The sequence below is a fragment of the Solanum lycopersicum genome, chromosome 7, assembly GCF_036512215.1.
Source record: "Solanum lycopersicum chromosome 7, SLM_r2.1".
Lineage (NCBI taxonomy): Eukaryota > Viridiplantae > Streptophyta > Magnoliopsida > Solanales > Solanaceae > Solanum > Solanum lycopersicum.
The window spans coordinates 64,679,920-64,802,241 of record NC_090806.1 but is presented as its reverse complement, the minus strand read 5'-3'; the positions used below and the strand labels follow the sequence as shown (position 1 = coordinate 64,802,241).

The following is a 122,322-nucleotide window of genomic DNA, read 5'->3' as shown; positions in this document are numbered from 1 at the left end:
GGTAGAATATTACCGTGTGACATTACATACCCATGTTTAATGGGTTCAATTCTCGACTAATGCAATTTGCGAAACTCTCATTAGACTAAAGATCTGAAAGTGACGTGTTCGATCCTTATTCAACGTATGTTTCTTTTGCTTTTCTTGATATAGTTTTATTTATTTCCCCATTTTTATAATATTAGGAATTGTACATTTGTATATCATTATAATAGAAAATACTCAATCAACTATATACATACATATATATAGTATAAATAAAGTGTTCCCACGGATTCAATATATATTACTTTTCAGTTTCAATTTAGGTGATACAAATGAATTTAAAGAGTTAACTTACTTTTTATTACGTGTTTTTTTTTAAAAATATTTTAAGTTGTTAATTTGTTACGATTTTATATCATTTTCAAAAAATTAAATGTTATTTTTCATGTTCAAATTTATGTGACACATGAAATTAAGAGAGTGAACCAAATTTCTTATATGATTTTAAAGTATTTTCACTTGTTAAATATTGTGATTTACAGTATTGTTTATCCAACTTTCAATAGTACATGTTGTTCCACTTGGCATGGATAGAATTGCAAGAAATATTTTAAGTTGTTGTTGTTATAAATCCATTGAATTGTGTGGATTGTCCTTTAGATTTACTCAAGACTTAATTGTATTCATGTATACATGTTCCCAAGGTAATAAGAATCATTTGGATAACTATGTACCTACTAATTGGACATTTATCATGGGGGTTTTTGGGGTGATATCTCTAACTCTATAAATAGAGATATCATTCATCTTTTGTAATACATACTTGAATAAGAAAATTATCTCCTCTATCTTATACTTCTTGTCTTTTTCTTCTTATATTCTGAGCTTTCTTTACAACAGTTGTTTTGATTTATAGTACTTTTAATGTCATTCTAAATATATAATAAAATATTTTAAGTTATTTTTAATAGTTGTGTGTTTGTGGCTTCTTATTAGATAGTAAAATGTTTTAAGTTGTTAATTATTGTGATTTATAATGTATTTTGTATAATTGTCAAACTTATAATAAAATATTTTAACTTATTAATTAAAATGATTTACAGTATCTTAATCGTTATCTTCAAATAAACGATAAATTGAAAATAAAAATAAAATAAATAAATTTAAAGAAAAAGGATAATAATAAATTTTGAAAAATATTTAAGTACGTAACATTTTTCTGATAGCACATAAATCCAACAAGTTCACTTACCATTAAAAACAATTTCAATGTGGATTTATGATCAAATAAATTTCAATATTCAAATTTTTTTCTCACTCTAAAGACAAAAGCTTTTCATTTCTTAATTATATATTTTATTGAATACAATATTATAAATGAAGTAATTAACATTTTCAAACGTTCACTTGCCACGAAATGAAAGTGAAAGAAGTTCTGATACATAAATTAGCTATAGGTTCGTGTAAAAATCGAATTAATAGATAAATTAAATTGAAAAATATGTTATTGATTTTATAGTTATTGGGTTAATAGATTCTTAATAATTTTATTAAGAGAAGTTATCGGGTTATAGGTTCGATTTTTTTTTTTTTATAAATCGATAATCAATTAAGACGGTAGTAATTTGCTACTTTATCTGTACATAAATATTGAATGTTAAGTTCAATATTTTACTAGTTACTGTTTTTGCCTTTAGTCTTCAATTTTTAAGCTCACGGCTTCATATTATACAAAATATCAAAATCTAAAGTAAGAATTCTATTGCTTTTTTTTTTTCTTTGGACTTGTATGATTACTTTTTTTTCACGTTAGTTATTACTATTTCTATTTTATAAGCATTTATAATTTTACATAATTGTCTTGTTGTGTGTCAAATTATTGAAGAAGTCATTTTTTGTTTTACAAGCATTTTTTATTGGAGAAATCAAAAAATCGAATTGCTAAGTATCAAAATTGATAAATCAAAAACCAACAAAAATAATATCTTAATAATTTAGTTATTGATTAGCATATTTCAAAACTGAAATTGATAAATTAAATCGATAATATATAAAATTGAACCGAATCAATCGATACATAATGGTTAACCCATAACAATAAAAATACATACTTTATTTGGCTAGGAAAGAGGCATGTCACAAACACCTGCTTTCCTAGATGCTTATATGTAGTAGAATAAAATAAATATATACTTGTTTAGTTTCTGCTCATGTGAAAATTTTCACTTTTTAATTTGTTGCAAAAGAAATAAATGACAACTTCCTAAATTTAGCAATGATTTTAGTAATTTGACACAATTTTTTCTTTTTTATTCACATTGGTAAGTTTTTATAAAAATATATATCAAGAAAATTGAAATATTTGTATATAAGTACGGGTATAGATGAGTGTCATTTTCATAACGAGGAATATATCAGCTCTAAGTGACAAAATTGAAGGGTATATCTGACTTTCTTCCCTTGATTGCATAAACTAATACGACGAGAGCATCTGGAGTCAAAAATATAATCTGAATAATTCCAAGGGCTACAAATTAAAGATTGCAAGATACGACAAAAAAGGGTTACGTTTCTCAAATTGTAAGTACTCCAACTCTAAAGTTATCAAGCTCAAGTCACCAAGATAGTAAATCTCTCGAGAAAACAAAAGGATTGTGACACTACCAAAAACATAGGTTTTTTTCACCATGAATCAATGAGAAAATTATGTTTTAAAACGCTGTTTCCTGTCATTTCCGATTGAACCAACGAAAGAAACAAATTCTTACTTAAATACTAAATTTTTCTTTTTTTAAAAAAAAAAAATAGTGTGAAAATGTTGCTATTTTTTTCATTCTTTATTGATTCAATTATAATATTTATTAAAATAACTATCAAACATCTTTTTAAGTAATAAATGTCAATGAAATAATAGTAATTTTACAATTGTGTGAATTGAATCACCAAGATTCATAAAATGAACGGAATCTTAAGGAATCTCCGTAAAAGAAAAGAATAATAATGTTTTTTAAGCTTCATTATAACTTTTATTTATATAAAAATAATTAAGTAGATAAGATCCAAGTGTTTCCCACTCATCACTTATTATTTAATCCTAATCAACATGCTTATAATTATCCAATTAGTACACTTAAACCACTTAGCAAACTCATGAGTGACTAAGTCTGTTATAAGGTTTGCATACACACTATTCTATAGTTTGTTCAAACTTTAATAGTGAAATTATACGAAATATACTCATAGTAGGATTCAATTAGATTTGAACTCGCTTCAAAACAAATTATCGAAAAGGTAATATTTTCTCTAACAAAAATAAATTCATGCACTCAAAACTTAAATTCAAAATCTTTTTACGTATTACTCCACTACCATCCTTGTTGACATGTTGCAATTTCTTTATATCATGGGTGATGTGTACTTTAATTGAAAACTTGTCTAATAAAACTACAAAATCAGCATTAGATTATAAAAGAAAAGGGCTAAATATACAGGATATAAAGAATTTTACATCATAAAATATTTACATATTTCGTACAATATCAGAAAGTGATAAATAGTTAGGTATTAATTGAGATGTTCGATATGAAGGTAAATCATTAAGGGTGTATTCCACATTAATTTTAGGAAAAAAGGATAAATATATTCTTAAATTATTTTGAATGATATGCAGATATCCTCTGTCATACTTTAGGGACATTGGTGTTCTGCCGTTTAAAAACTAGAGCATATATAACCTTTATATTAATGGACATATACTTATCATAATCTTATTCATTGATCCGACATTAGATCGTGGATAAGATTGTGCCACGTGTGTTAGATTGTGGAGCCTGATTAATATTTGATGTACTGTCATATATTAATGTTCTCGAGAATGGGGGGTTTGGGGCAGCGCCCCGACCCAAATTTTAGGGTGTACTATTTATTCTCCATTTATTCTCTGTAACCAAAAATACTCTGAATTATTTAATATATATCCCACCGCCGTGGAAGTTAACCTATGGGGTGTTACCACAAAATATTGGTCTCTCTCTTTCTCTCTCATGATCTCTCATTTCTCTCTCTATAAAGTACTTGTGTTCTTCATTCATAAAAGTGTGTGTGTGTGAATTTGATCCTAACAACGTGTCCCTATGTAGTCTTCCGTCAGAGTGAATGACATATACATTTTAGTTTTTCTACAGCAAGGGTGTCAATATCCATAAAGTATGACAAAGGGTATATTTGTTTACCCTTTACAATAATTCAAAATATATTTATCGTTTTTCCCTTAATTCTATTATCCCCGCCCTCCAACATATTATAATTTATATCTTTACCCTTAACCCGTAGCTTTCACTCCCAATACATTATGATATAATCTAAAATATTATTAAATTCATTTGATCCGTTTAAATTTAGCCTAGATTATCGTTCATTTGCGACTCCAAAAGAAAACCTTATCTACCTTTTTCTTTTCTCTAATTTTTAATGTTGCTTTCATAAATGTGTACATAATAAGGCAACACATAGGATTAAGAGCGACAAATATAATTAATTAAATTTTTTTGATTGCTTCTTATCATCATAACCCACTTAATTAATTGTTGTTCATCATCTAAAGTCATTAAGTTTCCTTATTGGTTTAAAATCTTGCAACTTGTTTCTTCACATTTTTGTTTTTTTCCGATTCATATCCAAAAAAAAATGTTATTATTTATTTTCATTGATAATTAATAATGTTGGAAAGTGCTATTTTTTAAATAATAACTTTAGGTGGAAAGTGCATAGTAAATTATCTTATAATATTTAACTCTTTTTTACTATTGCTCACATCATTTTATTCTAATTATTCTTTCAAACTCTAGGTTTGTATCAACACTTGATCCAGATGATAAATAAGCATAATTTACATAAGTAATCTAATTAATGAACACAAATATTAGCATACAAAACTATATAACTAGTGTGCTATGTTGAACATTGAAATGAATAACTCTTGAATGAGTTTAAGTAGTATACTTAGTAAGCATAGGGAAAATATATTTATATTTTAGGGTTTCCGTAATAATATCTAAGCCCAATCTTAAAAATAAAACAAGTTACTTGAATAAAAATGATATTAGTGTAGCAATTTCTCACATTCAAATAACGACTAATCAACTAGATTTTCTCTAGTTTAACTTCTTTTTTTTTTGGGGTGGGGGGGTGGGGTGGGGTGGGGGGTTATATTTAGTTTTATAAGGTAGGAGTGTAAAATATGGCCCAAAATTTGATCGTCCGCTCAATTTCCTAAAATTTTATGGGTTGGACATAAGATAATTTTATATTGATTCATATTAGGGTTGGGTCAGGTCCCTAGTCAAGATCGAGGGTCAAGTCTTAGGTCTCGAGTCCCTAGTCAGACTTGATTCCCGACTAGCGTGTTGAGTCCCAAGTAAGGGGTTGGATATCGAGTCTCGAGTCTTGGCTTTCGGGTCAAATGTAGGGTTTAGGTTTTGAGGTAGGCTCGGGGATTCAAGAGCGGATCCACATGTAAAGATTAAGGGTGCACGTGCACCCATTATCGTGAGAAACTGATAGGAAAAAGAATATAGTAAAGAGTGCACCCTTAAAGAAGATTGATCTGCTCTTGGTCTGTTGGTAGAAGTGAGGACATACCTCCTTGCAGATCCAAGTTTGATCCTCGTCAACAGCTCTTTTTATTACAAAGTTAAGCGTTGAAAATTTTGCTTCATTTATGCTTAAATATTATTGATGCACCCAGATTCTTCAAATTATGGGTTTGCCTCTAAGAGGATTAGGTTCCGGGTCATGACTAAGGTCGGGACAAATCAAGAGAATCGGGTCAGGCTCGATTCTCGATTCTCATGTTCCAAGTTTCGGGTCAAGGCTGGATTCAAGGGTCTCGAGTTAGGATAAGTGAACTATTCAAAAAAATAAAATAGGTCATGACCCAACTAATAATTTTTAATCTATTTTAACCGGCTTATTTTAGCTCAAGCTAAGTAGTTTTTCAGCTGATTTTGTCTCAATCTATTTATTAACTCAATTCATTTAACTTGTTAAATTTAACTCAATCTATCTATTTAATACCATTCGATCAATAATACTTTGATAAGAATATGCTAAAGCATTTTATGGAACCCAGCTAGGAAAAAATAGAAACCGCTCACATGATGGTTGATGCTTCTAAGATACCAATATCATATACTAATTAAATACATAATTAGTAACAAGTAGTACTATGTATTATAATAGCATATTTGAGTAGGTGAAATGAAGATTAGCTGGAAAAGTCATCACTCATTAAACCAAATAGAATATGCTAAAAGCATTTTTAATTAATTTATGGAATTAACAACCTAGGGTCCAATAAGACTAAAAAAAGAGAAAAATAGAAGCCGCTCATCACACATACTAGTATGTAGTATTATTAATTAACTAATTACTACACTTGTTTAAGTCGTATTTTAATTTTTCGCATGACATATAAATTTGTAGATTTAAACTAATTAAAATTAAATATATAACATATTTTTCCTTATTATGTTATGTATTAGCATGGTTAAAGATTGAAGTTATATCTTTTTCATTATTATTATAGAGGGTATCAATGTAAATAATTTTTTTATGTAATGCAAATTATTTTTAGTTTACCAAACCAAACAATGTACTAAATTAATCTATGTATAATCAATACAAGTATAAGTAATACAAGCATTACTAATACATTATATATAGCATTATTATTGTTCTTAATTTTTTCTATTTGAATATACAAAAAAACTTCTTATTAGAAGCGCATTCACTATAGTAAAAATGACTTTTAGCGACAATAAATATACACGTTAATAAAAAGTGTTAAAATCATTTTCAATATTAATACCTCACTAGATCTAATTTTACTAAAAATTTTAACAACATTTATATAAATAAAAATATAACTATCACTAACAATTGCCATTAATTAATTATCGCGATTTAATAACATAACAGTAATAAAATAATAAATATCAGAAGCTACTATTTCCTATATTCTTGACATTGTCCGAATCTTTCAAGAATAAACTCTATTATCACAAATTTCATGTCAAAAAATTTATGGAAAATAAATCTATAGTTGTAGGCCAAATATTACCATATATATCATACTATATAATAATAAGTTAATTAATCACATCCCATAATGATAACATGACAATAAATATGAAGATGTGAAAGTTGATACCCAATATGTGCGTAGGATTATTCGTCCACGTGGATCAAGTGGGTCCCAATGTTGAGCTTTATAAGAACACAACTTCTTATTACAAAAAAATATCATAGGGCAAAAAAAAGAGGACTAATAGAATCGAACAAATAATTAAATTACTAGTATAGTTAAGATGGCTGCAAAGAATTCAGATGAACCCGAAGGCCTGTATGAGTTGACTTTTGGGTTCACAGACGAAGGGATCGAGTTTCAATCATGTGAAAATTCATTAAAATCGAATATTAGTTATAATAGCGAAGAAATACTGATGGAAGAGGAGGAGGAGGAAAATGTTAACGATAGCGAAGAAAATAAAGCATTTTGGGCATCACAAGAAGAGCTTCTTAAGGTAAATTAAATCAAGTACTACACTTTTTATTTTTATTTTTGAATTACTATTTAATTAATTTGGTTTTTGTTGCTTACCAAATTTTATTTTGTTTTTAGACAACATTGTGTAGGACAACTTCTTTTGAGTCAAAAGTTAGAAAAGCAACAAAAGAGGCTTTAAAAGAATTGAAATTCACAAGTTTCAAATGTAGCTGCCGGAAAATGGTATCCGATGGTTGCCGGAAATGTATGCAAAGAGAAATCTCCGATCGACTTACAAACGAAGGTTATAATTGCTTCATTTGCAAGTCGAAGTGGAAAAGCACACCCGAAATACCTTCAGGTATATTATTAAGTGATAAAATGACCTTACTATCACGATCCACTGAGATTCAGCTCAAAAAGACAAAAAGTGCCCTAACTTTGATATGTTTATTGTTTTTCATTTTGAAAGGTGAATATACATACATTGAAGTGATGACAAACGCAAGTTCAAAAAAAGGTGAAATGAAGGTGATTATAGAATTAAATTTTCGAGGGGAATTCGAAATGGCACGTGTTAACGAAGGGTATAATCGTCTAGTTGAAAAATTGCCGGAAGTATACGTCGGAAAAATCGAAAGGCTTAGAAATTTAATAAAAATATTATGTTGTGCTTCTAAAAAATGCATGAAGGAAAAAAAAATGCATATGGCTCCATGGAGGAAGCACAAATACATGCAAGCCAAATATCTAGGCTCGCCGGAAATTAAGTCGGAGACAATTTTTCCGGTGAATTATCTCCGGCGGTTGCCAAGGCCAAGTGGTTCAATGCTCACTTTTGATTTGCTTGATAGCTTGACCCCGGCGATCAAAGTTATTTGATCACCGGGGTCAGATTTCTTTTACCTAGTATTAAGTATTAGAATATTCCTATTTTGCCCTTGGAATTCGAAATTATTAATTTTGCTTGTAAACTAGTGAGGTATAATAGATGTATATTATTATGGAATATTCCTATTGCATCCTTGTAAGTTATGGTTTATTTGAATTTAATTTTGTAAGAATTTTACTGAAGAAGTATAAATAATAATTTTTAATAAATTAAATAAATTATTGTAGAATTTTGAACTCGAATCGTTAAGCCATCATATCAAACAGGCGAAAAGTTGAAGGATTTTATTTGATTAAGCTAATTAAAAGAGGTAAAAGTGATTAAAAAAAAGAAGAAGAAAAAAGTGAAAGGTAATTGATAAAGATATAATTAAAGTTAGGAAGTGTTAGGTTATTTATTGATTAAATTTGTTAATTAATAGCAGTGTCAGAATTTTTGAATATTTCAAATATAAAAAAAAATCTATATGAAAAAATTAAAGAGATTCAATGATTTGAAAAAATTATTTTATTTTATGGAAACCATCGTGTTATCCGAAAAAATTAATCTCACAAATTTGTTCATTTTTATGAATTTTTATTTGAAGATTTTTTTAGCATTTCAAATTTGTAAGGTTCATTTTAATTTGTATTTGAACTTCTTTTACGTTGTTGTTTTCTTTTCTATTATCTCCCCTTCGTAGGATTACTTTCTGAGTAATTACTTCCTTGTTTTTTTTTTATTTTAAATATCGTTTTAGCTTTAAAAAAATTGTCTCGAATAATTATCGCTTAAAGAAATATAAATTAAAATTGATAACTATTTTTAAGCATGCCCTTGATATCAAAGAAATACTGTATACAATTTTTAAGAGAAAAAATCAATCTACATTTATTAGATAAGAATAACTTAGTAAACTATATTTTGTAATTTTTTTATAAGTGTGCTCTGAGTTAAATATCGTTAAAATAGAACGAAATGAATACTATTTCTATGTCACTTTATCAATTGAAGGGTATTAGTACTACTTCAAACAAGAATATAGGGAGGATAAGAGATCACTCACAAACAAGAACAAAAGTTAATTTGGAGCGGGGTTTATTTGAATTCTTTTTTATTGAAAAATTATACGATTTATATTTAATTAAAATTATTTTTATATATATCTAATAGACGTTAAGTCGCCTTTTATCAGTTTATATTTACTTTTTCATATTACGAACTCAATTACTATCGCAAAGTTTAAATATGTAAATGACTTTATATATTGAATAAGTTCAAAATATAATTTTGTGGATTTTTTTTTTTTTTAATAAAAAAATAAGACACACTATCTAACGTCACAAGGATAACGAGAGAATAAATTAATGTTGACAGAGAAATATCATTTATCAATTAAATCTTCGAAAGTCATCATACAAAACAGGTGAAAAGTTGAGAAGAGAAAAATAAAATATCAAAAGCTAGTTCAATTAATAAGCTTATAGAAAGATGTAAAAGTGATCAAAAAAGTGATAAAAAGTTTAATAAGATATTATCAATAGTCAATAGTAATAAATAAGTGGTAGGTTATTAATTGATGTTTATCCATGTGACCTATACATTAAATTAAAAAAAAACGTAATCTGGAAAATGACAATACAAAAAGTTGAAATAATTAAGAATACTGCATGTCATCGTATTAAATTGTTAACATCAACAAAAAATATATTGATTTTTTCTATGAACCATAACATTTTAGCTGGTTTGAAAAGAACGGTGAAAATTATGTATTTATTTTTAATTGGAATACAATAATAATATATTTAGTAAAATTTTGTATAAGTGAGAGTCTGAGCAATGTAGAGTATGTGTAGATTTTATCTCTATCTTATGAAATAGTTAGAGAGATAGTTTTTTGAAAAATCATCGACTCAAGTGTAATACGTCATAGTTATAAAAAGGAAAAATGATTGTAAATAAAATATAACAATCTATAAATCGAGTCATCAGATCTAAAGTGCAAATACTCGATCTAAACATTTAAAAAAAAAATTGGAATAGTTTGTGCAAATTAAACATGAGGATTGGAGTATCCACACACAAAAAAATCAGAGGAAGAGATCATTGGCTAGGCTGAGCTGGCACCAAGTATCTGATGTAAGCACGTATAATCACTCGACACGTGGAAAATTAAATTGGAAAAAAGTTAAAATGTGAAAATTTGTAAGATACAAAGTTTTTAATCGCAAATATTTATTTTATTAATGCAGCATATTACGATATTTCGATGTCTTACGGGAGTAACTACTCATTTGGTAAGATTGTATAAAAATTAAGAAACTTTTTATAGTTTTCACAAATTTATGTTTGTGAGAAAACAACTTAAGATGTTCAAATTACACGTAAAAACTTCAACTTCAGCATATAACTCATGACGACGGAGAAAAGGGTCTTTCTTCCGTAAATTAGGAAATTCATAATTTTTTAACATTTTTTTTCTAGTTACCCGTAATCAGAGTAAGGATTTCAACTTATAACTAAGAATTTTAGAATGATGATTTCAAGTGTTAATAAATACGTTCTAGATTTAATATTTATACCTATTAAATAAACTTTTCAAAATACAAACACATTATTTTAAGAAAAACCTTTGAGTTCTATTAAATACGTATTCAAACTTCTAGCTCTGATCCTGATTTTAAGCGAAACCAAGTAAGGGAAAACTAGAAAAATGAATTGTGTTTTCAAGAAATTGAACTACTTGTGAAGCATCTTATTTGTAGTAGCCCATTAGTCAGGCCCAATTACATTGTCAACAATTTGATAGAGTGTACACATTTCTTTTGTGAAGACACAACAATAACATATTCGCTGTAATCCCGCAAAAGTCAAGTCTTAAAAGGGTAGAATATACACAGAATCTGTTCCCGATAGACCTTTTTTGTGTGAATTTGGTCCTACTTTTCCACTTTAGAAGAGTTGATTGCAGCCTTGAAAATGGATTCATATGCATACTCAATACAAGATTTGAGCTTATTTGGATCAATAAAATCTTTCTCCACAACTATTGCAATTCTTAGCTTATCCACATAACTCACTATTGTCACTGAGCAACTCTGCAAAACAAACACACAATTACAAATGTTTAATTTTCGATCATCTAGTTTACAAAATAGTCAATAAATGTATAAATTATGTATATTTATGTATAATGCGTATATCGTGCACACACCTGTGGAGCACCAGTGACAACAAAATATAATCCTTTAACAGGATGATTAGCCAAAGCCATCTCTTCCACTGGCCCTATCATATTTGTTAATGCCATGCTTGTGTTCCTCAATGTCCCATGAATAAATCGAGCTGTCGCCTGAAATTTTCAATTTATATGACATACTTTTCTATTGAATTAGCTCATTTGAAAAGATACGATATAATACTTCCCATTTACGCTTAATAAAAAATTTTTATAGCCAAACAAATGTTATAATATGTTTAGCATTGAGAGTTCAAAAGTTTTAGAACTTGGGCCTGAATTTTTTTACTTTATTTAAAAACAAATATTTTCAACATAATGTTTGGTTACACATTAGATTGAGTTTTATTAGTTTTGACTCACAAAACTTCTAACTCTTTTTTCAAATAAAATGTCTGTCTAAAAAAATCTTCAACTTTGACTTTGCATACTAATTTTTTTTTTAATGTCATACGATCCATGCTTAAATCAGAGGCATATTCAGAATTTAAGATGATGGGTGTACTATTACGAAAAAAGTAAATTTAAGATATAAATTCATCTAGTTTAATCTCGTTTTTTTCAAATAAAAGACTCAAATTTTCAACTTCTCTTAGAAAGTTGCACACAATCATCATCGCACGACATTATACGATACTTCAAGTGTGGGGTTCACACATCTATATTTATATATCTTTTTTAAAAAATATAACACTACTATATATGATTTCAGGAGGGGAGCATGGATTCACGTGAACCCAGTAACCCCCTATTGGATATGCCTCTAGTCTGAACGTCTACATAATGATACCAGTCATGTAAAGACATAGACACGGACATATTTTAAATTCAAACTACGTCACGTAAATTTGAAACAAAAAAAATAGAATGCATTTACATGAAATATAAAATTAAAGAACATACCTCAGTACCTCTTAGCTTCCTCAATAAATCAAGCAATTTACCAGTAAGCCAAATAGATGCAGAATTCCTTTTCCTTTCTATAATTCTATGAGCTTTTTGAATAAAATAAAGAGGATTATTACTTTTATTATTAGTTAATTTTGGTAATGATATAGGCAAAAATGTGAAATGATTTCCCCATGGCATATCAGAATTAGGTCTTATCATATCACTAACTGATTTATAACTTCCACCAAGTGCCCTTGTGTTGAATAAAACCAATGCACTACATTTTCCATTGCATGTCTCTTTATTTACTTCTTCCATGTATAATCTTGTTCCATATATCACTATCCCTGCATTTATTGTCTGGAAAAAAAAAATAATGTCAATACATCAATAATTTAAAAGGATAAATCCTAGAGTACGCGATAGTGCTGCATCTACTATAAGAAGGCAGAGCAAACGATAAAATATGATGCAACAATCACTGAGTTCGGAACTAAAAGGATAAAAAAATTTGTCAAAAATTCCAAAAGGGCATATCAATTTTTTCTTTAACCAAAAGGATAAAATCGCTCCTAACGGAGCGATTTTATTCTGACAATTTTTTTTAATATCGCTGCGAGTGCAGCATTTTTCGAAAAAAATATTGAAATTGAAATCGCGATTTCTTTTTCATTAAAAAAGTTAATAGAGGCAGGCAGCATTTTGGTCCACATTTGGTGCATTTTTTTAAAAAATAAATTGACAGCAGCGATTTAAGGATTTTTTTTTGGATGAAATCGCTGTTACAATAGCGATTTTTATGTTATTTTAAAAAAATGAACATGTCAATTTTGTCATAATTAAGTCGCTCCGTGAGGAGTGATTTTGCCTTTTTTTGTTTAAAAAAATAGTTAATATACCCTTTTGAAATTTTTGATAATTTTTTTACCTTTTTAATTTCGGACTCCTACAATCACACTAAATCATTCGTTACATGAAATGAAACTTTTCATTATTAAATAACGATAGATTTAAATAAACAATCAAAACAAACTATTTAATTTAACAGCATAGTACAAGAAATAGGCTACAACCATCTAAACAAGATACTACTAGTAGTTTGTCACTTGAGGTAATTAGAAATAATCTTACTTAATGGAGTAATATTGGTTGATCACTTAATAAACTGTATACTCCCTCCGTTCATAATTATTTGGCAGATATATTAAAAATAGATGTCTAAGATTAATTATTAATTTAAATAATTAAAAAATAATTAGTTTTTTTTTCAATTTTGCTCTTAATAGTTACTCCATTTTATTCATATTAAAAAATTATTTAGACTTTGATATTATTAATATAATAAACTTATATTGATTAAATTATATCTTTTATTAATTTTTTCTCGATGATCTCAACAACAATAATGGATGGAGTAAGTAAGAAAGTAACCATAAATACAACAAATTAAAGTATATTAATTTCATTTCACTATCATGGTCATGTAACTACTTATAAGACATCTATGTGTTAGACAATTAATGTGATATATATACTTTCTTTCTAGAAAGTACAAACACATGTATGTAGTTCATTTGATGATCATTACCTACAAAATCAATAATTTAAATTTTCTTTCTTTAGCATATGTCCGTGGCAGATTCAAAATTTAAAATTTTAATCTTTTTAAAGTTATTAAAATTTAGACTAAAGTTGTTGAATTTAATTGCACCTATAAGCTCTTTTTATTAATAAATGTATATAAGGATGTAATGAATACTTACCACGTTTAAATTGGCCTTAATTTGCTTGAGTCTATCGAGCGAAAATGTCTTGGTAACCAAGACAGGCGATCGGAACTCAACTCCGTCATCACCGGAATGAATCGCCGTCCGATCATCTTCAATCAAAGTGCTCTTCAAAGTACTCCATCCAAAATCATACAATGTATTCACAATCCCTTTAAAAAATCGAGGTACGATTTTAAAATTATTAATATACCCTTTGGCTTTATTCGAATTATTTAAATTCGATTTTTGGCGGGAAGGAAATGTGAGAGGAAGTGAAGGATTATCGACTCGTTGTAAACATGAAAGAAGTGCACCCATTAATGAATAACCATCTCCTAGTGAATGATGAAGTTTGAAAACTATATTTCCCGCTGCATCGCTCGTTGGATATTTAAATACGTGAATTTCCCATAGTGGTCGATTTTGCGAGAATTTTTCCGTTGCTAAGTTTGATATATAAGTGGAGAAGCATTCGTCGTAGAACTCGATTGGTTTTTGAGTTGGAAATATTGGTGTTTTAATATGGTCTTGATAGTTCACTTCTACTCGCTTCCATTTTTTTGTTCCTTTTTTGCCCGTTACCTATTTAGAGAAAATAAAATATATGATCAATAAAGTAAAAAACATAATTATTTTTTACGTAGAAAATTCAAAATAATTTTTAATCTTCTTTACCACTCATACTAGATGTTCGCAAAATTCAACCACTTATATATAACAAAAAAAATTATATATGTTCGTTTACTTATATATAATATAATTTTCAATCGAGAAAAATTTAGTTGAATACCCTTCATTTCATTTAGCTTCGCTCGTTATAATTGGATGTTGCATTTGTTATTAAATTGTAGGGAGAGTCTAATATTAATTTGAGTGTTACACTATTATTCAAATTTTCAATTGTAATAAATATTTAAAATTTTAGTTCTCTCAAGATCATGTCATTCAAAAAAAAAAATCAAGTAAATTTAATAATTTATATATAATATATAATTCTTTTTACGGATTTCGTCGTTGAAAAGTGAATTTTAATTTCGTCTTTCAAATCATTCTTTTCAATATGGATCGTCTAAAAAATATTTTTTATCAGTTATAGCAAATAAAGAAAAAACTTAGAAGTCAAAATGGGGGTGGGGGTGAGAGAGGATATATATATACTCGTTTAGATCATGAGCTGACACAAAAACAAAAAAACGACTTTATCATATATATAAAAAGGCAAGAGAGAACTCACCATAATTGAGGAAAATCTTGGATTTATAGGCACAAATACATCTTTGAGTAAATTTATTGGAAGTGAATCTTCATATTCAATTGGAACTTTTGATTCCAATACAGCAATTACTGAGAGTGATAAATTGGAGCTATTTAAATATTGTGAACTTGGACTTGCTGGCTCAAATATTTCTTCTTCCATAGCTATCTCTATTTTCTTGATAAATATTATTTTTTTTAAAATAACTAATTTGTAACACTTTGTTTAATTAGCATTTGGTATGTAAAGTGTTTGTATATATATAATAGACAAAGGCTATAAGAAAATCAATCCTCTTGTGTGAAATAATTAATAATGTTTTGAGTTGGAAAAGTCTTTCTTGACTTGCTTAAAATTTTATTTGTGATGGAGATATTTATTTGCTTGGATTGAACAAACATAAATAAACATTTTAAGTGATTTTCACATTGTCCCCTCAGATAGACGTGAGTAATGCAATAAATAGATAAATGGTTATAAATTCATTGAATGAGTGGATAGTCCATAAAGTTAGTACATGAATAACCATCCATGTTCACTAGGTTCATGAACCTTTTTGGATAAGAATTTATCTATTTATGATGATACTTAATATGGTGACTTTTGGAGTGATTTCTCGCTCTATAAATAGGTTTGTTCATTCACTATTGTATGAGATACAGAGGAGACTTACATACACTTGAATAAAAAGAAAATTCCCCTTCTTTTATCTACTTCTCTTGTCTTCTTCTCTTTATGATTATATTCTTATGAGTTTGATTTTATAACACGTTATCAGCACGAGTCTCTATCTAATTGAGAGTGAGTTCTTGTTTTTCTTTAGCTCATATTTTGGTTGATCTCGTTATGAAGATTAAAGTATTATATGCATAAAATCAGGTATGTATTTTCTAAAATATTTTATGATTTAGAATAAAATAGTATTCAGTCACTAACAATTATCAGGAACCGAAGACATATACTACTATTGGTTGAATGTGACATGCTATACAAAACTTCTTAAATGAAAGAAAATATAAAATTTTAATAGCATGAGTTTGAATATTATTTTGATTGTTTTGAAAGACTCAAAGAATAAATCATGTTGTACTTCGATTTATCATACAGTTGGTTAAGGGTAAGACGATGGATTCAAGTTTCATCGCACCAAAAGGGTAATACATCAGGTTAAAGTCCGGATGCACCATAATGAAAACTATTTGAGGATAAGACGATAGATTCAAGTTCTATCGCACCAAAAGGGTAAGACATCAATTAGAGTTTTGATGCACCGTGATTGGGTTCAAGTCCCATAGAATTATGGCGTAACACGCCTTATATGGGTAAGACATTGAGTTTGAGCTAATGCACCATAGCGATGATAAAATGATGACTAAGAAAAATAATATATTTTTGATGAAATGTCTTGAAATTCATCATATTGAATTTGCTCTATTCATTGAAAAGAATGTGGTAGCAACATGTTATAACTCTGAGATCCGACTGTTGACTTGCTCCATTCAATCATATGAATGTGGTAGCAGTGAATGATTAGTTTGATAGATGGCAAATAATTAATGATATAAATAAGAGCGTGGAGGGACAGAATTATAATAGTCATCATTGTGGTAATGATAAAAGGAAGAACACTATGAGTTCTTCGTATAGTCCTTCAAAATGTGAAGACAATTTTTATTATCAAAATGGTATGAAAAGTCATTAGACTTGTGGATGTTGTCAACCCAATAATTTGACAAGTTTATAAATCCTCTATCATGATACAAGAAGATAAAGTGATGATACACTTGATCTTTCAAAGTGATGTTGAGCTGTGTCATGAAATTATGATGAATTTTAAAACCATGACAATGTGCTTATAATACAAATTTATGAAGTACATATAAATAATTAGTCCATTTCTTGAAGAGAATGTGACTTGTGATGAGTATCGTGAATGCTCGACCATTCTATAAGAGAATGGGTCCAGAGGTGATAAAATCATTTCAAAGTCGAATGCGCACCCCTAAGACAATTAAATAAGGACGAAAAAAGTATTTTTGAAGTGAAAGTTCATGTTTAATCAGAATTAATATATCCACACAACTAATAACTTTCTAAGTACACTTTTAATTTCATTCAAATATTGCCTATCATTTGCACATAACTTAATATGTATATTTATATTTCATGAAATTCTAAATATAATTCATAGCTTGAACAAAGTTAGGGATTGAGTTAGACTGAATTCGCATATATTTTCTAACTTTGCCTCGTGTCTGAATATTGATATACAACAAATTATTTTGATCATAGCTAATAAAAGTAAAAATATATTTTAGTTAATTGTAGTTAAATATAAAGTTTGGTGGAGTTAAGACACTTTATATATATAGATAAAATCGAAACTTTTATTAAGATTGTCTAGAAACAATGATTGTCTAAAGTAGAATTTCGATATCAAAAAATCAATAATATTGATCTTCCCCACCTCTCACCAGCATTTTAATTACTAATATAAACAGAGATAATATTAACGTGTTCAACTACATTTAATATTTTGAATTGAGACACTTCATCTTCCCAAAGTAATTAAATGCAATAAGGACACTAGCTGAAATATTGGACAAGTATGACTTTTTCATTAATCCTATTTAATTTTGGCTGAAAAATTCTTTCTCATCTCTTTTTATAAATAGCTGAACTGTAATATTGTCATTTTATAAAATTTGTATATCAATTACTCTATTTTACTTATTATATTTTTGATATAGAATAGTTAATTAGTTGTAAAATATATTTATCATTTATAAAATTGACTTAAGAAAATCGTAAATAAGAATATAAGGGTAAATTATATATTTTTAATACAAATATAAAATAAAAATATGATATATAAAATGAGCCGAAGGGAATAATCGAGTAGTATAGTTAGGTGGGTGATTTTGATTGATTACCAAAGTGTCTCCACAATTATTATTTAAAATATACGTGGTTACTAATTGTTCCCATATTTCTTATGGCTATACTTATGATATAACCTTTATAGTGCCCCATGAAAATGAAAGCTTGAGAACTAATTATTATGGAAAAATTGAAGTTAAAATATTAAATTTGGAGTTGATTTGAGATAATTTGAAGTAATTTTGGATTAAAAACTAATTATTGAATATATATATATATATATATATATATATATATATATATAAAATTGAAATTCTGAAAATCATTTATTACTTATTGCATAATACTTTCAATAATTAGTTTTTAATCCAAAATTACTTCAAATTATATATATATATATATATATATATATATATATATATATATATATCATATATTATTATAAGAGGGAACAAAAAAGTTAAAAGTTGAATTACGATTTTACCCTTATTATAAATTAAAATATTATAAAAATATTTAACTATTTAATTTAAATATTAAGTTACATTATTTTATGGAAATGTTAATGACTTTTGCACTTCTTTAGAATAATTCTTAATTAAAATATCTAATTTAATTTATTTTCTTGAATTATTTACCCTTTAAATAGATACATGTATATAATTTATCTTCTAAATTAATTTATGTTCTTAATTAATATTTGTCTTAAATTTTTGTAACACTTGACCTTCAACTTTGTAAGTGAATCTTCATATTCCAAAGCTATATTTTTTCCTATAAATACAATCTTTTAACATTATTTTTATAGGAAGATTTATATGTGATACAATTTTTGTGTGGAAGACTAGAAAAGCTTTGATCAAGTGAAGAAAATTTCAAGACAAGAAAATTTATGTCAAGATTACAAGGCATAGTATGATTCTACTAAAGTATCGAAGCTTGATGTATTTTTTTTTTTACTTATTTGTCGAGATTGGAACTATGGTAAGACCCCGCCATTTATGTAGTTAAATATCACTTCCATTAACTTGTCTTTCAAATAATTTAATTTTTTATGATCAAAAGTTGAATGTTTATTACTAAAACTTTGTTTCAATTTGCATTTTCAAGAAAAAACAGGAAAAAGATTGTCTTAGAATTTTTCTGTTTTTCGTTGGTTACGTTATGCTAAACTTGCTCCTATATATGATACTTTATCTTTGTATTTGTAATTTTGTTTTAAGAATATATTTGATTGAAGGGTGTGTTTTTTGCTTTAGAAAATGAGACAAATACAATCATAAAAATAGTGTATAAAACATGCAAAACAATTAATGCCTACAAGATTTTCTAATTTCAAATTATTAATAATTACGTTTATGCATTTTAAATTTTAAATATTTGTAAAGAATCATTCTTACATGTGCTTGTGGATAAAATCTATAGTTTTTCGACAATTTTCATTAAAATTATCATGAGATCCAAATCCCAAAGTCAAAAAAATGATACACCAAAATGCTTAAGAGGTTAGAAGATCTTCTATCCTTTGACCAAATATTGCTCCTATTAATTTTTTAACAAAAAAATTTAAAATATATTTTAACAAACTTTTAATTGTAAGAATACTAATATTGTCATTTTGACTCTCCATTAAATTAAAATCTAATTTATTTAATTAAATATTAATATTTTATTTGTATAATTACATAATTTAAATATCAATCATTGCACTTTAAATCTTAGTTATTTCCTTCTAATAAGTTTTTTATTTATAAATTTGAATTACTTAATTGCCTTCTACTTAATGAGAAGGAGAATTTCATTTTTTTACTAATTAATGTCAAACATTTTATCTTCTTGAAATGTATAAATATTAATTTAATTTCAACATTTTTATGAGACAAAAAAGACATTTTAAGAAAGTTAATCATAAGATAGTGTGCCTCCATTTTTGTTTTTGCTACTTTATTTTATCTTTTAAAACAAAAATTATTTATCATTTTATTCATCCTTATGAAGTAAACGTGCAACGCACGTTTCGGAAACTAGTATATATATATAGACGAATTTCCACATTTTAGTTTCTTGTTATCATTATTTCTCGTAAGTTTTATAAATTTTCAAAATTCTTCATTTTCGCGCATCACATTAATGTATCTCGCGCATCCAATTAGTGTATCATGTATAAAATGTACCTCGCGCATCATATTAGTGTATCTCACGTATCAAATTAATGAATTTCTAAACGTGTTCTAAAAGATTACTAAAACATACTTCTCTATTTCATATTACTTTAACATACTTCTTAAGAAAGCTACTATTTTATATAGTTATTTAATACTATGTTAATACAAAAAGTAATTGAAATCTTTTGATTTGTTGAAATGAATAAATAAATGAAACATCTAACTTTATTTTTGGGGGGGCCAAAATAAAATAAAATGGAGTGAGTAAGAGGGTGTTTAAAAGTGGAAACGTGCACCACTAAATGTAATAAATCAACTTCTTAATTTCGTTACGCAATCACCTTAATTTATAATTCAACCTTACAATTAACACTCATATCGACATCTAATCTACTCTTTAAGATAGTCCTAAATATTGTTACAAAATAAGCCAAAATTTACTTTCTATCATCAATGGTGGAGCCAGAATTTTCAATAAGAAGTTTAAAATTTAAAGAAAATACACACAACTTAGATGAAGGGAGTTCGGCATCGACTATGTATGCATAAAAGTAATTTTAACCATATATAAATAGTAACATCTTTCGCCGAAGAAGGTTCAGATGACTCCATAACAGTATGTTGGCTCCACCCCTATCCACAATATATAGAGAGTTGATTATGGAATTATAAGATACATACAAATATGCTCCTGTATGTACATTGTGTATATATTTATATACAATGTGTATGTTACTGTATATTCATTGACTTGGGAAAGAGTGAGAGAGATTGCGCCGTGGACGAGAGAGAAGGGAGACGGGTGAGATTTGAGAGAGAGAGGGAGGGAGAGAGAGGATATATTAAGTTGATGTAAATTATATTTTCGTTGATATAACTAAAATACAATATGATATACACAAGTTGATATTGATTGTATTCGATACTTACAAGATCAAGAAGTTGATAATAAAAGATGAGAGATGCTAGAGAGCGGATGAATACATGTTTATATATGTTGCATTCAATAAAATACAAACCATATCAACAATACAATAGGATGTATTTGATATGTATATGTTGATGCAGTTGTATTACTTGTATTCGTTTACTTTTGTAATGTTAGGATACGATATAGGATAATTATTAAAGGTCGAATAAAAGAGAAAATAGATTTATTATATAATAAGATAAAAATAAGGGGGGTAGGGGGGAGGGGGGGGGGGAGTAATGGTTGATCACACCAAATCAAGGATTACATAAAATGATACTTCTTGTCATTGTCAAACGATATATTTTAACGATATGATAAAATTTAGATAACAATCGATAATATATTTAAACTAACAATACAATAATATAGGTGGTTGTACTCAAATTACAAGATATGATAGGAGCAATTCTAGAATCTCATTTTTTTACTCTATGAACATCATAAATATTACTGATTTTTCGATTTAGTTTTAGTTTTAGTTTTAGTAACTAGCTCTTCCTTCTTCCTTTTCTTTGGCTGAATTAATATATTCGATACGTAATAATTGTTATTGGTGTCATGTTTATCATGTACTATGAGTGTAACGAGAATTTTGTTTGCTTGAAATCGGAAAATATTGTAATTAAATTAGTCGAACCATATAATAATCGCTATTTATGGGCTATTTACGTATTTATGAGTGAAAACTCTATATAGACATCAAGAATTTCATAATATTTTTATAGTCATCTCACGTATTTGTCTTATCTCTTTGATTCGTGTAAAAAAACTATTCCTTTTATTTTTGTCAACTTTTAAATTTCAACACTTTGCATATGCTTATAATGATAAGATTAAAGATATTTTGATATATTATTCAAAATTTTGTCCTTTTAAAATTAATGTCAAATCAAAAATTTGAGAAACGATTGAAATAAATAAAATGTTATTTATAGTAAAAATTAATCTTTTTCACTAAAAATATAAAATAATATTTTAAAAATTAATTTTATTCTGCATCTTAAAAAAATTCCATTTGAACAAATTATTTTTAAGTAATTATAAAATTTAAAATCTCCTAATCAATTTGAAGCTTCGATCATTGATGTGATTGAGCCGCACCACGTTTCTTTGACAAGTATTTCATTCAGTCTCACACATATTCAGCCACGTTTATTTGGCAAGTCTTTTTTATATATATTTGACACTAACATCTCATAAAAATAAAACATGTTTAACCATCAATAACAATAAAATAAAAAATAAACGATAAAACAACGAAAAAATTAGATGTTAATGAAAGTAATTATCATAACACAACAACTAATAGAGTTTAGAGTAACCAAACACATTAAAACAAAACCAAAAATTAACGCAAATTAATCAAAATCAAATTACAGAAAAACAGCTGCCGCAATTAAACTGATAAAAACTCCAAACAGAACACTTGATGGGCTCACATCCACTGCAATCGCCGCGGACGCCGCCGGCGCCGGAGCTGGAGAAACAGATTCCGGTGGAGGAGTCGGGATTGTCACCGGAGAACTCGCGGGAGATGAAGATTTGTGGTGATTCGGCGACATGACAACTACTAGAAGCTTCTGACCTTTCTCACAGTTATCGTCTTTTCCGCCGATGAAATAAAATGGGCCATTTCTTGTAAATATCACTTTAGAATGGCCATCTTTTAAATGATGGATTGGGCTTGTTTTGTTACATTTTAAATAGTCATCATTGTCATGGACCATATAAACTGAATCATACCCTTTCTTGTACTTAAATACTGAAAAAAAAAAAACGAAACTTATATATACTGACAACGTAAAAATATACGGCATAGTTACCTTAGTAAGCAATTTGGTTATATAATTGACCAGTAGTTAACTTAGTAAACATTTTAGTAATCTAATTATGTGTACTACTAAATTAACATAATTAAGAAATTGACCAGTAGTTACCTTAGTAAACATTTTGGTAATATAATTGAGTTTTTACCAAATTATCACACTATCAAGAGAGATTTGACAAATAATTATCTAGTATAAGCTATTTTTACATGGCTGCATAAAATTTAAACTAAAAAAATATGTTTGTCATACTTTTTTTTTTGGGAGGGGTTAAAAAAAATTATGATGGTTTCGTTGCTTTGTATGTTTTTTTTTTTGTTTCCTATGTGACTCAACAACTTAAAAGTTTTTCTCAGATCCGATTAAATAAAGAGAATATTTTTTTCCGTACTTTTCAAAAAATAAATTAAGAACTCTCTGACATAAAAGAAAATTGTGACACGAAACTAAATTATGTGACATAAAAGAAAATTGTGATGTGAAACTAAACTCTCGATAAATAAAAGAAATTGAAGATACCCTTTATCTCATACTCGATCTCTTGATACAGAATTTAATGTTTTTGAAAAAAATAAAAACACAAAATATCACAAGTCAATTTGAAGTGTTATGTATAGGGTGATCTAGAATTTATAATCTATGATTTTTCTAGAACATAAAAAGTATAATGTTAATTTTGATGATATATATATATATATGAAATAGAAAAATGTATATATTAGCTGAAGTGATATATGATCTTGCTTTAGATTTACATATCTAAATTTAAATTTAACAGTGATAGCGAAGAGGAAATCGGTTTACCTATAGTGTCATTGACTTGAAAGCGATTTCTTCTGGCCCAATGGTCATAAGATTCAGACGGGTTTAAAACCCAACCTTCTTTACCACCAGCATAAAACGTATAGCCTTGAGACAAACACATAAAACTAAGAAAGAACGCAAAGAAAAAGCCAACAAACGAAAGAGAATCCATATGTGTATATGTAGATCCAAACTAAGAACAAAGTGAGAAAATTATTAAAATTGCAAAATGTGTTTGAGATGAAGAAAATAGAAAATTATGTGGGGTTTAAAAAGAGGAAAAAATAATTAACTTGCATTAATTATTTAGGAAGGTAAATGATATTACCGTTGGATTTATATGTAAGTATATGGAAAGTCTTAGCTGGGAATTTGTGTCTATTTTTATTTATCATGAATTACCTTAATTAATCAATCAATTATTTGTTATTTTCCCATAAAAAAAATAAACGTTTTCGCACACCTGGCCTTTTAATATTTGAGATTTAAAATAAATTTTGATGACAAATATTTTCCTTGTTACCAAATGGTTTGTTTGACTAAGTTATTTCCAAATTATATTTCTAAGATTATAATCTTGAACTCTAATTTATCTCACCTGAAGTGTGAAATAATATAAATTTAAGTTTAATCGAGTATTTATAAATTTATATTTTATTTTGTTAAATATAAAATTATTCGAAGTATAAATTTAATCTCGATACATCTATGAACCAAGCAACTGCTTAATATTATTAATTATAAATATATAATTACGGTTATTTTTTTTTTTGTCTAAAATGTATTACACTCGCAAGAAAGTAAAATCGAAAAAACTATCATTATTAGAAATATTATTACTATATAGTAAAAGCTTTAATGCATTAGCTGTCCATTATTAGCAGGAGGAAAGGGGAGTGTTAAATTTCCGAGTTCGGTTGAATTTAATAATTTTAATTTAAAATTTATATTATCCTTAAATTTGGTTGAATATATACAAATTAATATTAGTTTAGAATGTAGTAACTCCACATTATGTTTCTGCATTTTTACCCTTATGAATGTAGTTGATATTCCACTTATTGAAATATTAAAGAAATTAAATAGGTTCGAAAAAATAGTATAATTAATTGTGAATTGAACACACTATTAGCTATAGTTAAATGATAAAGAATATTTTCCTTATTTACTTTTACTTGTTATTTTTAGAGTTAATTTGACTAATTTAAATTGAACTGAATTAATATAATATTTTTAAAAAATAGATATTCAACTAGTACAAGTTATAATTCTTTGCATAATAATATAATTTAATAAAATATATTTTATTAAAGTGATGATCAAAATCTACCTAGCTTGACTGTTGAAAAATAAAACATAACAAGTAAAAATCAATAAAAAAAATATCAAATATACATGTAATGTATTGAATTGGATTGAAACTTAAATCTGCACCAAATGCAGTCAAATATTTTCAATTGTCTAACACTTGGTATTTTATTTTCATATGAAAGTTGTGGAAATAAATTAATGAACTTTCAATTAAAATCTATGTAGAGATAAAAGAAAATTACTAAGCTAGTTAATATTGAAAAATCTTCCAAGGTAAAAAGGGTTTACCAATGACCATAATGTTCCACGTATACTTTCTTTGTTCGATATTGTTTGTTATTTATTTTTTAAAAGTTAATTTGACTAATTATGAAGTTAAATTATATCACATTAATTCGATATTTTAAACAACAAAAATTATATATTTTAAAACGATATGAAAAAATTCTATAAATTGCGATTTTTTGCATATTAATATGATGAAAAAAAACATCTTAAAATGTTATTCAAAATTTTTATAGTTTGACTCTAAAAATAGAAATCATGACAAACAATACCGAACAGAGGGAGTATGACTTATTTGTCCTTTAATTTATATTTATAATACAAATTAATTATAGACCACTTATACCCTTACATTTTGGGATAAAAAATACCCTTCTGTTGTTTTAGGAGACCACAAATATCCTTAAGAGTTAACACTCCAATTTTTTAATGACGTGGCAAGACATATGAGACGTATCCCTCCACCTAAGAGTTGTCAATTAAGATTCACTATAAAAGAACTTGACCTTTGTCGCCACGAAATCTCAAAATATTGCCACTAAAAGTTACGAGTGATTTTAGTAGCAACTAAGGCTCCAACAACCATTTGTTAGTAAAACCTATTTTTTTCAACAAAAAAAATTTGATAATTAATTTTCGATTGGAACCTAATTATCTAAAATAAATAACTTGCAATATCAATATTGAAAACATCCAATATTATTACGAAAAATCATCATAATTACTTCTCGATTCAAATCTCCTACTATATAATGCATCATTTTACATTTTGTACATTTACATATGACATATAAATAAAACATACAATGTCTTCAAACTCCTATTAAATCGATATTATTTTTGACTTTTTAAAAACAGTGATTAAAAACCACAAAATTAAATTTAATGTTAAAAAGTTTTAGTGACGATTTTCTGGGCTTTTTGTGGCAATTATTGTCGCTGCTAAAGGTCTAGTTCTATTGTAGTGTATCCTAGTTGGCAACGGTTAGATGAAAGAATTAGTTTCACGTGACTTGCCACGTCAATAAAAATTTTTAGGTGTTAACTCTTAAGGGTATTTATGATTTCTAGGATAACAACAAAGGCATTTTGATTCCAAAATGTAATGAAAGGTATAAGTGATCTATTTTTACATAGTTCAAGGGTAATTTTGATTCTTTTCCATTTATAATATAATATAATATATAAATAAATATATATGAATAATATTCATTTATTTAAATTTTACATCAACTATAAATAAACTTAGACTTTGAATATATTGAATTGTAGAAGGTCGGAACGAAAATGAATATTAACTATTTTCGCCAAAAGACACTACACGAGAAAAGATATAATTTGATTAACACTTTCACATTGAATGAATTAAAAGGGTATATTTTCTAATTTTTGTGATTCAGGGCCCATTTGGATGGGTTTAATAAAAACAGCTTTAATAAAGTACTTTTAAAAGTGCTGAAACTTATTTTTAAAATAAGCAGTTATGCGTTTGGATAAAAGTGTTGAAGTTGTTATGTCAAACGTGAAAAGGGAAACATGGAACAAAGAAATGTTAGGGTTATATGGGTAATTTGGAGATTGTACAAAAATATTAAACACAAAAAGATAAAAATGTGGTCAATTTAAAAAGCTTATAAGCTAAAAAAGAAAAAAGTACCCCTACCCCAACTTTTAACTTTTGGCTTAAAATAAGTTTTTTTTTTAAACTTAAAATAAGCTGTTTTGAGTATTGCCAAACAACTAAATAAGTCAAAAACCAGCTTTTAAGTCAGTTTGACCAGCTTTTAAGCTGAGCCAAACAGGCTCTCAATTTCTTCATCCTTTTAGTATGTTCTATTTTTTTAAAAAAAAATTCGTTCTATTTTTTTTTATCACATGTTTAAAACTACAAATTAAAAAGCATATTAATATTTTTTTTAAAAAAATAATCTTTATAATATAATAACATACCTGTACAAGAAATAGTAATATCAATATGATATCTAATGTACAAGAGGATAATCGAAATAACGTTTAACTATAGCTAACTAATTTTTTATTTGAATTTGCGTCCTTTATCGTGTATTTCGTAAATTAAAGTTTTATTATATTATTTTTAATAACGTTTCTTAAAATTTCTTCAATCTAACTCTGCCTTCGCAAATCAAACATAGTCAATGTTGAAACATTCATACATTTCATCTGCAATTATTTGAATTTTATAAATAAATTTCATATATTAAAACATAATCGGATAAATAAATTGAGACGGAAGCGTAGCAGTGAGTAGTGGTACAATAAAAGCCCTTCAATTTGAAAAAAAAAAAAAAAACACGAACAGTTGGTCACAAAATTTCAAGATTTTCAATTTCCCATGTCTTTGAACACCTTCAAGGAGACGCTCAAGCCTTGTACTAATCAATCAATTTCACAATCTTCATCAACTTCTTACAATTTTGAGACCAAATCTGTAAACCCTAGAAAACCCCCAAAATCTTCTTTGTCTCAGCAGCTTTTACGACTCGAAGATCACACTTCTCTGATTCAAAACAAACCCCAAACCCCCAAAAAGCAGAATCATTTTGAATTGAAGAGAAAATATGAAAAAACAGAGGAGGAAGAAGTGGAAGAAGAAGAAGAAAAGGGAATTGGGGTTGGGAAACCCAAGTTGGATCCTTTATTGTTAGATCAAGCAGGACCGTATGAGCCGTTGGTTCTGTCTTCATTGGAAGGAAAACCTCCTGTCCAGGTGATTTTTCGCTGACCCTTATCGTAAAAATTCAATTTTTATAATCAATTGTTTAACTATTTGTTCTATTTCATTTACTTAAAGGCATAATGAAGCACTATTGTTCATACATATCTAGGAAAGTTACTATTTTGATTCTACTTGGATAACTTATAAGAGGATGTGATGTTTGCTTATTGGTTGTATGTGAACATTCTGATGGTTTGATTTATCTTAAGCATTGATTGAGACATTAGGATCGCGATAGCTCCCTAATTGGAATGTGATTGATAAGTTTTGCGTAAATAGAATAAAGGGAAAAGGGTTATACAAAGTTTTAATGTTACACTCCGTTATAGTATTGGTACATAAATGCATGCCCCTACCTTCACAAAAATGGTTGAAATTTGCCTGTCCTCCGCTAAACCTCATCCATTTTAGCGGAACTGCCATAGGACATGCCAACTCACCAATGAGCTCACATCTTCTATTTTTTCATCACCACCCAAAGTCAGTAACACCTTCATCCTATATACCATCACCACCAACATAGATTATTTACCCAAACAACAACATACACAGTGTGATTGCCCAGACCTTACCCCTACCTTGTGTGAGGTAGAGAGGTTGTTTCCGGTAGACCGTAGGCTCAACAGATTTGAATTATCTACCCATCTTTCATTTATGTATAACTTCAATTATGAATTTGAATCTAATATATATTTGTTTTTTTTTTTTTTTGTGTTGGTCTATGAGTAGCTGAAAGTTTTCTAATTATCAATATATTGTGTGTCCTTTGAGACTTTTTTTAATTGATGATGTCTGAATCTGTTAATGAATAAGTGGATGATAATTTTGCAAGAAATTTTAGTCAATTTAGTTTATTCATCTACTATAATTTCTACCTCCATTTGACAGGAAGATTATATTGAATATTTTCATATTGATCCATCTTTTTTTTAAAAGAAGAGATATTAGAATAGAATATTTTGAAACTCATATACTAATAACTATAGAAATATATAACTTTAGACAGTGGATTTAGAGGGTAAAATCTACAATTGACCGGCGAAAGGGCATCAGCTGCAAGAGTAATTATAAATTAAACAAATAAAATGAAGAACACAAAAAATGGAAGGAGAGAGAGAGCGGTGGGAGATTTAATTGATAGTTCAAGTCCATGATCTGTTAATTTTAATTTCTAAGGAAATGAAAGACGGGTAGATCATTTATGCTGATAGTGATGGAATATAGGATAATGGTGTAGGTGTCTTTGGGTGGTGGTGGAAGAAGAAGGGTCAGTGTGGTGGGTTGGGATGCCATGTGGTATGGATGGGGTTAACAGAGGAAAATAAAATGACAAAAGCACTTCTAAAATTTTAGTAGAATTACAATTCGGAAGTATTTTTCCAAGGAAAAGGAGAAATGATGAATATAGAATGAAAAGAAATATGGGGGTTTTATTTTGGAAAAGATATTTTGGGAATTAAAAAAATATATTAAGGATAATATAGTAATAGTCTAGGTCAAACTAAAAATGCTTATAAGCTGAAAAATCGTAAGTTGGGGGTGACCAACTTGGCCTTTGCTGATTTTGGCTTATAAGCAGTTTATCAAACGCGTAGATAAGCCAAATGATGCTCATAAGTCAATTTAACCAGCTTATAAGCTTATCCAAACACCCTTGTAGTTGTAGTCACGTTTGTTACCTGGTGAAATAAATTCAAACTTGCTTCTTTGTCCAGGTTATGATGTGTAACAATGATTGAGTACTTATGTCGCAATTTCCTTTATTTCTTTTTCAGGTTCCAGCATCTATAAACTGTAGGCTTTTGGAGCATCAACGAGAAGGAGTGAAATTTTTGTATAGCTTGTATCAGAATAATCATGGAGGAGTTCTTGGAGATGATATGTGAGTTTTATTTGTGCATTTTCTTCTTGGTTGTTATGGTGGAGATGATATTTTTTAATGCTAATATAGTATGTCGTCTTTTAAATTTTAATTGTGTGATTATAATGTCTCTCTTATTCTCCCCCCCCCCCCCCCCCCAAACACCTTTTTCTTATTTTTTATGTGTGCATGAATTTGGAGCAGGGGACTTGGTAAGACCATCCAAAGCATCGCATTCTTAGCTGCTGTATATGGCAAGGATGGGGATTTACCTGAATCATCAGTTTCGAAGGAACGCCAAAGAACAATGGGACCTGTACTAATAGTTTGTCCCTCTTCTTTGATCAACAACTGGGAAAATGAGTTTTCCAAGTGGGCAACATTTAGTGTTTGTATATATCACGGGCCAAACTGTGATCTAATGGTTGACAAACTTGAAGCACGTGGAGTGGAGATACTTATAACCAGTTTTGATACATACAGAATCCATGGAAGAATTTTATCAGATATTGAATGGGAGATTGTGATTATTGATGAGGCACATCGACTTAAGAATGAGAAATCAAAACTGTACGAGGCATGTTTAGCAATAAAGACCCCAAAACGTTATGGTCTCACAGGAACAATAATGCAGAATAGATTAATGGAATTGTTCAATCTGTTTGACTGGGTCATACCTGGTTGCTTGGGGACACGTGACCACTTCCGAGAGTTTTACGAAGAGCCCCTTAAACATGGACAGAGATCAAGTGCTCCAGATAGATTTGTTCGAGTTGCTGGTGAGCGGAAACAACACTTAGTATCAGTTCTGCGCAAATATTTGTTAAGAAGGACAAAAGAGGAAACTATTGGACATCTCATGTTAGGGAAGGAAGATAATGTTGTTTTTTGTGCGATGAGCGAACTGCAAAAACGGGTTTATCAGAGAATGCTACTGTTGCCTGATGTACAATGCCTTATCAATAAGGATGTGCCTTGCAGCTGTGGAAGCCCTCTCAAGCAAGTCGAATGTTGCAGGCGGACTGCTTCAGATGGTGTCATCTGGCCTTACCTTCACAGGGACAATCCAGATGGTTGTGATCACTGCCCTTTTTGCCTTGTTCTTCCATGTCTTGTCAAGCTCCAGCAGGTTATCCCTAAAGAATTTCTCTTGGTTATCTGTTGATCACTCGTACAATGATTCCGTGATGGTTAATGATGTAGGAAAAGTAATCTCAATGTAATTCTGTAGTTATTGCACTAGAGATAAGTTACCGGATGCAATATGAGTCATCCGATATAGAGAAGGAAAAAACTGAATATCTAGAAACTCTCAGTTTTAGGTGATGCATCAATGGAGTAATTAACCAATGTTGTTTCAACTTACCAACTTGAATGTTAAATGTGTTGAGGTAGGAGATAAGAGGGTACTCAGTGGAGTAGTTGAGGTGCTCATAAGCTTACTTGGACACCGTTATCATCAGGAAAGGATAAAAAGGACGAAGAAGGCTAAGGAAAAATTCTTGAAACTTAAAGAGGAAGACCTCTTACCACCTTAGAGGCTTAGAGCTGCCCTTAGTATGAAGCTCACTGGCGTGGCATGTCTCTATTAGTCTGGCAATTTTATTAGACCAATCAATTCTTACTCCTATGCTCGCACTTTTAGCCTTTCAAACGCATTGAGACTTCTCTTACAGTACTTTTGACTTACCATGTGACGTGACTGACACACGAAAAATGTATCACATGTTACCTTCAAACATAATGATTGTTGGTTGTCTGGTGGAGTATGGAGTGGGCGTCACTTGTTTATTTCATTCAACTTTCTAGTTATTTGCAGAACTGTTACCCCTTCAATCCATCTTAGTTTCTTTTGAAGTTATTTTTCATCCCTCTCTTGCATAATTTTGTATCCTCACTTTTTGGATCTCTCCAAGCAGATAAGCAACCATTTGGAGCTTATCAAGCCTAATCCAAGGGATGATCCAGATAAACAAAGAAGAGATGCAGAATTTGCTGCTGCTGTATTTGGTGAGGATGTTGACTTGGTTGGAGGGAATACTCAAAATAAGAGCTTCTTGGGCTTAAGTAATGTTGAACATTGCGGGAAAATGAGAGCATTGGAGAAACTAATGTCCTCTTGGGTTTCACAAAGTGACAAGATTCTTCTTTTCAGCTATTCTGTAAGGTGCGACGTCAGTATTTAGTTCTTTTGACCTTTTGAACTCCTAATATATGTGAATGTTGCAGAAAGCTAGGTGCTTGGCTAACAATATGATTTTTTCTTTCTTTTGTGATCGAGATTTAAGAAGTCCAATTATTTTGTAGTTTAATACATTGAATCCGTTCTTTTTGTCGTTTTCATCAGTAATGATAATCATTCACTCATCTTTTATGGTGATATTTTAACTACTCCATTGATTCCTCTTCTCTATTATTGTCTGTCACGTGTTATTAATTCAAAAGACTGCATGAGTAACATGTTTTTTCTGCTTTATTCAAATATTAGACCAATGATGGTTTTGTTCTTTCAGATATGTCAAATTAATCCAATGATGGGCTAACCGAGTCTAAGAATTTTTTGTGATAGTCTAATGGCTATCTCCTTGAAGATAGTACTTGTAACCAATTGAAAGATGAAACCTCTCCAAGTTAAAGTTTTTAGCCTTACAATTTCATTTGATATTTCTTAATATAGGGATTACTTTATTTTCCTCTCTTTTTTTGATAATGGTGGTGTTTGGACCAGCTTGTGCGCACCTTGACTGTTTCACTAGGTACAGGCTACTCCTGCCAACATAAGTATCAGTTAACTCTACCCATCAAAACTTAGGCAGATGGGAAGAAAGCACGTAGTCTTTTTGGTCTCCGTTGGGTTTTGAACCCTAATCTCCAAGATTTGCAGTCCACTTGATTGACCACTAAATGACACCCTTGGGTGCACTTCCTTTTGCTTTTCTTTCAAGATTATTAAGTTGTGTTTATCTCTATCTGATCCTTAAAATTGAGGAATGGTCCAGTTTCATTGTCTAATTATTTAAAAGTTGCTGTTTGATTTTGCTACTCCTAACCCCATCTTGGATTAAAAGTACTCCAACATCACAAAAAAATTTCCTCTCAGATCTCTGGTAGTCGTGCACTCCCGTGACAACCTGAGGGCTGTAAATGATTTTAATGAGGAACCTCATCCTTTTTTTCTTTTTCATATAAGTAAGATCCCGTCCTCGGTTCACCAGATATTTTTCTCTATTTCTCTTGTTTTTGCAACTCTGTTCCAATGGAATCTGGAAACAGCAAGAGTCAGCCAAGGAGATGCATCTGCTTATAAAAATATACCTGTTGTATTTATTGCAAATATTTTCAGACATGCCATTCTTTCCTTGGTCCAAATTTTCCCTTTTTTAACATAATAATTTTGCCCTGAGCAGGATGCTGGACATACTTGAGAAATTTATTATACGCAAAGGCTATGGTTTTTCAAGACTTGATGGGTCCACCCCAACTGGCCTGCGCCAGTCTCTAGTTGATGACTTCAACTCCAGTCCAAGCAAACAGGTAGATATTAGTAAAATAATCAATCAATCAGCTCTTCGACCCAAAGTTAGTTGGGTTTGGCTATATTATCTGCTTTTGTATCCAATTTTTCTCTATTTAGGCCCAGTTCTCTTTATTTATGTGGAATAGAAAATTGGAAATTCAATTTTAGAACACAATCGAACTTTACTCCTCTTTATCATTTCTGTATTTTGATATCCTTCTCGTCTTAGGTATTCCTATTATCAACAAAAGCTGGTGGCCTTGGCCTTAACCTTGTTAGCGCGAATCGTGTAGTGATATTTGATCCAAACTGGAATCCTGCCCACGATCTGCAGGCCCAGGACAGGTCATTTCGATTTGGACAGAAGCGGCATGTTATTGTTTTCCGCCTACTTGCTGCTGGTTCTCTTGAAGAACTTGTCTACACTCGTCAGGTCTACAAACAGCAGTTATCAAACATTGCTGTCTCTGGAAATATGGAAAAACGCTATTTCGAGGGAGTTCAGGTTGAAAGTCACTTTTCTGTATTTGCTTTCTACGACCTAAGTATCAAGTTTGTGTCATTCTTCCAGCTGGAAATGGTTACTTATTCATGTTGCAACTTTCAGGATAGCAAGGAATTTCAAGGGGAGCTATTTGGAATATGCAATCTTTTCAGAGACTTATCTGACAAGCTCTTCACAAGTAATATCATTGAATTGCATGAAAAGAACAGAAAAAAAGATGATGGAACTCACTCAAAGGAGGACTTGAATGTACGTGGGATGTATTTTGTTCCTGAGAAAGATATAACTACAGCTTCTTTTGAGGGAGCTGAAAGCAGTAAACGTAAAGAAGAGGAGTGCACAGCAGTTGCTCCAGCGCTTGAAGACCTTGGTGAGTCCATTTCTTATTGGTTTCTGATAAATGATAATTGCTTTAAAGGTCCTTTATTGGAAGCAACGGGAAAGAAAAGAACGGTGACTACTGACTATGTAGGCACCCAAAGTAAAAATTCTCTCAAAAGAAAAGGAGTGTCAACATTGTTCTAACTTAAATATTGATCACCCTGAAAGGATAGGTACAGCTTCCTCTGTCCTTAATCATACAACAAACTTTCTTGATATCATTCCTTTTCTCTAGAAGAAGTTTCTTAGATTATTTTACTTAAAATTTGGTATAGCATGTCTCTTTATCAATTTAACTTTTCAACCTTCACTTTTTTTTAAACTATTACTGATATATAATACAAGTCAAGATTAACATTTTAAGCTTCATGCCTAGTCAAAATCTGCTGCTAAATACACAAAGGGGTAAGTACACAACTGGAAGATGGAAATAGTAGATCATCCCTCCTGATCCCGTGCTACACTCTCTCCTGTCCATCGATCTCCTTCCTCTTAGTAAAGCTAAGTGATTCTTTAACAAATTTGATATTTTTAGTTCTTTTTGGGATTGGATAAGACACAGGGAAAGGGAAAGTTGTACCTGAAAGGTTGAACCCTGCATTTCTAGAACGCAGAGTAGGTGTTTTATCGCTACATTACTACTCACCTTAAAATTGGTTATTTGATAAGATGGAACAGCGGATGGATATAGTTCTCTTAAAAACCTGGTTTTACTGTTGTACCTTAAAATTTCACTGATCTGCTGAAGTGGTTGACTATCTATTGTCTTTTTTTTGGTAACTTCTCTTTTTTTGGCAGAACTACTGAAGTTGTAGTATACAGAAATACAATGATGTTTTATTTTATTGCTCAATTGTATTTGATCCTTTTGATGTGTAGGTATTGTATATGCTCATCGGTATGAAGACATTGTTAACCTCGGACCAGCAAAGATCAAAGAGAAGAAAGAACAGACCATGCATTTAGATTACCCTCCGCGCCAGCCAAAGGCTTCAACTGCTGGGAAGAAGAAATTAGACACCATAACTGGGAAGGAGAACACAGGAACTGTCAATCCTATAACGATCCATAAAAAGAACCAGTACAGCATCCTTGCTCGTTCCATGGGTATGGAAGAAGTTCAGTTTAGCAAATGGCTCTTATCTGCAACACCAGCAGAGCGCGAAAAAGTACTTAAAGACTATCGTAAGAGAAAGGAGAAGATTCCTAATGGTTGAAACTTTCTTTTCATTGACTTGTAACATTTAGTCTGTACAGTTGCCTCTTTTTCATTTTTTTTTTTTCAAAAATGTGTACAGGAAAGCTTAATAGTTTTGTATCTTCATTCATTCTAGCCAAATAGCCAGCACTAGATCAATGTGATGAGTGTAAATTGTATTTGTGAACAAACAATTAGCACTCTCAACAGAGTATAGATTGTTTTGGAATATAAGCAGTTCCCTTTGCAATTCTACTTTCTCTACATCTTGAAGCTGAGCTAACAATCTACTAATTGCAGCTACTTTCTCTGCATCTTGAACCTTGATACTGGCTTCGAGCTGCGACTGACAGATTGCACCTTCGAATTAACATCACTATTGTGTTCTACGATACTACCAGTAAAAGCCTGCAGAGCATATTGTCAGATCATATATCCCCTTCTTAATAGATCAAATAATATTATAATCATGCTTGAACGTACCTTACTGCTGTCGAATTGTGGTTCAGAGGGATGAGCCTCAGCCTGTAATAAAGCAGTTAGATCTATTTCTTTATTTCTGAACTCTGGAATGATGCAATGCAGCAAAACATGCATGGAACCGTGTTATTATGATGTAGATAATAGAACAGCAAGACATGCATGGAACAAAGTAGGTAAGAACAAAGAATCGTACTTTGGTCTCCGCTATAACAGGAGCCTTAACATCCTCTTCCGCTTGAGGTTCCATGGGAGCATTCTCAGTCAAATTGAACTTTCCATAAGCTAGATTCTCAGGTAAGCAGTTTTCTGGTACAATGCAATCTTTTAAGAGAAAAAGAAGTTAAAGAAAAAAGGAACTTGCAAATTGAATAATCCTCAGGAAAAGCAAAACTGAGAAAGAACTGGTAAAGTTTATCAACCATGACAGAAAACGAAGAAAGCTACAAGCGTCCTCTGAATGATTTGATGTTCCATGAAAACAACATAATTTGATAACTATAGAGAGGAGGTGAAAAAGGAAAAGGTCGATGCTGCCTCTAATTCTATCTTCCTCGAAGCTGAACTTTGAATTAAAAGTACTGAACAAAGCACCAGAAACCGTCTTCAGTAAGTGAATAATACTACCAGAAATTCAGAAGAGTAGACCCCACACACAAGTTTGACAAAAAGTAGAAAGTTCTACATAGAAGAATGACGTCAAAGATAACGCACCAGCATTGGGTACCTTATCAGCTCAAAGTAGTTGAGAGACTAACTAAAATTCCAAGGGGATAGTTGTTTTGGGTTGATTAGTTATTTATAGTTCATGCACAAGCAACTCCAAGAAGGTTCTGAATTACCCTAAATTGAATCTCTCCGTCTGGGCAGTTGCTTTGGAAGATTAACTTAACACTATACAAGTAATTTCACAAATTCAATAAGCAAGTGGCAAATGGAGTGTATATAGTTCACAATTCTTTCTTCTGGGGACAAGGCTTACCTTTAGATGTTGCTTTTGAACCTTCAACCTGCACAAAAAAATTTCAAATAGATTAGTTGAAAAATAACAAACAAATTCATAGATTGTCGGGAAAATAACTTGAGAACCAAGCATATCCTTTCCCAGTATATGGTAGAATGAGAAAAGATGCAAGTCAAGAATACACATCTTAGGTAGAATGGAAGGGTTACTCACATGCCAGTGATCAGGAAACTTTTCAGTGGACTGAATTCTTGAAGATTTACCTCTTTCCTCGAGCTTGCCAAAGTTATGCATCAAGCCACATGTCAATGCAATTTAGCAAAAATTACAGAAGCATAAATTGTGTATTCCAAGAGTCAAACTTTCTATTTAAGTTCAACAACATGCAACTGACCTCTAAACTTTTCATTTCTTCTTCTAAGATAACATGACCTGGGCTGACATCCGAGTCATCACTACCTATCTCTTCTTGATTGGCATGTTCAGCTTCTTCTTCTTCCTTTTCGAGTTCAGCGAGTCGGGAAAATATGCGATCATATTCCTCATCTTTGACATGAGATACATCTTCAGCTTGAGAAGAAATAGGAAGCTCGGGTTCCACAATACCTGAGTTTCAAGCAGTTTAGATAGTTTAGAGAATGAAATAAGCTGCAATTCGGAGCAATTAAGTGATGCTTGGTTACAAGTAGAACCACAAACCAAAACGATCAAAAAAAGAAAAAAATAGAAACACAAATCAAAGAACCACCAAAGACTAGTGAATGTTGCTGAAGGTAAAACTCTCATCACAACACTGGAAGATTACTTCAGAAAGCCATCTTCACAAACACAGGGAGTAGAAATCTCTCTCGGCCCTCCATCCATGTGTGCAGTATATATGAAAAAGCATCCCCATGTTACACTTAGGATATTGGTCCATGAAATGACAGTAGAAAGCTTGATGCCTTTGTTGCTTTTCACATGTGGAAAGAAACTATAAAAGCTACCTCTAACACACCAATAGTTGATATAAAATCAGTCAGACGCATTAGAAACTCTGCTTCTGTCTCTAACAATATTAGAAGGATGGAAATAATTAAACTAAGTGGATGATGATTAACTTGTCAATGTTGAATGAACTCAATAAAGATAGTCCAAATAACAAATGGTGGTTTAGATTTTCAAGTTCCTACAGGCCTTAGGAACTTATATTATGTTTGACAATATGGGTCTTTTATTAAAAACACGTTTTCAATATTTTACAGTTCTATCATTACTCCCACTTGAGCACAATAAAAATTCTAAAACATGCCAAACATTTTGCTCGCTTTCAAGACTGAGATTTGAACAATGTTTTCTCCATTAAAATTTAGGATCCATCAGAACACCAACCTTATATAAGTTAGCCGTGTAACAACTAACAATCAAAAAGCATGCGTCAACTTACAACAAACAATCAAAAAGCATGCGTCAACTTCTTCGGATACGGTTCTTTTCCATAGCAACATAAAAACAGAAAATTATCCAATACAATAGCATACACAATACCACTCATAGATGAGCCTATAACTTCAATTAGATATGTTACAAAATTTATAGCAATAACATTCTATAAGAGGCAAAGACAGAGTTTGAAGCTTATGGGCTTAGAATTTGAGTCTTTTGAGCTACTTGGTTCTAAATCAATAATTTGTAGATAAATTTCATAAGACAAATATAGGTTTTGAACAAAAAAAGGATTGGGTTCTGCTGAATCCTCTTCCTACACTCTAGTTCCGCCCCTGATTCTGATAGTGGAAACATTTAAAGATGCTTTCTACTAATAAAAAAATCATAACTAGCAGAGTGATAACATCAACATTAATTCAACTATTATATGTAAGACATAAACCAGTAACAGGTATAACATGCCTATCATAGATGCCTCTTTAGGAGAAGTTTCCTCAACATAGTCTTCTCTTATCTCCACAAGACCCTCCTGTCAAAGATTGATTGGAATCATCAAATTGATATAACTATCTGAACTACAGAAACTAAAAACGAATATGCACAAGCAAAAAGAAAAATTACTCCCTCTAACCCAATTTTAGTGTCTTAGTTTGACCAAGCACGGAGTTCAAGAAATAAAGGGAGACTTTTGAATCTTGTGATCTTAAATCAAACATGTTTGTAGTACTTTAAAGCTTGTGATCTTAAACTTGCCATGTAGAATGTTGGAATTGGAGAACTTACTAAGTTTAGAAAGGACATTCTTTTTGGAACAGATAAAATAGGAAAGCAAGACATTTAAATTGGGACGAAGGGAGTAATACAATAAATCAAATGTGAACATCCCAACTATCAACTAACGCTTACAGTGCACACATGCATTCATATGACAAGCGAACCAGTGAGAAGTATCTATCAAAAAATTCACACCAAATAGGCAAGTCATCTCAACCTAACTCAAGTTTTTGCATTTCTCAAATTTAAGTCCCAACACACTCTCATGTCATATCACCAAATAAGTTTCTGGATCACTTGAAACACCGTAATTCTATTATCATTACCTGCTGCATCCAAATAAGCTTTCTAGCACTTCTAAACACGGCAGTCATATTATATCATATTAGTAACTCAAACACTTAGGAAAGCAATACCATGTCAAAATGTTCAAGCACCATATGATAGAACTAACAAGCATACCGCTGCCTCAGAAGCTGTAGCATCAAAAAATGAGGCCTCAGCCTTAAGGTCTTGCATTAAAGCCTTTACAGACTCCACTTGGACCTCCAATGCCTTCCCTCTTCTGTTCAGTATCCCAACTGTTTGCTTCGCTGTCCTCTCAGCATAATGACCCTCTCCTAGAAGAACCTGCATACATGACAGAGAAGTAGAAAATTATATTCAAGAAGTTGTTACTAGCTGAGGAATCTAAGAGCGAAATTTCACGTATTTGTCAGTAAAAAAAAAAAAAGATGAAGCGTATTTTCATAATCAACCAAAGACCACTTGCTAATTAGCCAGACAAAATAGCAAGTTAAATATAAGGTTTTAAACTTAGAAATGATTGTCTAAACAGCAGACTTAGACTTATCAAACAGATGCAAAAAATCTAATGCAGAATTCAGCAAAGAAGAAATGAAGCATATTCCATGATTTGGCAAAGAAGATCCTACCACTATCAGGTGCCTCGTCGGAGAACAATAACCTTTCCAGTTTTACTGATATATTAATCAATAAACCATCCGATTGGACAGTTTTGAAGAAATGGTTCATTTTGATCAAGGAAGAGAACCAGCAACAGATCAACGACAGCTCATTCCCAAACTAGTTGGGTTGACTATACCGATTCCACTCTACTCATTCTGCTCTACTTAGGTCATTAAGAGGATTCATCATAGTGATACTACTCTTATAACAGTCATCAACTTATCACAATTCTCCTCCCTTATTTGGGCTTGCGACAAGAAATACTTTGCACATAACGGAGTTTGATCAAGGAAGAGCTTCTGACAGGGAAAAAAGTTTCCATTTAATCCAGAAAGAAAGACAAAAACTTTGTGCAGGAAGGCCAAAATTTTGTGCATCATGCACAATCAACAGATAAGTCTTGCACTCAGTGGCAAAGCCACATACAATGGAGGGGATTCATCGGAAAGTTTTACTGCCTAAATAAGGTAAAAAGGATTTTTTAAACATATATAAAATTTTGAATCCCCTCAACAGGTTCAACTCTCAAGTGTGACATTTTCGAATCCCCTCATCAGAACTCTGATTCCTCCACTCTTATTGCACCTCAAGTATCGCTTGTTAGTAATGTCTTTCGTACTCTCATATTACCTCATTCTTCTAAATTTTTTTGGCAATAAAATGTGAATATTACCATACAACCAAACCAACTCAACAATTTTTACAATCTACGAGCATCTAGTGATCTGAATTCCTTTCTAGGAAGATCATTCAGTTTCGATCTAGACCTCCATCGCACTTACTAAAACAAACCTATATTAATTATAAATTCGCTGTAACAAAACTTGACACCTTCTTGCTTTTTGTGATCCTGTGACCATGCTCACCCTTTCTCTGATTTCCTTTTGAATCTGTGACGTTATATACCTTGTGTCTACATTCAAACCCCTGTACACTCTCCAGTTCCTTGCTTGCCAGGCATAATAAATCAAGGCTCCATATGATGCAGCTGCTAGTTCCTTGCGAAATTGTCTCCATTGTCTATTCTTGATCCATCGCATACAATCCTCTACATTTTTTGCTGGGATTGGAATGCCAGCCCATCTACTCAACGATCCAAGTGCAATCTACAAAAAGATGATGTTGGTTCTCTATCGTAGCCAGTGCACACAAGCAGCAATTAGTATCTCCTACATCTGGAAACTGTAGCCTCATCATCCTCTCCTTTGTAAGAAGCTTATTCTGGTATGGTACCCACATGATCACCCTTTGACTAGGTAGCATAATAGAATTCCAGATTAGATCTGCTTCCGTTAGTCTAGTCAAAGGACCCAATATATCAATATAGCTGCTAGACACCGAGTAGATACCATTATTCGTTAATCTATATATGCCTCTTCTGTACCAATTTACCATTTTCTCCTTCAAGCCATTCAATTTTTTCCAGTACCAGCTACTATCCTGAGGTGAGCAATGATCCCAAATATTCCTACATGTTTTCATATATTTCTCATGCACCCATTTTACCCATAACATGTCCTTTGTTGCCAGTTGCCATAAAAGTTTCCCAATGGATGCTACATTCCAGTTTTCACATCCTTTAATGTTCAAACGACCAAACTTCTTAGGTATACAAACTCTTGTCCAAGCTACCAAGGAGACTTTCCTATGACCTTCATAGATAATCTCTACATTTTCTATCAATCTCTTTGATTACACATTGTGGAAGAATGAAGACAGCCCCCCAAAAGCTGTAAATGGAAAATAAAACAGCATTGATAACCTATAGTCTACCAGCATATTATAGTTGCTTCGCATATCCATTGCTTATTCTGCTTGTTATCTTGTCCACTAGTTGATGGCAATCCAATTTGCTCCATTTCTTTGAGGATAAAGGCAATCCTAAATATCTGATAGGTAGGGATCCTTTAGTGAATCCAATACTGTCAATAATCTTCTGTTGAAGTACCTCTCCTACCCCTGCTAGATAAATGCTGGACTTCTCCTGATTCGCCACCAGCCCTGTTACATCACTAAAATGATTAATTGCCTCCATGATTTTGTTAATGGAAATTAGATCCCCTTTGCAAAAATAGCATCAAATCATCAGCAAATATTAAGTGAGTGAGTTTTGTTGCCTTGCACATAGGATGAAATTGGAACTCAGGTTGTACATTCATTCTGTGAAGGACCCTTGTTAAGTATTCCATGACAAGCACAAAGAGTAAGGGGGACATTGAATCTCCTTGTCTAAGTCCCCTTCTCCCTTCAAAGTAACCTTGTCCTTCCCCATTTACTTTGATAGTGTATTTCGTTGAAGTCACATACTTCATTACCAGATTGACAAAAGGTAAGGGAAAACCATAGCCTATCAGGGCTTCTTCTAAAAATTCCCAACTTACCATATCATACGCTTTTTTGAGGTCTATTTATTTTCCTACTATAATGTCATAGTAGGTATGACAGATCAATACATTGTGAATAAGAGACCTCCCTTCTACAAAAGCACCTTGATTCTCCGACACTAACATTGGAAGTACTTCTCTTAACCTTTGATATATCACTTTTGAGATGCATTTGTATAGAACATTACAGCAAGCTATAGGTCTGTACTAGCTTGCAAACTGAGGATGTTCTACTTTTGGAATTAGAACAACCATAGTTGCGTTTATCTGATTAAGGAGTTGCCCATTCGCTAAGAATTCAAGTATAGCAGTAGTTACCTCCTCACCTACAATTTTCCATGATGATTTGAAAAAACCACTCCCAAATCCATCTGGACCAGGGCTCTTATTTATATCAATGCTGAACATGGCTACTTCTATCTCTTTTGCTGTGTAGGGCCTTAGAATTTGTAGTTGTTGACTTGTAGTCAGGACACAACCTCCCCTTAGAATGTTCTTTTCTCCACTATTTTCTATATATTTTCTACACTAATGTACTTCCCTTTCTTACTGATTTGATACTATTTACTTGATCTGAGATCAATCGGAAACAATGTCTCTACCTTAACAACCTTCCCGAGATAGGGGGCAAGGCTCCATACACATCACTCTCCAGACTCCACTTATGGGATTACACACTAGGTATATTTTGTTTTTGTTTGCTGAAACGACACAAGGAAAAAGGCTCATACTATTGAAATTGCTTACAACAACAACAGACCTAATATAATCCCACAAAGTGGATTCTGAGGAGAGCAGACCGTACGCAAAACTTATCCCTACCTCAAAGGTAGAGACGTAATTTGTGATAGACCCTCGGCTCAACGGAAAAATAGTGACAGTCCAGAAGATAAAAAAGTAATAGAAGTACAAAGAAATAGTAAATAGTAACAAAAACAGCAGACAGTAACTATAACAAAATAATATGATTATCATAGTACAAAAAACAACAAGTAATAACAGAAATCGAAACTGAGCAATACTACAACTACTACTACTGAAATCGCTTAACGAATAAATTACCAGAAATTCATTGGTGTGAATCAATCGACCAGGAAAAAATGCAGCTTTACCAAACGGAACCTGAAAATTTGCAAAAACGCGAACACATTAATCGCCTAGACATACAACTAACGTATAACACTTTACTATCCATTCAAAGGGAAAAAGGTACAGTAAACAAAAATTCACCATGATATCATGATGGAGCTCATCGGGAAGTCGCTGAACAAGCCTAATAAGAGTATTATTGTCGTCGGCAAAATCTCGGAGCTGGTCCAGCTGCTTCTGCCGCTCCGATATAATTTCCTCCACACGCTTCGCTGCTTTCTGCGCTTCTTCCACCGGAAACAGTGAAGATAGTGACGTCACCGTTCCCTTCACTGATTCTGCCATGACTTCACTTGCCGGCAAACACCGGCGGCAACAAAATCCTCTTTCCGGCCTGTGTTCCGCGCGGTGAAAGAAAATTAGGGTGCCTTTCAAATTTCTTTTTTGGAAAATTAGATTACATCAAAATAATTTCGGGGAAATATGTAAAAAAAAAAAAAGAAAATTGCTAAAGAGATATATTTTAGGCAAAAGGTATAATATACCTCTGAATTTTATCTTTTATAGTTGAAACACTTATTTTATAGTTGAAATACTCTATATTTTAAAATAATTCATATATAATATTCCTATCATTATACAAGTAACTCATGGATATCATTATCGTTAATTAAAAAAAGCTTATATACTCTCTTTTCTCTTTATCTAACAAAAGTAAAAAAATAAAGTTTTGAAACTTTTTTAAAAAAAATAAAATAATATATATATATATATCCTTTTAACAAATATTTAAATTTTTTCATACATAAATTATATTTTAACTTCTTTGATTATTATTATTTGAGTTTTTTTTCTATCATTCTTTGGCTTAAAAAAAAAGAGAAAATATATAAATAAATAAAAAATTATACTTGGTAGTACAACTTACTTCAGTATTTAAACAAAACGGACATTTGGATATCGCCTTAACATTTTTGAAAGTGAATTAAATACAACTCTGAGAATAGAATATCACTCTCACCTGACACATCAAAATGATAAGTATGATGATGTATGTTACTCTCATGACATGACTTTCCTAATCCAAATTTGGCATGTCCAGTGACTTGACTTTCCATAATTCATATCGTTAGGAGAGAACTCTTATTAACATGCATGTCCTTGGTGTGTGCTTGCATATACACATAATTAGTACAAGTGTGTACTAATCTCATACAACTCTATACTTTTAGGTGCAGGCACAGGCGGACGCTAGAGCTTACGATACGACGTTATAGCTATCGGACATGGAGCATTCATTTGGACTTGGTAGACCCTCATGCTTTCGAGGACGCTTTCCTATTATATTCTAGCTTAGATATAAATATGTAGAGTTGAAGCCACAAAATCCCAAAGGGGAAGAATGAGTACTTCAAGTTTCATCTTTGAATTTCATCAAGTCTACACTCTGATACGTTGAATTTTGGGCATTTTTTCCTTCCTATATGGATGAATAAAAGTCTAAGTTTTTGGGTCTTCCATCCTTTTCTTTGTGGATAAAATTAGTCCAAATTTGACAAATCACTTTTGCCCATAAATTCAATATTATGGTGCATATGTAAGACTTTCTTTTAGGTCTTATTTAGACAAGAATCTCAAGTGTTTGAGAGCAGCTAATATAGAGATAGAAGTGAGAAAGTGCAGATTTTCGCACAAGCCCTAGTAACTATTTTCAAATATCGGTTCCCATTTTGTTTCTTGTCCGATTAAGCTGATTTTTGGATAGCGTGTTCCTTTCAACTAAATCTTTGATTGGGAACTCTGACAGAGGGTGATTTGAAGACCTGTAACTCCAGATTTTAGCTTGTAAATAGTAGATGTGGTTTGGTGTTTTTGTTTCTCTTATTTCTGCAATTTTTGGTGCTATCTAGTAGTTGTATTGCTAATTGTTTTGGCACATTATTGATGACCATTTTGGAAGACACTTTTGTAACTCTTGTTGATTATAGTGGAATTTTAGTCTTGTAGTTTTTACTCTTCGTACTGAAGAATTTTTCCACATTAAATTTAGTGTCTCTTGTATTGATTTACTTTCTTGTTTGGTTGGTTAGTTTGTTGCCCAAACTGTTTTATTTTTTGCATTATTTTGCCTTCTCTTGATTCAAATAGAAATGGAAAAGTTTTGACTTGAGTTTCTTCTGCTATCGCCTTTGTCGTGCACATTTATTTTGTGCTTGTCTTTCCCAACGTAATAAGCCTTTACAAGACGTGTTCGATTCTAATTGAACACTATAAGACGTGTTCAATTCCCATTAGGTTCTTAGAGACTAGTCAATCCCAAGTCGTAGTTCATGCCTATATAAATATAAAGGGTAAAATAAGAGACATCTCGAGCATTTTGCAAATCCATGAGTTCATAAAGTGATTAAGACGTGACCTTCTAGTTCGAGAAATACGCCATTAACGACCCTTGAATCACGAAGAAATCTAGATCATCTTAGTTTGAAACTCGAATCACGAAAAAAGAGAAACTAGGAGAGAAGAATCATATCAAAGAAAATTATTTTATTAATAACATTCTTGTTTATACAAATTTTATTTACAATGAATTTCTTTTTATATATATTTAGAAATTGTTACAAACCAATACCTGTTGAGAGACTTAATAATATATTAAAAGAACATAAAAAATTTTAAAAGATGAAAAGTACTTAACCGTCTTGAGGGACTTAATAATAATTTGAGATTAAAATACCTATTTTATTTCAAGAAAAATAATTTATAATACATAAATATCTTATAATTTATTTTAGATCAAAACCTCCACATTATAATTCATATAAATTAAATTGGAACCATTAAAGTATTTATTAAAGCAAAGCTGTCAACAAGTACAAAAGGAGATATAGGGACAAATTCAATGAGATTCCATTCATGACAGCTCAATCACAACAATCATCAATGAACTTATCCAAGTCAACATGATTTATTTTCAATGCAAATAATTACACCAAACTACATAAAACATACATTTCTTTGGATGATAAATAATGTAGTATTTGATTAACCTTGAAAATAAAAGAAAGAAGTATTTGGAAATATTTTTAAATTTCGCATGAATCATTAGTTTCATTTTTAATTTATTGTGAGTTGTAAAATATTAGTTTTACTTGATTAGCTCTCAACTTATATATACTTTAGATCTTGTAATATGAGTGGAATATATCTTTGCATTCTCATCAAATTTAGTGTTTTTTTAATACTTTTTTCAATTTTTTTATTAAGAGTCTCATGCTCCTAAGGGTTTGAGATCATTTTTACATCATATGACAAATTGAAGACGTATTTAAGTTTAATTAATCAAATAAAAACATATTTTTAAAAGTGTTAATAATTTATACAAAAATTAATAAATTATGCCAATAAAATGATATACAAAAAATAAATTTTCAACCTATAATATCCTATAACAACACTGAAAAATGTGTTCAAATACTTCTAACAAAAGTCAAACTAAAATATAGTGCCTACTGTCTACTTGTACTCAAAAGTTTTAGGAAAATAACTTTGGAACTTAAAAAGTAGCATCTATGACATGAATTTCACTACAAAATAAAAACAAAATCATTACACATTTCTTCTCAGTTTCTTTTTTAATCATAATTTTGGAATAAGCTCATATATTTTTATTAATTTTATGAAATATTATACTACTATCTTCTATTAATTTAAGTATTTAGTAATCTAGTTCAAATTCTCGTAATTCTCTATCTAAATTATTTGGTCACACTCCTTAATATGATCACACTTTGAAATATATTTAAAAGAAAATATTTATCACAAATATACATGTATTTATATTTTGAAAAAAAATATTTTAATAATAATAACATAGTTGAATGCACTTTTACTCGTAATATTTGTATACATAAATGCGCAAAATTGCCAAAAGAAGTGCAAAAATATTTTCTTATCAATTAAATTAAAAAAAAATTAATAAGAAATATCTTATTTATTTAACTATCAAATTAATATATTTAAAAATAAATAACCGATAATATATAAAATCGAATCATCAGGAAGCAGCCTACCAAATAGAGGAAAACATCCACCCCACTTTTTCATCACTAATCAATATTATATAAGAATATTAGTTGTTTATTTAGAGCCTAATTGACAAACAGAATATTCTAATTTTAATTATGTACCAATAATTTATGTTTTGTTAAGTAAATAAAATTAAGAAAAAAAAAAACAGTACTAGTGGGATTCTATTTTCTTGTCCAAAATTGACCAGTGAAGGCCCTTTTTGTTGGAACCAAAAAAAAATAAAAAAAATTCATCTATTTAGGTTGTAGATTAGCCGTTGAGCTCTCATTTTCTCAAAAATTTGCTGGTGTTTTGGTGCTTGTTGTTGGGTTGTTAGTTCTAAGATTTTTTGTTTTTGTTTTTATTTTGACTTCACTTGAAGCAACCCCATTTGTTTGTATATCTTAAATATTTCTTCTTTTAAACTGTAATGGACTTAATTTTTTCATCTGGGTTGATCTTAAATTGCTTGAAGGAGAAGAATTGGAGTTGATCTTGAAATGGGTGTGGCTAAAAATCTGATCTTTATAAGAAAGAATTCAGGGGTTTGGCTTAGAGTTCTGTTTTATTTATGGATTTTCTTTGGAGGGTTTTGCCAAGTAAAGGGACTCAGACCTCTTAGAGAAAAGTATCGTTCGTGGGGCGATGAGGTTAGTAACTTGCAATTGTTTGTTATATTTGTTGTTGATTTTAGGATCACTTCAATTTGGTGTATGTTTTGTATTGCTGTATTCTGGTCTCAATTGTCACGGTTTGACCTGAAGTTTGAGTTTTTGAAGTTGTGTTTGGACTGCATTTTACTTTGAATTTTTTTTAACTTATGTGAGTGAAAGTGAAACATATATGTGAAGATAAATGTTCAAAATCTGATAAAAACGCTTGCAAAAGTATCTGATTGTGAAGATTCTACTTTTATTTTCAATCAAAATTGGAACTTTACTCAGTCAACTGCTTAAGTTATGAAGTCCAAAGCTTATTGTTCGCTAGCTGGAATTTTTAACCCTCTGAACATCGTATGAAGTCTTAAGTTATACGAGTGATTGATGCTTATATAAAAAGAGCAGTTACTATATGATTTGTTCTTCTTCTTTGTTAACGTTATAGATTTTTCCTGACTGATACATTTAGATCAGATTCCTTCTTCAACTATGTATGTAGCTATGAGAATTGGTGCTTATAGATCTGTATGGAGAAAGAAAAAGAAAGGGGATTTTAGCTTCCTGTGTGTTGCCTGAAATGAGAGCATCCTTGTGGTTTTTGATGCATTTGACTTTTGCTATCTGGAAATTTCAATTGAATTTGAGAAAAAGAAAGGTGATAGAAGTGGGTTTGTGATAAATGTGATTTTATCACATGTTTAGAGCCTAGCTAGCTCAAACTCAAAAGGGTTTCGGACTTGATTGATAGGAAAGAGAGAATAAGAGACTTTGGTGAGGTTTTGCCTACATATAGTACTTATTTGTTAGTGCTTTATATCAGAATGGTCACCATATACCTGGGATGAAACTGATATGAGGTGATTGAATTTCAAAGTTTCCATTTATTGAGGTGATTGATTAAAGTTAAGTATATTTACAGTTGATCGACTTTGATCCAAGTTCAGCAGGCATCATGGCACTTCTGCAGCAAAGATAGAGAAAGAAAATGATAGAAAAATTAAAAAAAGGAAAGACACGGTGCTGTTACATCTTGTCATCTTAATAGAAGGTCATTTCAGTGTATTTGAAGTGATAAATAATATCATCATGGTTATCTTTCTGTAGAATGATCATTTGGAGCTACTTTTACTCTTTTTTCCCTGGTAAGTCTGAGTTTGTATCAGAGTTTTGCCTTATAGGGTGGCATCCATTCCGAGAAATCCTTGATCTACAAATGAAAAGTTGGACTCTTATTAGGAATAGGAATGGGGACTCAAACATGGCTAACCACATAGCAGTAGGAGGTTTGACCTTCTTTAAGCTTCAATGACTCGTGAACGATAGCAAAAGATCTGCAGTGTAGTTATTTTTGTTTAGTTGAGAACTATCTTATAAGAGAACCAATGCTTGCATGTAATGGTTGTTGTTTTTCAAATAATATAACATTAGTCATTTCTTTAGTTCACATCACATCACATATAGGAGCGAGGTATGGACCTAAGGATATAGCATGTCTGGATGCACCCAAGGTGTTCCAAAACTTGGCTTGTGAGAGGAAGCCAATCTTGAGAACTTGGACCATTCGAGTCTTGCTAATATAAGCCTTATCCCTTAGGTATTAGTCTTAAGAAATTCACAAGTTAGGGATTTATTTTGAAGCCGTAGTACTTTTCCAGCCCAAAATACCATGAATTAGTGCCAAAGGCTCTGTTTGAAGCCTTGGTTGAAAGGTTATTCAGTATTTGTGTCTTTGGGAGGTAGGAAGAACCCAGTGAAATAGTTAATGTATGAGCAAAGTGGCCCACACCTCCATCATAAGAATAAAAGGTCTCGTTATAGCAAGAATCACTTGTTGGAGATTTTTCTAGCACTGTTGTGATTCGCTTTAAGAAAATGTTTACAATATAGTTTTCATCTTCTAAGCTTTCATAAATCCTATTCTGGGAGATGTTTGCCTTGAAATTTTATGTCCTCCAAGAAAGCCAAGTTTGTCCAACCTTTGTCAGAACCAAGATTGACATGATATCAATGATAAGATTTAATAAAATTGAAGGAGACAACAATATGCTAGTAAATGTTGAAACATTTGCTCTTAGTATATATTTTGCAAGGAAATAACTTGCCTCTAAAGTAACTTGTCTAATAATTGGTGAAGATCCATAAGGAATGATTTGTTATGGAGATTATACAGCGTCAATTCCCTATTCTTCTCCCCCAACCCTGTCCCTTCTAGATAGAAGAAAAGAAAAAGTTTTGACCCATCTCACCGAAGGATGGAATGACATGATTTATTTTTTCAAGGAGCTGTGAAGTTAGTTTAACTCCTTTACGTAAGATTGGACGTAAGAGTGTGCGCAGGAATACCATTGACATTTCAGTCTGGCTATATTTAGCTTCCTTTGTGAGATATAGGATCAATGTGAAAAATCCTATTTCAGTGTAATATTTTTGGAGCTCATTTGCAAATTAAGCATATTGAAGCCTGGAGGGTATTCTACTCGTGCATGGTTAACATGAGGGCTATGTAGCTCGAACTCTTCAAAAATGTCAAGGGGTGAGTGTCGGACTCTTCAAAATTAGTGTACTTTTGGAGAATCTGACACGGGTGCAACATCGAAAGTGAAGAGTCCGGGCAACTTAGCATGAGGGTCATGGCATTATTGCTTAACTGTCTTAGGCCTTACTGCTCCCAGGATATCTGTTCAACGATAAAGATAGTACAACACGGGATGTGTACAGGTGCATGCATGAGTTTGAAACCTGAACTGAAAGCAATCTACTTTAGATGGAGAAGGGTAGAGGGAGGACCGATCGTTCATCGAGTTTTGAAGCTGCAAGAATCGATCTTTTTTGGGTCAATATTAGTGCTAGTGGAGCAACATCCCGTGATCCCGTGTCTTCTCTTTCTTCTTCTATGGGTCCAACTAAACATTTCTTATTTTTTTGCGGTACCATCTTAGTATGCAACCCCCACCCCCACCCCCCAGAGTCTAGACTACAGATGCTATCTCACAGTCATCAAAATAAAAGAGAAAAGAAGAAGAAAAGAAAAAGTGACTCTTATTATAGTATGCCTGCTTGTTTTTCCTGCCTAATTGCTGATCACATTCTTCATGTTTATGGTAGCAGTGGCTTTCTGCAAGGAAGGATGAGAATGAATTTGGGCCATTTTCTGCTTGGAATATAACAGGGACCTTCAGAGGTCCGTAAGCTAACTTGCTTTCTGGTGCTTATGTTGCATTTGAGTTTTGGGACATATTCTTTATGTTCTTTTTACTTATAATGATAGTACCTAATCTGTTTTATTAAATACACTGGGCTAAGAAGATAACACTGATGCTATGGATTGAGCAGAAGACATCTCAAAGAAAATATCATACTTCCTTAAATAAATAAACTTTCCTTGCTACTACTGTCTTGAATCTAATACTATTTTCCTCTGCAATCTGAGCTGCAGGGTCTTGGAGGTTCCTAGATTCAAAGAATAACTCTTCCCTTTTTCCTGATTTCAAGAAATCCAATGGTAACTCTGTCCTGGAATTGATTAGTACTCCTACAAAAATAACTGGTGTACACTATGTTCAGGTAGTTCTGCCATCACAATTATCGCTCTTTATACAAATTTATGTTTACTCGGGACCTTTTTTTTCACGAAATCACTTGTCTCTCCGTATCAAAAGAAATGAAAAGAAAGATGTTGTCTCTCTGTAGTGTCTACAAGATGATGATTACTGGAATATAAGTTGCCACCAAAAAGGAAAAAAGTTACTTTACTGAAATTGGATGAAATACAACACCTTCATTTGTCTTTTTTTTTAAATCTTGGAAAAAGGATGTCTTGCACAACAAATTGCATTCCATGATTGATTGCATCGCTTGTTTTCTCATCTGACAAAGAATGGGGAGTCATAAACTGTTATTATTGCTGTAAGCCTGTAACTTTGAAGTCTCTATTCCATGTTGGTCTTGGTTTTGGAGATGACCAAAAATTCCCTTTAGAAGATTGTTTATATCATGATTATTCTAGAGCCTATGTCATTTACCCAAATTCGAAGCTTGTACTTTGGTTGGATATAATCTTCAGCCGGAACAAATTTTTATTTAACATCCCCACTAGAATTACGAGCAGAGTATCATCCATTTGTTGCTGTGATTGATAGTCTTTAATCATGGTGGTGTATGATGGTATTCCTGACATCTATGTGGTTACCGTAGCAATTGCCATTTTAAGCTCGAAAATCTGAACCTGATAGGCAAAAGTCACATTGCTTATGCCCTATTGCTAGGCTTTTGCGATGTATTATGCTCCTTGGATGAGCTTTTCAAAAGCTGTGTTATAATGCTTGTGAATTCAAAATTTTCTTTTGCCTGCTATAATTAGTAGTAATGTCGAGTGGAGCACTTTATCTTCCTCAGTTGGATATACTTTCTATGATGGCATCACTTATTTCAATTACATTATCTTCATATAATTTACTTTTGCTACAACAGGGAGTAATAATTTTCCATGATATTTTTGACAATGAACGTGGGGGTGCTCAAATCAGAGTAGAAGGTGTATATGTATGGCCATTCAGACAACTTCGGATGGTAGCTCACAGGTACTAATTTTGTCACTTGGCTGAAAGGAAATTCTTTGCGTATATACGTCTAACCACCTATCTTGCTTTATAGCAGAAAATTGATGTTGAAAGGTCCGTTTATAGTAGAACAAAAATAAAAGAGCTTTATAAATTAGAAGTACTCTCAACTAATATTTTATAATTCAAAGCTATTTCACTTTCTTATTGAGAGATTGCAGTCTGAAAATTGTCTTTATGAAGTTCATGACAGTAATATCACACATAAGATGTAGAGGCTTAGGACGTGGGTATTTTAGTGTTGAGTTTGGTTATATCAGGTTATGAATAGGCATAAAAGATATGTGAAGGATTATGACCTCAGGTTAGCTTTGTGAAGTGTTGTTGAGAAAGATAGTAGAAAGTGTATTTCTTAGGAAAATAGCTGTAAAGTTGTAAAGGAAAAGAAATAATTTCCTTCTAACTATTTGTTTTAAGACTATACCTTAATGTCATGGGTTTGGGCATAGTTAGTTGATTGGATTGATTAAATTGATCCAATGATTCTGTAGACTAAGGTTTGAATCTCAGAGAGGGAAAAATTGGGTGACTTCGTCTCTATTGCTCAAGTCTTGGTAAATAGAGTCATCCGGTACTAGTATTGGTAGGAGAATGCTTGAATATAATATAGCAGTGAGCCACGTGCGTGTTGGTCCACAGTCCGGACACCACTGTTATAAAAATACTTTCTTTTGGAAATGTTTCTAGTCACTTTTTCCATAATGGCCCTCCAACTTTTTCCATAAGTTCCCTACATACAAATGCTGATTTTTTTTTTAATTTTTGGTACTATTGTTTGCTTTTGTAGCAACCGAACTGTAACTCAGGTGTCAGGTATTGCATTGAGAAACAATGTAAGATAACAAAACAAACTATATAAAAAACATCTTTATTTTGCCTGGGTTAGTTCTTATTGTTGAGACTCTTTCAAACAGAAGGAGCTCAATTTGGCATCTGACTTATTAACTAAAATAACCAAATTGAGACAGAGACTTGTGGTTCATGAGTCCTTGGTCTTTTTTAACGTGACTCACAAACCTCCATTGTGTGATGTGAATTAAAAGGCAAGCGCTCTCTCTCTCTCTCTGTCTCTCTCTCTCTCTCTTAGTCCAAGCTGGCATCGAGTTGGGTAGTAGGAGATTAGTCATGCTTAGACTCTGATCTAAAAAATCCATCCAAAAGCTCTTGTCTACGACCTATGTAAATTTAAACTATTGTTTCAGTCACGCGCATTACAAGCCTGTAGATGGTATTAGTATTTGGAATGCTTCAACTAACATTTATGCTTCTTTTTCAGCAGCAAAGAGGGTGAATTTGGCCAGGAAGATGATTATCTGTTATCAAATCCTTATCATTTGGTATTAATCATGACCATGTTTTATTTGCCTTTGACGTGACAATTTATGACATCTGTACTTGTGGGTTTTGCTAGCACTGAGCATGATTATTTTAAATCTCTCCATTGCTGTTATGTATTTCTGTTTATATTTTGAATTTGATAACGTTCTGTCACTGTCACTGACAAATTTAACGTTTTCATCCATGAATGACATGATTTCTCTTGTATACAATATTGAGACAATGCATACATAATAAAGCAAATTTGTTGCTCATGTTTTTATACAAAGTATGAAAGAAACTACTAGTGGTGATTAATAGAGGGAACTCTTTGTTCCATATGAAAAAACAAGAAATATTGGAGGCAACTTGTTGTATCGTTCACACACCACACTCCCTCTACCAATTTGTTCCTTCATAAATTTTATTTCCCAACTTAAAAGGGTCTGACATCCTTCTTAAGAAAAAGAACCTTAAAAGGGACTGACATGGTCCGAAAAAAGTTGACAATTGAAAAGCTCATTGTCTGCAAATGGTCAACTTCTACTTCAATGCCCATGTCGTCACATTTAGCTTCTTTTTGATCAAAATGGACAGAAAATCAGGAAGCTCTTAATCTTTTTTATGTTTCATAATGGCAGCTAAGAGACTGAGCCATTTAGTTAAATAGACTTCAATTAAAAAAGGAGATGTTCTTTTTAGCTCAGGAATTATCTGTATTCTAGATAATAAGTTATGATAACAAATTTTGGTTTACATTCTATTCAAAGAATTCTAATCAAATATTGAATGTCAATTTTTATCAAATGATAATATCTTTCTTTATCTTACCTTTCCTGCACAGCTTGGAACTTTCTCATCTCAGGTCTTCCAAGAGTCGCCACGAGATAAGATTTGGAAACAGAAACACTGTAATAATGATTACTCAACCTTGATCCAATTTAGCTTTTTTAACCATTGCTTAAACTATGTACCTCTGTTACTGCAGCGCCTATTTATGAGATGGAGAAACATTGTAATGTTGAAATTGCAGCACAAATTTCTCGAGTGTCATCTTCCACTAATGGTACTTGATTTTTCTTCTTTACTTGTTCATCTCTTTGCCCGGTTTTCTCCCTTATTTATGTAAAACCATTTGAACTGAACTCTAGATTCTGTATTCACGCTGCTCCTTTCTATCATCTGATGATATCTGCTTGTTAACTTCCTCTAATTCTGTTTCTCTGGTTCATGTTTATATTGGATATTATTAGTTTTTAACGTAGATTTAACTTCCATATTGATGTTAGTTGAGAACTTCTTATCATATCCTTTTAGAAGCTCTAACTTTGCCTTTGTTGCATTTCCTTGGAGCATCGTGTATGCCCTGATAATGCAAAACAATAGATATTGATGCATTGTGCTTTTCTACCCATGATCTTTAATTAGCATACATCTGTACATGAGCCAAAATGCAGTTTGTTCAAACCCGTGGAAGATTTTACGAGTAGCATGTATCATTAGAAATTCAAACTTATGCTTTAGTTTGAGGAAATACTCGGGGAACATATTTTAAGTTACTTGTCTTTTTCCAGATGGAGATCAAGACCATTATCATCTAGAAGGATTGATGGAGAGCCCTTCAGTGGATGATGATGGAGACTGTTTCTCCCCCATGCTATTGAATGCCACTTCTATCAATATAGAGGTTTACTACAACAAAGCAGTTAACTACACGTTGATGGTCACCTTTGTATCCTCCAAGAGTTGTTATTCATTGATGTTATTTTCTTCTATGAACTGCATTTGTGTGGATTCCTTAACTTCTTGAAACCTAGGTTTCTTTTCTTCAAGTGCTCCTTCTCATTCGGCAAATGGAACATAGCAATACCCAATCAGTAAGAATATGACATTCTGTTACAATAAATGACATAAGTCTTCCCATGTTACTATCTTGCTGTTGCAATGTGTCAAATCAAATGAATGGTGTCTGATAATTTTTTTACAGGGAGCTGCCAAAGTTTCAATTTTGATGATCGGGCAACAGGGAATAATTGATGCTTATCTTTGTCTTCTACATCTGACTGCAGGCATACTTGTTGGTAAGTTTGATGGTAGCTATTATCTAAGTCATTATAGCCAGCACATTTAGCTGGTTTTTTTATCTAAAAGTTGTATAGTGGTAACAATGAGGTAGCCCCTCTAGGGATTAACATGGTATTGGTTAGTAACTTTTTATCAAGGCATTTCTATGTCATGCTTTGCCTCCCCGTAACCAACTCTTAGAAGTTTGTGTATTTTCCCTTAACAGACTCTATAAAATATTCTATTTTTATTGTTTCTAGCAGCTCTGCGCTCTGTAAATAAAATCTCCTCCCCCGTCATTCTTTACAGAATCGCTGTTCAATGCTTTTGCAACCGCTGCATTTTTCAAGTTCGTTGTCTTCTCAATATTTGAGATGAGATATCTTCTCGCTATATGGAAGGCAAATAGACCTATGACTAGTGGAGAGGGTTGGCAAGCAATGAGACGCGAACTGTCAGTTCTGTACAGCCGCTTCTGTAAGTATCCCTTGCTGAAATGTGAACATGTGCATAGAATTAAACTGACTCATCAGCTATATGTGTCTGTACCTTGAACGTGTCTGGCTGCAGGGTATTCCTCTAGTGAAAGGGCATATTAGATGCAACAACATACCTAGTGTTATCCGATAGACACATGGTTCAAGTAAAGGGAAAGGGGAAATTAGATGTTGAAGAGTAGATAACATATTTGAGTTTTTCCATTAAAAGTTTTCTTTGACATAATTGCACTTGCTTTGATATAAGTTAATGTAATAACACATCCTGAATCTATTCCATTTCTATACCTAGCATACGAGGATGTAACATCTAATTTTCAATAACTCATTCAGGGCTCAACTGGGCTTCAGAAAATTTGTAATTTCTGATCTGAGATGACGGTTTTAAGATAAAAATCAGTATTTAGATTGCAACATTTAGCAACAAATTAATATTTTCGTGTTCAACGTACTACATAGTGCTTGGTTTGGTTCAGATGGGTGCCAAGGGCGCAAGGATAAAAGAGATTTTATGACGTTCTCTTTATGTCATTCTAACATCATTAGGCATAGTGAGCCAAAGAACTATGAAGTAATACAAGAGAATGTAGTCACTCAGATTTTGTAAGGAAACACAAAAGCTTTGATTAGTTTTTCTCTCCCTCTTTCTCATGCGAACTTGATCTATGTCAGACATTAGTATATCATTGTCACGGACAACCTGCTCATATCTCTTTGTTTTCTTACATTGTTTTGCAGATGGGATCCTTTTAGGTGGAATTTTAATCATGTATGAATTCCATAGGTTTCTGCGGCCACTCCTTTTCCTTTTACACTCTTTTTGGATACCTCAAATTGTAACTAACGTTATTCGTGACTCGAGAAAACCGTTGCATCCTCATTACATCTTGGGAATGACTGTTACTCGGCTAGCAATTCCACTATATGTCTTTGGTTGTCCTCATAATTTTATGCGCATAGAGCCCGACAGAAGTTGGTGCATTTGTTTGGGAATTTTCATGGCAGTGCAGGCATTAATTCTTCTTTTGCAGCACTATCTTGGATCTCGGTGGTTCATTCCACGACAGGTATTATTCTTCTCTTTTGTTTTTCGATGATATAGATTATGCTATTAGAAGTGAGAAATCAACTGCAAATATTAAGTTTTCCCTGACCTGTCTTTTCGGATTTTAGTATACAAGGTATATGGTTTAGACAAAAAAATACTCTTTACAAAAGAAACATTTAATCATCTATGAGTTTTGTCGTGACTAGTGACCTATCTTATGTAAGTTTTGCTGATGTGTTGCAGATATTACCTGAAAAATATAGTTATTACAGAAGATTTGATCAGAATGGAGATCATGCTACTGACTGTGTCATTTGCATGACTGCTATTGATCTCACTCAACGTTCAAATAATTGCATGGTAATGCTACATGTATTGGACTTTTCTCACTATAATGTGGAATTCCTAACAAATATGATTTGATTTTACTAATGGAAAGAAAACTCCATATGGGTATAATGTGCCAACTAATGTTCAGGTGACGCCCTGTGATCATTTCTTTCATTCGGGGTGTTTGCAAAGATGGATGGACATAAAGATGGAGTGCCCAACATGCCGACGTTCTCTTCCTCCAGCCTGAACAGATGTTTTTTTTTTTGAATTCCTGTTAATACACAGCAACTGACATCACCAACCTGTCAAATGAGGTAAATATCTGTTCATGAATTTACTTTAAGCACTATATAGGGTTTAAATCCCAGTAGAGACAAAAGATACTAGGTGTTTCTTCCATCTACCAAGCCTTGGTGGACAGAGTTACCCGGTACCCGTGTTGGTAAGAGCAGATACCTAGTGGAATAGTCGATGTATGTAACCTAGTCCGAAAACCACCATCATAAGAAAGATAAAAAAGGACACAGCGCCGTACATAAGTTATGCAAAGAAGTTCAGTGTGTCCATGAGTTGTTGAAAAGTTAAACAAGTTGTCTGACTAATAGCCTGTTTAGTCAAAACTTCCAAAATTTGCTTATTTTTAAAAGTATATTTTCTCAGAAAAAGTACTTTTGGGTAGAGTAGCAATTTGTATTTAGCTAGTCACTTTGAAAATCACTTTTACAATATTAGAGCAACAATTTATGCTTGACAAAGGTCCCAAAAGTGCTTTCAGAGAACATCAACTTTTTTTTTGAGCTTCTTGAAAACAACTTATGCTATTCAGAGCTTCTTTTCCCTTTGGCCAAACGCCGTAATTCTCTAAAATGATCATTTTTGGCTTTCTTGAAGCTTGGCTAAATAGGCTATAAATGCATATCAGTGTGATTATTCCCTCTATAGATATAAAGGTTCCTTCTTCCCTTGGATCCAGAACGAAAAACGTGTGACTGAGCTTTTGTATTTTTCCTCAGGTTGGTGTCGGAGTGGATCAGAGCATTCTTGAGAAGTCTTAATGTAAGTTTTATGAAAATTTTAACGCAGAAACACCAGATTGCCGCGTGCAATTCTTGTGATGTACATTATGGTCATTCTAGTTTTTATTCAAGATGATAACATTCTAGTTTTCTCTTGTATTTTCATTACATTTTCTTTGAGATAGAAAGCAAGTTGTAAATTTCTAGTTGGGCATTGTAGCACCTTTACATAGTTGAATTACAGGTAGATAGCAGTGATAATTTTTCACAGAACAGTTGTGTGTACAGTTTTCTGATTTTGTTGTACTATACTATGGTTCCTCCTACAGAATTTGCTTTAATTTGCCCAATAAATGATGAAATTGTAAACTAAATTCAAGTTTTGGTCAAAAATGACCTGGAATTTAGAATTACTATGTGTAGTACTTTGGAATATTTAAGGCTTTTCATTTGCTTATTTACTAATGAGATCTCATTTGGAATATTTGAGGGAAGGGACTTGTGTAACCAAAACTCTGCTCCGTTGGTTGGAGAACAAGTTATCTCAGAATTGTTATTCACCCTCGATGGGACAAAATAACATTATAATATAATCCTAGGGTAACTAAATCTCGGAGCAAGTTATCCTGCGATTCTATCCCAACCAAACATGAATAAACTTCATGTTACAAATCCACATTTGCAATACACAATTGCATCTAGTTGATATGCAAGTAGTAACAGATAAAATTGAAACCAAAATGAAAAAAATATGAAATTTCAAGGAGAATCATTGTTTGGAACAGCATCATAGTTAAATTACCAACATGTATATATATAAAAAAAAAACTTCATCACACACCATATTTACAGAATTACTATTGACTTTATTCCTTTTTCACATTGGCTACTAAATTTGAAAAAAAAAGAAAAAGAAATCAAGGAAAACTCAAGCTAGTACTAATTTGTCATATTTTCAGTAGAACCAACACATGATCAAGTGCCACAATGAAATGCTAAACAGTCAATGGGATGCTCATTCACAGCATCACATTCCTTCTTGCTTCTCTGAAGAGGCTTTTCTGGCAAACAGTTTTGACGATCATCGTAAACTATACCCTTTGATGTCAAGTTGCTGCAAATCCCTTGTTCCTCACAAAAATAGTTATAAGAGAATGTGAAGTTTGAGAGCTTAGGTAATACACATATTCCCTCTGGTACAGTTCCAGTAAACATGTTATGTGCTAAATTTAGTAGCTCTAAGTGAGCTAAACCAGAAATAGTATAAGGTATTGTCCCTGCTAACTTGTTGTTGCTCACATCAAGAACTTTTAACTTGTATAAAAATCCCACTTCAGGAGGCAAACAACCTGATAAGCTTGTATTAATTAGGAGCAACTCTTCTAAGGTGTTTGCAAAGTTGGCTATGCTAGGTGGTAAGCATCCTCCAAAGTAGTTATTAGCAAAAACCACAACAGAAGCAGAGCTTGATCCTAAATTTGAAGGGATCACATTAGATAAACGATTATTGTTAACGAAAATAGCATCGAGATCTTTGCTAAAGAGTGGAGGAGGCAATGGCCCTTCAAACTCGTTGTAGCGAAGATCAAGATATTTCAAGGAAGGCAGAGAGAGGACAACGTTAGGAAAAGGTCCTACGAATCTGTTGTTACTGAGATCAAGCTCATGCAAAAGAGTGAGGTTGGATAAAGAGAGTGGGAGGATTCCACAGAAGCGGTTGCTGTTTAGGTGCAGCAACGCTAAGTCAATGAGAAGGCCGAGTTCCTCAGGTAGGAAACCGGCTATATCAGCATGGTTCAGATCAATGCCAGCAACAACTTGGACTTTGGTGTTATTAGGGAATGGCGCGCAATATATGCCAGTGTAGTTGCAGACTGAAGGGCCAACCCAAGTAGAAGTAAAGTTGTTAGGATCAGAGTAGATAACACGTTTCCAAGCTTGGAGAGCAATGTAGGCTTTTTGCAGCCTAGGGTTTTTTATGCCCTTACCGGAGGAGGAATGGCTGTGTTTGGCTGCTGAGTTGTTGAACACATTGGAGGTAAGACTTAGAAGCAAGATAACAAAGGCAGTAGTGGTAATGGGAAAGGAAAATGAAGCCATTTTTGTTGATGACTAGTAATGCAAGCATTACTCAACCAACAGCCTCTACTTGGTTTTTATAAGGTGAGACATCCTTTCATTTTCAAATACTTTTTAAGGTCCTTTGGCTAATGATATAACTACTACATCCACAGCGCATTTTACACAACAACTGAAATAACAGCAACCTAACTACTCTAAGAAATAGCAGCCAACATAATGATGTCTTTTTTACATGTTCTCACATCTTGGATTCTAGATCCATCAACAAGATGGGCAAATTCAACGTTAACAATGATCATGATATTTGCAGATAAAGTTAGAGTTAAGGGGATGTGAATGACATAGACTTCCCTCCTTACAGGTAGCTTTCTCAGTTGTTTGAAGTGGGATTGTATAAGGACACAGTATAGGTAAGAACAGGATCTTAACTTGAAGTTAAAGCAAATGACTTTGTTTCAACAAAGTTTTAAGGTGATAAGAGCCCTCGGCTAGGAGAGTTCTCATTAACTGGTACAACTACAACTATATTCTCTAGTTGAACGGTGGATTAAATCTTATCCTAGGACAGCCAAGAAATCCTATGGTTAATCTCAGTATGCACTATCGTTCAGCTAGCCTGTTATTACTTCTCTTAAATGTTTTCGATGATTTGAACACTTGAATCAAACCTGATAATTTACTCTAGACTGATATAACTACTTACGACGGCTGTGTAGGTCTTGCTAAGAAGTAGCAGAAAGTAAAATTTTATAACAATTTCTGCATAAAAGGCAACTATAAAACAAGAAAATACTGTTCCAGAATAAACTTTCAAGAGAATGCCAACCAGTGTGACATAGTTTGGGAAAATTATTCAAAAGCACCGGACAATCAAGGAAATCTACACAACCAAAAGACAGTTTTCGTCATTATCATTCATCACCATATTAGATTAGCCACCGCCACCTGACCCATATTTCTTTCCAAACATAATAAGCTGCAGCTTATCGTACCCGGCTAGGACACCTGCACCAGCAACAGCACGTAGAATGTTTGCTCCAGCACCTTTGAACAGGGATTTAGTGCCTTCATTCTTAACAATCTGAGAAAATGCATCCATTGAACCCTTGTACTTGACTGCTTCTCCAGAAGTCATCATCATTCTTCTACGCACTGTATCAATTGGGTAAGAAGCCAAACCAGCACCAATAGTGATACCCCATCCCAGCAAGAAACTCGCAAAAAAACTATCCTGTAAAAAAACAGAATATTGCAGTAGTGTTATACCAGCCACACTATCGCACGGAAACTAAAGCTACTAGAAATAGAGATCATCCATCAGTTCTAAATATTGACGGTATGACCCGAGCAGATGAGGGACTGATCATACATAAGTCATATGCATGTAGTGAAATGGTTTGAATCACCAAATCATGAAAAATATGTATTGATATCTCAAATGATAAACTTCTACATATGGATAATACATCATTGACGAAAGGGAGGAGAAACAACAGAAATATTTGGTGAAGTTGTGAGAGCGCGTGTGGGGTGGGGGTTTAAAGTGTGTCAAAAGAACAAAAGAATCCAGCATATGAAATGTGTGCGCTTAAGGTATGAATTTATAAAATAAAATGAAATTGAATCAGAATTAGGATTTCCGATACCTGCATGTCACCGACTAGAAGTACTGGTTTAAGTGAATCATACATTCCAAAGTACAGACCACGGTAAACAATAATGCCCACACATGAGATGGTGAATCCACGGTAAAGCCCCCCCATACCATCTGACTTAAGAGTTTTCCTGTAAACGTCAACCAAACCATTGAACTGCCTCTCACCACCCTTTTTTGCAGCCTTATTATCATTAGCAAGGCGTGTTCTTGCATAATCCAAAGAATACACAAATAAAAGGGATGAGGCACCAGCAGCACCACCAGATGCCAAGTTTCCTGCAAACCACTTCCAGTAGCCATCCTTGTCTTTCTTGAAATTAAAGAGTCTTTTAAAGTAATCTTTGAAAGCGAAATTCAAGGCCTGCAAAAAACATATTCAGGAATTAATAAATCTGAAGGACGAAAAATGTTGCAATAGTGACCACAAATTTTAACTACTCAAATGTGCCTATGCTACTTTCAAGTCGTCTTTTTTTTCTTTATTAGGCAGTGCACATCACTAGAGAGATTTATAAAGTTGAACAATATTACAATAAAGAAAATTTTAACTAATGAAAGAAATGCAGAAATTAATGATCCCTAAGGACACAAGATGATGTAGTGATGATCCATGTCCATGTAATTGTTTAAACTACTCAAATGTACCGATGATACCCTCAAGTCTTCCTCTGTTAGCTTTTTTGACAATACACATCTGGAGAGATGCATAAAGTTTCAGCACTATCATAATAACAAATGAATCAAAGCACTTTCAGAATGCTGGAAAAATGTATTCAAATCCAGGGCTTATCCTTGTTAGACACAATAAAGTTTACCAGCAACCAGGGTCTCTAAATCATTACAACAATAAAAGTAAAATGTTCGAAGTAATGATGGCAAAACTAGTTCACATGTTCTATATTTTGTTTTAGTGTTATCTTAATAACAGCCTTGTAGGTAAATAACAACAATCTTTGAACAAAAATCAAAAAGCAGGGAAGTGCTCCCCAAGTGTGATGAAAAAGTTAAGTAGCAGGCTACATTGTAGACAATCAATAGGGGTCAACCAACAGAAAGTAAGGTTAATCAACCTGAGTGGGGAAGTATCTGATGACATTTGCAGTATTGCCTCTCCAAAGAGCAAGGACGCCTTCATCCTTGATAGTTCTACCAAAGCAGTCAGAAATCCCTTTATAAGGTTCAGAAAGTCTACCAGCCTTTATCATCTCATCCTGATTCTGAATCAAAAGCTTGACTCTCTCAATTGGAGCTGCAGCTGTCTTAGACACTGCAGCAGAAACCCCTCCCATAAGAAAATCCACGACGAAACTGTTAGCTTTCTTCTCTTCAGATGGGGCCTGTATGAGAATATTTCCCAATTGACGGACTTCCAGATTAGCGGCTTGGCAATTCGTCATACAAGCACCCCGTAGAATTTCATTGACATATCCACCAGTCATGTTGTATGAACCAGTATACTTAGAATGTGTGTGGGGAGATATTAGAGAGAAGAGGTGTGAATGCCCATGTATTTTCTGAAATGCAGTTGGAGGTGCTGAACCATCCCCCATATTTGTATATCAACACAGTGACCTGCAAAGAAGAAAAATAGTAACTGAAGTAATTCCTAAAAATACAAATAGTGGAGCAGGGAAGCTTCCTATAAGCAAGGAACCAAATAATTAAGCTACACTGTGGAGCTTTCAGTTCAAAAACTGGAATACAGATATTTAATCACTAAGCAGTCAAACCCTTAACTATAAAAGCACATCCTCGCAGGAATTCTAAGCAAACACAATAGAATATTTACTAAATAATTCAACAAGAACGCACTTAGAAATAGATACTTGACAATTACTGTGTATTGACAGAAATCAACAAAGGAATCAGGTAAATACTTTGGATCTGAGAAACAAGGGACTACAACAATAACAACATACCCAGCGTAGTCTTACAAAATGGGATCTGCGGAGAGTAGATTGCACGAAGACCTTACCTCTAACTCAGAAGTAGAGAGGTTGTTTCCGATAGACCCTCAACTCAAAAAAAACAATCCAAAAAGAGAAGTAATGGAAGTACAAGAAACACCAGATCGTAACAAAATGGGAACTACAACAAAACAATACAATGATCAAGGTACAAGAAACAACATAGAGCAAAAAAAAAATCGAAGGACAAGATACTACAGAGCAAAACTACAAATACAACGTACTGCTACCTACTAACCTTCCATCTTAATAGATAAATATGTAGTAATTTAACACCAGAACGTCACCTCAACATGCACAGTGGTTTAGCGTAGCCAGAAATTTCACGAAAGGTGTCTAGAAATTGTACACGAGTACATTTTTTTCTTTTGGATGAATGAGTGCACTAGAAATTTTAAAATTAAACTATGTAATATACATGAAAAAATTTGGAAAAACGTACGTAATATACATAAAAAAATTGAAAAGAGATTTAACTCACAAACACTTAAAGTATTGGCTCTTTCAAGGCACCTTAAACCACTAGGCTACAATACCTTGTTGTGTTAAGGGTGTCTAGAATACGTTATTTCACCACTTTGTATTAACAGTATAATTTTTCCGACGAAGGGTGTGCTAAAGTCTATGTAGCTACAACATCCCTGAACATGCAGATTATACATAAACAACCAAGATATTTACCAATACCATGGATAAAAACAAATATATTTTCATTTTCAAAATCCAAACTCAAGTCAGAAAGTATCAAATCTCAAAACTAATCATAGAAAAAGCAAATGAGAAATGATCTCAACTCTGCTGAACCAAACTACATAACTCACTCAATAAACAACCAATCGCCAACGGGATAACTATGATCCGTCAATCATACAACAACACAGCAAATCACAATTGCATAGTAAAGACATCAGTACTCAACTTTTCCTAACAAAAATTCATGAACTTGACGATCAACTGATCTACTGATCCGATAAAGTTGACAAGTAAACAAAATTCATATTAGCAACATTTACACACAGTATTAGGTGTTTCTACGTGTAGAGAGAGTGAAAAACGATACCTGAGAGAGTGCGAGAGGTTTCGTTCCCAGCTCTGAGGAAGTAATATTTTTCCAATGAAGCTGAGTGAGTATTTTAGCAAAATGGAGTTTCTAGAAGCTACAGAGGACTAGGGTTTCCAAATTATTTGACTCATCTGACCCTCTTTCTCCGCCAATATTATACTAACTGCCATTTTCGTGCTTCATTCAACACTACTATTTTTATAGTCATCCATAGTCTATTATGGTGGCGCTGAGACTAAGTTCTATATCTTTTTCTCTTTTTAATATTTAGTATAATCATGTCATACGGGTCGCTTAACTAATTTCACGTGGAACTATGACTCATTTACAGAAATTACGTCACCTAATAATTTTAATTTCTGTAAAAATTTAAATTTAAAACTTCATAATTCCTATTTTACAAGAACATGTTATCTCTCATCGGCATAAGTAATTTGATTCATCAAGCTTAAACATATGAGAAAAAATTACCTAGTGTTTTTGTTTATAAAATTTGTATCTTTATTGACAAATAGGTTACTTGTGAATTTTATAAACTCGTATTTGACTTTAACACAAATTAAATTATATAATACAATTTTTCTATTTATGTATTGTATTAAGGATATTGGAAGGAGATATTATCATACTACTTAAAAATTAATTAGATACATATAACAGCCCAAAACAGATGAAACCTTTTATAAATTGAAATGAAGATAACACTTGGGAGTTGTCCCAAAATTAACATAAATTATTGGAGAAGTTCCAAGTAAAGTTTCACATTGTAGCGAATACAGTTACAATATCTGATCAGTAGAAGTTTGCTTCCTACTCAATTGCAAGTCACATAGGAATTCAAATGTTAACAACACCAGTTATATGTTGTTTTTGGATACAAATGACACATACAAGTCTAGCCTATCTTTCCTGAAAAATAATTTCGGAAAGACGGGGACAGCAGCAACTACAGTTCTGCAGATTCATGAATATCATTAAGCTTTGTAGGCCAATCCCCACAACGCCTTGATATATCAGCATGAACGTATACAGTTTCGTAAATCAATGAGGCTTTGACACATTGAACTGCTTCAGGGCGCATTTTTCTACAGACCGTCTCTATGAAGAACATAAGGAAGTTTTTTGCTTTGCCAGCAACTGCCTAAGCTTTTTAATCAGCTGAGGATTTGAGTACATATAATCCTGGAATGATTCCCTCAAGCTTTTCAACATGTTCTTATGATCTTCAGTGTGGTCTATGTTAAGTAACGTGGTGAATAGGTTCTTCCAGAGTTCAACTTTCCAGTATCTGAAAGCAGAATGGAGAATATGAAAGATATTACATAACAATAAGCAACTGGAATTTTCCATTTCGTGAGGACCATAATGACTTGATATTAGTATATACCAAACCATCGGAAATTTCAAACTTAGAAGACGATGCAAGCATTAATTATATGGACACTAGATATACCAGCAAACAGGCAGTGGAGCAAAGACATACCGCTTAAAAGGCAACTTAGGTTGATAACTATGGCCACCATGGGGAGAAGGTCTTCTCTCAATCTCCATATATGAATTGTGAAGCATCATGTGTACAATAACACAGAGGCCATATGCATCCACCTGGTATCACCATTAGATATCAAAAATCTAGTTTCCACTCGGCACCAGTTTATTCATCTGGACTATAAAGTTGCTAGATCCTGAAAGGCATTTACCTGATACTTCCATGGTTTTTGTTCTTGCATTTGGATGCAGCGGAAACCAGAAGTTCGACTGTCCCCTATAAACTCGGTCTGGTCAGGGAAAAGACTCAGGTCTATACCCCGTCCCCAGTCAACAAGGCTAAGTCCCTGGAAAATAAAACTGTGATAGTCTGCCAATGTTTCATTATTACCAACACAAAATGAGTAGAAATACCTGTTCCCTCCATGAACCAGTACGGTGACGAAAATTTTCCACGTCATCTGCCAGATTGTCCCTGAACAGGCACGATAGCATATACTTCATTAGAGAGATACCCCTAAACTACTCTATTTTCACAGTCAACAATAAAATGATATTTTGAATAGTCCTAAACTTGGTCCAATTTCCCAAAGTAAAGAGTAAGTATTTCCTTATTTAAATACTACTATGCCTCAAACCCAAACTATTTGTAGTTGGCAATATAAACCCTCAATATACACTCTGCTCCATTGAATAAAATATAATTTATATCTCACCTTAAAAAACCACTTTTAGATAAAATTAGGGCACTTAAATTGGGTCAGCAGAAGTTTTCATCTGAGATACTCGGAAGGCTTCCTGGGAGTTCATTAATAGATATCAAGAGTTCTCTCCCTTTAAACCTTGAGATGCAAAAATAACTATTGCTCAAAAGCATTTCAAATATTTCATTCTAATCTGTTGTTTAAGAAATTGTAGTGAAAAATAGAACTCCATATAGAAGCAAACATTAACAGCAACCCTCTCATAAAATTGACATCAAGAAACCATAGAAAACTTGACCTGAAGGTAACTTTGAAGACATTTAGAACCATGGATTTCTTTTTCTTCGTTAACCCATATAAACAACAGAAACTGTAAGCAACCTACAAGGACAGATTTTGCAACCTCATGCCAATGTATGCAACATCTTATCCTGTCCGATGGAATTCAAAAGGTATCAGTCCTACCAATTACACTTTTTCAGAAGGATAAGAGAACCAAAAAGTGTGTAAACTGTAGAAGTTGTACGATGCAGACACTCTCTGGTTAACTATGCCCTATTGATCAAGTATTAACATGTAAGGCTTTAGCATAGAACTAGGAGTAAATATCTTTCATGTTTATAAGTGGAATGAAGGCTTCAGTTACCTTGCATAACGAATCAGAAGATTATCTGGTTTGAAGTCGCCATGAATAATCCGGGTATCATGCAAAATTTCTAAAATGCAGAGCATCTCAATGGTGTAATAAATGCATAATACTTCCTCCATGGCCCCACCAAGCACAACATTGGAATTGATTGCATCCTGCAAAGTGCTCAAGTCAGGGAATCATATCATTCAAGTTGAAGGTGAAAGATCAACAGACACCTACCTGAAGTGTGCCATTAGCCAGGAAGTCAGAAACAAGTATGCTGTAGTCCGAATATAGATGCAATCTGTGGGCATACCCAAAGCTTAACCTCTGGTGAATAAGAATAAAACAAATCAGTACCATTTTCCTAACCAGCATACACCAATATATAGTCTATTTTCCATACTACATACTTCTTTTTCAGGAATTCTCATATCCAGTTGACGATAAATGTAGAATTCCCACGGGAAAGCTGGCTTTTGAATCTGCAGAGATCAATAATATAAAAAAGAAACGTGAGGACATTTCCAGTGTCAGAATTCCTCATGAAGGGAAATAAGGATAAACTATTATTTCACCTTAAGTGCGACAACCTCATCTGGATTACCATCACAACATGCTTTAAATACTTGAGCAAATCCTCCCTGACCTGCACATCCCTTGATCTGATAGCTGTATCCACCTGAAACCATTCCACGATGAGACACATTTAGCTGACAGCACACCAAGTTCATGTTCATGTCTATAGACAACTGAATTCATCAGATTTTATCATAAAATTCCATTTCCAAAATTTAAGGCAGAAAGTGCAATTGGGCCGAGGATCTTCCGAAAACAGTCTCTCTATCTCCACGAGGTAAAGATAAGGTCTGCATACACTCTACCCTCCCTAGACCCCACTTGTGTGATTACACTGAGAATGTTGTTATTGTTGTAAAGCAGAAAGTGCAATAAGTAACTCTTAGGCACCATGCTTTCACTCTTCAAGTTGATGGGGGTGGATTTAGGCCTCTGCCACCTCTCCCTACTGGAGTTGATATCCACCAAACTACAACAGATACCATAAGGAATGAATGAGCTCTCTACATCTAGTGATAACATTCGATAACACTCCTCTGGCTCTCTTTTTATTATCTAATAGATACCCAGTAAGCATCTCATTTAAAAGAGCTTAATAATATCCATACCACCTTTAATCACACAAAAAATTGTGAGGGAAGAAAAGATGGGGGAAAGTTATGAAAAATATATGTATATCCAATTCAAACTTATGATGTGTCTGAATTAGGTGATGTTTGTTTAAAATTTTCAAGAGCGTCTAGAGAAAACAATTCAAGGGGTAATTGTGAAGGGCATACATGCTAAACAAACCAAGGCATAAAATACTAGTGTATATATTGCGGGTCAGACCCAAGTATCAAGGTACTAGTCCCAAGAGACCTCAGTCCTCCATGGTCACTGCAGGACATTTAGAAGATGTGTTGCCCCAAGGGCCAAGACCAGTCCCAACTTTGCCGTCATCTTAATCTCTGCAACTGTCAGTGAGCATCGAATACTATGTAGCCATTATAGACTAAGAAACAAGAATTTTTACCTATATCAATAGTTTTATTCCTGGCAGATTTCTGCAAAGTTGACAGTGCTACCTTTCCTGAATACGCCTTTTTGCTTGGATGGTATCCCTGATGAAAGTTCACATGTAGCTATCACGAATTGCTGTTAACATGTAAAATAGTTTCATTAAATGCTTCTGAGCAATCTCACATCATATCTTATTATCTCAGTATTCTTCTTCTGCAACAGATTTTTAATTGTTGAGATCACCCATGGATTGACACAAGATCCACCATTCTCCGACACAATGTCCATCTACGTGATGATGCATAAATAAATCAATAATATAATCCTGTGTCAACTAAACACATGGAATAAAAGAGTAAGAATTGAAATAACAGACAACATGATAAATAGTCCATAAGTATTCCAAAACAAGAGAAAATGAAAAGAGATTGTAGAACTCTGGTACATCAGAATCTCACAGTTTGAAAGAAAAGACTGTGATAAGCAACAAAGATAGCCTAGAGGCAACATGAAATTAATTATGCATGTAAATAGAATCAACGAAATGGGCAAATGAACTTGAAGGCTCCCAACGGAAATGAAGTACAGTGACTATCCTACAATCTTACCACTTGATATTCAACTTGAAGATTTTAGGCCAGCTTATCTGGATGTTAGAAACTTGACAGATCTAAAGGGTGTTAACTTTGGGTAAAGAATAGATTAAATATGACTAATAACATTCTTGGCACTGAAATTAGAATGTGTTGTATGATGTAATAGGGTGTCTGAAAGCAAACATAGAAATTCTTTGACAAATAAACTTGACTAATTACTAAAGAGCAAGACAATCATAAAATGGATGCTAAATATTCATCGTGACAAAAGTCAACACTTGACTTGCTTTATCAGCACTTGTTGACTCTCTGATAATGAACATATTCTAACAACATATGACATTGCAGATTTGAGAAGTCTGCAGATACTTAAAGTTACCAGAAAACACATTATATAATTTAAAATCATTAGGGCTCAAATTTCAAATGTAAAAATGCTCAACTTACCAATACTGGTAAGATTCCAACAAGGTGGTTAATATCTCAATACTTTTAAGTAGCTTTAGCCTTTTGGGTGTCTATTAAGTCTTAAGACTTTTTAGAAGCTGAGTTTTCAATTTATCAGATGGTCCTAAATGTTCCTTTTTTATCAGATGGCATAGTGATGATGGAATTTATTGAAGCTACACGATATTGATAGGCGACTAGAACTCTATAAATGAAACCATTCCCTTCTGTCATCTAGGTCAAAGCTCTGATGGTTAATTGTTATATCACATTCATTGATCATTTGATATATCATATGAGCTATCAACTAAATGGAACTCATCAACCGACCAAATCTACTTGTCTGGAATATTAAGAGTTAGCATTATATTTTTAGCTGGAAGCAGAAAAAACTGATATTCACATCACTATCTATGTTTCATTTATGCAGTATGGATTGAACAAGAACTAAGAAAGCTGGAAATGCAGATAGCTGAATAGATGTCAGAGATTTGGTCCTAATCTGCATAACAAGAAAATCCAAGCATGAAGCCTTAAAATGTCCTTTATGCATTTAAGCCAAGATAAATGATTTATCTCATTGAAGTTCAGCAGTTCCTTTCTAGGTAATAGCTTGATTACTGAATCCAGCATCACCAATTCCAAAGACCTAACTCTACACTTATAACATTATCACACCTTGTCCCAGTTGGCACAGATTCTGAAAAAGAACCAAACATACCTTCTGTAATGAACCAGCTGTTACTTTCTCAGACATTCTCTCAAGAAACAACACTTGTGCCTTCTTCAATCTGCCCAAAGGCTCAGCATTCCTAAAACCAGAGTCCAAAGTTCATGAATTTAATGTCATATAATACAAACGCAGACATGTGCTGACATGCATAAAGAATTATGATCCTACAAAAGAGAATATGTAACCTTGAAATTCCCAAATGGTAAATGAGAAATGCATCAATTAACCTCCCTTTTGCCTCTAGGAATAACGCATATGTCTCGTAAAGCAAAGAATTGAACAGACAAATCTTATTCTGCTCAATTTCTCTATATATGCTTTCGTGATTCGAACTGCTATCCATCTGAAACACAAGCGACCACTAGATCAGATAAAGCAACAAACATTTCACATCACTTGTATACAAAGTGCATCTTTATCACGAAAGTAGTGTACACTCTACACCAATTAACTCAAAATCCCAAATATACCTTTGCCCAAACACTTCACATCACTAGGTTAAACATATACATAAAGAAATCAATACAGGAAAAACAAAAGGGAGATAGGATTTATTACATATAGGAACCAAATCTTGAGAAATCTGACGTCGTTTCGGTACCGAGGATTGTTCTTAAAGGTACTGATGCAGTTCGAGCAAAGCTCATGCAGATCTCTTCCATCAATTGACGTTCGCTCTTTCAGTGATTTCTCAATTGACCTACGAATTAGGGCATAACATAAACAATTGAACGAGTACAAATGCAAATTTTGGGAGAAAATAAGATAAAAAGGTACCATAACCAAGGCAATAACGGGTCGTCGGAGCTAGTTGTATTGCTTTGATTTTTTGAAATGACGGCCATTGCCATCTGATTCAGCCTCACTCGCCGGAAAATGAAAAATTGTCCTACTGGTTCAGGGAGATGAAACGGGCGGGAATACAATGTATTTGAATTTTGTTGTGAGTTTCGGACTAAAATATTTCTCCAACATCCTTATATTATATAAGTAAACAAAATACATTCTTATAATATTCAAAAAAAAAATAGCAGGAATCGTCCCTCAGTATATTTTTATTAAGAAAATGATAGAATCAATAAAAAAATAATTTAATTGATCATGTTTTGACCACGACGAAAACATCAAAGTTAGCTAAAAGAAAAATAAGAATATAGATAGAAGATGAATCTTCAATTTTCAGAATCTAAATTTGAGTGTTGTTAATTTATATATTTTTTTGCATCATCAAGTAAATTGACTTGCATCAATAATACTCTCAAATTTCAATGGTTAGAAAGATTATTTTTTAAAAAAAAATCATTTCAAAAATATTACGTCCAAATATTTAGAGATTTTTTTTAATAAAATATTTAGAACGTATCTAATATATCTACAACCAAATACCAATTTACATTTTAAATAATGCACAAAAATGCTTAAAATTTAGCGAAATAGGCATTTTGTTATGAAAATAAAAAAAAAATTACTTTATTTAAAAATTTTGAAGTTAGAGTAGTATTTGCCTATATTTTTACAAAGAATATTTAGAATTTGAATGTATTTTGTCTAAATATGATTTAAATTCTCAATTCCTAAAATAAAAAATCACCTAATTTGACTAGCATAACCTTGCACATATATTCATTCGACTTGATACTTTTTTTGTTGGCAATGTTAATTTCTTAAATCAGATAAAAGGATGAATCTTGCAACTCTTTAAATAGTTCAAGAATATTTTTTGTTCACTTATATAATATAAGGATGTACTTTAGGTTTAGCTCATACTTCAACGATAGTTTTAACCAAAACTTTTTCACATGATGTGCGTATAAAATTAATCAAATCACACTTTGTTAGTTATAACTTCATAATTAATTAATTAATATTCTATCCTCAAGACAACGATGCTTTAATGTACATGTGGCTTTGTTTCAACAATGATTGATTAATTTGATTTGTATCAATTATCGTTAAATTATATGAAACCCAATATTAGGAATATTAGGTGTGTGTAAAAATTAAATTGATCGATAAATTAAATTGAAAAAAATATTATTGGATAATAAGGTTATTAAATTTTTAGTGGGTTTATTAAAAAATTATTGGGTAATTAATTTGGTATTGATTTTTACTATTGGGTTATTGGGTATGGTAACAATTTATAATTTTACCCTTTTTAATTATTTAATATATTATTAGACACTATAACTATATCAAATTATTAGTATTCTACCAACTTCACGCTAGACCGCTTTACTAGTTTTTACTGTTTACTCAAAATCTAAATATTAAAGTAAAAGGTTTACAATTGTAGTTATTTGATTTTAATTTTAGTCTTGTTAGACTATTTTTTGTTTTAGTTTGTGATCGTAGCTTGTAGCAATTTGCAAGTTTGTAAAGGTCCGTAAACTGATTAACATAAAAAAATTTCATAATATGTTTTGATGGTAACATGTAATTATAACATTCATATTATATTTTCTCTTATTGATGCATTTCTCATTATCTCTCTTGTTTCACCATATCAAAACATTTAGAGAAATGAAAAGAGATATAATATTTTACGGAAATTTTTATTGGGTAAAGGTAAACCGAAAACTAAATTGATAATAATAAAAGATCGATAAAGAATATCTTATTGGTTTGTTATTGGTTTAGCATATTTAAAAATCGAAAACCGATAAACGAAATTGATAACACATAAAATCGAACCGAACCGACCGATGCACACCCCTACCCAATTCAACAATCTCTATTAATCTTCTTTTTTTAATTTTTGGTAATCTCTTCCTTTATTTCAATTAACAAAAGAAATTAAAAATGATAAGTGACTAGTGGGTCCGACCTGTAATATAGTGCAAGCTTTAGAATTAGTAATGTAACGTATTTTATTCACTTATTACTCTTTGTATTGGTACTTCTAAACAATTGCAAATATAATATATATATATATATATATATATATATGTATATGCACGTATCTAAAAAATTTATATCGTTATTGTCCATCCTAACCTCACTTGCTCATCGGCGTTTATATCCCGTCATTATTTACCCCGTCCTTACTTGTTCATCGATTTTTCAGTTGGCCAATATTGTGCTCATATAACTTAGGAATACATAACATATACATATGATTTATCATAATTTATCATACATAACTACATACATCCAATTTCTGTTTTGAAAACACATTTATACACATACAATTAACCTCCCCACCCCACATTTATCCACTCGATTTCAATTAGGATTAGGTTTTGTGCATACACATAGTTTGCTACATTTATTTTTTTTAAAAAAAATTGTAATACATTTCAAAAAAATCATAAAATCTAGCTATATTTTGCAATTATCCATGAGAATTCACATGTACAAATTACGAAGTACATCAAATGGGCCCAAATGTTTTAATTGGGTTGTTGGGCCAAACAAACCCATCCCCACCACTGCAATAGGAATCGTACCTCACCCAATTGAAAAGACACAAGTCCATGAATTTTCAGACTTCATCAAGCACCAATAATGCCACGTTTCAATTTTTGATTGCATCAAATATATCGTCGAATTATAAGAAAAAATCAACAATAGCGAAGCTAAAAATTTTATTAAGAATTTGAAACTATTAATTGTAAATTTGAAGCTATTAGAGATCTACATAAAAATGTGACAGTTGAAAATTCGAAATATTATATACAGTTCTATACTTTCATAGTGAAATATTCTTTTTACTTTATAACGAAGATTAAACGTAATAAAATCTCATTAAATCATTGTGTTCTCGTATTTTCGCAACGTTAGAGGAATGACCCAACCAAAGAATCGTTCCCATTCGAAACCTGTCTGCTCGATAGTGCAATTTTAACATATTTTTATTTAACTGATGAGTAGGGGGCCACCACTCACGAGTAGCTAAGACAACCCAATGCCAACCATGTACTCTTTATCTTTAAATAATTTGATGCCCACAATGAAATCATCACTAATGTCCTTTTTTCTAAAAAAAAAAAAATGTGGTGTCTAATATATATTTTTATTAAAGTCTGATTATATATAAAGTCGTGCCTGAAATTTACATTGAAATGTAAATCACTCGCTAATGTGGTGATCAAACTCTTATACTATGTTTGGATCATTGTTTTTTATTGTATTGTATTGTATCGTTACTATACTTACAATGTTTGTTTTAATTGTTACTTAAAATGTATTATATTGTATTGTAAAATTTCGTTGTTAAAAACAATGAAAATTCCTATTTTATGGAACAACCAATTTGGTGTGTACCCATTGTTACTTAATTTCTTTTTCCAATAATATATTTACGTAATATTTCAAAATATTATTTCACCCTTTATCTTAATTATTTAAATCTAGTCAAACCTCCTATCCTAGAATAATTAGGATATTTTAGTAAATTTATAAATTACAATACAGTACGATACGATCAAACCAAACAATTAAAATGTTATTAAACAACAACAAACAATACAGTCTAACCAAACATTATATCTACCATACAATAGAGTACAATACAATACATTATGAAACAATGGGTAACAATGATCCAAACAAAGTATAAATGTTCCACATTCCTAAACAAATTTGATTTAACTATATGATTTATACCTCTCTTTTTTTTCTTCTCATTTAGTGTTAGATATTTATATCAGAATCTCAGCTAGTTTGATATCGTGTTACGTAATGAAAAATCAATAAGACCTCTCAGTAAGAGCCCATTTGAATTGATTTGAAAAAGTAGCTTTCAAGTAAAAAGAAAAGTCAAATTTAAAGGACTTTTAAATAAATAAAGAAGTAGAGGGGACCTACTTTTAATTTTTTTTATTTTATTTAACGTTGTCAAACACTTTCAAAAGCTATTAATGACTTAAAAACAAGGTTGGCGAACTTTTAAGTCAATCAAAACGTGTTCTAAGGAAGAAATATTTTTATTCATCTTAACACAACTGTTGATGATAATTGTATAAATTATACATTTTAAAAACAATTTCATAATTTTAAACGGTAATTATGAAACATGAAATTAAAGTACTATCCTCGTGATCTTTTATTCAATCATAAAATTATCAGCGATAGAGTTGTCACTCGTTAGAACATATTCTTATTTATGTAAATTTCTTTTTTATTCATCAACGAAAAGTAAGCTTGAAAATACTAAATAAAGGAAATATGAAAAGGAAACGACATTTAACGAGATTAAAAACTATTCTATTCTATATATTATTCTAATTTTATTAGATGTGTTGAAAAAACGATGTATTGAAACTAGCTAGCTTACACTTGGAGCATTTACAAACATTAGGCTATAATTTTGATCTCATTTATGGTTTCTATTTCGATTCAAATTAGTTTTTGTCACATAGTGATTTTCATTTGTTAATATTCCTCAAAGTATCTTAAAAATAAATAAATTCGTTTTTTTTTAAGTGGAAAAAAAGTTAAACTGATATTTTGGGGAATAAAGCAGGTCAACTATAGCTGGAAGCAATTGAAGATATTATACGTCAGACCAATTTCAAATATTATGATACTTAAATTAGTGTAGAACTGTTGACGCAGAAAATGATAAAATAGAAAATCACAGGAAAAGATAATAATAATAATAATAATATTATATTATTATTATTATTAATTATTATTATTATTATAGTCATATTAGTGTTTGGACCATACTATTATTTGATGTTGTCTTCCATAATAGCGGAGCCACCCAGTTCAAATTTAGACTAAAAGTTATATAATATTATATATAAATAATTTTTTTTTATCTATAATATATATTAGATCATTATAACTTCTTTATATTTTTACCGTTAAAATCATATAAATATCTTGGTGAGATTCACAACGGGCAACCTCTCTATAGAAGGAAAAAGGTTATACATCAAATTTTTTTTTAACTATACGACAATAATATTTTTATTTCACTTAATGAAAATATCGACTAACCTATAATACCATCAAATGTTGCTTTCTTAATCATTCTTTGGCTTCTCATACCCACACATGTACCAACACTAGTTTGTATTCCCCCTTTATTAAATTGATATTTCTACTTTACCGACTCCCTTTCATGCAATCATCGATCATAGTATTTGAGTCAGAAATTTCACTAAATAATTTAAAATATAAAAAAGTTATATACATATGAAAAAGTAAAAGGAGATTCCATATCTAATATTCCCTCCGTCCGATATTGTTTGTCATGATTTCTATTTTTAGTATCAAACTATAAAAATTTTAACTAACATTTTAAGAAGTATTTTTTCATCATATTAATATGCAAAAATTGTAATTTATAGTCCTTTTCATAAGTTTTAGAATATCTATTTTTTTTTAAATATCGAATTAATGTAATCTAATTTACTCTTGAAAATTAGTTAAATTGACTTTCAATAAACGCAACATGACAAACAATTCCAGACGGGGAAAGTATATATATATATATATATATATATATATAAGCAATTTTAATCAAGTATAAATAATATAAATTTCTTTTAAAAGTAATTCGAATGAACCCCCGATCTTATATAGTTGCGCTCCGATGCATACCTCCAAGCTTATAAATAGATTCATAAAAAAACAAAAACGCGTACACAAAGGACGTGGTCCTAAATAAACATCACTCTCTACCTTTTTTTTCCAATAAAAAATTCCCACTTTAATATTATTACACACATATATATATATATCTTTGTTTTCTTCTTCTTTTCTTCACACATCAACTTTAGTAAATCATTTTTTTTCTCCCTCTCTATGGAAACAGCTAATAATCAGTTAAAATACATGGAGAAAAATGATGATTTGTTAGTAATTTCCACTAGTGAAAATACTAACAAAAAGATCATCACAACAAATAATAACAAGAAATTATTATCAAATTCTTCTTCTTCTTCTTCATTAATTAGAAGTTGTCAAGCTGAGAAATGTAATGTTGATTTAAGTGATGCTAAGCAATACCATAAGAGGCATAAAGTCTGTGAATATCATGCTAAATCTCAAGTCGTCGTCGTTGCTGGACTCCGCCAACGTTTCTGTCAACAATGCAGCCGGTTAGATCATATATCTCTATCTCGTTTTATGTGACACTTTAATTTTAAGTTCACAAACTCTAAAATTACTTTATGTCCAGTTAAATACTGTCATATAGTTAAAAACGGAACGTACTAGTCTATGTTTATATAAGTAGTTGAAAAGCTGGTAATTTGAAAGTGACTATATAGTATAAACATAATAATAATAGTAACCATATATAGTATAGTACTATTAAAGATCGTATCTTAGTCATTGACTAATTTAGTTTAGCATGGTTTTAATTAATTAGATTATGTGTAGATTGACTTCTTAATTTTAAGTGGTTGACTAGTTCAGTTACTTTAATATCATATTATTGATGATTTTTTTTGTATGTTGTTAAAAAAGAAAAAAGTGGTTGAGGTAGATGCTAAAAATAGCATGGAAATATAAAAATTAAAGCTTCATTTTAAAGTGGATTCGAACTAAAAAGACATCTTACATCACTGCATTTTATAATATATGGTATTAATTATTTCTACATTTTTATTCTAAATTTACGATACGTTTTGATTAATTCAAATTTATAATAGGATAGCGAAGACTTATTGTTTTTTTTTTTTTATGTTTTGTTGTGATACATATAGCAGGATAGATAAATATGAGATGTATACTAATTTAAATTTGTGATGCGATAAAATTATTGATCTTTTTGCCTTTGCCTTTTTATCTTTTGTCCTACTAGTTTATTTATTTATTTATTTTTACTTTTGTGGATCCTAACCTTATCGTTTTTCCACATACATTAAATGGCCTTTAAAAAATTTGTTAATCAACTGATTTAAAAAAAGAGTAAATTTTTTTTTGTACTTTAAATGTATTTTCTATTTTTTATTTAAAAAATTAACAATATAATTACCATAAATTGTTGAAATATTATGTAAACTAGCTAAGAATGTCATCTTAACTATGTTCTTCATTCAATTTTTAAAAACATTTTCCATCTCTCAATCGATGATGGGCGAGTCGGGCCCTATTTGAAGAAGTGCTCTCTATCAAGAATTTCTCTATACGAATAGTTTAAACTCGAGATTTCGGATAAAGAACGAGTAATCTCGTTCGTATTCTTCATACTTGGATGGACAAGCATATTTTTGAATCGTGTATTAACAAGACAATTTAGTTAATTAATGAATCATTAGTTAATGTTCCTAATCTCGATTTTTTCTTCCATTTTTAAAATTAATTTATCACGTTGTAATTGCTGTAAACAAAATCAGATCTGGCCACGTACACATTACTACAGATATCTGATTTAATGATATTCTTTTGATTGATATTTTCTTCTTAATTAATAAATATATTAAACAAAATTAGGTCCAAAGAGGCTAATTTGTTAGTTGATCTAACTATTTTACATCTCCTCCTGGAATTGGAAGAAATTCGGCAGCGGATCGCGAAATCCTGATGATCTTCTCTATCTAATAAATGGGGAGTCCTCTTTAAAATCGTCCGCAACATGTAAAGCAAAAAAAAAAAGTTCCTATAGTTTGTCCTATAGAAAATCTGTAGTAACTTCGTGACGAGACAAGCTATTAAAAACTTATTATTTACCTTCTGACTAGTTTTTCGAAAATAATAATTTGCGTGTGTTATAGATACATATATAACTAGTGTGATTGGGCCCTTAATATAGTAGTAGAACCAGATGAACGTGACCCACTATTTCTCATCAACCTTTTGTAAAATGTGAATTTTGTTTGGTCATATCAAAGTTTGAACACACATAGTACTACTCTTAACTAGCTATTGTTTGGTCAAATGTAAAAATTAGAGTCTAACCAATAAAACAAAAGTTGAGGGGTATTTTTGATCATTTTTTGTAAAATTAATTGTACGTAGATTTCATGAGCTGACGGAATTTGATGAATCGAAAAGGAGTTGCCGGAGACGTTTGGCTGGACACAACGAAAGGCGAAGAAAGAGTACATCATCGTCATCATCTTCATCATCATCTGCAGACCGAATTCATATATCTATCCAAGAAAATCCAACTCACAAAAACTTTCACTTACGTTGAAAAAAAAACATATTTTATATAGTAATTTGCTCTCTCTCTTCTGTCATAAATCTGTTTCTAAAACAATAATCATCATTCACTTACCATCTGGTGATAATTAAGTACAATAAAGTATTTTTAAAATTGTTAAATGTTGTTATATTACATGTACTTGTAATAGGACATAGGATTTATTGCGATCGCGATAACTCTGAAGTTATTAGTATATATAAATGTTATATGCAAGGTTAGAGAGGTGGGGAATGATGAACTATGGACTTCAATTTTATATTGTGTTTTTGTAGATGTATTGTAAGAAGTTTTAAAAAGATATGCTCCTATAATTGTTAAGTTAATTTGTGTTTGTAAGTTTTATGGGAGTAATATATAATCATATTAACTATATGGACTATTTTATTGGAATTGGTGACCATTAGATATCCATGCTTTAATTTCTTTATTCACTTTAGAATAGAGTTTGATATATATTAACTTTGTCGTATTTATATAGAATATTATTTTTTGATGAAAGAGTGTTAATTGATTATTTTTTGATGAAAGAGTGTCAATTAATTCTTATTAGACAAATGTGTAGGTTCATCCTGCTTCAATATAATCAATAAGTTCTTAAAATTTTGTAAAATTACATTTTTATACAATCATGAAACTCGAGTATATCAAAATTTAAGCGAATGTCTCATCAATTATAAGGAGGCAAAATTCAAGATTGAAGGCAAAACACATAAATATATATTTAAAAATTGACACGAAGTGTCACTTTAGATATCTCAATTTAGAGACGTATCATTTAAATATTCGTAGTAGGACTTGGTTGTGTTGTTTCAACACTTTTCGTTCACTCGAACAAATATGTAATGAATATAGAACACTCTCATCAATGACACGTGCAAATAACGAATTAAATAAAGACACGTGAATATAAAATAAATTATGAGAAAAAAGATTGAAAAAATTTGAAAATTTGGTTAGAATTTGGCTAGAATAGTATTTTACCTTTTTGAACATTTTTACCTTTTTAACTTTAATACCTTTTAATTAAAAAAATAAAAGTAAGATCAATTTATTTTAAAATAAAAAATATTACTATTTTTTTAAAATTCAAGTTAAATTCTGGCCAAATTTTCTGGTCATTTAGGACCCATCTGACTATTGATTTCCCAAATAATATTTGAGAAAAAATTTGACAAATAAGCTTTGTCCATAAAATTTGTCATTATTGACAAATATCTCAAAATTTTAAATTCTAGTTTTTTCTAGTATTTGAGATAAAATTCATTATTTGGGATCTTTTAAAAATTAAAATTTACCCCAAATTTTTATATTTTGCAAAAACGCCCTATATAGTAGTTGTTTGCGTTGCATTACATATTTTCTTACATGAACAACAAATTAGTGATAAAATATTCGTGATGATAAGATTGTTGATGAAAATGATGAAAAATCAACTCAGGGTAACAAACTCATGTGTTTTGACTACTTCGCGATAAATTGAATGATACTTGATGCACTCACTTTAAACTACCATATTGTTTTAGTGTCATGAAACATTACTTGTTACTTGTTGCAACGAAGAGTCAATTGATTTGTATTATAAACTTATGATTAATTTTGATAGTTTAAAAAACTTATGTGTATGAATCAAAATTCAAACCCAAATATACCTGATGCATGTCCCACATAATCACAAATGCAAACTCTTGATTCTTTAATGGAACCACAATCACATACCTGATCCTCTCATAGAATCAAAATTCAAACCCAAATTGTTAGTGTGTTGGCGTGTACCTCGAGCCATTCATAGTTAGTGTGCCGACATGGTACCCGAAACAACCAACAATCACAAATAATCATGCACAATCACATAGCACAATGAACAATACCACTTGATTAAATCATAAGTTACAATAACAAGTTAATTGCATGAGATTACCTACACGATGTCATTGCATATGTCTCCCTACCACGCATTGCATAAATGATACTACAAAGCAGTAGACATGCATACATACATAAACAAAAAATATGCAATCACAACCTAACCTAGATTTCGTTTGAGGCTAGCCTGACCGAATATTTTAAGTCACTACCTAAAATGTTTTCTGGCCAAAATTCTTTCACTATTGGCTTATTCATAGCGATCGGGTCAGGTCGTTACACGTATATTATTCAAAATTATTGTCCAGTAATAAAAGTGTGAACATAGTGAATGCGCCTATCCCTTTTTTCAAATTCGGTCAATCCATTTATGAGAAATGTATAATTTATATATTGACGTCAGATCCGAATTAACTACTAACATCTGTCATTAAAATATATTAAAAACAGTAGCATCTTCTCGTGTGAATGCAAATACTCACGACGACGACGTTTTCAAATTGTAAAAAAAGAACAAAAAAGGTGAGCGTTTCGAGAGTTAAAGCCCACCTAACACTCTCTATACACTATTTAACACACGCAAACTATTTTTTCTTTTCGTAAAATGTTAAAATTACTTCTGACATTATTCGAAAGACAAACAAACCGTTTGTAAAAATAGACTTTCTTGATGTAGATTCAAACATCTCTATATACTATTCGATAAATCCAATAAGCTTTACTCAAATCCTAGATATAGCACCAAGTGACTAACATATTCAGTATTCATAAGCTTCAAATCTTGACTCCACCGTGCTGTTCCGACCTGGAATAGCAAAAGGAAAAATAATAATGAGGTAAGGAAGAAGAAGTGTTACAAAATTGTAAGAAATTGTGTATTTCTTATATATTTTCTTACATGAACAACAAAGTGATGATATGATTGTTGATGAAAAAGATGGAAAATCAACTCAGGGTAACAAAATCATGTGTTTTGATTACTTCACGATAAATGGAATGATACTTGTTGCACTCACTCCAAACTGCCACATTGTTTTAGTTATATGGACACTACTTGTTACTTGTTGCAACGAAGAGTCAATTGACTTGTATTATAAATTTATCATTAATTTTGATAGTTAAAAAAATTTATGTGTATAAATCATATTTTTTTCTAAAACATGAATTAAGTTTTCTAAATATTATATAACAAATACATAGTGAAATTTTACTCAAATTTTTACTCAAATAATATTTGTCAAAAAATATTTGAAAATCTATGGTTATAATACCTCATGCCTTCATGGATGCTCCACCATCACCATGCCCACAACGAAGAGTGAAATGTTAAATTCTCACCCACGAGGACAAAGTAATATTAAAATTAAACACGAGGACAAAGTAATATTAAAATTAATTATGAGTTCATATGAATTCATTAAATTTTACTTATGTTAAACATTTGTATTAGATGGTGATTCATTGAATGCATATAGATTAATTGTAAACACGTTAATTCAAAAAATTATAATTATATATGACACTAATTTTTTTTACATATATATTGCACGTTAATCTCGAGTTATGTGGTATGAAATATTATAAAACAATACTAATACTATCAATATATAATAAAAAGGTATTAATTGAAAATAATAACATTTTCTCGTGTGAATACAAATACTCAAAGCGACATCGTTTTTAAATTATAAAAAAAGAACAAAAAAGGTGAGCGTTTCCAGAGTTAAATCCATCTTATACTCGCTATACCATTGTTTAACATACACAAAATACATTCTCTTTTTGGAAAACATTAAAACTGCATCTTACATTATTCAAAAGACAAAAAACCCTTCGTAATAAAAGACATCTACATAGAAATGGATCAAATATATACAATGATGAATTCAATAAACTTGCTAAACTTTATATATAAAACTTAGTGACTATCATATTTTGTATCTATAAACTTTAAATTTCGATTCTAACAAGCAGCTATGTCCCTTTCATAGCAAAGAAAAAATAATAATGAGAAAAGAAAGACGAAGTGTTGCAAAATTGTAAGAATTATGTATTTAATAAAAAAACAGTGAAATATTTTATCATCCCAAGATCACTTCTCTTATCTTTTTTTTTCCTCTCCTATTCTTCACTGATTTATGATTATATATAGTAACTATTTTTTTAACACATATATTGCTCGTGATTGTTAAAATGTATTATGTAATATTAAAAAAATAACATAAATATTATTAAAATATAATTTTGGGTAGATAATTAAATATGAAAATATAATTTGATTTTCTTCAAAGGTTGAATACACATATAAATTTCAAAATTTTATTTAGACACCTTAACTTTTTTATGTGTTAATTATCAAAAGAGTGAAAATAGTAAATGTATTTGTTCCCGCTTTAGATTTATTTTATCCATTTATAACAAAAATGCATAATTTTATATACAACATCTAATTAATAAATACATTCATCATTAAAAGATAAATTTAAATTTTTTTGTGTGAACAATTTTACTGTAAGCAACCACGTCAGTTGATGAACAATAACAAAAATAAAAATCCCATCTTATATATTTCGAAAATATTAGAAATACTAATGACATTATTTAAAAAAAAAAAGGTCCATAAAAATATTTTTTTTACTGTAGATTTTCAATATCTACACTTTGGGGTACAATTACAGTATCAAACGAACAAATCTAATATTATTTTGCTTTATATATTATATTTATATTATGAAAATTCATCAAATATATAAAAATATCTAATTACGATCTCAATACTAACAAACTATACCCTAAAACTTCAAAATGTGACTCCGGTATGACTACGCAACAACAACAACAGCAATGCATAGTTTTATAAGTGAAATCGGAAATGTAAATTATTCTTAAAAGTCAAAAGTATAAATCTCGATCACTAAGAAAACAAAAAGATGAAAAAGCGAGAGGGATAAAAGCAGAGGCGAATCAGAATTCCAGACTTGTGGGTTCTAAAATTGATAGAAAAATCGTAAAACACAAATTACGTTAATGAGATATTTGTCATGTTTGAAAACATTACCTTAGATATTGTCATTCTAAAACTTATTTTAATAATATGAAGAGTTAGTAATTTATTTTAAAGTTCTAAAATATTGTTGATAAAAGATAATAATTTTTAAAATATAAATTTCAAACATTTTTATTATAATCTAGAATACTATTTTAAGTGAAAAAAAATATTAAACTCACCATTAATATTTTTGCACCTAAAATATATATTTTATTAGTTTTATTGTGACCGTTACTACATTCAAAAGTTAAATTTCGAAAAGCAAATAACAATTATTCACTATAATTAATTATCGATACATGAGATAACCCTAGGAAATATTAAAAATTAATTTTGAATAGGTAATTCTACCGTGTAAAAGCAAACAAATAAGAAAAAAATGAAAAAGGAGAGGCAAGAGTACATAGTACATATCGAGGGATAAAGATCGAATGATAGCAATAAAATCAACAGTAAAAGTTAAACCTCTTTTGAAAGTAAATCGGGGTTAAAATATATATTTGGTTAAATTTTTTTGAATGTCTTAGTAGAATTTTTTTCTCAAAAATATAAATTATCATCTGCCAATTTTCTATTTAAAAAATTCAAAGTTTTTTTCTGAAATTAATTCCAAAAACATAGTGTCGAGAGTGAGATTCGAACCGATAAAAAAGCGTATGTTTAAATTAAAGACTTCACTAGGTGCTTGGAGACCACTGGGCCACCCGTTTCATTATGCTATAAAGGTCCCCAAGAAATTTATATGTACATTTTATTTGATATTTTGATACGAATATAAAATCTGCAAAAAAATGAATAGATTCGTCCGAACCCCTTTGCTTCGCCCCTGGATAAAAGTAACTAATAGACATGCAAAAGTATTTTTTTTACTAAAAAAATATTGTGTTTGATGTCGTGAAGAAAGGAAAAAAAGTAGTACAAAGGAACAAATTATTATTAAAAGAAAAAGTTGACGCTGGAATTATTTTCAATGTTCTTGAAAAATTGCCTATGATTTGTATATTTATAAGCAACTGAAAAAAATAAATCACCACACCTTTTTAAAAAATAAATGCATCCCTTAATAATGGATGGCACCTTTTATCAATAATTTTTTTTAGATTTTTATTTAATTACTATTGTTATTATTAATATAAGAATAAATTATTAAAAGAACATTTTAAAAAAATTAGCTTTGGAGTTTAATGGCATCTCAATTTTAATATGATAAAGGATTTTTTTTTAAAAAAAAATACAAATTATGAATTTAATAACAAATTCAAAACTCACAAAATTTAAGTTCTGAATATGTTTTGATACGATTAAAAGGTGATTATAATATATATATGTGTTTTCTTTATAACAATAGTTTATTATAGGAACAAAAAATTATAGAGACAATAACAACATTATTATATAAGTATGTAGGTTGACTATATTTTCTCTATACTTTTAGATTGATGTTGCATGGAAAATAACAGAGGACAAATGAACTAATTTTACTATCAAAGTTGACTAATTTAAACAAAAAGTAATATTTGTGATGCATGCAATTAATAGATGATATCATATATCAAAAGCTTAATTAAAAAATTTCCAAGTACATAATATTGTGTATATGATCATGTAATTCAATTTTAAAGTAATATTCCTAGGCTCTAGCTATATGCTTGCCCACAATATGAAATTATTTTGATATCATGAAATTTATTTTAAAAAAAATTGAAGTTGTATATATGATGTGAAATTCAAGATTTTAAAACCCAATATGTTTATATTTGTCAATTGTCAAAAAGTGTGAAAATAGTGAATGTGTCTATTTATGTTTTAGATACGTTTTATCCATTTATAAAAAAGAGACATAATTTTGTGCATGTGTTTGACACCAAATTCTAACTAGTATATCTATTATTGAAAAATATTGAAAGTAACTATATTATTTCGTGTGAACATAATATACTTTAAATGAGGGATAATGTACAAGTATTTTCTCAACCTATGTTCGAAACCTTAGAGACACATTTATACTATACTAAGATTTTATATCCCTCCTGAACTTATTTTATAAATAATTTCTAATCCTTTTCTGCCTACGTGGCACTATCTTGTGGGCCCAGTGCGTGTTGACATTTTTTTTCCAAACTAGTGCCACGTAGGCCAAAAAATTATTTATAAAATAACTTTCGGAAGGGGGGGGGGGGGATAATGAAACCTTAGTATAGTATAAGTGTGTATTTGGAAATTCGGGCATAGGTTGCGATGGAAGGATGCTTATGCATTTTTCCCTTTAAATGATGTGATTTTCAAGTTGATTGCAAAATAAAATAAAAGAGTGTCTCGAGAATAAATTTCATCTTATATCTTTAGAGAACGTTTGAATTACTTATGACATTGTTCAAAAGATTTATAAAAAAAAAAATCTTTAGAAAAAAAGGAGAATTTCTTGCCGTAGATTTTCAAATATCTATGTTTCGAGATAGAATTACAATATGAAATATTGATTCCAATGAACCCAATAATTTTTACTATAAACATTATGCTTATATTAAGAGATCGATCATATATATATAAATGTTTAACTCAGCAAGTGACCTGTAAACTTTAAAATATGACTTCACTAAGACTACTCTACAATAATAATGTATAATTTTACAAGTAGGATATGAAAATGATAGAATACACACAGACTGTCTCGTCTCCAATAGTCGTGAGTGACATCCACACTGAATTACCTGATGGGAGAACCAAAGACCAACCCAACACTATTTTTAAAATCAAGTTTTATCGTCATAAAATAAAAGAAACAATTTAGTTAACTAAAAAAATGTGTCGCCATAAATCCAACCCAATAGCCAGAAACATTTAGCTCATGAATAATCCATCAGAGCTGAAAGTCACCATACCAAAACTCTAATCAGTCAAGTGGTCGGGGTATGCAACCCCGAAACTAAACATAACTAAAGTTTAAAGTGTGTCCGACATGATGGACAAGAAAGCTAGAGGAATTTATAGCAACCTGAAAGATGTAGATCATCGTTAGATTCAGAATCAAATACCCCTCAACTTAGGTCTTGAGTCAGCCGTTGGAGGATGCCCTGTACTCAACAAGGAAAAGAACACATGCAATGTCATTACACAAATCACAGTCTATTGATAGGATCACGTGACTAGTCCAAAATATGAAATCAAACGGTTCACTACGAAGCAGTGACACTATACAATAGATATAACAAATATCAAACTACGTAGGCTCTCAATCAAATGTCATGAAACAACAATATACCTGATGCATGTCCCATATAATCACAAATATAAACTCTTGATTCTTTAATGGAACCACAATCACATACATGATCCTCTTATAGAATCAAAATTCAAATTCAAATTGTTAGTGTACTGGCGTGTACCTCGAGCCATTCATAGTTAATGTACCGACATGGTACCCGAAACAACCAACAATCACCAACTATCAGAAACAATCATGCACAATCACATAGCACAATGAACAATACCACTTGAAAATCATAATCACAATAACAAGTTAATTGCATGAGATTACTTACACGATGTCATTGCATATGTCTCCCTATCACGCATTGCACAAATAATACTACAAAGCAGTAGACATGCATACATATAAAAATAAAAAATATGCAATCACAACCTAACCTAAATTCCGTTTAAGGCTGGCCTGGCCGAATATTTTAAGTCACTACCTAAAAGTTTTCTGGCCAAAATTCTTTCACTATTGCCTTATTCATAGCGATCGGGTCAGGTCGTTACACGTATCTTATTCAAAATTATTGTCAAAAAATAAAAGTGTGAACATAGTGAATGCGCCTACCCCTTTTTTCAAATTCGGTCAATCCATTTATGAGAAATGTATAATTTATATATTGACGTCAGATCCGAATTAACTACTAACATCTGTCATTAAAATATATTTAAAACAGTAGCATCTTCTCATGTGAATACAAATACTCCCGACGACGTCGTTTTCAAATTATAAAAAAGAACAAAAAAGGTGAGCGTTTCGAGAGTTAAAGCCCACCTAACACTCTCTATACACTGTTTAACACACGCAAACTATTTTCTCTTTTCGTAAAATATTAAAATTACTTCTGACATTGTTCGAAAGACAAACAAACCGTTTATAAAAATAGACTTTCTTGACGTAGATTCAAACATTTATATATACTATTCGATAAATCCAATAAGCTTTACTCAAATCCTATATATAGCACCAAGTGACTAACTAGCATATTCTGTATTCATAAGCTTCAAATCTTGACTCCATCGCTGTTCCGACCTGGAACAGCAAAAGGAAAAATAATAATGAGGTAAGGAAGAAGAAGTGTTACAAAATTGTAAGAAATTTGTGTATTTAATTACAAAGGTATAGCTGAATATTTCTCATCTCAAGTCCACTTCTCTTCTTCACTGAGCCCTCTTTCTCTTTCTCTCTCTTTTTTTTGGTACAAAGTGAACAAAAAGCTTATTGCTTTCATCAAATTTACAACTCTTTATGCTTCTCTCAATTGTAAACAACAAATAAAGCCAACACATTCAGTAAAAGCTTTGCCTTTTTTTCTGTAGCGGTGCTCAAGGAAAAATGCCAGCGCAGAAACGATTTTTATCGAATTATCAAGATGATGACAACAACGATGAGGATGATGAGAACTCGCCAGAGCAACAGCAGCAGCAGCAGCAGCAGCACCGTCGCCGGAAACAATCCAGGCGAGCTATGGAAGAGGAACAACAACAAGTTGAGGAAGAGGAGGAAGATGAGCAAGAACAAACCCAGGATGATGATGGGGATGGGGATGGGGATGATCGAGAGGGGAAAAAGCAATCTTCTGATGATGGTTACGTATCTAAACACTTTATATGTGTACCCAAAATTCCAAATCTCTGTTATATGAATGAATGTGTGTTTGTTCTGTTACGGTGCATTGATTTTTTTCTTTTTTTTTTTTGATGTTTAATGATTTGATTGGTTTGATTTTTGCAGATTCTGATGGAAGTGGCACTGACCCAGAAGCCTTTGATGAGTAATTTCTCTGTTTTTTTTCATCTGCATGTTTAATTTCGTGCTTTTTTACTTCTGGGTTTGCTACTTTTTGATCTTTTTCTTTAATGGGTTTGAGTTCAGATGACGTGTTTTCGTTTTCTGGGTCGACCCAAATAGTTCTTCTTTTGAGCAACGGCAGATTGATGTATGCAGAATTTCTACTTTTAAACTTTGTTTGAGTGATTGGATTCTTGCTTTGGAGTTTGGAGTTTGGCCAAGTTTCTAATGCACTCATGCTGCTTGATTTAATGCGCAAGTGATCATTTCTGCATGCGTTCGTTAGTTTTAATATCTGAGCTTCTCGGAGGACTTTTTCTATAAGTAGATTGATTGTGAATTTGGAAATGCTATTGGGGTATTGCCTTTGAGTTATAAAGAATCCATCTTTATAACTTACGTTTTACCCTTTTTTGATATGCATTGCATTGCATGATGCTCTAAATTCACATTTACTTGTATTCTCCATTCATATATCTAGAACTTGCCCAAAGAGTGAGGGCATGCGGTGGTGTAAACCAGAAATTTTCGTTTAACCAAACTTCTTTCAAATATAAAGACTACCTTAAAGATTATAAGGATGTAAGTACTATCTTTAAAGTTAGTCTCGATCTTCCAGGTTGGTATAGTTGTTATCCTATTATATCTCTGGACAAGCCCATGCAGGATAGAATTTTCGCCCATACATGCAGGGAATCATTTTTTTCCTTGCTGTAAGACTTGTGAGTTGTGAGTATGACTTACATAATGCTTAATGATAGAGTTATTCATGAAATATGTGGTCAGGTTTGTGCTATCGTGATGTCAACATGACCAACAAAGTTGTATCTAGTATATGTAAGCTATCTTATTGAAAAGTATATATATCTTGTAGTGACGGGAATTAACTGTCTCAACATCCTTGATAACTGCAATCGGACTTAACAGAAGTCTTTTAGTTTTGCAGTGGGAGTTACTAGTTCAAGATTCCTTGTATTTTCGCAATAAAATAACTTGTTAACTTTTGTCATGTCAACTTAGTAATGAAAAACCAGTGATGCTAGATGATTACTATAAAGTATAAGGTAGCACATTATTTTATTGTTAACATTTCCTGTGAGTGTTTCCATTGGCCCGTGGTTAGCAGCATCACCTTTTGGCCCTTGACCCTGGAAGATCCCTTTAAGCAGTTGTTGCTGCAAAGGAATAAAAGAAGTAACTTTTGGCAATTTTTAGCTCAATGGAACCTTTTCTACAGTTATTAAGAAGTGTACTTAATGAATTTCCAACTTTCTTGGTTTGTTGTCTTTGAGGTGTAGGAGACTATTTGATTGCATCATTCTTTTTGTCTTTTTCTCAAGTCTGATCTCATATATTGGTGTGCATTTTCTTTAAACTTGAATCACCATTCTAAAAAATTCTTCAGTCTCTTGCTATAGAAATATTCAGGATCAGTAGTTTAGCTGGTTGTGAAATTGATAATGGTCGGGTAGGGATTTTGCCTGGCCCTGGGTTCTCCTGGTGGCAACTTCATTTTCCTATGCTTTTCAATCGTCAGATTAAAATGTATAAAATCTGAAAGGGAAAAGGAAAATGTATAAAATCTGAAAGGGAAAAGGAAAAGCTTCTACAGAGTACACGATTCTCAATCCAAGATGGTTCCATAACAGATCCAAGTTATGCAGGCTTTACCTTTCACCAATATAAAGTCACTACTTAACATGCAGGTTTTCCCATACTGTAAAATTTATGAGAATGAATTACATGATGCTCAATTAGGTTGTCATCTTGCATGCTGAACTGAAAATTAGAACTGTACAAATTTCTAGAAGTTATTCTGCAGAATTCAGATCTTTTTGATCTTACTGATTTTTTTCCCTAGACAATATCTTTCTATTCACCCTCTTGTTAAAATTATCTGCATGATGCATCATCTCCATTTTTCTGGATATTTGATGCGGTTTTGTAACTTTATAGTCTTTGTCTGCATGCAGGTTAATCGCTGTGTCACGATCTGAGATTCGCACCAATGTACAATGTCCTATATGCTTAGGTATTCTTTATTCTCTTTTTTTATTATATTTGAATAATTACAGCTTCGAGTTTTTTGCTAGGATTTCGATGAGAGAAGTTTTCTCGCACAATTATTTCAAGCTCGTAAAGATCTAGAATGTCCTATATGTCTAGGTATATTTGCTTTCACATCATTCTATTGTTAAATGTTCTATATTTTGTTATTCAATCCAAAATTATTGTGATATTTGTGGATTTTACCATTTAACTTCACTCTTTATGCAAAAGTTCGTTTTCAAGAATTTTCTCCTAAAAATATCCCCCCTTTATTTTTATTCGTTGGCATCCATGCGGGGGACTTTAGCTTAATTCAGGATTATGGAAAACAATTGATGTTTCCCTGAAGTTTCACGATTATGGTAAATTATATGTATAAGAACCTGATAATATGACGAGGGAACTTCTCATTATGATGCTTCTATGCCTCCTCCCCTGAGTTTTATCATGGTGACTTGTTCAGTTGTCTTCCACCTCAGTTCTAATCAGAGGGATAAACTCCCAAATATATGTGCATGCAATGGTCATAATGTTGGATACTACTTGATTATTCAGCAAGTTCACGGGAGAAATCACATTTCTTATCCTTTCCATGTGTTCCAGCTAGAGCATTATAAGAACTTCTCTAATCAGCAGTATCTTAAAAAGTATTTCTTTTTTCTCTTCAAACAGCAAGTGATAGTGTTTCATGATTTTTGCTCAAGAATGGGACAGCAAAATTACCAAATACCTTAGTAGAAAAAGTATTAACACTACATCTCAAAAAAAAAAAAAGTATTAACACCAAGCACAGGTTTCAATTGGTTTTCTTTTGTTTCGTCAGTATTAGCTGGTTACCCTTTGGACTTGGTTGACTTCACGAACAACTAAAATGACCATAATCTTCTCTATAACCAAGTTGTATTCCCGGTCTTACCTTTTCCTATACACCATGAGGAGCCAATTGTTTTTGTTTTGCGTTCTTGCTTAGTCTCTATGGTGTGCTCTTACATCGATCAATCACAGCTGCACCAAAGTTTTTTTTGGGGGGAGAATGGTAACAAGTATTATAGAAAAACTGAAAAAAGATTGTGCTGTAATCCAAATGTACAGAAAGCACAAATTATATCCTTCTTCTTCTTACCATAGTTCTATGACACCTATCAGCATATCCACATCTTTTACCAGTTCTTCTTTACACCAAACATGAAATAAAAATAAGTAGTATTTCTTGTTTTTCTGCACATTACTAGACATCTTCAAAAAATCTTGCACACCTTTCCTTCCAAATGGTCCCGCCATTTGCAAGCTGGGATAACTTTCCACTATTTTTTCTGCCTGTCAGAACCCCCCCCCCCCCTCCCCCCCCCGTGTTGTTCTATCAAGCTTATAGTTCCACTTCAGACCTTGGCATGACCCATTTTATGCCTTTCATGTTTGAGAGTAAATCTCAGCTGCTTAATACTAGAGTTGATTTCTAATTTGGTATGTGTTGGTTGAAGATAAGAGAGTCCAACAGTTCTTAACCATTGGGTGTCTGCACTGCATGCACAGGTATTATCAAGAGAACTCGGGTTGTGATGGGATGCCAACACCGTTTTTGCAGGGAATGCATTGATAAATCAATGAGACTAGGGTATGTAATGCATTAAATTAATTTTGTGATTTAACGTGTCTTTAGAACTCAAGTATATCCTGAAGACTACTATAAATTTTGTTGTAATCGCCCTTATACAGGAATAACGAATGCCCTGCTTGTCGCATACATTGTGCTAGTCGACGATCATTGAGAGATGATCCTGGATTTGATACCTTAATTGAGGCAATATATCCAGATGTTGAGAAGTATGAAGAAGAGGTATTTCCTTAATTTTAATGCTGTGCAGCTTAAATAAAATCCCCTTCCCTTGCCTGTATAATGAGAAAAAGAAGGGCCCTAAGGGAAAAAAGAGAAATACAAAACCACTAGATGCATGTATCCCTTTCCTCTTCCCTTTGATGAGACTTGTCTCCTGCTAATTTGTGGAATATCTTGTTTAGGAACTTGTCTTTCTTGAAGAGGAACGAGCAATCAATGACCAGGTTAGTTAAAGAAGCACCTGAAATCCTCATACTTGAATGTGTGCATTTGTTTGCATGTTTGTACTTCTTGTTTGTGTGCATCCTCTTTTGCGTACAGCGAGCATACATATCTCAAGGTTGTTACTGGAAGAGAGCACAGATATAGAGGTGTTCTATTAGTCATTACAGGTCCATGCATGTTGAAGGTAGATGTTATGAATTAATAGATCTTAGTCTGTTGATGATGTTTTCTTTGCAATGTAATACATTCTGTTTTCTCCCCCTTATCACTAAGATTTAAAAGATTGCATTCTATAAAAAAACTCTTATTTTGAAACTAAGACGCACTGTGCTGTGGCCAAAGCACATCCTGCATTCTCAGAAAATGAAGATCTCATTTTGTCGGTCTAAACTTGCTGGTGACCGACTCCAAATGCTCTACTAACACGTTAAATCAACTTTAAAAAGTCTCGTGTTCAGAGAATCTGAAAATGAAATGGAAGCTTCTCTAACCATTGTTAGTGAAACATGTGTTTTCAGGTGTTCTTATATGCATATCCGATAGTCCAATTAACTTTTATGCTTTACCCGTAGAATATAACTGTGGCAAATAATCTGTTAATTAAAATAGATGTAGATATTATTTTTTATTTTCTGATTGTTACTTCTGTATATATTGGGGGTGAGACACAGACCTTGGTACATGGCTTATGTTTTTTTGTTTCGTTGGACAGATTCAAGCATCCATTGCCAAAATATCTCAACGCCAATCTGAAGCATTAATTAAGAGGCGCAAAGGCAAAGACATAGCTTCTCCCTCCTCACAAAGAACATCTCGCAACTATCATGCTTATTCAAGAAGAAAAAGAAACAGTCAGGGGACAGAACCTGAGCGATCTGATCCAAATGAGAGTGAAAATGATGATCATGATGAGATCAAAGATTCACCCCTTAAGGATGAGCGAGGAACACAAACCAAGTTCAGGAAACATAGGAGGCGCAAAGGAGCTCTGACCACCCAAACTTCTCCTTCAGCCGCGAGTCCAGATGGTGGACACATTGAAACTGCAGTACAGCTACCCAGAGTCACCCCAAGTAATTCTCCTGGACCTGCAGTGAAGCCTGAAACACTTGCTTGGGGAAGAGGTGGAGTTCGAAGCCACATTCGACATGGCAGTGGTGGTAGCAGGAATGCTCGTAATACTCGAACAACCAAGTTAGTTGATTATCTTGACAGTGTGCAAGCAAGGGATGATGAGGTAATAGATTCTCTTAACATGCGTATTCATCTTATTCAAGAATGATCATTTGTCCGTAATTCACTCTTCTTATTTTGCAGTTAAATGTCCATCTTGTGATTATTCCATTAGACAAACAAGCGATACCAGGTCTGAAAAAGCCCCATCTCTGCTGCATGCCAAAGACATCAGTCGGACATCTCTGTGAAGTAAGAGTTCCTTTTCGTCATACATTAAGAGCAAAAAGTAATAATTTCTACTATCCTCGTCCAAAGTAGATATGAAACATAGTTATATGTAGGCCTCAGGGACCTAATTAGCATAAGTGATCAGAAACTTTCTGCCTCAAATTTTGATATTTTTGGTGCTGTACAATTATTGCTGATCACATGGATTTGCATTTCTCATTTAACGTTGATGTCTAAGGATGATGCATGTTTATTTTTCTATGGTTATGCCTCTAACTATCAAATTATGAATTGCTTCCATAAAATCTGCTGGCTGTTCATTTTTCCATTTTGCCTCAGTTTACACTTTTTGTAATGATATTTTGAGTGCAGTTTGTTGCTCAGGAGACGAAATCACAAGCCATAGATGTTGAATTACTGGCTGTAAAAGTCAACACTGTTGCTGGCTACTCCATTATCAACCATTCAATCTTAATGGATGCATCAAATATGCTACCTCAAGCTGTCGATGGTTACAATATTACTCTGGAACGCTTAGAAAGGCAAGATACTGTGGGAGGAATCAGTTCCATTTATTGTTTAAATAAGAATCTGGTGAGTTGGAGCAACAATGATTACGTAATCAAGTCCAATTTCGATTACTCTTTTAAAAAATGTTTGTTGATGTTTCCATTAGTGTCCCACCTGAACAATCTTTTCTCTGTTCTTTTAGATCCTTGTGTACGTGCACAAGAATTCTGGGGTATGATGATCATTCAGCTGATATGGCGGCTTTGTAGAAGATGAGTGCAGGGGAGAAACGAGGACAGGGGGAACGTTCATATGGAGGAGGGCAACATTTAGGAACTTTCTTTAGTTTTCAGTTCTGTCCTATGACAATGAATTTATCTTATTTCTCTACTTTTGGTTTGTTTACAAGCCTTGACATGCTGTTTTATATCTCACAGAAACATAAAAATGTTTGTACTTTTTCCAATTGTTCTCCCTGTTTTTTCTCCAAGGTTTACAACTTTCACTACCGAGGATAAGTTGTCCCTGTCCCATAAATGGTGGGATAAATAATTCAAGGAATATCTAGTAACGCTGGATAAAATAGTTATATATTTAATATGAACATTGCTACTGAGATTGTGTGCTCAGAGTTAAAATAGTTATATATTTAATATGAACATTGCTACTGAGATTGTGTGCTCAGAGTTAAGTAATGGGTGGTTTGAGCATCCATTGGAAATTGGAAATCTTACTAAATATAGAATGTTTTGGGACTAAGGGAGTAATTTTTAATATAATATATTAAATATACTTGATGAATTCTTTAGGTACAAAAAGCCACCACATTCTTACAGATAATTTTCAATGTATACAAAAAGTGCACATTTTTACGGATGAACACTGTCCATGGAGTTCAAGGATTCTTGAACCGATTAAATGTTCGTATCTTCACCTCATCTGGGAGGCAGCTGTAGAAACTGCAGCATAGGGACACACCATTCTTCTCCTTTCTTGCCTTTTAAGAACCAACAACTTGGGGGATCTTGGTTTTGTGACTTGTTTGGATGACCTGTGTGTGAAAAAAAAGTTTCAGTAGTTGTTCCAAATTCCAATTATGTAAAAGAAAAACAAAGAATTATTCTTACTTTTGTGGCAGGAAAGGATGATCAAATTTAGGCAAAGGTCTTGCATGAGGCACCAAGGTTTTCCGTAGTTGTTTCAGGGCCAGCTCTTCTTCCATCTAACCACCATTAAGAGAATTAGTCTAATCATATCATTAGCGGTGCTCGAAATAACACCATAGTTTATAATAATATGCATACCAATCTTGCAGTTTCTGCCTCCTCTCTGTATTTTTGATACATCATTTCTTTCTCCTTAATCTGCACAACAGCTTATAATATGAGTGAGTGTGGCTATAATAGGCTTCTCAGAGAAAGTGGTACGCCAATGACAAAAAGTTTTACCTTCTTATCAAACTCAGCTCTATCTGGTGCACGATGATCTACGTGTAGATTAAATTCCTGAACTTGAGTGAGGGGCTTACGTACTTTCTCAGGAACTGGAATTGGATCCCTATACATTTAAAGAAACATGATTTATCTTTCAGATTCACTAGCAGAAAAGATATAGTTCATAAATAGTCATTCTTTGAGGGGTCTTACTCGATCAAGATTGGTTGTGCTATAAAAGTCCTCATCATTGCTTCTTCCTTCTCCAATCTTCGCCGTTCTTCCATTTCCCTCTGCATCTCTCTTTCATGCCTGACCAGACTCTCCAGTTGGAAAGGTTCTGGTTTTGTACAATGCTTTGGTTCTGGTTTTGGTGGAATCTGCCAATGAATACATAAGAAATGAGTTCACATGATAAGGAGAAGTGTACTGCAAAACAGATATTATAATAGTTGGTGTGTTGTTACATACCACCGGGTAATCAGTTGTGTAAGGATATGGGGTTGCTTTAGGAACTCTTGACCTCTCTTCTTCAATCTGTTTCTGCAGGAGTTCGGTGAATAGTCTCCTCTCTTTCTCTGCTCCTCTTTCCTGGATTCAGGAAAAAGCTAAGCCTTGAGGAGCTACATCATTTTGATAAGAGGAACATAAACACAAACATACAGAAAATATACACACCTCTGTGTAGAGATGGAAAGGATTTGGTCTGGTGTTTCTTGGTATAGTCTTTTCATTTCTAGGTTCGGAATACAGAGAAAGCTGAAAATTGGAGAACGTAAAGTTAGGAAAATGTTAAAGTAGAAGGTGCGCGCTAAGGTAGTAAGAAGGATGATATTCTGATGGAACCTTATCAAAGAGATCAGTAACGTTAGAAGGAGGTGGAATCCTTTCATCTGTGGCAAAATGAAATTCTTCAGGCACCGTCACATGCTTTTTTGTGTTGCAGAACATTCCTAGGTCTCCTTTACTTTCAAAGATCTGCAACAATTCGATAAAGTCAGCAACACAACCAAAATTTTGAGAGTCTAGAAGGTGTTGGGGATTGTGTTACCTTCTTATTGAAAGGTCTAGCCTTGAACTTTGGAACTTTTTCAAGTTCTTCTTTTTCAAGTTCTTCAGAGCTTTTGATCTGTGGAGGCCGTGCTCTAAGTGACGTTTGTAGAACAGGTGATTTAGGAGCTGTAAGATGTGTCTTCCATTGATGAATCTGTGGTGCAAAAGTTTAAATTAGTTAACATGAAAGCAAGTTAATAGTTTTTTTATTCCAAGTATTTACAAGAACCACCACTTCGTAGTTAGTAACCTGAGTAGATTCCATGGATAGGACTGAAGATGTTTCAACATTCTGATTCGCCCTGGCCATAGTCTCTAAATGAAATTCCTGCAGAAGTGTAACACATCTCAGTTGAATTTTCTTGAATTACTCCCCTAAGCTCTTCATAATCCAGGTAACCGTACCTTAAATTCTGGAAGTTGCGGTGTACTTTTAGGTAATGTTGGTAACTTTGGAGCTTCCAGTATCTGTTCTCAAAAGTTGAGTACGATAAGATTGACAGAAAATATTCAAAATAAGTAGGTAAAGGACACAAAACTCTCTGTAAAATGATCACCTTTTTGTTTAGAGGGCGAGCCTTAAACTTGGGAATTTTAGCCATCATTTCCTCCTCAAGCTCAGCTGAACTCTTCACTGTAGTTGGACGGACGCGTTGTGCAGTCTCAAATTCAGGTTCTTTTGGTGCAGTTAATGTTAGTTTATTAGGCTTCCTCTGCATCAATCATCCATAGTGATGAATATAACATTTTAAAAGGTATTTAAAGGTTTTGAAAAAATATAACTAGTGAATAGTTTCAGTTGTTACATGCGAAGTCGAACTGCTCATGCAGGACAGAGACATTCCCCTTGTGCTACATTGGAATTTCTTCATCATTTCTGCTGTTGAAAAAAACTGTGGTACTGGTTCCCGGACGTACATCTTAGACAGTATAAACTCCAAGTTAGATACATTTTGAGTATTCAAATAGCATGCAAGATGAGAAAGATGGAAGTCAATGGAAAACCTTTCTCTCCTCTTTACGAGTTTTAGCAACCAAAGAGAAGGTGGAGCCATTGGCTCCAGGTTTTGATTTGTGCGGCAAATGTTGGGGTTTGACATCCAGAATCTAGCAATTCGAGAGGCAGAAAAATAAAAGCGAAGTCTCAGTGAGGTCAGATGAAACAACTTGAAAAATTCTGCATTTTCCAGAGAAGATGAACTACCTGCTTGGCTTTTCCACTTTCTAATTTTTGTCTCTTTATAGCTTGGTTTTCTTGGCCAAAATTGGGCGTTCTCACAGCACTTCTCATGATTGCTTGCCTGTCAATGAAGTACATCGAACAAGAAGGCGGAAAGAACAATGAGAGAATGAAAAATTGAAGCGCCAAGAAGCTACACAACAGCACATCACTTACTTTCTCACGGTGGCAGGATTAGCGCTTTTTGCTGGCAATGTTTTTGACTTCAATGCTGAAGGATTTCTAAGCATGCTTGGAATTTTCTTCGCTGTTTTCTGATTGGTGGAATCAGTTTTCGTAGGGTCTATCTTCTTAGACATTGTTGGTAGTGGTCTTGGGGTACAAATTTCTATACAAGAAGGTTACTATGATCAGATGCCTTAGCGGTTAAAATTGTCCACAAAATGGTAAACATACTAAAGCCAACAACAACTACATGTATTCCCACAAATGGGGTATGGCGAGGGTAGAGTGTACGCAATTCTTACCCCTACCTTGTGGAGATAGAGAGGCTGTTTCCAAAAGACCCTCGCCTTGGGCAAAACACTAAAGCAACGATGAAAAATGAGAAGCCCTGGTAACTTACCTTGACTAGTTGGCTGTTTCTTAACAGATTCCTGTAAAATTTAACGAGTACAATGAGATATGAAAGTCAAAATAGGATCCTAAATGGTGCTTCAGTTACCACAGGATAAGCGGAAGTACCGGATTGACAAGACTGCTATGAAGTTCCACTCCGATCGCATCATCTGGTGTTGCCTCTTCCTTAACCTCATAAGACAAAACCTTAGCTGCAGGTTTGTTTTTCTCATCTGATATCACCTCTTCCTTAACCTTAAAAGACAAAACCTCAGCGGCAGGTTCGTTGTTCTCATCTGGTGTATCCTCTTCCTTAACCTCAGCTGCAGGCCTGTTTCAGTGCATTGAAAAGAGTAAGAACATGATGGTTAAATGACATTGTATCATCTGAATCTTGACATTTCTTTTGAACTATAAAGACCTTGTATTACTCTCCAACTTCTCGCCTTCAGTGAAATCACACGGGATCTCAACTTGTACTGATCTATTGATCTTGATTCTTGGCATACAAGCTGCAAAAATTCCAACACCGAACACAACTAAACATCAACATCTCATTTCAAAAGTTATATTCTATAACAAAAACAACAATCGCCAGCATCTACAAAAACCACCACAATTAGAGTAGATCCATTGCCAATCAACCTCCAATAATATTTTAATGAAAATAGCAATCAACATCAACTACTTTTTGTTAAAAGTTATATAGGGGGTAAGAGAAGGAGAAATGAGATTACAATGTGGGGAATCGAACCCTCCGTATAACAACGTGAAAGTTCAGGTAGCCAATCCCTCCGTATAACAACGTGAAAGTTCAGGTAGCCAATCAATTCAACTACTAACATCCCCATCAACAACAACTACTAGAACCCGCTGACATGAATATACATTCCTTACCAATCTAACCATTCCCAAAATTGACCTTAGCCTTGAAACCCTAATTTTTTCACAGTAACTCTCGTTTCTGTTCTCCACCAGGAATGTATTAGGTATGTATTTATCAATAATTTCAAAGCTAATCCCCAATTATTTCAGGGTAAAGCCCTAATTAATAAATGAATTGTAATATATTCACAATAAAACTAGTACATATCTCAAAAATTTCAAGTGTCTATCCACCGAAGTAATACAATATGAAACAACTATTCCGGCCTGGAATTGGGAGTTTGAGAAGAAGAAAACGAGTAAGAGGATTACAACGTGTAGAACTGAACCTTCGCCAATAAGACGAAAGTCAAATAACTGAGCTACTAATAAGAATTCAACACTCTGTAAATTGAACAATCAACAGCAAGATCCAACAAGAAGAAAAAATACGTACGAGAAGGGGCATAGCTACTAGTAATATCAAACCAAAGCTCTGCATTGCGCATATCATCCTCCGTCTCTCCATCAATGAAATCATAGTATCGTGGTGCTGAAAATTCGTAAATTTCATCAATCATCAACAAATTCGGATCATTTTTTCCGTCCGCCATTTCTTCTCAAGAATTAAAAACTACAACAGAAAAAAAGAAGAAGCTTTTGATAGTTTCTGCTCGGAGCGGGAGAGGTATAAAAAAAAACGGTCGAATTTTTTCCTTTGAAATGATATGATCTTGTTGACCGTTGCTACTGTACATAACGGCTATATAAGCATTTATATGATCAACTTCAGGGAAGAAACGATGTCGTTTTGATGCTAAATATTTTTATTTTTATTTTCCTTTTACAGATGCTAACCAAAATTAAAATGGAAATTATAGTGGATCCTTTTTATAACAATGTTTTACTATTTAAATCTTCTTTTAAAATTAATATTTGACAGTTTATTACTACGTAGATTTGATATTTGACCCCCCTTTTTTTTTTTCATTTTAAGGATTTTTTTAAAGATATCTTATCGGTTAAATTAATTATTCTTTCAATTGTTGTTGGAATTCTTTGGGAAAATATACAAGTATTTTCTTAGATTATGATTGAAATTTTAGAGACACATGTTAACTAAATTTAAGGTTCTATTAGAGCCTGTTTGGCTCAGCTTAAAAGCTGATCAAACTGACTTAAAAGTTGGTTTTTGACTTATTTAGCTGTTTGACAATACTCAAAACAGCTTATTTTAAGCCAAAAGTTAAAAGCTGGGATAGATGTGTTTTTTCTTTTTTTTAGCTTATAAGCTGTTTTAAGCTGACCACATTTTTATTTTTTTGTGCTTAATATTTTTATACAATCTCCAAATTACCCATATAACCCTAACATTTCTTTCTTCCATTTTTCCCTTTTCACGTTTGACATAACAACTTCAGCATTTTTATCCAAATGCATAACTGCTTATTTTAAAAATAAGTTTCAGCACTTTTAAAAGTACTGTTTAAAAGCTGCTTTTATTAAGCCCATCCAAACGGGTCCTTACTCTCTAAACTTATTTTTTTGTAATTTTATGCACCTTTTGTCTTATGTGATATATTTCGCGATTCCACACAATTGAGGCGCGTAGGAGATATTTGAATGTCACGTAAGCCAAAAAAATGCACAAAATTAAAAAAAAATCAGGGGTAATAAATGTTAGTTTAGTTAAAATATGTCTGTGAATTTTTGATCATAGTCTAGCCGAATACTTGCATATTTTCCTGAATTCTTTTAATAACTAATTTTCTTGTTCTACGTTGTGAGTTATGACTTATGATCCTTTAATCGAAATTTACATGTAATAAAGCTTATTATTGTATTTGACTTATTAATATATCTATAGCTTTTATAATTTGATATGAATATTTATCTAGAAATAAAAAAAGATGATTGAATCTGAAGAAAAGCAAGTTGGTTGCATGAAATTTGTGTAATGAAATCGTAATTTTCGCATACGTTTGGTTTCATTCGACTCTCGAATACATGAGACCCACTCTATCACAATTCTGATGGTTTAATAATGCTATATCATTTAACCTTAGTGAGAATTGGTAATTTTTTTTCCTAATACAAGCCTAAGTAAAAAAATAAATAAAGAAAAGGTATTAATTTGACATGATAGGGGAAAATGGAAATTATCTGCTGAATAATAATAATTCCTGAATATGTATTGTTATTTTAATTTATTACTCTAATTAATGCTACATTTATTACATATTTTAACTAATAGTACAACATTAAATCCAGGAGGACAGCTCGTTTTCCACAAATTCAAGTTCTTATTAAAGCCTGCAAGCACAAAATCAAAAAGAATTTTAAAAAAAAATGTTAGTTACTAAGTATATATATATATATATATGTTATAATAAGCACAAAAAAAAAAAAAAAATTGGAGAGAGAGAGTTTATAAAAGTACTTAGAGCAATCCATGCGTTCAGAGATAGGGAAGCTAAGATGAATATCGCAAAATATATAAAGTTGTCCGATTCGATCTTGTAAATAAGGTAGATGATCATGACTATTGCTGAAATTTACGATACATGAACAATATCTACGAACTCCATCATATTCGCATTTTACGTTATCATTCATTATGATTAAGTTGTTACAACACGTATGGGATGGAAATGGAGTAATCCCAACTACAAATATTTCACAAGTTTTAAAACGGCTATTCACATCTTTACAAATTGGATCTTTATTGCATGCATTGCATGGATTTATTAGAATTACTAACACAATAATAAGTGTAACAAAAGCTAGTAGATATTTTGTTGTCATTTGTTTTGTTTTTTTTTTGGCTGATTAATTTGGATTAGTAAAGTAATTAGCATAGTTTTAGTTTTTATAGATTTTGTTATGTACAGTGAGATTGTTCATTAATTAATTAGATTTAAATGTACGTGAATTGTGAATCATTCAATTTGGATGAGATTATTATAGTTGATGCGTGACGTTTAATTAGCTTAATTTGTGGTCATACAATATTAATTGATCGATTTTGCCCTTCCTAAAATAATATTTGATATCATAGCAAAAGAGCAAAATATTACTCCATCTGTGCCTAATTATTTGTTCATTATCGAGTTGGCACATCTATTAAGAAAACATAAATTAATGTAGTAGTTTATCATAAATATATAAAGGGATTGTATCAATTTTCTTTGAAAATATACTCCCTCTGTTTCATTTTATGTGACATTTTTCATTTTTAGAGAGTCAAATAGTTTAACTTTGACTGAACATTTGCGTATGGAATCTTCAAATTTTTTGAAATGAAATTTATATATTTGTAAACTACGTAAAGAGTACTAGAAGTCACAATAATTGACAATTCAAAATGTTAAAAGGATCTATGAAAAACTAACGATCAAAAATAGACTTTTTTGAATCTCGAAATACGAAAAGTGACATATAAAATAAGACGGAGAAAGTATAATTTTTACATGGAAAAAAATCAACGAACGATCATTAACTTTCCCTCCAATTTGGCATCTCATCCAAATTGAATGATCACAACTGCAAATCACAATTCACGGGCACCTAATTAATAAAGAGAAAATTGTATATAATAGGAAACTAATAACCTAAAATAAATAGAATAGTTAGGGTTTGATTTAATTGTGCTTCATAGCCAAAGTTAGCTAAAATTTGCCAGCGTCTCTCTCTCAGAAATCTCGCTCGCCACTCTCCATTCTCGCTCGCCTCTCTCGCTTTATACACAAAAGTGTATAATTCTGTTTCTGTTTTATATAAAGCGAGAGAAAATTGTATGTACACATGCAAAAATATATATCTTCATGTTATACACTTAATTATACAATTTACAAACATTTTACTTCAAATATTGCAGAGAAAAAAGCCAACGAATTATACAATTGCGAATTATACAATTGCAGTAAAATACAATTTTCTCTAGCTTTATACAACAAAAGTGTATATATTGTGTTTCTATTTTTGTATAAAGGGAGAGAAAAACATATATCTTCTTGCTATACACTTATAATTATGCAATATACATATATTTTAATTCGATTTAACTGTATGCAAATCAAATTTTATAAAAATATTGCAGCGAAATAGGCAGCGAATTATACAATTGTGCATTATGCAATCGCAGTGAAATAGGATAACGAATTATACAATTGCAGCGAAATAGGCCAACAAATTATACAATTGTATATGTATAGCGAATTATACAGTTTTATGTTTGCTATGGAGCGCAATTATGCAAACTTTGCTATAACATACAAATATGAATGTTTTGTTTAATATATGTGAAAGTTGCCCATTAATAAATAAAATGAATCTCCTATATAAAATCTACATAAACAAAAAAAAATGACAACCAAAAGCTTACTATTAATTTTTGTTGCACTAATTGTTGTTTTAAGTTCATGCAATGCATTTAGAGTAGTACAAAAAAGATACAAATTGTGAAAATGTGGATACTTGATTTGCTTCTTGTGAAGATTTTGTAGATGGAATTACTGAATATGCAACTTGGGATTGTTATAGCAATATTCATCTTAGCGCATGGATTGTTCTGTACACTTTAATAAACTCTTTATTTATTTTATTTTATTTTTCTTTAGATTGTCTTGTTCATCTAACTAAACATATTTTTTATTTTTTGTTTTGTGGTTGCAGGCTTTAGTAAAAACTTATATTTGAGTAAAAGGAGCTGTTTGGGGTCTAATTAATGCTATGTTTTTATTTTCATCTTTTTCTGAACTTTTAATTTGGAAGAATAATGATGTGTTATTATATTAAATAAATAATTGCATACTCTTATTAATTGCAATTCGATAATTTTCACTTCGTGAATATAACATCTTGAGACATTGTAGTTCCAATATTTCATTCGTATCAAGTCAAAATTTAATATTATTTAATTTAATAAAGTAAAACACATGTTAATTAATTAAAATTGAATAAAACGAATTATAAATTTAAACATGTGACGTGCATGTATTGAATTGGTATAAACACCCGATGCGTGTAAGTTTTACACTCTTTCAGGTCCTTATTTTCGGTATCACATAGGAAATTGATATAATTATAATTTCAATCGTTTTTCAAATTTTGTATTGAAGACATGACATATCTAGGAGTCTGTCCATTTTAATTTATGACCAACTCAAATTCAATTCAATACGTTTATTTCACTCACATAACCAGAATTTTTCAGTTTTTACTTGAGTCTATATATATTCAAAACCAAATTCGCTCCTATTTTATATCAAAGAGAATATAATGAAGCAACAGCAGATACCGTAGAGATGGAACAATTAAGTAGTTATTAAATGGGCAACTTTCACATATAGCAAACAAAAAATTCATATTTGTATGTTATAGCAAAGTTTGCATAATTGCGCTCCATAGCAAACATAAAACTGTATAATTCGCTATACATATACAATTGTATAATTCGCTGGTCTATTTCGCTGCAATTGTATAATTCGTTATCCTATTTCACTGCAATTGTATAATGCACAATTGTATAATTCACTGCCTATTTCGCTGCGATATTTTTATAAAATTTGCTTTGCATACAATTAAATTGAATTAAAATGTATGTATATTGCATAATTAAATGTGTATAGCAAGAAGATATATGTTTTTCTCTCGCTTTATACAAAAACAGAAACACAATATATACACTTCTGTTTTATAAAGTTAGAGAAAATTGTATTTCACTGCAATTGTATAATTCGTTGACCTTTTTCTCTACAATATTTGTCTAAAATTTGCATTTGTCTACAATTGAATTGAAGCAAAATGTTTGTAAATTGTATAATTAAGTGTATAGCACAAAGATATATGTTTTTGCATGTGTATATACAATTTTCTCTCGCTTTATACAAAACAGAAACAGAAATTATGCACTTCTGTGTATAAAGCGAGAGAGGCGAGAATGGGAGAGTGGCGAGCGAGACTTTAAGGAGAGAGGCACCTGGCAAATTTTGGCCAACGTTTGCTATGGAGCACAATTAAATCAAACCCTAGCTACTCTATTTATTTTAGGTTATTAGTTTGCTATTATATACAATTTTCCCTTATTAAATCATGCTATTGTAGAATTTTTAATATTTGCAAAAAAAAAAATATTATTTATGAGAAATAAATATTATTCAAAGCTATACTAAAACACATGACACCTTAAAATTTTAAACTCAAAATCAGTTTCTTTCAAATCAATTTTCTCTAAAAATAACTTTTCTTATTAATAGACTTATCGATAGTAAAAAAGATGATTTTTCAATTGAAAAATTCCAAACGCCTCGAATCAAATTAAAATGAAAGCATTTTATTTTGCAACGTTACCTTCTAGTCAATGAAAACTTACATAATTTTGAACTTTCTTTATTGATGTTTTGTTTTTGAAATTTTGTGCTTGTAAGCTTTGGAGACCTATATTTTAATTAGTGTATACTTATGTATAATTTATGTGTACATTTAAAAGGAATAATAAATCAAGATCCCAAATTATATATCCTAAATAAAATTGATGGGCAAGCTATGAATGTAACTACTGAATCGCCATTTATTTGTATCATATTTTGTCACTTCGATTCGATTAATTTCACTCTCATCATGGTTCATTATTATTTATGATAATTGTAAATTATATAAGATTATTTGATTTATAAATTTCATAGGTATTATTGGTATATCTTCTGAATAACAATAGTTGTCCACTATTAACTTGACACACACCTTAAAACAAATAATAAATAATAGAAGTAATATTACTACATTACCCTTTTAGTATATTAAATGTAATATTTTGAAAATTTTGTTAGTGTTGATTAATATTTATTACTAAAGGTAAAACAGGCTCAAAAAAAATTATCTCTTTGAAATTGTATTGTGCACAAGTAAATATGGACGAGAGAGTAACAAATTGTGGCTAAGACCTCATTTTTTTGCACTTATAATATTTCCTAGACAAGCTTTTGAGAAGTTAAAAATATTTTTTGGAGATATGTTTTTTTTTAGGTGCTTTATTAAGAACGAAAAATATTTTTTGAGCGAGAGCTACAATTTTCTTCATCTTTCATAAAATAGAAGCAAAAGTGAATTTATTCAAGATAATATCCTTCCCAAAAATCCATATTTATGAAAAAAATCTTTAATTTATACGAAACGTATCTCCCAAATATATAAATACAACACTTTTCTCCGTTTATCATTTTTGTTTAACTAATATGGTTTTGATCAAGCCTCAAGGGCCAATAACTTAAAAGGATCAGGTTTAATAAGTCCTAGTTTTAAATGGGCTTGAAAATTATATCCTAATCTTATCTCAATAACGGGTTGGGTTGAGCCGGCTTAATGGGCTAAGTCCATTTGGACGGCTTTACATAAAATCATAGACAAAATCAACGTTAAAAATGGACAAAGGATCAAAACTACATCAATATTACAAACATGAGGGACTATTACTGTTACATGTGAAAACTCAATGATAACTTAAATGTTAATCTAAAAATAAAAGACTATTTTGAAATTTTTTTCTAGTTTATTTGCATTGATCTCAAATTACTTATCAAAAGGAAATTAAGTTACTCACTTTCCTAAGTAGTCCTGCAAGATAAGATTTTGTTACCATACTCAATCTTTAATATATTTTCCTTAATTAGTTGGAGGACATAAATAATATTTGATTCAGTCAAATTCAAATTTATCTTATTTAATATTTTACTATTTCTCCTTCAACCAGATGTCTTTGTTTACCTATAAATACATTGCTAAGAGTGAAATCAATAATATCGATCACATATATAGTTAATTACTCTTGTGTTACCACAAAACTTGGAAGAGAAAATGGACAAGGCAACATTTCTTAAGGTTTTCTTGATCTCCTTTTTGCTTATGTTGTTGGGTAAGCAATTTTCTCATCTATTGCAACTTATACTCTAGACTAGATATATATGATAATTTATTCGTTTGTTTACTTTTTCAAAATGTTGATATTGTTTATGAAAAATCTTTTGTATATCATTGACGTCTGTCAATGATGTCGATTTTGATAGGGTTGAACAACAAAATTATGATACTTCTTTCGTTTGTTTTCACTTTTTTAAATGTTGATGTCGTTTATAAAAAAATCTTGTGTACATCACTGACTTGTTCAATAATGTTGTCCACATTGGTAGGACAAGGAAATGATGATAACTTATTCGTTTGTTCACTTTTTTCAAATGTTGATGTTGCGTATGAATATTCTAGTATACGTCACTGACTTGCTCAACAATGTTGTTCATGTTGGTAGTACAAGGAAGCCATGTGCAAGGAGGATGTACCAGCGATGCCGATTGTGCTACGGTTTTGAAATGCATAGAAGCACAACCCATCTGTGACTTGACAAGACATCAATGTGTCTGTCCACGAACTCCACCAGCTAATTATGGAACAAGAACCATTCACCAAAACTGATTTTATTATGTTTTTTCAATTTCATAAGATTCAATAAAGATCTATTATTTTCATATTAATCATGTTGGAAAATGGATGGTGTTATTTGCGCGATGTATTTTATCATTAAAGATTTCTTTGTTTTTAGATTAATCACAAATCAAGAATATATTGGTTGCTTTTGGTACAATTCTTGATGTCGTGATACTCCTAGTATGGTTGGTATATGTAAGATATACTAGATTTAGGAACGTGCGTTGCACGTTTATTTCAAGATATTTCATATAAATTTTGTATCGTAAAATTTATCATTGTTTTGGTAGAAACTACATATATCTTCCTAGTAAAAATATTATATCTTTAATTATAAAATTGACTAAAAGTGAATAAAGTAAAAATAACTATCACACAAATTCAATATTCTAATGAAGATATTAAAATACAACATGATAAGTTAATGTATACAAAGCAACAGGCCATAGTAAATTATCAATAATAACACAACAATAGAAAGTACGTTGTACAATAACAACAAGCAAGAAACATAAATGTTAAACTAAATAAATAAAAAGAGACGAGAAAAGAGACGAGAAAAGAGAGCATAGAGATTTTCTCATTTTTTTCAATTGGTTTAAGTTTATATTTTATTGTGTGAAATGTCACTATTTATTATTGGATAACATTGAAAAATACAAAGAGTTGTCATAAATAAATATTAATCTATTTGAGATTATCAATGAGAAATGAGAGTAATGAACATAATAAATATAATTAGTGAGAGTCACATACATTTACAAGTTGATGGTAAGTTATGTATACTAATATGATAATTTACTATTTACTATATTAATATTAATATTTAATTTATTAAACAATTTATAAAATTTAAATGTACTGTATGTAAACAAAATTGTAATCTAAGAAAAAAATATAGCAAAGAATTCAAATATACTAAATCTGTAATGGAAAATCATTATGACTAAGTATTAAAAAATTTATATGAAAATACACCATTCAATCAAATACATTCTTAAAATAAAATTACAAATACAAAAAAAAAAAATCAAATATGGGAGCAAGTTTAGCATAAGGCTACCAACGAAAATGCAAATTGATAATGTAAATTGAAGACATTCCTTTCCCTATTTTTAAGACATTCCTTTCCCTGATTTTTATTGATAATGCAAATTAAAAAAAGCTATAGTAATAAACATTCAACCTTTGATCATAAAAAAAAGTTAAAAGTTTTGGAAGAGAAGTTAACGAAAGCGATATTCAACTACATAAATGGAGGGGTCTTATCATAGTTCTAATCTCGGCAAATTACAAAAATAAATACATCAAACTCCGATATTCTAGTAATTGAAGTGTTATTCATCCCTATAATCACATTACGCCTTGTAATCTTGACAGAAATCCTCTTTGCCTTGAAATTTTCTTTACTTGATTAAAGCTTCTCTAGTCTTCCACACACAAAAATTGTATCATGTTTAAATTTTTCTATGAAAATACTATTAAAAAATTTTCATTGAAAGATTTGTATTTATAGGGAAAAAATATAGTTTTGGAATATGAAGATTCACTTACAAAGTTGAAAGGTCAAGTATTATTACAAATTAAAGACAAATATTAATTAAAAATATAAATTAATTTGGAATATGAAACACATACATGTATCTATTCAAAGGGATAACTCTTATTTTTAATTTTGTTCTATTGAATTTACTCACATGTGTATACCAATTAAATAAAAATATTATAGAAATTCTACTATTTACTATTTAATTATTTATTTAATAACATTTGAATTTAGCATAAGGGTAAAATTGTAATTCAACTTTTCTACTTTGAAGCTTCCCACTTATAATAATATACCATTTTGTACGTAAAATTCTTGACTTAGAGTTTATAGTTTCATACTTTTATTTTTTATTATCTCAAACTCTTGGTTAGTTTATAATATGAGTGTATCTAATGTCAACTGATGTGATTGGTTCATCTGGTTTGTTGCCTTGTTTCTAAGTGATTTTCAGTGATTTTTTTTTAAAATCTTAACGGTTAAATAGATAATTGAATCGATAATGATTAATAACTGATAAACCACTACTAATAAGTCAAAGTCTTAATGATTCTCTAACAGTTTAGCATACCTACAAATCGATATTCGATAAGTCGAACTTGAGTTAGCCATTAAGAAGGAAATCTCTTGTTTTTACCATACATCACAATACATCACAACTATAATAATCTCATCCAATTTGAATGATCACTAACTACAAATCACAATTCAGGGACATCTATAATTTATAAATCTCCTCACAATAATCTATAATACTATGCTACCAATATTGCATCTTTCCAATTAAATGTAACAACAGTACAGTAATATGTCAGTCAAGAAAAATCTACTATTTTTGTTACATTTGTATTACAAAAGTCAATGTTATACATCCAATATACATCGTGATACATATGTCTGCGATTATTTTGCTTCTAGTATATTCAAAGTATATAATGAATATATGTAACTTCATGATTCAAATTAATGATAGATCATTCAAATTTTAGATATAGTAGATTTTGAGTTGAGTTTCCCCAAAATGTATCTTTTAATTTTATGTGTATATTTTTATTTTATGTTGAAGAAAGTTTAGATGAACCTCTTGACCTTACCTAGCTCCGCCCTCGTATGAACTTTGATTTGAGAGGAAAATAATATGTACACTATTCCAATTAATTCCACTAAGTTATCTCGACAAGGTTAAGTTTGAATATATATGTAGCTTTGTGTTTAAACTAGTGGCTTATTCAAAATTTAGACTAAAGGGGATTTTGAATTGAGAGAATATCTCATGTTTTCTTGCAAATATATTATATCATCTAATCTCGAAGTATTGAATTCTGTTGAACTTTCAATACATTTTATAACAATTTAAAAATACGTGATATTGTATATGATAATTTACATTAAATATAATATTTTACGTAAATTATGCCACGTAAAATATGTCCATCATTTTTTTTCACTATCATTTCATTGCTAGCCACGGTCACACATTCATTATTTTTTACCACCATCTCGCAACCACCACTAATGGCGTAATAACATTTATTTAAAGATGGTCAATAGTCTTTGTCAAAAAATAATTTATACATGCATATAAAAAAAGATATTATACAAGATCAAAAATAACATCTTAGAAATATATATTAATTTAAAAATAAAAGTATATCATTTAAATTCAAATAATACTAAAAAATTAAATAATTTTAAAACTATATATTCAGTATTTAGATCTAAATGTCCGTCACTAATATCTAAATATGTGTATATAAATAAATGGAGCCTTAAGTGTAGAACCAAACCATACTTTACATTGTTACAATTTATTCATATCAAGAAAGTACTACATTTGACCAAATGTTCCCCTATACCATTTGTAATTTTAAAAATATTATTGAAAAAGAAAGGATGCAATGTGATTGAGATTTTAAAACAAATAGATTTTTTCTAAATTAATTTGGTAAATATAATACGTAGAATAGCCATCCCTCCTTTTTAATCCATATTATCCCTTTTTTTAAATTTGTCCGTCTTATTTATTTATATATTTACTTTTAATCAGTTTAAAAATGATATTTCTTTCTTTTTAAATTTTTAATTTCAACTTTTCATATATTAAAATCAAAATTTAAAAATATCTTGATATATTCAACATATATTAGAGTAATTATTAAAAGTACATTTCGTTTTCCAGCTTTTAAATTTAGCGTTGACAATAAATTCAAATTGCATAATTCATGCATGAAAGTAGGTGGAACATATACATAAAATTAAATAAATTCATTTTATTAGGACCCCCAACTTAGACCTGTCCAAATCCTGTTATTTTCAATCAAATGTGGCGCTTATAAATATTCATCATTATTTTTTATTGACAAATGGCAAAAAGAATAATAAAATAATAGTAAAAATAACAATAACACGTTGAATTCGCTAGCTAGATTTGAAAAAAATAGTATATATATAATACATAATCATTGTAAAAAAAACTTACTACAATTGTTTACGATAAATCCAAACTCAATAAAAAAAAAATAACAAATCAAAAGTAGGTTAATTATAAAAGTTAATTAAACTATACCATCAAATGTTTTTACGCAAAGAGTATAGTATGGATAATATATTTTAATATTACGTATTTTTTTTAATTTTACCTTCCAAAAGTAGGTGCCTTCAATGTTTATTATTGTGCTAGGTGTAAGAACAAGAGAAGTTTCCTTTAAGAAAACATTTGAGTTATGTAAGCAATTTTATTTTGGTGTATCATCATTGTATTTTCTAATAATAGATTAGACAATGATTGACATTTTGGCATATATAAAAATAATATAAGAAAAATATACAATTGAATGCACACGTACATCGATTGTTGAATCTCTAGCAATTTTCTCTCTCACCGATAATAATATAATCAGTATAATATTATTAATTAATCTAAAAATTAAAAATAACATTAATTATATGTAAATTTTATTTATACTTTATAATATAAAAAATCATTTTCGATAAACCTTTCATTAAAATAAAAAATTATCAAAACAATATAATGATAACATAGTACGGTGAAATCTATGAAATTACTAAATAATACTATTGGTTGTGTGAAGAGGAAGGAAGGAGGCTAGCCATCTACCTATCCAACATATAGCGCCATAACATTTGACTATCTATTTAATTCTTAATTTAATTGTTACCTTTCACATATTTTTATCAAAAATTACGTATAATTATAAGTTGAAATTGTGCCAAATTTTGTGTTTGTTAGGAAATTAATTCCATTAGACAAATTATTTCTTTTTCTCCCTCCCTTCGATAGCTACAAAACGTATCCTGTCATGATGATATCTATCAGTAATTTTTATAATTTAAAATAAAATATAATATATCGAGAATAGTACATAAATATTTAAGAATAGAAATCAAGTTAAGTAGCTAGTTCAACGTTATCTCATTCTCTTCACAATTTTAATATTCTTCTTCTTCTGTTATCTTATTTTTTTAATTATTTATTTATTATTCTTCTTATTATTATTATTATTATTATTATTATTATCATTATTATACTGTATTTTTTTCATTATATTTGATATAGCTTTTTTATTATTGTATTTTCTTTATACATATTATTTTAATAGGATTTATTTGAATCGAGGATGCCATTAAAAGTATTTTTTCTACCTTCTCAGAATATAAAAATCCAAACACGCATGTATTACTTTTTAAATATAAAATTACACTGAATATATTATTATAATAAATTTATCGAAGGCATGAAGTATATGTACAAACGTCGACCGCAAAATATGATGGACAAAATGTCAATTGCTAGATATAATAGAGGACAAAGCGCCGACCAAAGATATAATTCTATTAGAAAAACATGTGTTTAGTTTTGAAAATTACTTAAAAGTATCATTTAAAATTATTATATCTAATTAATAATTTTTGCATTTCGTACCTAAATGTTAGTGATTATGTGTTCGTCTTTGTTATTTTAAAATCCTCCTAATGTGTATAAAGACTTAATTTAACTTGGAACAAAATTTACCTTATTTATAAAATTATATATATATGGGACCTCCTAGCACCAATTAGTAGCATTACTTTTTGGACCAAATTATTATTAGCCTTTTGAAGGCTCCACTTGTTAAAATACTGAATAAATTACATCATCGAAAGTACTATTAAAATAAGGGACAATGAATTATTAGAAAACAGTAAATCTAATATTATTAAACCAAAAGATAATTATTCACTAGTACACAAGAGAGGAATCAATTTTCTAATAAGAATAAAGGATACTCCCTCCTCAGTTAAATAGAAAGACCTAGTTTGATTTGTAACAGAATTTAATTTTTAATTTTATTATTTTGAATTAAAATAATATCAAATTTATCAAAATGTCTTTTAATTCTTGTGATTTTAAATATGTCATGTGAAAAGTTAAAATTAATTGTTACCAAAAAAGAAAAAAAAATCATTCTTTTTGACACATACCAAAATGAAAATATAGTCATTCTTTTGTAAAAAAAGGAAGTAACTAGTAGTAACGATGGTTTTCATTTCTAAACACTGATTTATAATTATAAATGGATACAAATTCAATAAATAGATTGTGTACAAAGACAACATGGGTTATTGCATGTTTGTTTTAAAAAAAAAGAAATTAAAATGTTATGAGTTTGTTTTTGTTGAACTAAGATGGACTTAAATTAAAAAATCTATTATATATGGTTGTTAAAAAAACTCAAACTTGTTAACGAAGACTGATCGTATTCTTTTGAATATTTCATATCATAATTTTCTATGTAAATTAAATTTGAAAAAAGTTATAATCATTAATATGTAAATCTATAAATTAACAAAATCAACTTTGAAAATATCAAAATACACTAAAATTCATTTTAATAATTTTTTTTAAAAAAATTAAAATTATACAATCGAAAATTTTGATACGATAACGTTGTATCAACGAGAAAAGAGGGTGGGGAAGTGGGGGTACAAGTTGGCGAAAACGCGTTGCTTTATAGAAAAGATACATTATTATAAAGGGAATTAAAAAAATATAGGTATTATAAATAAAAAAAATAAATAATAACGCGGTTCTGAATTTAAAAAATTAAAAAAAATAAAGTCTAAGTCTCAACTTTCATAATTATTCACATGGTCTCTTAAGTTGATGTGATTTATACTTGCACATAATATTATAGCCCACTCTCTACTGTTTCAATAATTATCATGCTTTATATATCATCATACTAACATACATAATTACAAATTTTACTTTTTTTCTGTGTAAAACTATTTCAAAATCATGACTGGAGGAAGAGAAATCCTGCACAAGATGAAGGTTTGTTATCTCAATTTTTTGTGCTAATTTTCAAGTGTTTGTTATATTTATAAGAAATCAAAATCAGCTTGTATACTTAAAAGTTATACTGTTAGATCGGTGAAGATTATATTGCAATCAGCGCGTGCCTAGGCCTTTATATTTATTTATTTATATTCATTTTATTTTTTCAAACTGTAAATTGTGGTATTGTTATCGAAAATAATAGATTATAGTAGCAAATCAGAACAGGAAGGTTGTGGTTTCTGCAGTCACAAGAATAGAAATAACTTTGTTTTTGTTTTTGGGTTTAAGAAGTTTTGATTTCGTAACTTGTTTGAGACTCTTTCAGAAATAGAATAGAATAAAGAATGAGATAGTCTATATTGTGTATCGACGTATTGTTTTTGGATGGAACATTAAAAATTTAGGCAAGGAAGTTGTATGTATTGTCCAAGTTAATTTAGGGAATTTGATAATAGGCTGTGTAAAATTTTAGCTAAAGAAAATTGGAACTTCATTAGATCAGAGATTTGGCTTTAACTGATTTGGGGAGTGAGGGAATACACTCAATTTCAGCCAAATTGTGCTCTAATAGCAATTGAATAATCGATTTCCTACACCTTACGAGAAGATTGATATTGCCATACTGCTGCTATAACTGGAAACGTGATTTCAGGCAAAGTTTTAGTTGTCACTGGACTTGTTCTCTAATTTCAAGATCGATCTTCATGTGTATCTGTAAATTGTCTCTCATGCAGAAGGTTAATTGGTGTTACTGATCAAGGCGTCATTGTTCTCACACTAATAATGCATTTGCTACATGCCAGGAAAAGGCATGTTTTATGGCTTCCATGCCAGACTCACCAGATACAAGAGGCAAGGGCGGAGCATCAAAGCGGATCACTCATGGTTCCCACCTGGTGAAGGGAAAGTCTAATCACGCGATGGAAGATTGTTTAGTTTGTGAGTTTAAGCAAGTCCATAACAACGATTTGGGACTATTCGCAATCTATGATGGACATATGGGCCATGATGTAGCAAACTACTTGCAGACACATTTGTTTAACAATATTTTGAAAGAGGTAATGCATAATTCACGAGAAGAGTTCGTGTTGTCACAACTCTGTCCTGATAACTCTCTTTTTGTCCATTTTCGCTATTCTGTTATTCACATCACCTGTATCTGTGAGCAGCATGACGTTTGGACGGATACTGTGAATGCAACTCGTAGAGCTTATCATAGTACAGACAGAGACATTCTGGCAAAAGCATTCGAATTGGGAAAAGGAGGGTCAACTGCAGTTACTGCAATGCTGATAAATAGTCAAACACTTATAGTAGCAAATGTGGGAGATTCTCGAGCTGTCATATCCAAGAAAGGTGTTGCCGAGCAGCTATCAGTTGATCATGAGCCAAACAGAGAAAGGGAGATAATTGAAAGCAAAGGCGGATTTGTTTCAAACATTCCAGGTAATGATTCAAGTTTTAGTTTAAGTGGTCTATAGACGATTTCACTCTCTCATGATGATACTGCTCCATCACAATTGACCGTGTCAATTGATGTAATTCATTGTCTAGCCATAAGTTAGTGGTTGCTTCACACAAAGCTGAAAGTTTTCGAATTTTGTAGGTGATGTACCTCGTGTTGATGGACAGCTTGCCGTTGCAAGGGCATTTGGAGACAAGAGCTTGAAGAGACATCTTAGTTCAGATCCAGACGTGGCAATTGAGCTGATGGATAACGATGTAGATCTCATTATTTTGGCAAGCGATGGTCTGTGGAAGGTAAGCTGTTCCCTCAAAATAAGAGCTAAAATATCTCAAGGAGGATGTTGTATTCGCTCTTGTTGAACATTTGCCTCGCGTATTTGTAGGTAATGTCCAACCAAGAGGCAGTGGACTGCATTAAGAACATGAAAGACGCGAAAGCAGCAGCTAAACATTTATCAGAAGTGGCAATTTCGCGTAAAAGCAAGGATGATATTTCCTGCATAGTTGTTAAGTTTCAGTGAAAGCAAGTCCCTTTTGCAAGTAAAGATTGGGCTGTACAAATTATTTTTGGGAATGAAAAAACACTTCTCTGCTGAATTTGTTAAAGTTGAAAATATTTCCAGTGCATCAAAGATCAGTGGCAGACAGACTTTTCATTTTGTTATAAGAAATTGTTGTATAATGAATTCATTGTTGTGTACTGTATATTCATTTTCTTAGGCAAATAGGTTACATTTACTGTAAGCAGAAGTCTGTATTTGTTCAAATAAGTACTTAGAAATACAGATGCTGAAGAGTTCTGAGTTAATTCATCTTTCAGTTTGGTTTGCTTGATGACTTATTTAGCACTAGTGTATAATATGATAATATACGGGCTTGTTCGGTACGAGGGATAATTAATTGGAAAAATTAGTAAATTAGTCAAAATAAATAACATATTTATTAAAAATATTCATACTTTATAAATATTAGCAATAATGTCATTATTTAAAAAAAATTATGTGTCCCAATTTTCTTCCTATTTTATCTCTTTTTTCAATTAATTCTATATATCTTTTTTTTAAAAAAAAAATCATTCTCTCTCATATTTATCTTTTCAAATTGTAATTTTTTTTCTCTCTCATGGTTATCTTTTCTGATTTTCCTCCAACATTCAAATTGCAAATATTTTTTTGTCATATATTTTGGTTGTTTTTTTAATCTAAAATTGAATCAACAAGAATCTCTTTGATTAAGGTATCTCTAATCTTTATCCTATTTTCAGATTTCTTTTCTAATTTTATTTTTGTTTAAATCTTAAAAAAATGTTGTTTGTATTTTTCAATTTCCGTTATGATTTACTCTCCAATGGATGAATCCAAGAGGCTTACTAGAGGTATTCATCTTAATCAACCAATTTCTGGTGATTTTCCATCCTTTAATTTATTTATTACTTAACAAATAGTGTATAATGTATGATCCGCTACTAAAATGAGGGAAGAAAGAGGGTAAGAACATCTACAAGACTCATTGGTGTGCAAAACCTTCCTCAAATTCAGAACGGAAATGTGGAATCTTTGTCTACTCGTGAGGATCTTGAAAAGACGACGAAGATCGGATAGTTGTCGAACAATTTTCTATTAGTTTGTTTTGTATTTATAGTTCTTTTTTAGAATTTGGTATGCTTTCTTAATTTGTATTCAAATCACTATGTATACTATCAATATTTGTATTTATTAAAAATTTCATGTTGCATGGTTTATGAATCTTGTATTTGTCCCTAATTTGTATTCATCCAAATGTATGTCAACTAGTTATGTATTTTATTTATAAGAAGAACAACTTTCTATTAGTTTATTTGTATTCGAATACAAATACAAATAATAGACATATTGGAATGAATACGACTTAGAAAAGGAAACAAGATTTTGAAAAGAAAAATAAATAAATACACAATGAAAAATATATACGAATACAAATGTATTTATTAAATAGCTACATTTTATTTGACATACATATTGGAATGGATACAAACTAATAAAGGTATGTATGAATTTGACATTTTTTTCTAATTTTTATTTATTCTAAAGGTATGTCAACTAGTTATGTATTTTATTTAAGAATAAGTACACCAAATATTCAATTATTTCTTTTCAATTTTATATTTCATTCACTTTTTCATCATACTAATTTTTTGTATTTTATATATTATTATACAAAATTCTAAATAAAAACTAGAATAAATAGAAATACAAATAAAATACATATTGAAATGAATACATACAGGATTTTTGAAGAAAAAAAAAACTATATAGGGAAAAAATATATGAAAATACAAATATATTTCTTAAATGACTATATAGATAAATTCGGCATTCCTATTGGAATGAATACAAACTAATAAAAAAACTATAATAAATATAAATAGAATATATTGTGGAATGAATATAATTTTAAAAGGGTAAAAATTTTGGAGAGAAAAAAATAAAATTTAAATTTTATTTGAAAATGTAACTGATGAGAAAATTTAGGATGCTTGCCTTTTTTTTGAAATATTCCCCTCTTAATTTTCTCCTTTTTGTTATTAAATAATTATATTCTTTAAATAAAAATA

The 122,322-nt window shown here is 31.2% G+C and overlaps 12 protein-coding genes and 2 long non-coding RNA genes across 27 annotated transcripts; 7 read left to right on the top strand and 7 right to left on the bottom strand.

Moving 5' to 3' along the window:
• The first annotated feature begins 7,286 nt into the window (after positions 1-7,286).
• LOC101245965 (uncharacterized) lies at positions 7,287-8,646 on the top strand. The gene is made up of 3 exons (XM_004243311.5): positions 7,287-7,568; positions 7,667-7,892; positions 8,004-8,646. Exons 1-3 carry the CDS (start codon positions 7,353-7,355, stop codon positions 8,411-8,413), a joined length of 852 nt encoding a protein of 283 aa, XP_004243359.1. The 5' UTR covers positions 7,287-7,352; the 3' UTR covers positions 8,414-8,646.
• A 2,474-nt stretch (positions 8,647-11,120) lies between these two features.
• On the bottom strand, positions 11,121-15,964 carry LOC101246264 (wax ester synthase/diacylglycerol acyltransferase 4). Its single transcript, XM_004243312.5, has 5 exons — positions 15,535-15,964; positions 14,295-14,882; positions 12,544-12,891; positions 11,617-11,754; positions 11,121-11,500 (listed from the first exon to the last, which is right to left on the bottom strand). The coding sequence occupies exons 1-5, from the start codon at positions 15,715-15,717 to the stop codon at positions 11,342-11,344; spliced, it is 1,416 nt and encodes a 471-aa protein (XP_004243360.1). The 5' UTR covers positions 15,718-15,964; the 3' UTR covers positions 11,121-11,341.
• A 6,874-nt stretch (positions 15,965-22,838) lies between these two features.
• On the bottom strand, positions 22,839-24,490 carry LOC101265148 (early nodulin-like protein 4). Its single transcript, XM_004243765.5, has 2 exons — positions 24,204-24,490; positions 22,839-23,335 (listed from the first exon to the last, which is right to left on the bottom strand). The coding sequence occupies exons 1-2, from the start codon at positions 24,373-24,375 to the stop codon at positions 22,947-22,949; spliced, it is 561 nt and encodes a 186-aa protein (XP_004243813.1). The 5' UTR covers positions 24,376-24,490; the 3' UTR covers positions 22,839-22,946.
• A 3,545-nt stretch (positions 24,491-28,035) lies between these two features.
• Positions 28,036-36,248, top strand: LOC101246547 (switch 2). The gene is made up of 8 exons (XM_010325441.4): positions 28,036-28,527; positions 30,312-30,418; positions 30,602-31,526; positions 32,317-32,564; positions 33,805-33,931; positions 34,144-34,419; positions 34,522-34,789; positions 35,680-36,248. Exons 1-8 carry the CDS (start codon positions 28,153-28,155, stop codon positions 36,015-36,017), a joined length of 2,664 nt encoding a protein of 887 aa, XP_010323743.1. The 5' UTR covers positions 28,036-28,152; the 3' UTR covers positions 36,018-36,248.
• On the bottom strand, positions 36,011-44,642 carry LOC101247038 (uncharacterized). 6 transcript variants are annotated; one of them, XR_003247510.2, is made up of 10 exons: positions 44,228-44,642; positions 44,060-44,119; positions 40,107-40,274; positions 39,333-39,399; positions 37,837-38,048; positions 37,656-37,718; positions 37,461-37,488; positions 36,675-36,787; positions 36,482-36,564; positions 36,011-36,406 (listed from the first exon to the last, which is right to left on the bottom strand). XR_003247510.2 is itself a non-coding variant. In XM_004243315.5 (10 exons), exons 1-10 carry the CDS (start codon positions 44,429-44,431, stop codon positions 36,299-36,301), a joined length of 1,080 nt encoding a protein of 359 aa, XP_004243363.1. In that variant the 5' UTR covers positions 44,432-44,642; the 3' UTR covers positions 36,011-36,298. The 6 variants fall into 6 exon arrangements, 4 of the variants coding, with proteins under 4 accessions (XP_004243363.1, XP_010323742.1, XP_025887870.1 ...); XM_004243315.5 differs by having other exon boundaries at positions 36,482-36,523; positions 36,675-36,802; XM_010325440.4 differs by having other exon boundaries at positions 36,482-36,523.
• Positions 44,643-48,154: 3,512 nt separating this feature from the next.
• On the top strand, positions 48,155-60,081 carry LOC101247339 (transmembrane E3 ubiquitin-protein ligase FLY2). Of its 4 annotated transcripts, none has more exons than XM_004243316.5 (15): positions 48,155-48,804; positions 51,922-51,994; positions 52,250-52,377; positions 53,284-53,393; positions 54,709-54,769; positions 55,594-55,660; positions 55,738-55,815; positions 56,324-56,481; positions 56,567-56,626; positions 56,737-56,830; positions 57,123-57,290; positions 58,049-58,377; positions 58,602-58,718; positions 58,837-59,005; positions 59,705-60,081. In XM_004243316.5, exons 1-14 carry the CDS (start codon positions 48,655-48,657, stop codon positions 58,936-58,938), a joined length of 1,695 nt encoding a protein of 564 aa, XP_004243364.1. In that variant the 5' UTR covers positions 48,155-48,654; the 3' UTR covers positions 58,939-59,005; positions 59,705-60,081. The 4 variants fall into 4 exon arrangements, with proteins under 4 accessions (XP_004243364.1, XP_025887868.1, XP_069143181.1 ...); XM_026032083.2 differs by having other exon boundaries at positions 48,238-48,804; positions 51,919-51,994; XM_069287080.1 differs by having other exon boundaries at positions 48,322-48,804; positions 54,712-54,769.
• A 418-nt stretch (positions 60,082-60,499) lies between these two features.
• Positions 60,500-62,004, bottom strand: LOC101247631 (leucine-rich repeat extensin-like protein 4). Its single transcript, XM_004243317.5, has one exon. It carries the CDS (start codon positions 61,805-61,807, stop codon positions 60,683-60,685), a length of 1,125 nt encoding a protein of 374 aa, XP_004243365.1. The 5' UTR covers positions 61,808-62,004; the 3' UTR covers positions 60,500-60,682.
• A 515-nt stretch (positions 62,005-62,519) lies between these two features.
• Positions 62,520-66,722, bottom strand: LOC101247934 (ADP,ATP carrier protein 1, mitochondrial). Its single transcript, XM_004243318.5, has 4 exons — positions 66,474-66,722; positions 64,517-65,018; positions 63,436-63,807; positions 62,520-63,020 (listed from the first exon to the last, which is right to left on the bottom strand). Exons 2-4 carry the CDS (start codon positions 64,994-64,996, stop codon positions 62,721-62,723), a joined length of 1,152 nt encoding a protein of 383 aa, XP_004243366.1. The 5' UTR covers positions 64,997-65,018; positions 66,474-66,722; the 3' UTR covers positions 62,520-62,720.
• Positions 66,723-67,169: 447 nt separating this feature from the next.
• Positions 67,170-73,625, bottom strand: LOC101265455 (mitotic checkpoint serine/threonine-protein kinase BUB1). The gene is made up of 14 exons (XM_004243766.5): positions 73,434-73,625; positions 73,215-73,356; positions 72,842-72,999; positions 72,645-72,735; positions 71,064-71,168; positions 70,894-70,981; positions 69,878-69,981; positions 69,713-69,784; positions 69,540-69,629; positions 69,315-69,472; positions 68,379-68,439; positions 68,177-68,311; positions 67,960-68,081; positions 67,170-67,764 (listed from the first exon to the last, which is right to left on the bottom strand). Exons 1-14 carry the CDS (start codon positions 73,505-73,507, stop codon positions 67,575-67,577), a joined length of 1,590 nt encoding a protein of 529 aa, XP_004243814.1. The 5' UTR covers positions 73,508-73,625; the 3' UTR covers positions 67,170-67,574.
• Positions 73,626-90,843: 17,218 nt separating this feature from the next.
• Positions 90,844-98,215, top strand: LOC101248496 (putative E3 ubiquitin-protein ligase RING1a). Of its 5 annotated transcripts, none has more exons than XM_004243320.5 (12): positions 90,844-90,996; positions 91,253-91,521; positions 91,668-91,707; positions 93,698-93,734; positions 93,818-93,890; positions 95,307-95,388; positions 95,490-95,610; positions 95,793-95,834; positions 96,548-97,072; positions 97,153-97,260; positions 97,612-97,833; positions 97,952-98,215. In XM_004243320.5, the coding sequence occupies exons 1-12, from the start codon at positions 90,992-90,994 to the stop codon at positions 97,985-97,987; spliced, it is 1,560 nt and encodes a 519-aa protein (XP_004243368.2). In that variant the 5' UTR covers positions 90,844-90,991; the 3' UTR covers positions 97,988-98,215. The 5 variants fall into 5 exon arrangements, with proteins under 5 accessions (XP_004243368.2, XP_010323746.1, XP_069143179.1 ...); XM_069287078.1 differs by lacking the exon at positions 90,844-90,996 and adding an exon at positions 91,077-91,131; XM_010325444.4 differs by lacking the exon at positions 93,818-93,890 and having other exon boundaries at positions 93,698-93,756.
• A 290-nt stretch (positions 98,216-98,505) lies between these two features.
• Positions 98,506-103,646, bottom strand: LOC101265749 (protein TPX2). The gene is made up of 20 exons (XM_010325447.4): positions 103,355-103,646; positions 102,455-102,545; positions 102,160-102,364; positions 102,041-102,071; positions 101,632-101,803; positions 101,440-101,536; positions 101,241-101,342; positions 101,042-101,155; positions 100,793-100,948; positions 100,641-100,703; positions 100,486-100,563; positions 100,234-100,389; positions 100,029-100,160; positions 99,861-99,941; positions 99,654-99,773; positions 99,396-99,562; positions 99,198-99,306; positions 99,054-99,113; positions 98,877-98,971; positions 98,506-98,800 (listed from the first exon to the last, which is right to left on the bottom strand). Exons 1-20 carry the CDS (start codon positions 103,509-103,511, stop codon positions 98,680-98,682), a joined length of 2,307 nt encoding a protein of 768 aa, XP_010323749.1. The 5' UTR covers positions 103,512-103,646; the 3' UTR covers positions 98,506-98,679.
• A 3,686-nt stretch (positions 103,647-107,332) lies between these two features.
• On the top strand, positions 107,333-107,719 carry LOC112941795 (uncharacterized). The gene is made up of 2 exons (XR_003247364.2): positions 107,333-107,469; positions 107,572-107,719. It is a non-coding gene; the product is annotated as an uncharacterized lncRNA (long non-coding RNA).
• Positions 107,720-110,695: 2,976 nt separating this feature from the next.
• LOC109120742 (uncharacterized) lies at positions 110,696-111,646 on the top strand. Its single transcript, XR_002028154.2, has 2 exons — positions 110,696-110,809; positions 111,200-111,646. It is a non-coding gene; the product is annotated as an uncharacterized lncRNA (long non-coding RNA).
• Positions 111,647-117,980: 6,334 nt separating this feature from the next.
• LOC101248792 (probable protein phosphatase 2C 58) lies at positions 117,981-120,537 on the top strand. Of its 2 annotated transcripts, none has more exons than XM_004243321.5 (5): positions 117,981-118,256; positions 119,066-119,320; positions 119,432-119,708; positions 119,869-120,023; positions 120,113-120,537. In XM_004243321.5, exons 1-5 carry the CDS (start codon positions 118,221-118,223, stop codon positions 120,248-120,250), a joined length of 861 nt encoding a protein of 286 aa, XP_004243369.1. In that variant the 5' UTR covers positions 117,981-118,220; the 3' UTR covers positions 120,251-120,537. The 2 variants fall into 2 exon arrangements, with proteins under 2 accessions (XP_004243369.1, XP_010323751.1); XM_010325449.4 differs by having other exon boundaries at positions 118,064-118,256; positions 118,997-119,320.
• The last annotated feature ends 1,785 nt before the right edge of the window (positions 120,538-122,322 follow it).

Excerpts from the sequence above, each read along its gene's own strand:
- LOC101265455 (XM_004243766.5), bottom strand. The coding sequence starts at position 73,507 with ATGGCAATGGCCGTCATTTCAAAAAATCAAAGCAATACAACTAGCTCC. Across the intron at positions 73,357-73,433 it reads CCGTTATTGCCTTGGTTATG|GTCAATTGAGAAATCACTGA; the intron begins GTACCTTTTTAT and ends CCTAATTCGTAG. Across the intron at positions 68,082-68,176 it reads AAAAACCATGGAAGTATCAG|GTGGATGCATATGGCCTCTG; the intron begins GTAAATGCCTTT and ends TGGTGATACCAG.
- LOC101247038 (XM_004243315.5), bottom strand. The coding sequence starts at position 44,431 with ATGGCAGAATCAGTGAAGGGAACGGTGACGTCACTATCTTCACTGTTT. Across the intron at positions 39,400-40,106 it reads CTACAGCTTCTGAGGCAGCG|GAGGGTCTTGTGGAGATAAG; the intron begins GTATGCTTGTTA and ends AATCTTTGACAG. Across the intron at positions 36,407-36,481 it reads CACAATTCGACAGCAGTAAG|GCTTTTACTGGTAGTATCGT; the intron begins GTACGTTCAAGC and ends TATGCTCTGCAG.
- LOC101248496 (XM_004243320.5), top strand. Across the intron at positions 95,389-95,489 it reads GATAAATCAATGAGACTAGG|GAATAACGAATGCCCTGCTT; the intron begins GTATGTAATGCA and ends GCCCTTATACAG. Across the intron at positions 95,611-95,792 it reads TTGAGAAGTATGAAGAAGAG|GAACTTGTCTTTCTTGAAGA; the intron begins GTATTTCCTTAA and ends TATCTTGTTTAG.
- LOC101265148 (XM_004243765.5), bottom strand. The coding sequence starts at position 24,375 with ATGGATTCTCTTTCGTTTGTTGGCTTTTTCTTTGCGTTCTTTCTTAGT. Across the intron at positions 23,336-24,203 it reads TCAAGTCAATGACACTATAG|TATTTAAGTACAAGAAAGGG; the intron begins GTAAACCGATTT and ends TTTTTTTTTCAG.
- LOC101246264 (XM_004243312.5), bottom strand. The coding sequence starts at position 15,717 with ATGGAAGAAGAAATATTTGAGCCAGCAAGTCCAAGTTCACAATATTTA. Across the intron at positions 14,883-15,534 it reads CAAGATTTTCCTCAATTATG|GTAACGGGCAAAAAAGGAAC; the intron begins GTGAGTTCTCTC and ends TTCTCTAAATAG. Across the intron at positions 12,892-14,294 it reads TTAAGGCCAATTTAAACGTG|ACAATAAATGCAGGGATAGT; the intron begins GTAAGTATTCAT and ends TTTTTTTTCCAG.
- LOC101247934 (XM_004243318.5), bottom strand. The coding sequence starts at position 64,996 with ATGGGGGATGGTTCAGCACCTCCAACTGCATTTCAGAAAATACATGGG. Across the intron at positions 63,808-64,516 it reads TCAGATACTTCCCCACTCAG|GCCTTGAATTTCGCTTTCAA; the intron begins GTTGATTAACCT and ends TGTTTTTTGCAG. Across the intron at positions 63,021-63,435 it reads TTCTAGTCGGTGACATGCAG|GATAGTTTTTTTGCGAGTTT; the intron begins GTATCGGAAATC and ends GTTTTTTTACAG.
- LOC101245965 (XM_004243311.5), top strand. The coding sequence starts at position 7,353 with ATGGCTGCAAAGAATTCAGATGAACCCGAAGGCCTGTATGAGTTGACT. Across the intron at positions 7,569-7,666 it reads CACAAGAAGAGCTTCTTAAG|ACAACATTGTGTAGGACAAC; the intron begins GTAAATTAAATC and ends TTTTGTTTTTAG. Across the intron at positions 7,893-8,003 it reads CACACCCGAAATACCTTCAG|GTGAATATACATACATTGAA; the intron begins GTATATTATTAA and ends TCATTTTGAAAG.
- LOC101246547 (XM_010325441.4), top strand. The coding sequence starts at position 28,153 with ATGTCTTTGAACACCTTCAAGGAGACGCTCAAGCCTTGTACTAATCAA. Across the intron at positions 30,419-30,601 it reads GGAGTTCTTGGAGATGATAT|GGGACTTGGTAAGACCATCC; the intron begins GTGAGTTTTATT and ends AATTTGGAGCAG. Across the intron at positions 33,932-34,143 it reads ACTCCAGTCCAAGCAAACAG|GTATTCCTATTATCAACAAA; the intron begins GTAGATATTAGT and ends TTCTCGTCTTAG.
- LOC101265749 (XM_010325447.4), bottom strand. The coding sequence starts at position 103,511 with ATGGCGGACGGAAAAAATGATCCGAATTTGTTGATGATTGATGAAATT. Across the intron at positions 100,161-100,233 it reads CTAGACCTTTCAATAAGAAG|ATCTTTGAAAGTAAAGGAGA; the intron begins GTAACACAATCC and ends GAATTGTTGCAG. Across the intron at positions 99,114-99,197 it reads GAGCTGAGTTTGATAAGAAG|ATTAAGGAGAAAGAAATGAT; the intron begins GTAAAACTTTTT and ends GCTGTTGTGCAG.
- LOC101247339 (XM_026032083.2), top strand. The coding sequence starts at position 48,655 with ATGGGTGTGGCTAAAAATCTGATCTTTATAAGAAAGAATTCAGGGGTT. Across the intron at positions 55,816-56,323 it reads AGTGTCATCTTCCACTAATG|ATGGAGATCAAGACCATTAT; the intron begins GTACTTGATTTT and ends GTCTTTTTCCAG. Across the intron at positions 56,627-56,736 it reads AACATAGCAATACCCAATCA|GGAGCTGCCAAAGTTTCAAT; the intron begins GTAAGAATATGA and ends ATTTTTTTACAG.
- LOC101247631 (XM_004243317.5), bottom strand. The coding sequence starts at position 61,807 with ATGGCTTCATTTTCCTTTCCCATTACCACTACTGCCTTTGTTATCTTG.
- LOC101248792 (XM_004243321.5), top strand. The coding sequence starts at position 118,221 with ATGACTGGAGGAAGAGAAATCCTGCACAAGATGAAG. Across the intron at positions 119,321-119,431 it reads TTAACAATATTTTGAAAGAG|CATGACGTTTGGACGGATAC; the intron begins GTAATGCATAAT and ends ATCTGTGAGCAG. Across the intron at positions 119,709-119,868 it reads ATTTGTTTCAAACATTCCAG|GTGATGTACCTCGTGTTGAT; the intron begins GTAATGATTCAA and ends CGAATTTTGTAG.